A 138,320-nucleotide genomic window follows, 5' to 3' on the forward strand; every position below is an offset into this window, starting at 1 on the left:
TCTCTAATATAGCCTTCTTCCTCAGACATGTCGACACACGTGTACCGACACACCACACACACAGGGAATGCTTTTTCTGGAGACAGTTTCCCCACAAGGCCCTTTGGAGAGACAGAGAGAGAGTATGCCAGCACACACCCCAGCGCTATATAACCCAGGAATAACACAGTATCTTAATGTTTGTCCAGTAGCGCTGCTGTATGTAATTTGCGCCGAATTTTGTGCCCCCCCCCTCTTTTCAACCATCTTCTCTACCGTGGTATAAGCAGGGGAGAGTCCGGGGAGCTTCCTCTCAGCGGTGCTGTGGAGAAAAAATGGCGCTGGTGAGTGCTGATGGAGAAGCCCTGCCCCCTCGGCGGCGGGCTTCTGTCCCGCTTAAACTGTAAAATTGGCGGGGGCTCATACATATATACAGTGCCCAGCTGTATATATGTTATATTTTTGCCAAAAAGAGGTTTATATTGCTGCCCAGGGTGCCCCCCCTGCGCCCTGCACCCTTACAGTGACCGGAGTATGTGAGGTGTATGGGAGCAATGGCGCACAGCTGCAGTGCTGTGCGTTACCTTAGTGAAGATCATGAACTCTGCGGAGCCCGTCTATCCCCATGGTCCTTACGGAGTCCCCAGCATCCTCTAGGACGTTAGAGAAACTAGGATTTTAATACCTACCGGTAAATCCTTTTCTCTTAGTCTGTAGAGGATGCTGGGCACCCGTCCCTGTGTGTACTGTGTCTGCAGTTATTAAATGGCCCTTAACTCCAGAACATTTATGTGGAGACAACTTTCCTGACTTGACCATCTTCCTTGGACGTTTTCCCCCTGTGTGACTGCTCCCCAGCCTCGGAGGGTTGCATCTGTGGTCCCTAGGATCCAGTGCTGGATCCCGAACCATCACCCCTCTAGGAGGTGAGAACTGTGCAGCCACCAATGGAGTGAGATTCTGGTCTTGGAAGACAGGATTATCCTCCGGTGCATGTGTAGGTGGGATCCGGACCACTTGTCCAACAGGTCCCACTGGAACACTCTGGCATGGAACCTGCCAAACTGAATGGCCTCGTAGGCCACAACCATCTTCCCCAGCAACCGAATGCATTGATGGATTAACACTCTTGCTGGTTTCAGAATTTGTTTGACCAGACTCTGGATCTCCATAGCCTTTCCCCTGGAAGAAAACCTCTTCTGTGTCCAGTATGACTCCCAAAAACAACTACCGCGTCATTGGGACCAACTGCGATTTTGGCAAGTGTAGGAGCCAACCATGTTGTTGAAGAACTGTCAGGGAGAGTGCAATGTTTTGCACCAACTGGTCCCTGGATCTCGCCTTTATCAGGAGATCATCCAAGTACGGGATAATTGTGACTCCTTGCTTGCGAAGGAGAACCATCATTTCCGCCATCACCCTGGTGAAAATCCTCGGAGCCGTGGACAGACCAAACGGCAATGTCTGAAATTGGTAATGACAATCCTGAATTGCAAACCTTAGGTAGCTTGATGCAGTGGCTAAATGGGAACATGTAAGTAGGCATCCTTTATGTCTACCAAAACCATGAAATCTCTTTCCTCCGGACTGGAGATCACTACCCTGAGAGATTCCATCTTGAAATTGAATTTCTTTAGGAAGAAATTGAGGGATTTCAGATTTTAGATTGGTCTGACTGAGCCGTCCGGCTTCGGGACCACGAAGAGGCTTGAATAAAAACCTTCTCCCTGCTGACTAAGGCCAATTTGAACAATCGGTGAGGGGGAACGTCTTGAAACCCCAGTTTGTACCCTTGGGACACTATTTGTAAAACCCACGAGTCCAGGTCCGAATGAATCCAGAACTGACTGAAGAGTTTTAGACGTGCCCCCACTGGTGTGGGCTCCTCCAAGAAAGCCCCAGCGTCATGCAGTGGATTTGGCAGAAGCAGAGGACAATCTCTGCTCCTGCGATCTTGAAGAGGCTACAGACCTAGAGTACTGCAATGGAAGCATGCTGGGCCCATAACCCAGCGGTAGGCAGATTGAAACTATCCTCTGCTATATGCATTTTTTTTTGTTAATTAAAGTAATCCAAAACTGGGATTGATATTTTGGCTCTTTTATTTTTACTTAAAGTACAATAACCTTTACCATTTTAATTTGTTTTAATAGTATATTGACAGTATTGTTTTCTTTCAAAAATCCATTTAATTTTCTTTACCCTATTATTAAAATGGTAATTGACAAAAACAAACTACATTGTCACCAGAAGAGCAATACAAAATGTACAAGTGATATATTAAAATCATCTTTCCAGCTTGAATTTCAATGATGCATTGGGGCAACGATTTTGTGAGAAACATCTTCACCCTTAAATAAAGATTTTCTTAATTCCTTACCTGTGTGCTAATTAGATATCACCTTGTTTTCACATTAAACAGACTTCCACATGAGAAAGCAGCAAGGATACAGTGGCGTTAATGTTTCCTGGTGTCAACCTGTATTATTTCAGTAGACATTGAAATGAGGATGCATCTTGCTGCCTTTCCAATGAAGCAAGTTTAATTTAGTAATAGGTAAAAAACCATCCCTACAAAGGTGTTAATCAGAGTCTTGGCTTTGTGGACACTTTTCAAAGAACAAATTTGTTAGCATAAAAATAAAGCCAGAAAATGAAGAGCTGTTTAATCACTCAATTGGATTTTTTTTGCCAGCATATTTCTTTTTCTCTGCAACCCACTGCTAAATTGTGCTTCCTAGCTGTTTTTATAAAATCACTGAATCAAATCTAACTCTGATTACATCAGAGAAGGCCAGGTACCCTACACCATAACAGGGGGTTTGAAATTTTGACTTGTCTACTTAAAGATCACCAAAATCTGATAACAAGGTCAATTACGTCCCTGGTTGGGATTGAACCACCAACCTTTTGATTAGTAGCCAGACACACTAACCGATTGCGCCACAGAGACACTTTGCAAAAAGTACATACTGACAAAGTCTAATAAGCATACATCTAGAACGTTTCCTAGAAAAACTTTAAAAAGTCAATAATCTGGAGAGTTTTTGTAAGATGTTTCTTCCATCAACCAATGAAGAAACACATTGGTACTTTCCCATGATGAGTGAGTGCTTCAGGATCTCTTGCACTTACATGTGCAGCAGAGTACTGCAATGGAAGCATGCTGGGCCCATTACTCAGAGGTAGGCAGATTGAAACTATCCTCTGCTATATGCATTTTTTTTGTTAATTAAAGTAATCAAAACTGGGATTGATATTTTTGCTCTTTTATTTTTACTTAAAGTACAATAACTTTTACCATTTTAATTTGTTTTAATAGTATATTGACAGTATAGTTTTCTTTTAAAAATCCACTTAATTTTCTTTACCCTATTATTAAAAGGGTAATTGACAAAAACAAACTACATTGTCACCAGAAGAGCAATACAAAATGTACAAGTGATCTTTCCAGCTTGAATTTCAATGATGCATTGGGGCAACGATTTTGTGAGAAACATCTTCACCCTTAAATAAAGATTTTCTTAATTCCTTACCTGTGTGCTAATTAGATATCACCTTGTTTTCACATTAAACAGACTTCTACATGAGAAAGCAGCAAGGATGCAGTGGCGTTAATGTTTCCTGGTGTCAACCTGTATTATTTCAGTAGACATTGAAATGAGGATGCATCTTGCTGCCTTTCCAATGAAGCAAGTTTAATTTAGTTATAGGTGAAAAACCATCCCTACAAAGGTGTTAATCAGAGACTTGGCTTTGTGGACACTTTTTAGAGAACAAATTTGTTAGCATAAAAATAAAGGCAGAAAATGAAGAGCTGTTTAATCACTCAATTGGATTTTTCTGCCAGCATATTTTTTTTCTCTGCAACCCATTGCTAAATTGTGCTTCCTAGCTGTTTTTTTATAAAATCACTGAATCAAATCTAACTCTAATTTTTTTTGTTAATTTAAGTAATCAAAACTGGGATTGATATTTTTGCTCTTTTATTTTTACTTAAAGTACAATAACTTTTACCATTTTAATTTGTTTTAATAGTATATTGACAATATAGTTTTCTTTAAAAAATCCACTTAATTTTCTTTACCCTATTATTAAACGGGTAATTGACAAAAACAAACTACATTGTCACCAGAAGAGCAATACAAAATGTACAAGTGATCTTTCCAGCTTGAATTTCAATGATGCATTGGGGCAACGATTTTGTGAGAAACATCTTCACCCTTAAATAAAGATTTTCTTAATTCCTTACCTGTGTGCTAATTAGATATCACCTTGTTTTCACATTAAACAGACTTCTACATGAGAAAGCAGCAAGGATGCAGTGGCGTTAATGTTTCCTGGTGTCAACCTGTAATATTTCAGTAGACATTGAAATGAGGATGCATCTTGCTGCCTTTCCAATGAAGCAAGTTTAATTTAGTTATAGGTGAAAAACCATCCCAACAAAGGTGTTAATCAGAGACTTGGCTTTGTGGACACTTTTTAGAGAACAAATTTGTTAGCATAAAAATAAAGGCAGAAAATGAAGAGCTGTTTAATCACTCAATTAGATTTTTCTGCCAGCATATTTTTTTTCTCTGCAACCCATTGCTAAATTGTGCTTCCTAGCTGTTTTTTATAAAATCACTGAATCAAATCTAATTACATCAGAGAAGGCCAGGTACCCTTCACCATAAGAGGGGGTTTGAAATTTTGACTTGTGTACTTAAATATCACCAAAACCTGATCACAAGGTCAATTATGTCCCTGGGTGGGATTGAACCACCAACCTTTTGGTTAGTAGCCAGACACACTAACCGATTGCGCCACAGAGACAATTTGCAAAAAGTACATACTGACAAAGGCTAATAAGCATTCATCTAGAACATTTCCTAGAAAAACTTTAAAAAGTCAATAATCTGGAGAGTTTTTGTAAGAATTTTCTTAAATCAACCAACGAAGAAACACATTGGTACTTTCCCATGATGAGTGAGTGCTTCAGGATCTCTTGCACTTACATGTGCAGCAGAGTACTGCAATGGAAGCATGCTGGGCCCATTAACCAGAGGTAGGCAGATTGAAACTATCCTCTGCTATATGCATTTTTTTTGTTAATTAAAGTAATCCAAAACTGGGATTGATATGTTAGCTATTTTATGTTTACTTAAAGTACAATAACTTTTACCATTTTAATTTGTTTTAATAGTATATTGACAGTATTGTTTTCTTTCAAAAATCCACTTAATTTTCTTTACCCTATTATTAAAATGGTAATTGACAAAAACAAACTACATTGTCACCAGAAGAGCAATACAAAATGTACAAGTGATATATTAAAATCATCTTTCCAGCTTGAATTTCAATGATGCATTGGGGCAACGATTTTGTGAGAAACATCTTCACCCTTAAATAAAGATTTTCTTAATTCCTTACCTGTGTGCTAATTAGATATCACCTTGTTTTCACATTAAACAGACTTCCACATGAGAAAGCAGCAAGGATGCATTGGCGTTAATGTTTCCTGGTGTCAACCTGTATTATTTCAGTAGACATTGAAATGAGGATGCATCTTGCTGCCTTTCCAATGAAGCAAGTTTAATTTAGTAATAGGTGAAAAACCATCCTTACAAAGGTGTTCATCAGAGACTTGGCTTTGTGGACACTTTTCAGAGACCAAATTTGTTAGCATAAAAATAAAGCCAGAAAATGAAGAGCTGTTTAATCACTCAATTGGATTTTTTTGCCAGCATATTTCTTTTTCTCTGCAACCCACTGCTAAATTGTGCTTCCTAACTGTTTTTATAAAATCACTGAATCAAATCTAACTCTGATTACATCAGAGAAGGCCAGGTACCCTACACCATAAGAGGGGATTTTAAATTTTGACTTGTCTACTTAAAGATCACCAAAATCAGATAACAAGGTCAATTACGTCAATGGGTGGGATTGAACCACCAACCTTTTGGTTTATAGCCGTACACACTAACTGATTGCGCCACAGAGACACTTTGCAAAAGTCTGTACTGACAAAGGCTAATAAGCATTCATCTAAAACGTTTCCTAGAAAAACTTTAAAAAGTCAATAATCTGGAGAGTTTTTGTAAGATGTTTCTTCCATCCACCAACGAAGAAACACATTGGTACTTTCCCATGATGAGTGAGTGCTTCAGGATCTCTTGCACTTACATGTGCAGCAGAGTACTGCAATGGAAGCATGCTGGGCCCATAACCCAGAGGTAGGCAGATTAAAACTATCCTCTGCTATATGCATTTTTTTTGTTAATTAAAGTAATCCAAAACTGGGATTGATATTTTTGCTCTTTATTTTTCATTAAAGTACAATAACTTTTACCATTTTAATTTGTTTTAATAGTATATTGAAAGTATTGTTTTCTTTTAAAAATCCACTTAATTTTCTTTACCCTATTATTAAAATGGTAATTGACAAAAACAAACTACATTGTCACCAGAAGTGCAATACAAAATGTACAAGTGATATATTAAAATCATCTTTCCAGCTTGAATTTCAATGATGCATTGGGGGCAACGATTTTGTGAGAAACATTTTCACCCTTAAATAAAGATTTTCTTAATTCCTTACCTGTGTGCTAATTAGATATCACCTTGTTTTCACATTAAACAGACTTCTACATGAGAAAGCAGCAAGGATGCAGTGGCGTTAATGTTTCCTGGTGTCAACCTGTATTATTTCAGTAGACATTGAAATGAGGATGCATCTTGCTGCCTTTCCAATGAAGCAAGTTTAATTTAGTAATAGGTGAAAAACCATCCCTACAAAGGTGTTAATCAGAGACTTGGCTTTGTGGACACTTTTCAGAGAACAAATTTGTTAGCATAAAAATAAAGCCAGAAAATGAAGAGCTGTTTAATCACTCAATTGGATTTTTTTTTGCCAGCATATTTCTTTTTCTCTGCAACCCACTGCTAAATTGTGCTTCCTAACTGTTTTTATAAAATCACTGAATCAAATCTAACTCTGATTACATCAGAGAAGGCCAGGTACCCTACACCATAAGAGGGGATTTGAAATTTTGACTTGTCTACTTAAAGATCACCAAAATCAGATAACAAGGTCAATTACGTCAATGGGTGGGATTGAACCACCAACCTTTTGGTTTATAGCCGTACACACTAACTGATTGCGCCACAGAGACACTTTGCAAAAGTACATACTGACAAAGGCTAATAAGCATTCATCTAAAACGTTTCCTAGAAAAACTTTAAAAAGTCAATAATCTGGAGAGTTTTTGTAAGATGTTTCTTCCATCCACCAACGAAGAAACACATTGGTACTTTCCCATGATGAGTGAGTGCTTCAGGATCTCTTGCACTTACATGTGCAGCAGAGTACTGCAATGGAAGCATGCTGGGCCCATAACCCAGAGGTAGGCAGATTAAAACTATCCTCTGCTATATGCATTTTTTTTGTTAATTAAAGTAATCCAAAACTGGGATTGATATTTTTGCTCTTTTATTTTTCATTAAAGTACAATAACTTTTACCATTTTAATTTGTTTTAATAGTATATTGAAAGTATTGTTTTCTTTTAAAAATCCACTTAATTTTCTTTACCCTATTATTAAAATGGTAATTGACAAAAACAAACTACATTGTCACCAGAAGAGCAATACAAAATGTACAAGTGATATATTAAAATCATCTTTCCAGCTTGAATTTCAATGATGCATTGGGGCAACGATTTTGTGAGAAACATTTTCACCCTTAAATAAAGATTTTCTTAATTCCTTACCTGTGTGCTAATTAGATATCACCTTGTTTTCACATTAAACAGACTTCCACATGAGAAAGCAGCAAGGATGCAGTGGCGTTAATGTTTCCTGGTGTCAACCTGTATTATTTCAGTAGACATTGAAATGAGGATGCATCTTGCTGCCTTTCCAATGAAGCAAGTTTAATTTAGTAATAGGTGAAAAACCATCCTTACAAAGGTGTTAATCAGAGACTTGGCTTTGTGGACACTTTTCAGAGAACAAATTTGTTAGCATAAAAATAAAGCCAGAAAATGAAGAGCTGTTTAATCACTCAATTGGATTTTTTTTGCCAGCATATTTCTTTTTCTCTGCAACCCACTGCTAAATTGTGCTTCCTAGCTGTTTTTATAAAATCACTTAATCAAATCTAACTCTGATTACATCAGAGAAGGCCAGGTACCCTACACCATAAGAGTGGGTTTGAAATTTTGACTTGTCTACTTAAAGATCACCAAAATCTGATAGCAAGGTCAATTACGTCCCTGGGTGGGATTGAACCACCAACCTTTTGGTTAATAGCCATACACACTAACTGATTGCGCCACAGAGACACTTTGCAAAAGTACATACTGACAAAGGCTAATAAGCATTCATCTAAAACGTTTCCTAGAAAAACTTTAAAAAGTCAATAATCTGGAGAGTTTTTGTAAGATGTTTCTTCCATCAACCAACGAAGAAACACATTGGTACTTTCCCATGATGAGTGAGTGCTTCAGGATCTATTGCACTTACATGTGCAGCAGAGTACAGCAATGGAAGCATGCTGGGCACATAACCCAGAGGTAGGCAGATTGAAACTATCCTCTGCTATATGCATTTTTTTTTTTGTTAATTAAAGTAATCCAAAACTGGGATTGATATTTTGGCTCTTTTATTTTTACTTACAGTACAATAACTTTTACCATTTTAATTTGTTTTAATAGTATATTAAAAGTATTGTTTTCTTTCAAAAATCCACTTAATTTTCTTTACCCTATTATTAAAATGGTAATTGACAAAAACAAACTACATTGTCACCAGAAGAGCAATACAAAATGTACAAGTGATATATTAAAATCATCTTTCCAGCTTGAATTTCAATGATGCATTGGGGCAACGATTTTGTGAGAAACATTTTCACCCTTAAATAAAGATTTTCGTAATTCCTTACCTGTGTGCTAATTAGATATCACCTTGTTTTCACATTAAACAGACTTCCACATGAGAAAGCAGCAAGGATGCAGTGGCGTTAATGTTTCCTGGTGTCAACCTGTATTATTTCAGTAGACATTGAAATGAGGATGCATCTTGCTGCCTTTCCAATGAAGCAAGTTTAATTTAGTAATAGGTTAAAAACCATCTTTACAAAGGTGTTAATCAGAGACTTGGCTTTGTGGACACTTTTCATAGAACAAATTTGTTAGCATAAAAATAAAGCCAGAAAATTAAGAGCTGTTTAATCACTCAATTGGATTTTTTTTGCCAGCATATTTCTTTTTCTCGGCAACCCACTGCTAAATTGTGCTTCCTAGCTGTTTTTATAAAATCACTGAATCAAATCTAACTCTGATTACATCAGAGAAGGCCAGGTACCCTACACCAGAACAGGGGGTTTGAAATTTTGACTTGTCTACTTAAAGATCACCAAAATCTGATAACAAGGTCAATTACGTCCCTGGGTGGGATTGAACCACCAACCTTTTGGTTAATAGCCATGCACACTAACTGATTGCGCCACAGAGACACTTTGCAAAAGTCCATACTGACAAAGGCTAATAAGTATTCATATAAAACTTTTCCTAGAAAAACTTTAAAAAGTCAATAATCTGGAGAGTTTTTGTAAGATGTTTCTTCCATCAACCAACGAAGAAACACATTGGTACTTTCCCATGATGAGTGAGTGCTTCAGGATCTCTTGCACTTACATGTGCAGCAGAGTACTGCAATGGAAGCATGCTGGGCCCATAACCCAGCGGTAGGCAGATTGAAACTATCCTCTGCTATATGCATTTTTTTTTTGTCAATTAAAGTAATCCAAAACTGGGATTGATATTTTGGCTCTTTTATTTTTACTTAAAGTACAATAACTTTTACCATTTTAATTTGTTTTAATAGTATATTGACAGTATTGTTTTCTTTCAAAAATCCATTTAATTTTCTTTACCCTATTATTAAAATGGTAATTGACAAAAACAAACTACATTGTCACCAGAAGAGCAATACAAAATGTACAAGTGATATATTAAAATCATCTTTCCAGCTTGAATTTCAATGATGCATTGGGGCAACGATTTTGTGAGAAACATCTTCACCCTTAAATAAAGATTTTCTTAATTCCTTACCTGTGTGCTAATTAGATATCACCTTGTTTTCACATTAAACAGACTTCCACATGAGAAAGCAGCAAGGATACAGTGGCGTTAATGTTTCCTGGTGTCAACCTGTATTATTTCAGTAGACATTGAAATGAGGATGCATCTTGCTGCCTTTCCAATGAAGCAAGTTTAATTTAGTAATAGGTGAAAAACCATCCCTACAAAGGTGTTAATCAGAGACTTGGCTTTGTGGACACTTTTCAAAGAACAAATTTGTTAGCATAAAAATAAAGCCAGAAAATGAAGAGCTGTTTAATCACTCAATTGGATTTTTTTTGCCAGCATATTTCTTTTTCTCTGCAACCCACTGCTAAATTGTGCTTCCTAGCTGTTTTTATAAAATCACTGAATCAAATCTAACTCTGATTACATCAGAGAAGGCCAGGTACCCTACACCATAACAGGGGGTTTGAAATTTTGACTTGTCTACTTAAAGATCACCAAAATCTGATAACAAGGTCAATTACGTCCCTTGGTGGGATTGAACCACCAACCTTTTGGTTAGTAGCCGGATACACTAACCGATTGTGCCACAGAGACACTTTGCAAAAAGTACATACTGACAAAGGCTAATAAGCATACATCTAGAAAGTTTCCTAGAAAAACTTTAAAAAGTCAATAATCTGGAGAGTTTTTGTAAGATGTTTCTTCCATCAACCAACGAAGAAACACATTGGTACTTTCCCATGATGAGTGAGTGCTTCAGGATCTCTTGCACTTACATGTGCAGCAGAGTACTGCAATGGAAGCATGCTGGGCCCATAACCCAGAGGTAGGCAGATTGAAACTATCCTTTGCTATATGCATTTTTTTTTTGTTAATTTAAGTAATCAAAACTGGGATTGATGTTTTTGCTCTTTTATTTTTACTTAAAGTACAATAACTTTTACCATTTTAATTTGTTTTAATAGTATATTGTAGAAAAGGGAATTGGTCCCTCCAAAGAAATGGGGAACCAAAGAGAAAAAGCCTCTTTGTGGGTGCACTCTTTCAAAAACAATATATATATATGTTATCTTTCAATATTTATTGTGTAAAAAATTATACTTTATTTCGACAATTAAAAATGATGTGTATAGAAAAAAGGGCAAAAATACCTATTGGTATACCCTATAGAACAGATAAATAAGGTACAAAGGTGATTATGTCTCATATAATAAGCTCCTCCAAAATAACAATGTATCTCAAAAGATTCTTTGTAATAGTTTGTAGCAACCCCTGTATATAGTGGTGTGTTTTAGAGTGAGGGCAATAATACCAAAACTCTTAACACGGGATGCGATTTAATAAAATCTGAAATGGAGGAGAGTTGATTAATTACATGCTAGGCGAAAATTTATATGCTGATAACTTAAGTAGGCAAAAAAGGATTATATAGCACTAATATGCTTATTACTGTACTTGTAAAGTATTACACAGTGATATTAAATGTTACACAATAAATGTCAGAAGTAACAAGTCCCACAGTAGGAAGCCGTAACTGACAATCGTTGAATTACCCGGCTAGGGTGAAACGTACGTCCGCTTCTCAAACACTCTGACGTCATTCTGACGTCTTTCCGGGAATCCCGTGTAACGTTCACGGACCCGGATTCGTAGGCAAAACTCCTTACACACTTCTCAAGCAAGGATATCCACGGGGGCTACAACAGCAGGACCCTCTCTTAATCAGAGGTATTTCGGCGCGCACTCATTGCGGGACGGGAGTGGGTTTCTTCCTGCAATGACAATATTGTTATCAGGATAACCCCTCTCCGTTTCCCGACAACAGCAAGTAACGCCACTGTCTTCCTTCATACCCGCTCCGGCCGCTGACTCTCTCACCTCCCATTCACTGTGACACCTTTTTCACACATGGGAAGGCAGCAGAAGTCAGTGGATCAACGGCACGGGTACTTTCCAATACTCACCTTTATTATTACAAGGTCAATGTTAACCAATTAATATACCAGTTCTGGTTTTTTAGCATAATCATCCTTGCAGTGAAAATCAATATTTGTTACACCTGATTTAGCAGACAGTATTCGTTGTACGCATTAGCGAGACAAATTGATACAAATATAGTATCTAATTCAACGATTGTCAGTTACGGCTTCCTACTGTGGGACTTGTTACTTCTGACATTTATTGTGTAACATTTAATATCACTGTGTAATACTTTACAAGTACAGTAATAAGCATATTAGTGCTATATAATCCTTTTTTGCCTACTTAAGTTATCAGCATATAAATTTTCGCCTAGCATGTAATTAATCAACTCTCCTCCATTTCAGATTTTATTAAATCGCATCCCGTGTTAAGAGTTTTGGTATTATTGCCCTCACTCTAAAACACACCACTATATACAGGGGTTGCTACAAACTATTACAAAGAATCTTTTGAGATACATTGTTATTTTGGAGGAGCTTATTATATGAGACATAATCACCTTTGTACCTTATTTATCTGTTCTATAGGGTATACCAATAGGTATTTTTGCCCTTTTTTCTATACACATCATTTTTAATTGTCGAAATAAAGTATAATTTTTTACACAATAAATATTGAAAGATAACATATATATATATATTGTTTTTGAAAGAGTGCACCCACAAAGAGGCTTTTTCTCTTTGGTTCCCCATTTCTTTGGAGGGACCAATTCCCTTTTCTACAAACATATTTAATACCTCTGGGGTCGCACCGCCAACATATATAGAAATCTCTTGTTTCATTGTAATAAATTCATGACACTCTGATACTGTTGGCTCAACATGATTTAATGAAATCAACTGTAGCAGTGCAGGCAAACTCAAACCCTCTGTTTTAATAGTATATTGACAATATAGTTTTCTTTAAAAAATCCACTTAATTTTCTTTACCCTATTATTAAAAGGGTAATTGACAAAAACAAACTACATTGTCACCAGAAGAGCAATACAAAATGTACAAGTGATCTTTCCAGCTTGAATTTCAATGATGCATTGGGGCAACGATTTTGTGAGAAACATCTTCACCCTTAAATAAAGATTTTCTTAATTCCTTACCTGTGTGCCAATTAGATATCACCTTGTTTTCACATTAAACAGACTTCTACATGAGAAAGCAGCAAGGATGCAGTGGCGTTAATGTTTCCTGGTGTCAACCTGTATTATTTCAGTAGACATTGAAATGAGGATGCATCTTGCTGCCTTTCCAATGAAGCAAGTTTAATTTAGTTATAGGTGAAAAACCATCCCTACAAAGGTGTTAATCAGAGACTTGGCTTTGTGGACACTTTTTAGAGAACAAATTTGTTAGCATAAAAATAAAGGCAGAAAATGAAGAGCTGTTTAATCACTCAATTGGATTTTTCTGCCAGCATATTTTTTTTCTCTGCAACCCATTGCTAAATTGTGCTTCCTAGCTGTTTTTTATAAAATCACTGAATCAAATCTAACTCTGATTACATCAGAGAAGGCCAGGTACCCTACACCATAAGAGGGGGTTTGAAATTTTGACTTGTCTACTTAAATATCACCAAAACCTGATCACAAGGTCAATTATGTCCCTGGGTGGGATTGAACCACCAACATTTTGGTTAGTAGCCAGACACACTAACCGATTGCGCCACAGAGACAATTTGCAAAAAGTACATACTGACAAAGGCTAATAAGCATTCATCTAGAACGTTTCCTAGAAAAACTTTAAAAAGTCAATAATCTGGAGAGTTTTTGTAAGAATTTTCTTAAATCAACCAACGAAGAAACACATTGGTACTTTCCCATGATGAGTGAGTGCTTCAGGATCTCTTGCACTTACATGTGCAGCAGAGTACTGCAATGGAAGCATGCTGGGCCCATTAACCAGAGGTAGGCAGATTGAAACTATCCTCTGCTATATGCATTTTTTTTGTTAATTAAAGTAATCCAAAACTGGGATTGATATGTTAGCTATTTTATGTTTACTTAAAGTACAATAACTTTTACCATTTTAATTTGTTTTAATAGTTTATTGACAGTATTGTTTTCTTTCAAAAATCCACTTAATTTTCTTTACCCTATTATTAAAATGGTAATTGACAAAAACAAACTACATTGTCACCAGAAGAGCAATACAAAATGTACAAGTGATATATTAAAATCATCTTTCCAGCTTGAATTTCAATGATGCATTGGGGCAACGATTTTGTGAGAAACATCTTCACCCTTAAATAAAGATTTTCTTAATTCCTTACCTGTGTGCTAATTAGATATCACCTTGTTTTCACATTAAACAGACTTCTACATGAGAAAGCAGCAAGGATGCAGTGGCGTTAATGTTTCCTGGTGTCAACCTGTATTATTTCAGTAGACATTGAAATGAGGATGCATCTTGCTGCCTTTCCAATAAAGCAAGTTTAATTTAGTTATAGGTGAAAAACCATCCCTACAAAGGTGTTAATCAGAGACTTGGCTTTGTGGACACTTTTTAGAGAACAAATTTGTTAGCATAAAAATAAAGGCAGAAAATGAAGAGCTGTTTAATCACTCAATTGGATTTTTCTGCCAGCATATTTTTTTTCTCTGCAACCCATTGCTAAATTGTGCTTCCTAGCTGTTTTTTTATAAAATCACTGAATCAAATCTAACTCTAATTTTTTTTGTTAATTTAAGTAATCAAAACTGGGATTGATATTTTTGCTCTTTTATTTTTACTTAAAGTACAATAACTTTTACCATTTTAATTTGTTTTAATAGTATATTGACAATATAGTTTTCTTTAAAAAATCCACTTAATTTTCTTTACCCTATTATTAAACGGGTAATTGACAAAAACAAACTACATTGTCACCAGAAGAGCAATACAAAATGTACAAGTGATCTTTCCAGCTTGAATTTCAATGATGCATTGGGGCAACGATTTTGTGAGAAACATCTTCACCCTTAAATAAAGATTTTCTTAATTCCTTACCTGTGTGCTAATTAGATATCACCTTGTTTTCACATTAAACAGACTTCTACATGAGAAAGCAGCAAGGATGCAGTGGCGTTAATGTTTCCTGGTGTCAACCTGTAATATTTCAGTAGACATTGAAATGAGGATGCATCTTGCTGCCTTTCCAATGAAGCAAGTTTAATTTAGTTATAGGTGAAAAACCATCCCAACAAAGGTGTTAATCAGAGACTTGGCTTTGTGGACACTTTTTAGAGAACAAATTTGTTAGCATAAAAATAAAGGCAGAAAATGAAGAGCTGTTTAATCACTCAATTGGATTTTTTTTGCCAGCATATTTCTTTTTCTCTGCAACCCACTGCTAAATTGTGCTTCCTAGCTGTTTTTATAAAATCACTGAATCAAATCTAACTCTGATTACATCAGAGAAGGCCAGGTACCCTACACCATAACAGGGGGTTTGAAATTTTGACTTGTCTACTTAAAGATCACCAAAATCTGATAACAAGGTCAATTACGTCCCTTGGTGGGATTGAACCACCAACCTTTTGGTTAGTAGCCGGATACACTAACCGATTGTGCCACAGAGACACTTTGCAAAAAGTACATACTGACAAAGGCTAATAAGCATACATCTAGAAAGTTTCCTAGAAAAACTTTAAAAAGTCAATAATCTGGAGAGTTTTTGTAAGATGTTTCTTCCATCAACCAACGAAGAAACACATTGGTACTTTCCCATGATGAGTGAGTGCTTCAGGATCTCTTGCACTTACATGTGCAGCAGAGTACTGCAATGGAAGCATGCTGGGCCCATAACCCAGAGGTAGGCAGATTGAAACTATCCTTTGCTATATGCATTTTTTTTTTTGTTAATTTAAGTAATCAAAACTGGGATTGATGTTTTTGCTCTTTTATTTTTACTTAAAGTACAATAACTTTTACCATTTTAATTTGTTTTAATAGTATATTGTAGAAAAGGGAATTGGTCCCTCCAAAGAAATGGGGAACCAAAGAGAAAAAGCCTCTTTGTGGGTGCACTCTTTCAAAAACAATATATATATATGTTATCTTTCAATATTTATTGTGTAAAAAATTATACTTTATTTCGACAATTAAAAATGATGTGTATAGAAAAAAGGGCAAAAATACCTATTGGTATACCCTATAGAACAGATAAATAAGGTACAAAGGTGATTATGTCTCATATAATAAGCTCCTCCAAAATAACAATGTATCTCAAAAGATTCTTTGTAATAGTTTGTAGCAACCCCTGTATATAGTGGTGTGTTTTAGAGTGAGGGCAATAATACCAAAACTCTTAACACGGGATGCGATTTAATAAAATCTGAAATGGAGGAGAGTTGATTAATTACATGCTAGGCGAAAATTTATATGCTGATAACTTAAGTAGGCAAAAAAGGATTATATAGCACTAATATGCTTATTACTGTACTTGTAAAGTATTACACAGTGATATTAAATGTTACACAATAAATGTCAGAAGTAACAAGTCCCACAATAGGAAGCCGTAACTGACAATCGTTGAATTACCCGGCTAGGGTGAAACGTACGTCCGCTTCTCAAACACTCTGACGTCATTCTGACGTCTTTCCGGGAATCCCGTGTAACGTTCACGGACCCGGATTCGTAGGCAAAACTCCTTACACGCTTCTCAAGCAAGGATATCCACGGGGGCTACAACAGCAGGACCCTCTCTTAATCAGAGGTATTTCGGCGCGCACTCATTGCGGGACGGGAGTGGGTTTCTTCCTGCAATGACAATATTGTTATCAGGATAACCCCTCTCCGTTTCCCGACAACAGCAAGTAACGCCACTGTCTTCCTTCATACCCGCTCCGGCCGCTGACTCTCTCACCTCCCATTCACTGTGACACCTTTTTCACACATGGGAAGGCAGCAGAAGTCAGTGGATCAACGGCACGGGTACTTTCCAATACTCACCTTTATTATTACAAGGTCAATGTTAACCAATTAATATACCAGTTCTGTTTTTTTAGCATAATCATCCTTGCAGTGAAAATCAATATTTGTTACACCTGATTTAGCAGACAGTATTCGTTGTACGCATTAGCGAGACAAATTGATACAAATATAGTATCTAATTCAACGATTGTCAGTTACGGCTTCCTACTGTGGGACTTGTTACTTCTGACATTTATTGTGTAACATTTAATATCACTGTGTAATACTTTACAAGTACAGTAATAAGCATATTAGTGCTATATAATCCTTTTTTGCCTACTTAAATTATCAGCATATAAATTTTCGCCTAGCATGTAATTAATCAACTCTCCTCCATTTCAGATTTTATTAAATCGCATCCCGTGTTAAGAGTTTTGGTATTATTGCCCTCACTCTAAAACACACCACTATATACAGGGGTTGCTACAAACTATTACAAAGAATCTTTTGAGATACATTGTTATTTTGGAGGAGCTTATTATATGAGACATAATCACCTTTGTACCTTATTTATCTGTTCTATAGGGTATACCAATAGGTATTTTTGCCCTTTTTTCTATACACATCATTTTTAATTGTCGAAATAAAGTATAATTTTTTACACAATAAATATTGAAAGATAACATATATATATATATTGTTTTTGAAAGAGTGCACCCACAAAGAGGCTTTTTCTCTTTGGTTCCCCATTTCTTTGGAGGGACCAATTCCCTTTTCTACAAACATATTTAATACCTCTGGGGTCGCACCGCCAACATATATAGAAATCTCTTGTTTCATTGTAATAAATTCATGACACTCTGATACTGTTGGCTCAACATGATTTAATGAAATCAACTGTAGCAGTGCAGGCAAACTCAAACCCTCTGTTTTAATAGTATATTGACAATATAGTTTTCTTTAAAAAATCCACTTAATTTTCTTTACCCTATTATTAAAAGGGTAATTGACAAAAACAAACTACATTGTCACCAGAAGAGCAATACAAAATGTACAAGTGATCTTTCCAGCTTGAATTTCAATGATGCATTGGGGCAACGATTTTGTGAGAAACATCTTCACCCTTAAATAAAGATTTTCTTAATTCCTTACCTGTGTGCCAATTAGATATCACCTTGTTTTCACATTAAACAGACTTCTACATGAGAAAGCAGCAAGGATGCAGTGGCGTTAATGTTTCCTGGTGTCAACCTGTATTATTTCAGTAGACATTGAAATGAGGATGCATCTTGCTGCCTTTCCAATGAAGCAAGTTTAATTTAGTTATAGGTGAAAAACCATCCCTACAAAGGTGTTAATCAGAGACTTGGCTTTGTGGACACTTTTTAGAGAACAAATTTGTTAGCATAAAAATAAAGGCAGAAAATGAAGAGCTGTTTAATCACTCAATTGGATTTTTCTGCCAGCATATTTTTTTTCTCTGCAACCCATTGCTAAATTGTGCTTCCTAGCTGTTTTTTATAAAATCACTGAATCAAATCTAACTCTGATTACATCAGAGAAGGCCAGGTACCCTACACCATAAGAGGGGGTTTGAAATTTTGACTTGTCTACTTAAATATCACCAAAACCTGATCACAAGGTCAATTATGTCCCTGGGTGGGATTGAACCACCAACATTTTGGTTAGTAGCCAGACACACTAACCGATTGCGCCACAGAGACAATTTGCAAAAAGTACATACTGACAAAGGCTAATAAGCATTCATCTAGAACGTTTCCTAGAAAAACTTTAAAAAGTCAATAATCTGGAGAGTTTTTGTAAGAATTTTCTTAAATCAACCAACGAAGAAACACATTGGTACTTTCCCATGATGAGTGAGTGCTTCAGGATCTCTTGCACTTACATGTGCAGCAGAGTACTGCAATGGAAGCATGCTGGGCCCATTAACCAGAGGTAGGCAGATTGAAACTATCCTCTGCTATATGCATTTTTTTTGTTAATTAAAGTAATCCAAAACTGGGATTGATATGTTAGCTATTTTATGTTTACTTAAAGTACAATAACTTTTACCATTTTAATTTGTTTTAATAGTTTATTGACAGTATTGTTTTCTTTCAAAAATCCACTTAATTTTCTTTACCCTATTATTAAAATGGTAATTGACAAAAACAAACTACATTGTCACCAGAAGAGCAATACAAAATGTACAAGTGATATATTAAAATCATCTTTCCAGCTTGAATTTCAATGATGCATTGGGGCAACGATTTTGTGAGAAACATCTTCACCCTTAAATAAAGATTTTCTTAATTCCTTACCTGTGTGCTAATTAGATATCACCTTGTTTTCACATTAAACAGACTTCCACATGAGAAAGCAGCAAGGATGCATTGGCGTTAATGTTTCCTGGTGTCAACCTGTATTATTTCAGTAGACATTGAAATGAGGATGCATCTTGCTGCCTTTCCAATGAAGCAAGTTTAATTTAGTAATAGGTGAAAAACCATCCTTACAAAGGTGTTCATCAGAGACTTGGCTTTGTGGACACTTTTCAGAGAACAAATTTGTTAGCATAAAAATAAAGCCAGAAAATGAAGAGCTGTTTAATCACTCAATTGGATTTTTTTGCCAGCATATTTCTTTTTCTCTGCAACCCACTGCTAAATTGTGCTTCCTAGCTGTTTTTATAAAATCACTGAATCAAATCTAACTCTGATTACATCAGAGAAGGCCAGGTACCCTACACCATAAGAGGGGATTTGAAATTTTGACTTGTCTACTTAAAGATCACCAAAATCTGATAACAAGGTCAATTACGTCAATGGGTGGGATTGAACCACCAACCTTTTGGTTTACAGCCGTACACACTAACTGATTGCACCACAGAGACACTTTGCGAAAGTCCATACTGACAAAGGCTAATAAGCATTCATCTAAAACGTTTCCTAGAAAAACTTTAAAAAGTCAATAATCTGGAGAGTTTTTGTAAGATGTTTCTTCCATCCACCAACGAAGAAACACATTGGTACTTTCCCATGATGAGTGAGTGCTTCAGGATCTCTTGCACTTACATGTGCAGCAGAGTACTGCAGTGGAAGCATGCTGGGCCCATAACCCAGAGGTAGGCAGATTAAAACTATCCTCTGCTATATGCATTTTTTTTGTTAATTAAAGTAATCCAAAACTGGGATTGATATTTTTGCTCTTTATTTTTCATTAAAGTACAATAACTTTTACCATTTTAATTTGTTTTAATAGTATATTGAAAGTATTGTTTTCTTTTAAAAATCCACTTAATTTTCTTTACCCTATCATTAAAATGGTAATTGACAAAAACAAACTACATTGTCACCAGAAGAGCAATACAAAATGTACAAGTGATATATTAAAATCATCTTTCCAGCTTGAATTTCAATGATGCATTGGGGGCAACGATTTTGTGAGAAACATTTTCACCCTTAAATAAAGATTTTCTTAATTCCTTACCTGTGTGCTAATTAGATATCACCTTGTTTTCACATTAAACAGACTTCTACATGAGAAAGCAGCAAGGATGCAGTGGCGTTAATGTTTCCTGGTGTCAACCTGTATTATTTCAGTAGACATTGAAATGAGGATGCATCTTGCTGCCTTTCCAATGAAGCAAGTTTAATTTAGTAATAGGTGAAAAACCATCCCTACAAAGGTGTTAATCAGAGACTTGGCTTTGTGGACACTTTTCAGAGAACAAATTTGTTAGCATAAAAATAAAGCCAGAAAATGAAGAGCTGTTTAATCACTCAATTGGATTTTTCTGCCAGCATATTTTTTTTCTCTGCAACCCATTGCTAAATTGTGCTTCCTCGCTGTTTTTTATAAAATCACTGAATCAAATCTAACTCTGATTACATCAGAAAAGGCCAGGTACCCTACACCATAAGAGGGGGTTTGAAATTTTGACTTGTCTACTTAAATATCACCAAAACCTGATCACAAGGTCAATTATGTCCCTGGGTGGGATTAAACCACCAACCTTTTGGTTAGTAGCCAGACACACTAACCGATTGCGCCACAGAGACAATTTGCAAAAACTACATACTGACAAAGGCTAATAAGCATTCATCTAGAACGTTTCATAGAAAAACTTTAAAAAGTCAATAATCTGGAGAGTTTTTGTAAGAATTTTCTTAAATCAACCAACGAAGAAACACATTGGTACTTTCCCATGATGAGTGAGTGCTTCAGGATCTCTTGCCCTTACATGTGCAGCAGAGTACTGCAATGGAAGCATGCTGGGCCCATTAACCAGAGGTAGGCAGATTGAAACTATCCTCTGCTATATGCATTTTTTTTGTTAATTAAAGTAATCCAAAACTGGGATTGATATGTTAGCTATTTTATGTTTACTTAAAGTACAATAACTTTTACCATTTTAATTTGTTTTAATAGTATATTGACAGTATTGTTTTCTTTCAAAAATCCACTTAATTTTCTTTACCCTATTATTAAAATGGTAATTGACAAAAACAAACTACATTGTCACCAGAAGAGCAATACAAAATGTACAAGTGATATATTAAAATCATCTTTCCAGCTTGAATTTCAATGATGCATTGGGGCAACGATTTTGTGAGAAACATCTTCACCCTTAAATAAAGATTTCCTTAATTCCTTACCTGTGTGCTAATTAGATATCACCTTGTTTTCACATTAAACAGAATTCCACATGAGAAAGCAGCAAGGATGCATTGGCGTTAATGTTTCCTGGTGTCAACCTGTATTATTTCAGTAGACATTGAAATGAGGATGCATCTTGCTGCCTTTCCAATGAAGCAAGTTTAATTTAGTAATAGGTGAAAAACCATCCTTACAAAGGTGTTCATCAGAGACTTGGCTTTGTGGACACTTTTCAGAGAACAAATTTGTTAGCATAAAAATAAAGCCAGAAAATGAAGAGCTGTTTAATCACTCAATTGGATTTTTTTGCCAGCATATTTCTTTTTCTCTGCAACCCACTGCTAAATTGTGCTTCCTAGCTGTTTTTATAAAATCACTGAATCAAATCTAACTCTGATTACATCAGAGAAGGCCAGGTACCCTACACCATAAGAGGGGATTTGAAATTTTGACTTGTCTTCTTAAAGATCACCAAAATCTGATAACAAGGTCAATTACGTTAATGGGTGGGATTGAACCACCAACCTTTTGGTTTATAGCCGTACACACTAACTGATTGCGCCACAGAGACACTTTGCAAAAGTCCATACTGACAAAGGCTAATAAGCATTCATCTAAAACGTTTCCTAGAAAAACTTTAAAAAGTCAATAATCTGGAGAGTTTTTGTAAGATGTTTCTTCCATCCACCAACGAAGAAACACATTGGTACTTTCCCATGATGAGTGAGTGCTTCAGGATCTCTTGCACTTACATGTGCAGCAGAGTACTGCAATGGAAGCATGCTGGGCCCATAACCCAGAGGTAGGCAGATTAAAACTATCCTCTGCTATATGCATTTTTTTTGTTAATTAAAGTAATCCAAAACTTGGATTGATATTTTTGCTCTTTATTTTTCATTAAAGTACAATAACTTTTACCATTTTAATTTGTTTTAATAGTATATTGAAAGTATTGTTTTCTTTTAAAAATCCACTTAATTTTCTTTACCCTATCATTAAAATGGTAATTGACAAAAACAAACTACATTGTCACCAGAAGAGCAATACAAAATGTACAAGTGATATATTAAAATCATCTTTCCAGCTTGAATTTCAATGATGCATTGGGGGCAACGATTTTGTGAGAAACATTTTCACCCTTAAATAAAGATTTTCTTAATTCCTTACCTGTGTGCTAATTAGATATCACCTTGTTTTCACATTAAACAGACTTCTACATGAGAAAGCAGCAAGGATGCAGTGGCGTTAATGTTTCCTGGTGTCAACCTGTATTATTTCAGTAGACATTGAAATGAGGATGCATCTTGCTGCCTTTCCAATGAAGCAAGTTTAATTTAGTAATAGGTGAAAAACCATCCCTACAAAGGTGTTAATCAGAGACTTGGCTTTGTGGACACTTTTCAGAGAACAAATTTGTTAGCATAAAAATAAAGCCAGAAAATGAAGAGCTGTTTAATCACTCAATTGGATTTTTTTTGCCAGCATATTTCTTTTTCTCTGCAACCCACTGCTAAATTGTGCTTCCTAGCTGTTTTTATAAAATCAATTAATCAAATCTAACTCTGATTACATCAGAGAAGGCCAGGTACCCTACACCATAAGAGGGGATTTGAAATTTTGACTTGTCTACTTAAAGATCACCAAAATCTGATCACAAGGTCAATTACGTCCCTGGGTGGGATTGAACCACCAACCTTTTGGTTAGTAGCCAGACACACTAACCGATTGCGCCACAGAGACACTGTGCAAAAAAGTACATACTGACAAAGGCTAATAAGCATACATCTAGAACGTTTCCTAGAAAAACTTTAAAAAGTCAATAATCTGGAGAGTTTTTGTAAGATGTTTCTTCCATCAACCAACGAAGAAACACATTGGTACTTTCCCATGATGAGTGAGTGCTTCAGGATCTCTTGCACTTACATGTGCAGCAGAGTACTGCAATTGAAGCATGCTGGGCCCATAACCCAGAGGTAGGCAGATTGAAACTATCCTTTGCTATATGCATTTGTTTTGTTAATTTAAGTAATCAAAACTGGGATTGATATTTTTGCTCTTTTATTTTTACTTAAAGTACAATAACTTTTACCATTTTAATTTGTTTTAATAGTATATTGACAGTATAGTTTTCTTTAAAAAATCCACTTAATTTTCTTTACCCTATTATTAAAAGGGTAATTGACAAAAACAAACTACATTGTCACCAGAAGAGCAATACAAAATGTACAAGTGATATATTAAAATCATCTTTCCAGCTTGAATTTCAATGATGCATTGGGGCAACGATTTTGTGAGAAACATCTTCACCCTTAAATAAAGATTTTCTTAATTCCTTACCTGTGTGCTAATTAGATATCACCTTGTTTTCACATTAAACAGACTTCTACATGAGAAAGCAGCAAGGATGCAGTGGCGTTAATGTTTCCTGGTGTCAACCTGTATTATTTCAGTAGACATTGAAATGAGGATGCATCTTGCTGCCTTTCCAATGAAGCAAGTTTAATTTAGTTATAGGTGAAAAACCATCCCTACAAAGGTGTTAATCAGAGACTTGGCTTTGTGGACACTTTTTAGAGAACAAATTTGTTAGCATAAAAATAAAGGCAGAAAATGAAGAGCTGTTTAATCACTCAATTGGATTTTTCTGCCAGCATATTTTTTTTCTCTGCAACCCATTGCTAAATTGTGCTTCCTCGCTGTTTTTTATAAAATCACGGAATCAAATCTAACTCTGATTACATCAGAAAAGGCCAGGTACCCTACACCATAAGAGGGGGTTTGAAATTTTGACTTGTCTACTTAAATATCACCAAAACCTGATCACAAGGTCAATTATGTCCCTGGGTGGGATTAAACCACCAACCTTTTGGTTAGTAGCCAGACACACTAACCGATTGCGCCACAGAGACAATTTGCAAAAAGTACATACTGACAAAGGCTAATAAGCATTCATCTAGAACGTTTCATAGAAAAACTTTAAAAAGTCAATAATCTGGAGAGTTTTTGTAAGAATTTTCTTAAATCAACCAACGAAGAAACACATTGGTACTTTCCCATGATGAGTGAGTGCTTCAGGATCTCTTGCACTTACATGTGCAGCAGAGTACTGCAATGGAAGCATGCTGGGCCCATTACCCAGAGGTAGGCAGATTGAAACTATCCTCTGCTATATGCATTTTTTTTGTTAATTAAAGTAATCCAAAACTGGGATTGATATGTTAGCTATTTTATGTTTACTTAAAGTACAATAACTTTTACCATTTTAATTTGTTTTAATAGTATATTGACAGTATTGTTTTCTTTCAAAAATCCACTTAATTTTCTTAACCCTATTATTAAAATGGTAATTGACAAAAACAAACTACATTGTCACCAGAAGAGCAATACAAAATGTACAAGTGATATATTAAAATCATCTTTCCAGCTTGAATTTCAATGATGCATTGGGGCAACGATTTTGTGAGAAACATCTTCACCCTTAAATAAAGATTTTCTTAATTCCTTACCTGTGTGCTAATTAGATATCACCTTGTTTTCACATTAAACAGACTTCCACATGAGAAAGCAGCAAGGATGCATTGGCGTTAATGTTTCCTGGTGTCAACCTGTATTATTTCAGTAGACATTGAAATGAGGATGCATCTTGCTGCCTTTCCAATGAAGCAAGTTTAATTTAGTAATAGGTGAAAAACCATCCTTACAAAGGTGTTCATCAGAGACTTGGCTTTGTGGACACTTTACAGAGAACAAATTTGTTAGCATAAAAATAAAGCCAGAAAATGAAGAGCTGTTTAATCACTCAATTGGATTTTTTTTGCCAGCATATTTCTTTTTCTCTGCAACCCACTGCTAAATTGTGCTTCCTAGCTGTTTTTATAAAATCACTGAATCAAATCTAACTCTGATTACATCAGAGAAGGCCAGGTACCCTACACCATAAGAGGGGATTTGAAATTTTGACTTGTCTACTTAAAGATCACCAAAATCTGATAACAAGGTCAATTACATCCCTGGGTGGGATTGAACCACCAACCTTTTGGTTAGTAGCCGGACACACTAACCGATTGCGCCACAGAGACACTTTGCAAAAAGTACATACTGACAAAGACTAATAAGCATTCATCTAAAATGTTTCCTAGAAAAACTTTAAAAAGTCAATAATCTGGAGAGTTTTTGTAAGATGTTTCTTCCATCCACCAACGAAGAAACACATTGGTACTTTCCCATGATGAGTGAGTGCTTCAGGATCTCTTGCACTTACTTGTGCAGCAGAGTACTGCAATGGAAGCATGCTGGGCCCATAACCCAGAGGTAGGCAGATTAAAACTATCCTCTGCTATATGCATTTTTTTTGTTAATTAAAGTAATCCAAAACTGGGATTGATATTTTTGCTCTTTTATTTTTCATTAAAGTACAATAACTTTTACCATTTTAATTTGTTTTAATAGTATATTGAAAGTTTTGTTTTCTTTTAAAAATCCACTTAATTTTCTTTACCCTATTATTAAAATGGTAATTGACAAAAACAAACTACATTGTCAGCAGAAGAGCAATACAAAATGTACAAGTGATATATTAAAATCATCTTTCCAGCTTGAATTTCAATGATGCATTGGGGCAACGATTTTGTGAGAAACATTTTCACCCTTAAATAAAGATTTTCTTAATTCCTTACCTGTGTGCTAATTAGATATCACCTTGTTTTCACATTAAACAGACTTTTACATGAGAAAGCAGCAAGGATGCAGTGGCGTTAATGTTTCCTGGTGTCAACCTGTATTATTTCAGTAGACATTGAAATGAGGATGCATCTTGCTGCCTTTCCAATGAAGCAAGTTTAATTTAGTAATAGGTGAAAAACCATCCTTACAAAGGTGTTAATCAGAGACTTGGCTTTGTGGACACTTTTCAGAGAACAAATTTGTTAGCATAAAAATAAAGCCAGAAAATGAAGAGCTGTTTAATCACTCAATTGGATTTTTTTGCCAGCATATTTCTTTTTCTCTGCAACCCACTGCTAAATTGTGCTTCCTAGCTGTTTTTATAAAATCACTGAATCAAATCTAACTCTGATTACATCAGAGAAGGCCAGGTACCCTACACCATAAGAGGGGGTTTGAAATTTTGACTTGTCTACTTAAAGATCACCAAAATCTGATAACAAGGTCAATTACGTCCCTGGGTGGGATTGAACCACCAACTTTTTGGTTAATAGCCATACACACTAACTGATTGCGCCACAGAGACACTTTGCAAAAGTACATACTGACAAAGGCTAATAAGCATTCATCTAAAACGTTTCCTAGAAAAACTTTAAAAAGTCAATAATCTGGAGAGTTTTTGTAAGATGTTTCTTCCATCAACCAACGAAGAAACACATTGGTACTTTCCCATGATGAGTGAGTGCTTCAGGATCTATTGCACTTACATGTGCAGCAGAGTACAGCAATGGAAGCATGCTGAGCACATAACCCAGAGGTAGGCAGATTGAAACTATCCTCTGCTATATGCATTTGTTTTTGTTAATTAAAGTATTCCAAAACTGGGATTGATATGTTGGCTCTTTTATTTTTACTTACAGTACAATAACTTTTACCATTTTAATTTGTTTTAATAGTATATTGACAGTATTGTTTTCTTTCAAAAATCCACTTAATTTTCTTTACCCTATTATTAAAATGGTAATTGACAAAAACAAACTACATTGTCACCAGAAGAGCAATACAAAATGTACAAGTGATATATTAAAATCATATTTCCAGCTTGAATTTCAATGATGCATTGGGGCAACGATTTTGTGAGAAACATTTTCACCCTTAAATAAAGATTTTCTTAATTCCTTACCTGTGTGCTAATTAGATATCACCTTGTTTTCACATTAAACAGACTTCCACATGAGAAAGCAGCAAGGATGCAGTGGCGTTAATGTTTCCTGGTGTCAACCTGTATTATTTCAGTAGACATTGAAATGAGGATGCATCTTGCTGCCTTTCCAATGAAGCAAGTTTAATTTAGTAATAGGTTAAAAACCATCCTTACAAAGGTGTTAATCAGATACTTGGCTTTGTGGACACTTTTCAGAGAACAAATTTGTTAGCATAAAAATAAAGCCAGAAAATTAAGAGCTGGTTAATCACTCAATTGGATTTTTTTTGCCAGCATATTTCTTTTTCTCTGCAACCCACTGCTAAATTGTGCTTCCTAGCTGTTTTTATAAAATCACTGAATCAAATCTAACTCTGATTACATCAGAGAAGGCCAGGTACCCTACACCAGAACAGGGGGATTTGAAATTTTGACTTGTCTACTTAAAGATCACCAAAATCTGATAACAAGGTCAATTACGTCCCTGGGTGGGATTGAACCACCAACCTTTTGGTTAATAGCCGTGCACACTAACTGATTGCGCCACAGAGACACTTTGCAAAAGTCCATACTGACAAAGGCTAATAAGCATTCATCTAAAACGTTTCCTAGAAAAACTTTAAAAAGTCAATAATCTGGAGAGTTTTTGTAAGATGTTTCTTCCATCAACCAACGAAGAAACACATTGGTACTTTCCCATGATGAGTGAGTGCTTCAGGATCTCTTGCACTTACATGTGCAGCAGAGTACAGCAATGGAAGCATGCTGGGCCCATAACCCAGCGGTAGGCAGATTGAAACTATCCTCTGCTATATGCATTTTTTTTTGTTAATTAAAGTAATCCAAAACTGGGATTGATATTTTGGCTCTTTTATTTTTACTTAAAGTACAATAACTTTTACCATTTTAATTTGTTTTAATAGTATATTGACAGTATTGTTTTCTTTTAAAAATCCACTTAATTTTCTTTACCCTATTATTAAAATGGTAATTGACAAAAACAAACTACATTGTCACCAGAAGAGCAATACAAAATGTACAAGTGATATATTAAAATCATCTTTCCAGCTTGAATTTCAATGATGCATTGGGGCAACGATTTTGTGAGAAACATCTTCACCCTTAAATAAAGATTTTCTTAATTCCTTACCTGTGTGCTAATTAGATATCACCTTGTTTTCACATTAAACAGACTTTTACATGAGAAAGCAGCAAGGATGCAGTGGCGTTAATGTTTCCTGGTGTCAACCTGTATTATTTCAGTAGACATTGAAATGAGGATGCATCTTGCTGCCTTTCCAATGAAGCAAGTTTAATTTAGTAATAGGTGAAAAACCATCCTAACAAAGGTGTTAATCAGAGACTTGGCTTTGTGGACACTTTTCAGAGAACAAATTTGTTAGCATAAAAATAAAGCCAGAAAATGAAGAGCTGTTTAATCACTCAATTGGATTTTTTGCCAGCATATTTCTTTTTCTCTGCAACCCACTGCTAAATTGTGCTTCCTAGCTGTTTTTATAAAATCACTGAATCAAATCTAACTACATCAGAGAAGGCCAGGTACCCTACACCATAAGAGGGGGTTTGAAATTTTGACTTGTCTACTTAAAGATCACCAAAATCTGATAACAAGGTCAATTACGTCACTGGGTGGGATTGAACCACCAACCTTTTGGTTAATAGCCATACACACTAACTGATTGCGCCACAGAGACACTTTGCAAAAGTACATACTGACAAAAGCTAATAAGCATTCATCTAAAACGTTTCCTAGAAAAACTTTAAAAAGTCAATAATCTGGAGAGTTTTTGTAAGATGTTTCTTCCATCAACCAACGAAGAAACACATTGGTACTTTCCCATGATGAGTGAGTGCTTCAGGATCTATTGCACTTACATGTGCAGCAGAGTACAGCAATGGAAGCATGCTGAGCACATAACCCAGAGGTAGGCAGATTGAAACTATCCTCTGCTATATGCATTTGTTTTTGTTAATTAAAGTATTCCAAAACTGGGATTGATATGTTGGCTCTTTTATTTTTACTTACAGTACAATAACTTTTACCATTTTAATTTGTTTTAATAGTATATTGACAGTATTGTTTTCTTTCAAAAATCCACTTAATTTTCTTTACCCTATTATTAAAATGGTAATTGACAAAAACAAACTACATTGTCACCAGAAGAGCAATACAAAATGTACAAGTGATATATTAAAATCATATTTCCAGCTTGAATTTCAATGATGCATTGGGGCAACGATTTTGTGAGAAACATTTTCACCCTTAAATAAAGATTTTCTTAATTCCTTACCTGTGTGCTAATTAGATATCACCTTGTTTTCACATTAAACAGACTTCCACATGAGAAAGCAGCAAGGATGCAGTGGCGTTAATGTTTCCTGGTGTCAACCTGTATTATTTCAGTAGACATTGAAATGAGGATGCATCTTGCTGCCTTTCCAATGAAGCAAGTTTAATTTAGTAATAGGTGAAAAACCATCCTTACAAAGGTGTTAATCAGAGACTTGGCTTTGTGGACACTTTTCAGAGAACAAATTTGTTAGCATAAAAATAAAGCCAGAAAATGAAGAGCTGTTTAATCACTCAATTGGATTTTTTTGCCAGCATATTTCTTTTTCTCTGCAACCCACTGCTAAATTGTGCTTCCTAGCTGTTTTTATAAAATCAATGAATCAAATCTAACTCTGATTACATCAGAGAAGGCCAGGTACCCTACACCATAAGAGGGGATTTGAAATTTTGACTTGTCTACTTAAAGATCACCAAAATCAGATCACAAGGTCAATTACGTCCCTGGGTGGGATTGAACCACCAACCTTTTGGTTAGTAGCCGGACACACTAACCGATTGCGCCACAGAGACACTGTGCAAAAAAGTACATACTGACAAAGGCTAATAAGCATACATCTAGAACGTTTCCTAGAAAAACTTTAAAAAGTCAATAATCTGGAGAGTTTTTGTAAGATGTTTCTTCCATCAACCAACGAAGAAACACATTGGTACTTTCCCATGATGAGTGAGTGCTTCAGGATCTCTTGCACTTACATGTGCAGCAGAGTACAGCAATGGAAGCATGCTGGGCCCATAACCCAGCGGTAGGCAGATTGAAACTATCCTCTGCTATATGCATTTTTTTTTGGTTAATTAAAGTAATCCAAAACTGGGATTGATATTTTGGCTCTTTTATTTTTACTTAAAGTACAATAACTTTTACCATTTTAATTTGTTTTAATAGTATATTGAAAGTATTGTTTTCTTTTAAAAATCCACTTAATTTTCTTTACCCTATTATTAAAATGGTAATTGACAAAAACAAACTACATTGTCACCAGAAGAGCAATACAAAATGTACAAGTGATATATTAAAATCATCTTTCCTGCTTGAATTTCAATGATGCATTGGGGCAACGATTTTGTGAGAAACATTTTCACCCTTAAATAAAGATTTTCTTAATTCCTTACCTGTGTGCTAATTAGATATCACCTTGTTTTCACATTAAACAGACTTCCACATGAGAAAGCAGCAAGGATGCAGTGGCGTTAATGTTTCCTGGTGTCAACCTGTATTATTTCAGTAGAAATTGAAATGAGGATGCATCTTGCTGCCTTTCCAATGAAGCAAGTTTAATTTAGTAATAGGTGAAAAACCATCCCTACAAAGGTGTTAATCAGAGACTTGGCTTTGTGGACACTTTTCAGAGAACAAATTTGTTAGCATAAAAATAAAGCCAGAAAATGAAGAGCTGTTTAATCACTCAATTGGATTTTTTTTGCCAGCATATTTCTTTTTCTCTGCAACCCACTGCTAAATTGTGCTTCCTATCTGTTTTTATAAAATCACTGAATCAAATCTAACTCTGATTACATCAGAGAAGGCCAGATACCCTACACCATAACGGGGGGTTTGAAATTTTGACTTGTCTACTTAAAGATCACCAAAATCTGATAACAAGGTCAATTACGTCCCTGGGTGGGATTGAACCACCAACCTTTCGGTTAGTAGCCAGACACACTAACCGATTGCGCCACAGAGACACTTTGTAAAAATTACAAACTGACAAAGGCTAATAAGCATACATCTGGAACGTTTCCTAGAAAAACTTTAAAAAGTCAATAATCTGGAGAGTTTTTGTAAGATGTTTCTTCCATCAACCAACGAAGAAACACATTGGTACTTTCCCATGATGAGTGAGTGCTTCAGGATCTCTTGCACTTACATGTGCAGCAGAGTACAGCAATGGAAGCATGCTGGGCCCATAACCCAGCGGTAGGCAGATTGAAACTATCCTCTGCTATATGCATTTTTTTTTTGTTAATTAAAGTAATCCAAAACTGAGATTGATATTTTGGCTCTTTTATTTTCACTTAAAGTACAATAACTTTTACCATTTTAATTTGTTTTAATAGTATATTGACAGTATTGTTTTCTTTCAAAAATCCACTTAATTTTCTTAACCCTATTATTAAAATGGTAATTGACAAAAACAAACTACATTGTCACCAGAAGAGCAATACAAAATGTACAAGTGATATATTAAAATCATCTTTCCAGCTTGAATTTCAATGATGCATTGGGGCAACGATTTTGTGAGAAACATCTTCACCCTTAAATAAAGATTTTCTTAATTCCTTACCTGTGTGCTAATTAGATATCACCTTGTTTTCACATTAAACAGACTTCCACATGAGAAAGCAGCAAGGATGCAGTGGCGTTAATGTTTCCTGGTGTCAACCTGTATTATTTCAGTAGACATTGAAATGAGGATGCATCTTGCTGCCTTTCCAATGAAGCGTTTAATTTAGTAATAGGTGAAAAACCATCCCTACAAAGGTGTTAATCAGAGACTTGGCTTTGTGGACACTTTTCAGAGAACAAATTTGTTAGCATAAAAATAAAGCCAGAAAATGAAGAGCTGTTTAATCACTCAATTGGATTTTTTTTGCCAGCATATTTCTTTTTCTCTGAAACCCACTGCTAAATTGTGCTTCCTAGCTGTTTTTATTAAATCACTGAATCAAATCTAACTCTGATTACATCAGAAAAGGCCAGGTACCCTACACCATAACAGGGGGTTTGAAATTTTGACTTGTCTACTTAAAGATCACCAAAATCTGATAACAAGGTCAATTACGTCCCTGGGTGGGATTGAACCACCAACCTTTTGGTTAGTAGCCGGACACACTAACCGATTGCGCCACAGAGACACTTCACAAAAAGTACATACTGACAAAGGCTAATAAGCATACATCTAGAACGTTTCCTAGAAAAACTTTAAAAAGTCAATAATCTGGAGAGTTTTTGTAAAATGTTTCTTCCATCAACCAACGAAGAAACACATTGGTACTTTCCCATGATGAGTGAGTGCTTCAGGATCTCTTGCACTTACATGTGCAGCAGAGTACTGCAATGGAAGCATACAGGGCCCATAACCCAGCGGTAGGCAGATTGAAACTATCCTCTGCTATATGCATTTTTTTTTGTTAATTAAAGTAATCCAAAACTGGGATTGATATTTTGGCTCTTTTATTTTCACTTAAAGTACAATAACTTTTACCATTTTAATTTGTTTTAATAGTATATTGACAGTATTGTTTTCTTTCAAAAATCCACTTAATTTTCTTAACCCTATTATTAAAATGGTAATTGACAAAAACAAACTACATTGTCACCAGAAGAGCAATACAAAATGTACAAGTGATATATTAAAATCATCTTTCCAGCTTGAATTTCAATGATGCATTGGGGCAACGATTTTGTGAGAAACATCTTCACCCTTAAATAAAGATTTTCTTAATTCCTTACCTGTGTGCTAATTAGATATCACCTTGTTTTCACATTAAACAGACTTCCACATGAGAAAGCAGCAAGGATGCAGTGGCGTTAATGTTTCCTGGTGTCAACCTGTATTATTTCAGTAGACATTGAAATGAGGATGCATCTTGCTGCCTTTCCAATGAAGCAAGTTTAATTTAGTAATAGGTGAAAAACCATCCTTACAAAGGTGTTAATCAGAGACTTGGCTTTGTGGACACTTTTCAGAGAACAAATTTGTTAGCATAAAAATAAAGCCAGAAAATGAAGAGCTGTTTAATCACTCAATTGGATTTTTTTTGCCAGCATATTTCTTTTTCTCTGCAACCCACTGCTAAATTGTGCTTCCTAGCTGTTTTTATAAAATCACTGAATCAAATCTAACTCTGATTACATCAGAGAAGGCCAGGTACCCTACACCATAAGAGAGGGTTTGAAATTTTGACTTGTCTACTTAAAGATCACCAAAATCTGATAACAAGGTCAATTACGTCCCTGGGTGGGATTGAACCACCAACCTTTTGGTTAATAGCCATACACACTAACTGATTGCGCCACAGAGACACTTTGCAAAAGTACATACTGGCAAAGGCTAATAAGCATTCATCTAAAACGTTTCCTAGAAAAACTTTAAAAAGTCAATAATCTGGAGAGTTTTTGTAAGATGTTTCTTCCATCAACCAATGAAGAAACACATTGGTACTTTCCCATGATGAGTGAGTGCTTCAGGATCTCTTGCACTTACATGTGCAGCAGAGTACAGCAATGGAAGCATGCTGGGCCCATAACCCAGCGGTAGGCAGATTGAAACTATCCTCTGCTATATGCATTTTTTTTTTTTGTTAATTAAAGTAATCCAAAACTGAGATTGATATTTTGGCTCTTTTATTTTCACTTAAAGTACAATAACTTTTACCATTTTAATTTGTTTTAATAGTATATTGACAGTATTGTTTTCTTTCAAAAATCCACTTAATTTTCTTAACCCTATTATTAAAATGGTAATTGACAAAAACAAACTACATTGTCACCAGAAGAGCAATACAAAATGTACAAGTGATATATTAAAATCACCTTTCCAGCTTGAATTTCAATGATGCATTGGGGCAACGATTTTGTGAGAAACATCTTCACCCTTAAATAAAGATTTTCTTAATTCCTTACCTGTGTGCTAATTAGATATCACCTTGTTTTCACATTAAACAGACTTCCACATGAGAAAGCAGCAAGGATGCAGTGGCGTTAATGTTTCCTGGTGTCAACCTGTATTATTTCAGCAGACATTGAAATGAGGATGCATCCTGCTGTTTTTCCAATGAAGCGTTTAATTTAGTAATAGATGAAAAACCATCCCTACAAAGGTGTTAATCAGAGACTTGGCTTTGTGGACACTTTTCAGAGAACAAATTTGTTAGCATAAAAATAAAGCCAGAAAATGAAGAGCTGTTTAATCACTCAATTGGATTTTTTTTGCCAGCATATTTCTTTTTCTCTGAAACCCACTGCTAAATTGTGCTTCCTAGCTGTTTTTATTAAATCACTGAATCAAATCTAACTCTGATTACATCAGAAAAGGCCAGGTACCCTACACCATAACAGGGGGTTTGAAATTTTGACTTGTCTACTTAAAGATCACCAAAATCTGATAACAAGGTCAATTACGTCCCTGGGTGGGATTGAACCACCAACCTTTTGGTTAGTAGCCGGACACACTAACCGATTGCGCCACAGAGACACTTCGCAAAAAGTACATACTGACAAAGGCTAATAAGCATACATCTAGAACGTTTCCTAGAAAAACTTTAAAAAGTCAATAATCTGGAGAGTTTTTGTAAAATGTTTCTTCCATCAACCAACGAAGAAACACATTGGTACTTTCCCATGATGAGTGAGTGCTTCAGGATCTCTTGCACTTACATGTGCAGCAGAGTACTGCAATGGAAGCATACAGGGCCCATAACCCAGCGGTAGGCAGATTGAAACTATCCTCTGCTATATGCATTTTTTTTTGTTAATTAAAGTAATCCAAAACTGGGATTGATATTTTGGCTCTTTTATTTTCACTTAAAGTACAATAACTTTTACCATTTTAATTTGTTTTAATAGTATATTGACAGTATTGTTTTCTTTCAAAAATCCACTTAATTTTCTTAACCCTATTATTAAAATGGTAATTGACAAAAACAAACTACATTGTCACCAGAAGAGCAATACAAAATGTACAAGTGATATATTAAAATCATCTTTCCAGCTTGAATTTCAATGATGCATTGGGGCAACGATTTTGTGAGAAACATCTTCACCCTTAAATAAAGATTTTCTTAATTCCTTACCTGTGTGCTAATTAGATATCACCTTGTTTTCACATTAAACAGACTTCCACATGAGAAAGCAGCAAGGATGCAGTGGCGTTAATGTTTCCTGGTGTCAACCTGTATTATTTCAGTAGACATTGAAATGAGGATGCATCTTGCTGCCTTTCCAATGAAGCAAGTTTAATTTAGTAATAGGTGAAAAACCATCCTTACAAAGGTGTTAATCAGAGACTTGGCTTTGTGGACACTTTTCAGAGAACAAATTTGTTAGCATAAAAATAAAGCCAGAAAATGAAGAGCTGTTTAATCACTCAATTGGATTTTTTTTGCCAGCATATTTCTTTTTCTCTGCAACCCACTGCTAAAGTGTGCTTCCTAGCTGTTTTTATAAAATCACTGAATCAAATCTAACTCTGATTACATCAGAGAAGGCCAGGTACCCTACACCATAAGAGAGGGTTTGAAATTTTGACTTGTCTACTTAAAGATCACCAAAATCTGATAACAAGGTCAATTACGTCCCTGGGTGGGATTGAACCACCAACCTTTTGGTTAATAGCCATACACACTAACTGATTGCGCCACAGAGACACTTTCCAAAAGTACATACTGGCAAAGGCTAATAAGCATTCATCTAAAACGTTTCCTAGAAAAACTTTAAAAAGTCAATAATCTGGAGAGTTTTTGTAAGATGTTTCTTCCATCAACCAACGAAGAAACACATTGGTACTTTCCCATGATGAGTGAGTGCTTCAGGATCTCTTGCACTTACATGTGCAGCAGAGTACAGCAATGGAAGCATGCTGGGCCCATAACCCAGCGGTAGGCAGATTGAAACTATCCTCTGCTATATGCATTTTTTTTTTGTTAATTAAAGTAATCCAAAACTGAGATTGATATTTTGGCTCTTTTATTTTCACTTAAAGTACAATAACTTTTACCATTTTAATTTGTTTTAATAGTATATTGACAGTATTGTTTTCATTCAAAAATCCACTTAATTTTCTTTACCCTATTATTAAAATGGTAATTGACAAAAACAAACTACATTGTCAGCAGAAGAGCAATACAGAATGTACAAGTGATATATTAAAATCATCTTTCCAGCTTGAATTTCAATGATGCATTGGGGCAACGATTTTGTGAGAAACATCTTCACCCTTAAATAAAGATTTTCTTAATTCCTTACCTGTGTGCTAATTAGATATCACCTTGTTTTCACATTAAACAGACTTCCACATGAGAAAGCAGCAAGGATGCAGTGGCGTTAATGTTTCCTGGTGTCAACCTGTATTATTTCAGTAGACATTGAAATGAGGATGCATCTTGCTGCCTTTCCAATGAAGCGTTTAATTTAGTAATAGGTGAAAAACCATCCCTACAAAGGTGTTAATCAGAGACTTGGCTTTGTGGACACTTTTCAGAGAACAAATTTGTTAGCATAAAAATAAAGCAAGAAAATGAAGAGCTGTTTAATCACTCAATTGGATTTTTTTTGCCAGCATATTTCTTTTTCTCTGCGACCCACTGCTAAATTGTGATTCCTAGCTGTTTTTATTAAATCACTGAATCAAATCTAACTCTGATTACTTCAGAAAAGGCCAGGTACCCTACACCATAACAGGGGGTTTGAAATTTTGACTTGTCTACTTAAAGATCACCAAAATCTGATAACAAGGTCAATTACGTCCCTGGGTGGGATTGAACCACCAACCTTTTGGCTAGTAGCCAGACACACTAACCGATTGCGCCACAGAGACACTTCACAAAAAGTACATACTGACAAAGGCTAATAAGCATACATCTAGAACGTTTCCTAGAAAAACTTTAAAAAGTCAATAATCTGGAGAGTTTTTGTAAGATGTTTCTTCCATCAACCAACGAAGAAACACATTGGTACTTTCCCATGATGAGTGAGTGCTTCAGGATCTCTTGCACTTACATGTGCAGCAGAGTACAGCAATGGAAGCATGCTGGGCCCATAACCCAGCGATAGGCAGATTGAAACTATCCTCTGCTATATGCATTTTTTTTTGTTAATTTAAGTAATCAAAACTGGGATTGATATGTTAGCTCTTTTATGTTTACTTAAAGTACAATAACTTTTACCATTTTAATTTGTTTTAATAGTATATTGACAGTATTGTTTTCTTTCAAAAATCCACTTAATTTTCTTAACCCTATTATTAAAATGGTAATTGACAAAAACAAACTACATTGTCACCAGAAGAGCAATACAAAATGTACAAGTGATATATTAAAATCATCTTTCCAGCTTGAATTTCAATGATGCATTGGGGCAACGATTTTGTGAGAAACATCTTCACCCTTAAATAAAGATTTTCTTAATTCCTTACCTGTGTGCTAATTAGATATCACCTTGTTTTCACATTAAACAGACTTCCACATGAGAAAGCAGCAAGGATACAGTGGTGTTAATGTTTCCTGGTGTCAACCTGTATTATTTCAGTAGACATTGAAATGAGGATGCATCTTGCTGCCTTTCCAATGAAGCAAGTTTAATTTAGTAATAGGTGAAAAACCATCCCTACAAAGGTGTTAATCAGAGACTTGGCTTTGTGGACACTTTTCAGAGAACAAATTTGTTAGCATAAAAATAAAGCCAGAAAATGAAGAGCTGTTTAATCACTCAATTGGATTTTTTTTGCCAGCATATTTCTTTTTCTCTGCAACCCACTGCTAAATTGTGCTTCCTAGCTGTTTTTATAAAATCACTGAATCAAATCTAACTCTGATTACATCAGAGAAGGCCAGGTACCCTACACCATAACAGGGGGTTTGAAATTTTGACTTGTCTACTTAAAGATCACCAAAATCTGATAACAAGGTCAATTACGTCCCTGGTTGGGATTGAACCACCAACCTTTTGGTTAGTAGCCGGACACACTAACCGATTGCGCCACAGAGACACTTTGCAAAAAGTACATACTGACAAAGTCTAATAAGCATATATCTAGAACGTTTCCTAGAAAAACTTTAAAAAGTCAATAATCTGGAGAGTTTTTGTAAGATGTTTCTTCCATTAACCAATGAAGAAACACATTGGTACTTTCCCATGATGAGTGAGTGCTTCAGGATCTCTTGCACTTACATGTGCAGCAGAGTACTGCAATGGAAGCATGCTGGGCCCATTACCCAGAGGTAGGCAGATTGAAACTATCCTCTGCTATATGCATTTTTTTTGTTAATTAAAGTAATCCAAAACTGGGATTGATATGTTAGCTCTTTTATGTTTACTTAAAGTACAATAACTTTTACCATTTTAATTTGTTTTAATAGTATATTGACAGTATTGTTTTCTTTCAAAAATCCTCTTAATTTTTTTTACCCTATTATTAAAATGGTAATTGACAAAAACAAACTACATTGTCACCAGAAGAGCAATACAAAATGTACAAGTGATATATTAAAATCATCTTTCCAGCTTGAATTTCAATGATGCATTGGGGCAACGATTTTGTGAGAAACATCTTCACCCTTAAATAAAGATTTTCTTAATTCCTTACCTGTGTGCTAATTAGATATCACCTTGTTTTCACATTAAACAGACTTCCACATGAGAAAGCAGCAAGGATACAGTGGTGTTAATGTTTCCTGGTGTCAACCTGTATTATTTCAGTAGACATTGAAATGAGGATGCATCTTGCTGCCTTTCCAATGAAGCAAGTTTAATTTAGTAATAGGTGAAAAACCATCCCTACAAAGGTGTTAATCAGGACTTGGCTTTATGGACACTTTTCAGAGAACAAATTTGTTAGCATAAAATTAAAGCCAGAAAATGAAGAGCTGTTTAATCACTCAATTGGATTTTTTTTGCCAGCATATTTCTTTTTCTCTGCAACCCACTGCTAAATTGTGCTTCCTAGCTGTTTTTATAAAATCACTGAATCAAATCTAACTCTGATTACATCAGAGAAGGCCAGGTACCCTACACCATAACAGGGGGTTTGAAATTTTGACTTGTCTACTTAAAGATCACCAAAATCTGATAACAAGGTCAATTACGTCCCTGGGTGGGATTGAACCACCAACCTTTTAGCTAATAGCCGTGCACACTAACTGATTGCGCCACAGAGACACTTTGCAAAAGTCCATCCTGACAAAGGCTAATAAGCATTCATCTAAAACGTTTCCTAGAAAAACTTTAAAAAGTCAATAATCTGGAGAGTTTTTGTAAGATGTTTCTTCCAACAACCAACGAAGAAACACATTGGTACTTTCCCATGATGAGTGAGTGCTTCAGGATCTCTTGCACTTACATGTGCAGCAGAGTACTGCAATGGAAGCATGCTGGGCCCATAACCCAGAGGTAGGCAGATTGAAACTATCCTCTGCTATATGCATTTTTTTTAATTAAAGTAATCCAAAACTGGGATTGATATTTTAGCTCTTTTATTTTTACTTAAAGTACAATAACTTTTACCATCTTAATTTGTTTTAATAGAATATTGACAGTATTGATTTCTTTCAAAAATCCACTTAATTTTCTTTACCCTATTATTAAAATGGTAATTGACAAAAACAAACTACATTGTCACCAGAAGAGCAATACAAAATGTACAAGTGATATATTAAAATCATCTTTCCAGCTTGAATTTCAATGATGCATTGGGGCAACAATTTTGTGAGAAACATCTTCACCATTAAATAAAGATTTTCTTAATTCCTTACCTGTGTGCCACTTAGATATCACCTTGTTTTCACATTAAACAGACTTCCACATGAGAAAGCAGGAAGGATGCATTGGCGTTAATGTTTCCTGGTGTCAACCCGTATTATTTCAGTAGACATTGAAATGAGGATGCATCTTGCTGCCTTTCCAATGAAGCAAGTTTAATTTAGTAATAGGTGAAAAACCATCCTTACAAAGGTGTTCATCAGAGACTTGGCTTTGTGGACACTTTTCAGAGAACAAATTTGTTAGCATTAAAATAAAGCCAGAAAATGAAGAGCTGTTCAATCACTCAATTGGATTTTTCTGCCAGCATATTTTTTTTTCTCTGCAACCCACTGCTAAATTGTGCTTCCTAGCTGTTTTTTATAAAATCACTTAATCAAAACTAACTCTGGTTACATCAGAGAAGGCCAGGTACCCTACATCATAAGAGGGGGTTTGAAATTTTGACTTGTCTACTTAAAGATCACCAAAACCTGACCACAAGGTCAATTACATCCCTGGGTGGGATTGAACCACCAACCTTTTGGTTAGTAGCCAAACACACTAACTGATTGCACCACAGAGACACTTTGCAAAAATGCATACTGACAAAGGCTAATAAGCATTCATCTAGAACGTTTCCTAGAAAAACTTTAAAAAGTCAATAATCTGGAGAGTTTTTGTAAGATGTTTCTTAGATCAACCAACGAAGAAACACATTGGTACTTTCCCATGATGAGTGAGTGCTTCAGGATCTCTTGCACTAACATGTGCAGCAGAGTACTGCAATGGAAGCATGCTGGGCTTATAACCCAGAGGTAGGCAGATTGAAACTATCCTCTGCTATATGCATTTTTTTTAATTAAAGTAATCCAAAACTGGGATTGATATTTTTGCTCTTTTATTTTTACTTAAAGTACAATAACTTTTACCATCTTAATTTGTTTTAATAGTATATTGACAGTATTGTTTTCTTTCAAAAATCCACTTACTTTTCTTTACCCTATTATTAAAATGGTAATTGACAAAAACAAACTACATTGTCACCAGAAGAGCAATACAAAATGTACAAGTGATATATTAAAATCATCTTTCCAGCTTGAATTTCAATGATGCATTGGGGCAACGATTTTGTGAGAAACATTTTCACCCTTAAATAAAGATTTTCTTAATTCCTTACCTGTGTGCTAATTAGATATCACCTTGTTTTCACATTAAACAGACTTCCACATGAGAAAGCAGCAAGGATGCAGTGGCGTTAATGTTTCCTGGTGTCAACCTGTATTATTTCAGTAGACATTGAAATGAGGATGCATCTTGCTGCCTTTCCAATGAAGCAAGTTTAATTTAGTAATAGGTGAAAAACCATCCTTACAAAGGTGTTAATCAGAGACTTGGCTTTGTGGACACTTTTCAGAGAACAAATTTGTTAGCATAAAAATAAAGCAAGAAAATTAAGAGCTGTTTAATCACTCAATTGGATTTTTTTTTGCCAGCATATTTCTTTTTCTCTGCAACCCACTGCTAAATTGTGCTTCCTAGCTGTTTTTATAAAATCACTGAATCAAATCTAACTCTGATTACATCAGAGAAGGCCAGGTACCCTACACCATAACAGGGGGTTTGAAATTTTGACTTGTCTACTTAAAGATCACCAAAATCTAATAACAAGGTCAATTACGTCCCTGGGTGGGATTGAACCACCAACCTTTTAGCTAATAGCCGTGCACACTAACTGATTGCGCCACAGAGACTCTTTGCAAAAGTTCATACTGACAAAGGCTAATAAGCATTCATCTAAAACGTTTCCTAGAAAAACTTTAAAAAGTCAATAATCTGGAGAGTTTTTGTAAGATGTTTCTTCCAACAACCAACGAAGAAACACATTGGTACTTTCCCATGATGAGTGAGTGCTTCAGGATCTCTTGCACTTACATGTGCAGCAGAGTACTGCAATGGAAGCATGCTGGGCCCATAACCCAGAGGTAGGCAGATTGAAACTATCCTCTGCTATATGCATTTTTTTTTTATTAAAGTAATCCAAAACTGGGATTGATATTTTAGCTCTTTTATTTTTACTTAAAGTACAATAACTTTTACCATCTTAATTTGTTTTAATAGTATATTGACAGTATTGTTTTCTTTCAAAAATCCACTTAATTTTCTTTACCCTATTATTAAAATGGTAATTGACAAAAACAAACTACATTGTCACCAGAAGAGCAATACAAAATGTACAAGTGATATATTAAAATCATCTTTCCAGCTTGAATTTCAATGATGCATTGGGGCAACAATTTTGTGAGAAACATCTTCACCATTAAATAAAGATTTTCTTAATTCCTTACCTGTGTGCCACTTAGATATCACCTTGTTTTCACATTAAACAGACTTCCACATGAGAAAGCAGCAAGGATGCATTGGCGTTAATGTTTCCTGGTGTCAACTCGTATTATTTCAGTAGACATTGAAATGAGGATGCATCTTGCTGCCTTTCCAATGAAGCAAGTTTAATTTAGTAATAGGTGAAAAACCATCCCTACAAAGGTGTTCATCAGAGACTTGGCTTTGTGGACACTTTTCAGAGAACACATTTGTTAGCATTAAAATAAAGCCAGAAAATGAAGAGCTGTTCAATCACTCAATTGGATTTTTCTGCCAGCATATTTTTTTTTCTCTGCAACCCACTGCTAAATTGTGCTTCCTAGCTGTTTTTTATAAAATCACTTAATCAAAACGAACTCTGGTTACATCAGAGAAGGCCAGGTACCCTACATCATAAGAGGGGGATTGAAATTTTGACTTGTCTACTTAAAGATCACCAAAACCTGATCACAAGGTCAATTACATCCCTGGGTGGGATTGAACCATCAACCTTTTGGTTAGTAACCGAACACACTAACTGATTGCGCAACAGAGACACTTTGCAAAAGTGCATACTGACAAAGGCTAATAAGCATTCATCTAGAACGTTTCCTAGAAAAACTTTAGAAAGTCAATAATCTGGAGAGTTTTTGTAAGATGTTTCTTAGATCAACCAACGAAGAAACACATTGGTACTTTCCCATGATGAGTGAGTGCTTCAGGATCTCTTGCACTTACATGTGCAGCAGAGTACTGCAATGGAAGCATGCTGGGCCCATAACCCAGAGGTAGGCAGATTGAAACTATCCTCTGCTATATGCATTTTTTTTGTTAATTAAAGTAATCCAAAACTGGGATTGATATTTTAGCTCTTTTATTTTTACTTAAAGTACAATAACTTTTACCATTTTAATTTGTTTTAATAGTATATTGACAGTATTGTTTTCTTTCAAAAATCAACTTAATAGTATCTCACCTGGCAGGTAAGTAGGAGTTGGGCTAGAGCTGGGGAGGGTCGCTGCTCGGGCACCGCCCTGTCAAGTGAAGGAGATCCAACTGAGGCAGCACAAGGGAACTCTCGAAAGAAGAACAAGGCTAGAGGAAGATCTGAGACAAAGAAATCTGACTTTTACCAGAGCTGACCAGAGGAAAGCACAAACACAGTCCCCCACTACCACAAATAATGCAGTCGAGTTTCCCACATTTGGGGAAATCACAGGGGTCAGCATACCCAGAATGCAATGAATGAACCTCACCCTGGGAGAACAATCTTCATGACCATGGTATCTCCTATGCAAAATAAGTATGATTTGGGATAGGGCTGGGGAGGGCCGCTGCTCAGGCACATATCTGTCAAGTAAAGGAGATTCAACTGAGGCAGCACAAGGGAACTCTCATCTGGGGACAACAACTGCAGGGAGAACACATATTTTCAGATGAACATGGGAGGGCAGAAGGCTGCCTAATACTGAAGCACCCCCAAACAACAAACCAAATGCAACAACTAGGCAAGCATTCCTGGGGGAAGGCCTGCAGCAGATGGATTTGCATATGGTGATGTCATCAAAGCAGTGGGTCAAAGTTGGCTTCAACCCTCGTCTGCATATGAAAAGAGAAAAGGGACGTGCAGGGCATGGCAGCCTTTTGCGGCGCTTGGAAGACCCCTAGTTCGCATTAAACACCTCCACCCTCCTTCGGTGTGGGGCTCATGTTGGCTATGCCCCAGCCCCTGAAGCATTCAAGCTGATTTCTTGCAGCGGCTGGGCACTGTAACAGCTCCAGAGCTGATCTGTAAGGCAAGTAAAAGGGTGTGGGCCCTGCAGCACTACCTGTAGTTCGCATTGTGCGTTGGAAGGCACAAATTAAGCAGACGGGAGAAGTCAGGATAGTGCGCAAGGGCATAGAAGGGAGTGGCTCAAGAAAAGAGAAGTGGAAACAGACAGCAAACTAGGCTGGAGAGAGACCTGAGACAAAGAGATCTGAATTATACGAGAGCCGACCAGGGGAAACACAAATTATGCAGTCAAGTGTCCAACATTTGGGGAAACCGCAGGAGCAGCACACCCAGAGTGCAATGGGTGAGCCTTGCCCTGGGAGAAGCACCTTCATGATCATAGTATCTCACCTGGCAGGTAAGTAGGAGTTGGGCTAGAGCTGGGGAGGGTCGCTGCTCGGGCACCCCCCTGTCAAGTGAAGGAGATCCAACTGAGGCAGCACAAGGGAACTCTCGAAAGAAGAACAAGGCTAGAGGAAGATCTGAGACAAAGAAATCTGACTTTTACCAGAGCTGACCAGAGGAAAGCACAAACACAGTCCCCCACTACCACAAATAATGCAGTCAAGTTTCCCACATTTGGGGAAATCACAGGGGTCAGCATACCCAGAATGCAATGACTGAACCTCACCCTGGGAGAACAATCTTCATGACCATGGTATCTCCTATGCAAAATAAGTATGATTTGGGATAGGGCTGGGGAGGGCCGCTGCTCAGGCACATCTCTGTCAAGTAAAGGAGATTCAACTGAGGCAGCACAAGGGAACTCTCAGCTGGGGACAACAACTCCAGGGAGAACACATATTTTCAGATGAACATGGGAGGGCAGAAGGTTGCCTAATACTGAAGCACCCCCAAACAACAAACCAAATGCAACAACTTGTGCAAGCATTCCTGGGGGAAGGCCTACAGCAGATGGATTTGCATATGGTGATGTCATCCAAGCAGTGGGTCAAAGATGGCTTCAACCCTCGTCTGCATATGAAAAGAGAAAAGGGGCGTGCAGGGCATGGCAGCCTTTTGCGGCGCTTGGAAGACCCCTAGTTCGCATTAAACACCTCCACCCTCCTTCGGTGTGGGGCTCATGTTGGCTATGCCCCAGCCCCTGAAGCATTCAAGCTGATTTCTTGCAGCAGCTGGGCACTGTAACAGCTCCAGAGCTGATCTGTAAGGCAAGTAAAAGGGTGTGGGCCCTGCAGCACTACCTGTAGTTCGCATTGTGCGTTGGAAGGCACAAATTAAGCAGACGGGAGAAGTCAGGATAGTGCGCAAGGGCACAGAAGGGAGTAACTCAAGAAAAGAGAAGTGGAAACAGACAGCAAACTAGGCTGGAGAGAGACCTGAGACAAAGAGATCTGAATTATACGAGAGCCGACCAGGGGAAACACAAATTATGCAGTCAAGTTTCCCACATTTGGGGAAATCGCAGGAGCAGCACACCCAGAGTGCAATGGGTGAGCCTTGCCCTGGGAGAAGCACCTTCATGATCATAGTATCTCACCTGGCAGGTAAGTAAGATTTGGGATAGAGCTGGGGAGGGTCGCTGCTCGGGCACCCCCCTGTCAAGTGAAGGAGATAAAACCGAGGCAGCACAAGGAAACTCTCGAAAGAAGAACAAGGCTAGAGGAAGATCTGAGACAAATAAATCTGACTTTTACCAGAGCTGACCAGAGGAAAGAACAAACACAGTCCCCCACTACCACAAATAATGCAGTCGAGTTTCCCACATTTGGGGAAATCATAGGAGTCAGCATACCCAGAATGCAATCAATTAACCTCACCCTGGGAGAACAATCTTCATGACCATGGTATCTCCTATGCAAAATAAGTATGATTTGGGATAGGGCTGGGGAGGGCCGCTGCTGAGGCACATCTCTGTCAAGTAAAGGAGATTCAACTGAGGCAGCACAAGGGAACTCTCATCTGGGGACAACAACTGCAGGGAGAACACATATTTTCAGATGAACATGGTAGGGCAGAAGGCTGCCTAATACTGAAGCACCCCCAAACAACAAACCAAATGCAACAACTAGTGCAAGCATTCCTGGGGGAAGGCCTGCAGCAGATGGATTTGCATATGGTGATGTCATCCAAGCAGTGGGTCAAAGTTGGCTTCAACCCTCGTCTGCATATGAAAAGAGAAAAGGGGCGTGCAGGGCATGGCGGCCTTTTGCGGCGCTTGGATGACCCCTAGTTCGCATTAAACACCTCCACCCTCCTTCGATGTGGGGCTCATGTTGGCTATGCCCCAGCCCCTGAAGCATTCAAGCTGATTTCTTGCAGCAGTTGGGCACTGTAACAGCTCCAGAGCTGCTCTGTAAGGCAAGTAAAAGGGCGTGGGCCCTGCAGCACTACCTGTAGTTTGCATTGTGCGTTGGAAGGCACAAAGTAAGCAGACGGGAGAAGTCAGGATAGTGCGCAAGGGCATAGAAGGGAGCGGCTCAAGAAAAGAGAAGTGGAAACAGACAGCAAACTAGGCTGGAGAGAGACCTGAGACAAAGAGATCTGAATTATACGAGAGCCGACCAGGGGAAACACAAATTATGCAGTCAAGTTTCCCACATTTGGGGAAATCACAGGAGCAGCACACCCAGAGTGCAATGGGTGAGCCTTGCCCTGGGAGAAGCACCTTCATGATCATAGTATCTCACCTGGCAGGTAAGTAGGAGTTGGGCTAGAGCTGGGGAGGGTCGCTGCTCGGGCACCCCCCTGTCAAGTGAAGGAGATCCAACTGAGGCAGCACAAGGGAACTCTCGAAAGAAGAACAAGGCTAGAGGAAGATCTGAGACAAAGAAATCTGACTTTTACCAGAGCTGACCAGAGGAAAGCACAAACACAGTCCCCCACTACCACAAATAATGCAGTCGAGTTTCCCACATTTGGGGAAATCACAGGGATCAGCATACCCAGAATGCAATGAATGAACCTCACCCTGGGAGAACAATCTTCATGACCATGGTATCTCCTATGCAAAATAAGTATGATTTGGGATAGGGCTGGGGAGGGCCGCTGCTCAGGCACATCTCTGTCAAGAATTTATAAAGTCTATACATATATATAACCAAATGTCAATATATATATGTCAATATAGTCTTGGAAGGTTCTGCACTATCATCAAAAGTAATAACGACGGCGGGTGCTCCTAATGACCTGAGAGGCCACCAATATACCACAACAACCACCTAGGTGGAAGGTGCACTCACGCCCAGAAATTAGTCTCTGAAGTCACTTGTAAATTCAGTATATTTTTTATTCGGGTTCACTGTTGATGCCGTATTTCATCGACGTTTCGGTCCTTATGTGGACCTTTATCAAGATTGGCACTTAAATCACCTATACAATCAGAAACAGTTACAATTAATATGTATAAGAACCCAGATTTACTCAACACCAACACCACCAGTGCCTCCCAGGCCCTGAAGACTGTCACAAAAACCAGAAAACGTATTAAAAAGCTGTTTTTTTATATATGTAAAAAAGATACTTGGAAGTAATCCACGTGTGATGAAAGAGACACCTCCACCGTTAGGACTATCTGTTTAGATAGGCAAGTGATTACCTGGACGACATGCCAGATCACTCAGATGCGTGGAATGGCCTTTAGAGTTGGCAACATGCCTGATCACATAATGAAGTTAAAAGGCTATAACGTAGGAAGGTTGCAAGGCGTAGTCACCTATTAGATAAATAACAGAGTAACTACACCATAAGAAAATACACTAACAACGTCATTTAGGAAAAGATCATACCTAGTTACATGTAGAAATAGCTCATGGCAGCTTGTGGGCTCTGTGCATATGTAAGACACTCAGTCTATAAGGAGGCACAACAGGGAAAAAAATAATCACCAACCGTAATCATGTGTCAGAAGGGAGCTGCAGGAGAACCATACTCACTGCTCAAGTGTCCAGAGCCAAATGGAAGCTGCATAAAGTTCAGCCTCAGCTGAGCACTATTTAAGGATCAACCACAGGAAGTGCCAATTAGGAAGATTAAGTCTCTCATTAACTTATCACCTCTCAGATAACTCACTCAGACCAACTGGGTAAAACGTTACAGGGTTCACAGGACATGCGGTGGCTATCGCTAACGCACGGCTACTTAAATGAGTGGATTTTAACGATTTAGAAGGGCAACTGCCGGAGACGCGTCTTTTGCGTTCCACCGACCGGAACTCCATGCGTTCCACTCCGCGGAAGAGGCGCTGGCCGGAAGTCTCTGCGTTCCACTCGCGGAGAGAACCGTAATGAGGCTTATCCACTGGCTAATGTTTAAAGGAGGTGTACAACCTAGAGGGGGGCGTTCACAGAAAATGAACACTCCCCCGGGTGGAATCTTCAATGTACAGGTCCACTCATAGCTTACAGGGACTCGGAGGTATACCGAAGGTCACCTCACGTATAATCCTGGATTAACCTATGTGTAGCCTGTCAGTCACCACAGAAAAAGAGTGCAAATGTAAATAATAATCCATAATGTGAAATGTCAAAAATGTCAAAAAAGACAGATAGGAGGGCACCAAATCAAATGACCACAACTCACCCTATGCATACAAACTAACGTATATCTGATCAACAAAGGCATATTGAATACTGATATGAGTATAATATCTTTATAGTAATACATTGATATAATGTAGTAAAAGATTTTAAATAATAAAAGGGAATAATGGGTGGTGTGGTCATTGAAATTGGTGAGCCCTCGTGACTAGTATAGGACCTGGGAAGGCTCCGGGAATCAACAGAAAAATATATATAAAAAACATAAGCAAGGACGTGTAAATAACTGTCCTTACTTTCTTAATCTCTATACATAAAAAGAACATACATAAATGAAAAAAATATAGAGCATAGAACATATAAAACACAAATCGAGACCCAGCCTGTATATGCTGATTGCATCACAGTGCCCTATGTCCCTGAAACGTACAAGGTGTGTTCCAAGATATCCAATCAACGATGGCAAAATGAAATTCTAAAGAAAGATATTAAGGGGGTTGGCCTCATTGAGGCCCCTTGGTGACACTGTATTGAGTTTGTGTATCCAAAAGCTTTCCTTCTGTTTAAGTAACAAGGTGCGATCGCCTCCACTAACAGGTGGCGGCACCCAGTCAATCAGCTGACACTTCAGGGCAGATACTTGATGTCTAACTGACAAAAAGTGCCGTGCTACCGGTTTGTCAGAAAAGCCCACATTGAGGGCAGTGTGTATGGATGACCGATGGTTTGCCATCCTGTCGCGAAAGGGACGCGCAGTTAATCCGACATAACATAACCCACATGGGCACTTTAGAAGGTAGACGACATGATCCAGTCGACAGTGGAGATGATATCTGATGAAGATTTTTTTCCCTGTGTGTGGGTGATACAAAAAAGGACCAGTGATCATAGATCTGCACGGGGGTGCACAACGTGCAGATCTATGATCACTGGTCCTTTTTTGTATCACCCACACACAGGGAAAAAAATCTTCATCAGATATCATCTCCACTGTCGACTGGATCATGTCGTCTACCTTCTAAAGTGCCCATGTGGGTTATGTTATGTCGGATTAACTGCGCGTCCCTTTCGCGACAGGATGGCAAACCATCGGTCATCCATACACACTGCCCTCAATGTGGGCTTTTCTGACAAACCGGTAGCACGGCACTTTTTGTCAGTTAGACATCAAGTATCTGCCCTGAAGTGTCAGCTGATTGACTGGGTGCCGCCACCTGTTAGTGGAGGCGATCGCACCTTGTTACTTAAACAGAAGGAAAGCTTTTGGATACACAAACTCAATACAGTGTCACCAAGGGGCCTCAATGAGGCCAACCCCCTTAATATCTTTCTTTAGAATTTCATTTTGCCATCGTTGATTGGATATCTTGGAACACACCTTGTACGTTTCAGGGACATAGGGCACTGTGATGCAATCAGCATATACAGGCTGGGTCTCGATTTGTGTTTTATATGTTCTATGCTCTATATTTTTTTCATTTATGTATGTTCTTTTTATGTATAGAGATTAAGAAAGTAAGGACAGTTATTTACACGTCCTTGCTTATGTTTTTTATATATATTTTTCTGTTGATTCCCGGAGCCTTCCCAGGTCATATACTAGTCACGAGGGCTCACCAATTTCAATGACCACACCACCCATTATTCCCTTTTATTATTTAAAATCTTTTACTACATTATATCAATGTATTACTATAAAGATATTATACTCATATCAGTATTCAATATGCCTTTGTTGATCAGATATACGTTAGTTTGTATGCATAGGGTGAGTTGTGGTCATTTGATTTGGTGCCCTCCTATCTGTCTTTTTTGACATTTTTGACATTTCACATTATGGATTATTATTTACATTTGCACTCTTTTTCTGTGGTGACTGACAGGCTACACATAGGTTAATCCAGGATTATACGTGAGGTGACCTTCGGTATACCTCCGAGTCCCTGTAAGCTATGAGTGGACCTGTACATTGAAGATTCCACCCGGGGGAGTGTTCATTTTCTGTGAACGCCCCCCTCTAGGTTGTACACCTCCTTTAAACATTAGCCAGTGGATAAGCCTCATTACGGTTCTCTCCGCGAGTGGAACGCAGAGACTTCCGGCCAGCGCCACTTCCGCGGAGTGGAACGCATGGAGTTCCGGTCGGTGGAACGCAAAAGACGCGTCTCCGGCAGTTGCCCTTCTAAATCGTTAAAATCCACTCATTTAAGTAGCCGTGCGTTAGCGATAGCCACCGCATGTCCTGTGAACCCTGTAACGTTTTACCCAGTTGGTCTGAGTGAGTTATCTGAGAGGTGATAAGTTAATGAGAGACTTAATCTTCCTAATTGGCACTTCCTGTGGTTGATCCTTAAATAGTGCTCAGCTGAGGCTGAACTTTATGCAGCTTCCATTTGGCTCTGGACACTTGAGCAGTGAGTATGGTTCTCCTGCAGCTCCCTTCTGACACATGATTACGGTTGGTGATTATTTTTTTCCCTGTTGTGCCTCCTTATAGACTGAGTGTCTTACATATGCACAGAGCCCACAAGCTGCCATGAGCTATTTCTACATGTAACTAGGTATGATCTTTTCCTAAATGACGTTGTTAGTGTATTTTCTTATGGTGTAGTTACTCTGTTATTTATCTAATAGGTGACTACGCCTTGCAACCTTCCTACGTTATAGCCTTTTAACTTCATTATGTGATCAGGCATGTTGCCAACTCTAAAGGCCATTCCACGCATCTGAGTGATCTGGCATGTCGTCCAGGTAATCACTTGCCTATCTAAACAGATAGTCCTAACGGTGGAGGTGTCTCTTTCATCACACGTGGATTACTTCCAAGTATCTTTTTTACATATATAAAAAAACAGCTTTTTAATACGTTTTCTGGTTTTTGTGACAGTCTTCAGGGCCTGGGAGGCACTGGTGGTGTTGGTGTTGAGTAAATCTGGGTTCTTATACATATTAATTGTAACTGTTTCTGATTGTATAGGTGATTTAAGTGCCAATCTTGATAAAGGTCCACATAAGGACCGAAACGTCGATGAAATACGGCATCAACAGTGAACCCGAATAAAAAATATACTGAATTTACAAGTGACTTCAGAGACTAATTTCTGGGCGTGAGTGCACCTTCCACCTAGGTGGTTGTTGTGGTATATGTCAATATATATATATAGAACCCAGCGCTCCTATCAAAACGTATCTATTTCACCAATTTGTTGCTTATTTAATCTTTATACATCTATTAATTTTCACCATATATTATAAAATGCTGCTCCCATAGGTAGTACTGTTCTACCAATAATAAACCAAATTTTAAAGATAATCACACTTGTTATCAAGGGAGCGCAAAAAATAAAATATACAAGCTCTTTATTTTTAAAAAATATATATAGACAGAAGAAACCCACATTCAATAAAATACAATGGAGTCAACATATATAGGCACCACTATCCATATCTAAATGTAATCAGTATCTATTTCATATTGCCCTTGATGACAACGGAATGTCTATTAAAGTGTCCAAAAAATCCTCCTGGATACAGCTGTTGTAATTTAATCGTTACTTTCCAATTGTAATTGATACATTAAATTCCTTCTTGTGGATGAACAGCAACAGTTGTAACCAACGCCTCTTATTTACTGCAGTTAAAGTTCATATGTAACTCACGTGAGTAATGAAAGAAAACAGGGGGAGAGCGCTGTGATGGTTGATGAAACACAGCGGTATGCTCATGATCATGAAGGTGCTTCTCCCAGGGCAAGGCTCATCCATTGCACTCTGGGTGTGCTGCTCCTGCGATTTCCCCAAATGTGGGAAAGTTGACTGCATAATTTGTGTTTCCCCTGGTTGGCTCTCGTATAATTCAGATCTCTTTGTCTCAGGTCTCTCTCCAGCCTAGTTTGCTGTCTGTTTCCACTTCTCTTTTCTTGAGCCGCTCCCTTCTATGCCCTTGCGCACTATCTTGACTTCTCCCGTCTGCTTACTTTGTGCCTTCCAACGCACAATGCGAACTACAGGTAGTGCTGCAGGGCCCACACCCTTTTACTTGCCTTACAGAGCAGCTCTGGAGCTATTACAGTGCCCAGCAGCTGCAAGTAATCAGCTTGAATGCTTCAGGGGCTGGGGCATAGCCAACATGAGCCCCACACCGAAGGAGGGTGGAGGTGTTTAATGCGAACTAGGGGTCATCCAAGCGCCGCAAAAGGCCGCCATGCCCTGCACGCCCCTTTTCTCTTTTCATATGCAGACGAGGGTTGAAGCCAACTTTGACCCACTGCTTGGATGACATCACCATATGCAAATCCATCTGCTGCAGGCCTTCCCCCAGGAATGCTTGTACTAGTTGTTGCATTTGTTTTGTTGTTTGGGGGTGCTTCAGTATTAGGCAGCCTTCTGCCCTCCCATGTTCATCTGAAAATATGTGTTCTCCCTGGAGTTGTTGTCCCCAGATGAGAGTACCCTTGTGCTGCCTCAGTTGAATCTCCTTTACTTGACAGAGATGTGCCTGAGCAGCGGCCCTCCCCAGCCCTATCCCAAATCATTCTTATTTTGCATAGGAGATACCATGGTCATGAAGATTGTTCTCCCAGGGTGAGGTTCATACATTGCATTCTGGGTATGCTGACCCCTGTGATTTCCCCAAATGTGGGAAACTCGACTGCATTATTTGTGGTAGTGGGGGACTGTGTTTGTGCTTTCCTCTGGTCGGCTCTGGTAAAAGACAGATTTCTTTGTCTCAGATCTTCCTCTAGCCTTGTTCTTCTTTAGAGAGTTCTCTTGTGCTGCCTCAGTTGGATCTTCTTCACTTGACAGGGGGGTGCCCGAGCAGCGACCCTCCCCAGCTCTAGCCCAACTCCTACTTACCTGCGAGATACTATGATCATGAAGGTGCTTCTCCCAGGGCAAGGCTCACCCATTGCACTCTGGGTGTGCTGCTCATGTGATTTCCCCAAATGTGGGAAACTTGACTGCATAATTTGTGTTTCCCCTGGTCGGCTCTCGTATAATTCAGATCTCTTTGTCTCAGGTCTCTCTCCAGCCTAGTTTGCTGTCTGTTTCCACTTCTCTTTTCTTGAGCCGCTCCCTTCTATGCCCTTGCGCACTATCCTGACTTCTCCCGTCTGCTTACTTTGTGCCTTCCAATGCACAATGCAAACTACAGGTAGTGCTGCAGGGCCCACGCCCTTTTACTTGCCTTACAGAGTAACTCTGGAGCTGTTACAGTGCCCAGCTGCTGCAAGAAATCAGCTTGAATGCTTCAGGGGCTGGGGCATAGCCAACATGAGCCCCACACACCGAAGGAGGGTGGAGGTGTTTAATGCGAACTAGGGGTCATCCAAGTGCCGCAAAAGGCTGCCATGCCCTGCACGCCCCTTTTCTCTTTTCATATGCAGACGAGGGTTGAGGCCAACTTTGACCCACTGCTTGGATGACATCACCATATGCAAATCCATCTGCTGCAGGCCTTCCCCCAGGAATGCTTGCACAAGTTGTTGCATTTGGTTTGTTGTTTGGGGGTGCTTCAGTATTAGGCAACCTTCTGCCCTCCCATGTTCATCTGAAAATATGTGTTCTCCCTGGAGTTGTTGTCCCCAGATGAGAGTTCCCTTGTGCTGCCTCAGTTGAATCTCCTTTACTTGTCAGAGATGTGCCTGAGCACCGGCCCTCCCCAGCCCTATCCCAAATCATACTTATTTTGCATAGGAGATACCATGGTCATGAAGATTGTTCTCCCAGGGTGAGGTTCATTCATTGCATTCTGGGTATGCTGACCCGTATGATTTCCCCAAATGTGGGAAACTCGACTGCATTATTTGTGGTAGTTGGGGACTGTGTTTGTTCTTTCCTCTGGTCAGCTCTGGTAAAAGTCAGATTTATTTGTCTCAGATCTTCCTCTAGCCTTGTTCGTCTTTCAAGAGTTTCCTTGTGCTGCCTCAGTTGGATCTCCTACACTTGACAGGGGGGTGCCCGAGCAGCGACCCTCCCCAGCTCTAGCCCAACTCCTACTTACCTGCTAGGTGAGATACTATGATCATGAAGGTGCTTCTCCCAGGGCAAGGCTCACCCATTGCACTCTGGGTGTGCTGCTCCTGTGACTTCCCCAAATGTGAGAAACTTGACTGCATAATTTGTGTTTCCCCTGGTCGGCTCTCGTATAATTCAGATCTCTTTGTCTCAGGTCTCTCTCCAGCCTAGTTTGCTGTCTGTTTCCACTTCTCTTTTCTTGAGCCGCTCCCTTCTATGCCCTTGCGCACTATCCTGACTTCTCCCGTCTGCTTAATTTGTGCCTTCCAACGCACAATGCGAACTACAGGTAGTGCTGCAGGGCCCACACCCTTTTACTTGCCTTACAGAGCAGCTCTGGAGCTGTTACAGTGCCCAGCTGCTGCAAGAAATCAGCTTGAATGCTTCAGGGGCTGGGGCATAGCCAACATGAGCCCCACACCGAAGGAGGGTGGAGGTGTTTAATGTGAACTAGGGGTCATCCAAGCGCCGCAAAAGGCCGCCATGCCCTGCACGCCCCTTTTCTCTTTTCATATGCAGACGAGGGTTGAAGCCAACTTTGACTCACTGCTTGGATGACATCACCATATGCAAATCCATCTGCTGCAGGCCTTTCCCCAGGAATGCTTGCACTAGTTGTTGCATTTGGTTTGTTGTTTGGGGGTGCTTCAGTATTAGGCAGCCTTCTGCCCTCCCATGTTCATCTGAAAATATGTGTTCTCCCTGGAGTTGTTGTCCCCAGATGAGAGTTCCCTTGTGCTGCCTCAGTTGAATCTCCTTTACTTGACAGAGATGTGCCTGAGCAGCGGCCCTCCCCAGCCCTATCCCAAATCATACTTATTTTGCATAGGAGATACCATGGTCATGAAGATTGTTCTCCCAGGGTGAGGTTCATTCATTGCATTCTGGGTATGCTGACCCCTGTGATTTCCCCAAATGTGGGAAACTCGACTGCATTATTTGTGGTAGTGGGGGACTGTGTTTGTTCTTTCCTCTGGTCAGCTCTGGTAAAAGTCAGATTTATTTGTCTCAGATCTTCTTCTAGCCTTGTTCTTCTTTCGAGAGTTTCCTTGTGCTGCCTCGGTTGGATCTCCTTCACTTGACAGGGGGGTGCCCGAGCAGCGACCCTCCCCAGCTCTAGCCCAACTCCTACTTACCTGCCAGGTGAGATACTATGATCATGAAGGTGCTTCTCCCAGGGCAAGGCTCACCCATTGCACTCTGGGTGTGCTGCTCCTGTGATTTCCCCAAATGTGGGAAACTTGACTGCATAATTTGTGTTTCCCCTGGTCGACTCTCGTTTAATTCAGATCTCTTTGTCTCAGGTCTCTCTCCAGCCTAGTTTGCTGTCTGTTTCCACTTCTCTTTTCTTGAGCCGCTCCCTTCTATGCCCTTGCGCACTATCCTGACTTCTCCCGTCTGCTTAATTTGTGCCTTCCAACGCACAATGCGAACTACAGGTAGTGCTGCAGGGCCCACACCCTTTTACTTGCCTTACAGAGCAGCTCTGGAGCTGTTACAGTGCCCAGCTGCTGCAAGAAATCAGCTTGAATGCTTCAGGGGCTGGGGCATAGCCAACATGAGCCCCACACCGAAGGAGGGTGGAGGTGTTTAATGCGAACTAGTGGTCATCCAAGCGCCGCAAAAGGCCGCCATGCCCTGCACGCCCCTTTTCTCTTTTCATATGCAGACGAGGGTTGAAGCCAACTTTGACTCACTGCTTGGATGACATCACCATATGCAAATCCATCTGCTGCAGGCCTTCCCCCAGGAATGCTTGCACTAGTTGTTGCATTTGGTTTGTTGTTTGGGGGTGCTTCAGTATTAGGCAGCCTTCTGCCCTCCCATGTTCATCTGAAAATATGTGTTCTCCCTGGAGTTGTTGTCCCCAGATGAGAGTTCCCTTGTGCTGCCTCAGTTGAATCTCCTTTACTTGACAGAGATGTGCCTGAGCAGCGGCCCTCCCCAGCCCTATCCCAAATCATACTTATTTTGCATAGGAGATACCATGGTCATGAAGATTGTTCTCCCAGGGTGAGGTTCATTCATTGCATTCTGGGTATGCTGACCCCTGTGATTTCCCCAAATGTGGGAAACTCGACTGCATTATTTGTGGTAGTGGGGGACTGTGTTTGTGCTTTCCTCTGGTCAGCTCTGGTAAAAGTCAGATTTATTTGTCTCAGATTTTCCTCTAGCCTTGTTCTTCTTTCGAGAGTTCCCTTGTGCTGCCTCAGTTGGATCTCCTTCACTTGACAGGGGGGTGCCCGAGCAGCGACCCTCCCCAGCTCTAGCCCAACTCCTACTTACCTGCCAGGTGAGATACTATGATCATGAAGGTGCTTCTCCTAGGGCAAGGCTCACCCATTGCACTCTGGGTGTGCTGCTCCTGTAATTTCCCCAAATGTGGGAAACTTGACTGCATAATTTGTGTTTCCCCTGGTCGGCTCTCGTATAATTCAGATCTCTTTGTCTCAGGTCTCTCTCCAGCTTAGTTTGCTGTCTGTTTCCACTTCTCTTTTCTTGAGCTGCTCCCTTCTATGCCCTTGCGCACTATCCTGACTTCTCCCGTCTGCTTACTTTGTGCCTTCCAACGCACAATGCAAACTACAGGTAGTGCTGCAGGGCCCACGCCCTTTTACTTGCCTTACAGAGTAGCTCTGGAGCTGTTACAGTGCCCAGCTGCTGCAAGAAATCAGCTTGAATGCTTCAGGGGCTGGGGCATAGCCAACATGAGCCCCACACCGAAGGAGGGTGGAGGTGTTTAATGCGAGCTAGGGGTCATCCAAGCGCCGCAAAAGGCCGCCATGCCCTGCACGCCCCTTTTCTCTTTTCATATGCAGACGAGGGTTGAAGCCAACTTTGACTCACTGCTTGGATGACATCACCATATGCAAATCCATCTGCTGCAGGCCTTTCCCCAGGAATGCTTGCACTAGTTGTTGCATTTGGTTTGTTGTTTGGGGGTGCTTCAGTATTAGGCAGCCTTCTGCCCTCCCATGTTCATCTGAAAATATGTGTTCTCCCTGGAGTTGTTGTCCCCAGATGAGAGTTCCCTTGTGCTGCCTCAGTTGAATCTCCTTTACTTGACAGAGATGTGCCTGAGCAGCGGCCCTGCCCAGCCCTATCCCAAATCATACTTATTTTGCATAGGAGATACCATGGTCATGAAGATTGATCTCCCAGGGTGAGGTTCATTCATTGCATTCTGGGTATGCTGACCCCTATAATTTCCCCAAATGTGGGAAAGTCGACTGCATTATTTGTGGTAGTGGAGGACTGTGTTTGTGCTTTCCTCTGGTCAGCTCTGGTAAAAGTCAGATTTCTTTGTCTTAGATCTTCCTCTAGCCTTGTTCTTCTTTCGAGAGTTCCCTTGTGCTGCCTCAGTTGGATCTCCTTCACTTGACAGGGGGGTGCCCGAGCAGCGACCCTCCCCAGCTCTAGACCAACTCCTACTTACCTGCCAGGTGAGATACTATGATCAGGAAGGTGCTTCTCCCAGGGCAAGGCTCACCCATTGCACTCTGGGTGTGCTGCTCCTGTGATTTCCCAAAATGTGGGACACTTGACTGCATAATTTGTGTTTCCTCTGGTCGGCTCTCGTATAATTCAGATCTCTTTGTATCAGGTCTCTCTCCAGCCTAGTTTGCTGTCTGTTTCCACTTCTCTTTTCTTGAGCCGTTCCCTTCTATGCCCTTGCGCATTATCCTGACTTCTCCCGTCTGCTTACTTTGTGCCTTCCAACGCACAATGCGAACTACAGGTAGTGCTGCAGGGCCCACACCCTTTTACTTGCCTTAAAGAGCAGCTCTGGAGCTGTTACAGTGCCCAGCTGCTGCAAGAAATCAGCTTAAATGCTTCAGGGGCTGGGGCATGGCCAACATGAGCCCTACACCGAAGGAGGGTGGGGGTGTTTAATGCGAACTAGGGGTCATCCAAGCGCCGCAAAAGGCCGCCATGCCCTGCATAACCCTTTTCTCTTTTCATATGCAGATGAGGGTTCCAGCCAACTTTGGCCCACTGCTTGGATGACATCACTGTATGCAAATCCGTCTTCTGCAGACCTTCCCCCAGGAATGCTTGTACTAGTTGTTGCATTTGGTTTGTTGTTTGGGGTGCTTCAGTATTAGGCAGCCTTCTGCCCTCCCATGTTCATCTGAAAATATGTGTTCTCCCTGCAGTTGTTGTCCCCAGATGAGAGTTCCCTTGTGCTGCCTCAGTTGAATCTCCTTTACTTGACAGAGATGTGCCTGAGCAGCAGCCCTCCCCAGCCCTATCCCAAATCATACTTATTTTTCATAGGAGATACCATGGTCATGAAGATTGATCTCCCAGGGTGAGGATCATTCATTGCATTCTGGGTATGCTGACCCATATGATTTCCCCAAATGTGGGAAACTCGACTGCATTATTGACCATGGTATCTCCTATGCAAAATAAGTATGATTTGGGATAGGGCTGGGGAGGGCCGCTGCTCAGGCATATCTCTGTCAAGTAAAGGAGATTCAACTGAGGCAGCACAAGGGAACTCTCATCTGGGGACAACAACTGCAGGGAGAACACATATTTTCAGATGAACATGGGAGGGCAGAAGGCTGCCCAATACTGAAGCACCTTCAAACAACAAACCAAATGCAACAACTAGTGCAAGCATTCCTGGGGGAAGGCCTGCAGCAGATGGATTTGCATATGGTGATGTCATCCAAGCAGTGGGTCAAAGTTGGCTTCAACCCTCGTCTGCATATGAAAAGAGAAAAGGGGTGTGCAGGGCATGGCGGCCTTTTGCGGTGCTTGGATGACCCCTAGTTCGCATTAAACACCTCCACCCTCCTTCGGTGTGGGGCTCATGTTGGCTATGCCCCAGCCCCTTAAGCATTCAAGCTGATTTCTTGCAGCAACTGGAAACTGTAACAGCTCCAGAGCTGCTCTGTAAGGCAAGTAAAAGGGTGTGGGCCCTGCAGCACTACCTGTAGTTCGCATTGTGCGTTGGAAGGCACAAAGTAAGCAGACGGGAGAAGTCAGGATAGTGCGCAAGGGCATAGAAGGGAGCAGCTCAAGAAAAGAGAAGTGGAAACAGACAGCAAACTAGGCTGGAGAGAGACCTGAGACAAAGAGATCTGAATTATACGAGAGCCGACCAGGGGAAACACAAAATATGCAGTCAAGTGTCCCACATTTGGGGAAATCGCAGGAGCAGCACACCCAGAGTGCAATGGGTGAGCCTTGCCCTGGGAGAAGCACCTTCATGATCATAGTATCTCACCTGGCAGGTAAGTAGGAGTTGGGCTAGAGCTGGGGAGGGTCGCTGCTCAAGCACCCCCCTGTCAAGTGAAGGAGATCCAACTGAGGCAGCACAAGGGAACTCTCGAAAGAAGAACAAGGCTAGAGGAAGATCTGAGACAAAGAAATCTGACTTTTACCAGAGCTGACCAGAGGAAAACACAAACACAGTCCCCCACTACCACAAATAATGCAGTCGAGTTTCCCACATTTGGGGAAATCACAGGGGTCAGCATACCCAGAATGCAATGAATGAACCTCACCCTGGGAGAACAATCTTCATGACCATGGTATCTCCTATGCAAAATAAGTATGATTGGGATAGGGCTGGGGAGGGCCGCTGCTCAGGCACATCTCTGTCAAGTAAAGGAGATTCAACAGAGGCAGCACAAGGGAACTCTCATCTGGGGACAACAACTGCAGGGAGAACACATATTTTCAAATGAACATGGGAGGGCAGAAGGCTGCCTAATACTGAAGCACCCCCAAACAACAAACCAAATGCAACAACTTGTACAAGCATTCCTGGGGGAAGGTCTGCAGAAGACGGATTTGCATACAGTGATGTCATCCAAGCAGTGGGCCAAAGTTGGCTGGAACCCTCATCTGCATATGAAAAGAGAAAAGGGGTATGCAGGGCATGGCGGCCTTTTGCGGTGCTTGGATGACCCTTAGTTCGCATTAAACACCCCCACCCTCCTTCGGTGTGGGGCTCATGTTGGCAATGCCCCAGCCCCTGAAGCATTCAAGCTGATTTCTTGCAGCAGCTTGGCACTGTAACAGCTCCAGAGCTGCTCTGTAAGGCAAGTTAAAGGGTGTGGGCCCTGCAGCACTACCTGTAGTTCGCATTGTGCGTTGGAAGGCACAAAGTAAGCAGACAGGAGGAGAAGTCAGGATAGTGCACAAGGGTATAGAAGGGAGGGGCTCAAAAAAAAAAGAAGTGGAAACAGACAGCAAACTAGGCTGGAGAGAGACCTGAGACAAAGAGATCTGAATTATATGAAAGCCGACCAGTGGAAACACAAATTATGCAGTTAAGTGTCCCACATTAGGGGAAATTGCAGGAGCAGCACACCCAGAGTGCAATGGGTGAGCCTTGCTCTAGGAGAAGTACCTTCCTGATCATAGTATCTCACCTGGCAGGTAAGTAGGAGTTGGGCTAGAGCTGGGGAGGGTCACTGCTCGGGCACCCCCCTGTCAAGTGAAGGAGATCCAACTGAGGCAGCACAAGGGAACTCTCGAAAGAAGAACAAGGCTAGAGGAAGATCTGAGACAAAGAAATCTGACTTTTACCAGAGCTGACCAGAGGAAAGCACAAACACAGTCCCCCACTACCACAAATAATGCAGTCAAGTTTCCCACATTTGGGGAAATCACAGGGGTCAGCATACCCAGAATGCAATGAATGAACCTCACCCTGGGAGAACAATCTTCATGACCATGGTATCTCCTATGCAAAATAAGTATGATTTGGGATAGGGCTGGGGAGGGCCGCTGCTCAGGCATATCTCTGTCAAGTAAAGGAGATTCAACTGAGGCAGCACAAGGGAACTCTCATCTGGGGACAACAACTGCAGGGAGAACACTTATTTTCAAATGAACATGGGAGGGCAGAAGGCTGCCTAATACTGAAGCACCTCCAAACAACAAACCAAATGCAACAACTAGTACAAGCATTCCTGGGGGAAGGTCTGCAGAAGACGGATTTGCATACAGTGATGTCATCCAAGCAGTGGGCCAAAGTTGGGTGGAACCCTCATATGCATATGAAAAGAGAAAAGGGGTATGCAGGGCATGGCGGACTTTTGCGGTGCTTGGATGACCCTTAGTTCGCATTAAACACCCCCACCCTCCTTCGGTGTGGGGCTCATGTTGGCAATGCCCCAGCCCCTGAAGCATTCAAGCTGATTTCTTGCAGCAGCTTGGCACTGTAACAGCTCCAGAGCTGCTCTGTAAGGCAAGTAAAAGGGTGTGGGCCCTGCAGCACTACCTGTAGTTCGCATTGTGCATTGGAAGGCACAAAGTAAGCAGACAGGAGTAGAAGTCAGGATAGTGCACATGGGTATAGAAGGGAGAGGCTCAAAAAAAAAGAAGTGGAAACAGACAGCAAACTAGGCTGGAGAGAGACCTGAGACAAAGAGATCTGAATTATATGAAAGCCGACCAGTGGAAACACAAATTATGCAGTTAAGTGTCCCACATTAGGGGAAATCGCAGGAGCAGCACACCCAGAGTGCAATGGGTGAGCCTTGCCCTGGGAGAAGTACCTTCCTGATCATAGTATCTCACCTGGCAGGTAAGTAGGAATTGGGCTAGAGCTGGGGAGGGTCACTGCTCGGGCACCCCCCTGTCAAGTGAAGGAGATCCAACTGAGGCAGCACAAGGGAACTCTCGAAAGAAGAACAAGGCTAGAGGAAGATCTGAGACAAAGAAATCTGACTTTTACCAGAGCTGACCAGAGGAAAGCACAAACACAGTCCCCCACTACCACAAATAATGCAGTCAAGTTTCCCACATTTGGGGAAATCACAGGGGTCAGCATACCCAGAATGCAATGAATGAACCTCACCCTGGGAGAACAATCTTCATGACCATGGTATCTCCTATGCAAAATAAGTATGATTTGGGATAGGGCTGGGGAGGGCCGCTGCTCAGGCATATCTCTGTCAAGTAAAGGAGATTCAACTGAGGCAGCACAAGGGAACTCTCATCTGGGGACAACAACTGCAGGGAGAACACTTATTTTCAAATGAACATGGGAGGGCAGAAGGCTGCCTAATACTGAAGCACCCCCAAACAACAAACCAAATGCAACAACTAGTACAAGCATTCCTGGGGGAAGGTCTGCAGAAGACGGATTTGCATACAGTGATGTCATCCAAGCACTGGGCCAAAGTTGGCTGGAACCCTCATCTGCATATGAAAAGAGAATAGGGGTATGCAGGGCATGGCGGCCTTTTGCGGTGCTTGGATGACCCTTAGTTCGCATTAAACACCCCCACCCTCCTTCAGTGTGGGGCTCATGTTGGCAATGCCCCAGCCCCTGAAGCATTCAAGCTGATTTCTTGCAGCAGCTTGGCACTGTAACAGCTCCAGAGCTGCTCTGTAAGGTAAGTAAAAGAGTGTGGGCCCTGCAGCACTACCTGTAGTTCGCATTGTGCGTTGGAAGGCACAAAGTAAGCAGACAGGAAGAGAAGTCAGGATAGTGCACAAGGGTATAGAAGGGAGGGGCTCAAAAAAAAAAAGAAGTGGAAACAGACAGCAAACTAGGCTGGAGAGAGACCTTAGACAAAGATATCTGAATTATATGAAAGCCGACCAGTGGAAACACAAATTATGCAGTTAAGTGTCCCACATTAGGGGAAATTGCAGGAGCAGCACACCCAGAGTGCAATGGGTGAGCCTTGCCCTGGGAGAAGTACCTTCCTGATCATAGTATCTCACCTGGCAGGTAAGTAGGAGTTGGGCTAGAGCTGGGGAGGGTCACTGCTCGGGCACCCCCCTGTCAAGTGAAGGAGATCCAACTGAGGCAGCACAAGGGAACTCTCGAAAGAAGAACAAGGCTAGAGGAAGATCTGAGACAAAGAAATCTGACTTTTACCAGAGCTGACCAGGTAGTCCCCCACTACCACAAATAATGCAGTCAAGTTTCCCACATTTGGGGAAATCACAGGGGTCAGCATACCCAGAATGCAATGAATGAACCTCACCCTGGGAGAACAATCTTCATGACCATGGTATCTCCTATGCAAAATAAGTATGATTTGGGATAGGGCTGGGGAGGGCCGCTGCTCAGGCATATCTCTGTCAAGTAAAGGAGATTCAACTGAGGCAGCACAAGGGAACTCTCATCTGGGGACAACAACTGCAGGGAGAACACTTATTTTCAAATGAACATGGGAGAGCAGAAGGGTGCCTAATACTGAAGCACCCCCAAACAACAAACCAAATGCAACAACTAGTACAAGCATTCCTGGGGGAAGGTCTGCAGAAGACGGATTTGCATACAGTGATGTCATCCAAACAGTGGGCCAAAGTTGGCTGAAACCCTCATCTGCATATGAAAAGAGAATAGGGGTATGCAGGGCATGGCAGCCTTTTGCGGCGCTTGGATGACCCTTAGTTCGCATTAAACACCCCCACCCTCCTTCGGTGTGGGGCTCATATTGGCAATGCCCCAGCCCCTGAAGCATTCAAGCTGATTTCTTGCAGCAGCTTGGCACTGTAACAGCTCCAGAGCTGCTCTGTAAGGCAAGTAAAAGGGTGTGGGCCCTGCAGCACTGCCTGTAATTTGCATTGTGCATTGGAAGGCCCAAAGTAAGCAGACAGGAGGAGAAGTCAGGATAGCGCACAAGGGTATAGAAGGGAGGGGCTAAAAAAAAAAAGAAGTGGAAACAGACAGCAAACTAGGCTGGAGAGAGACCTGAGACAAAGAGATCTGAATTATATGAAAGCCGACCAGTGGAAATACAAATTATGCAGTCAAGATTCCCACATTTGGGGAAATCACAGGGACAGCACACCCAGAGTGCAATGGGTGAGCCTTGCCCTGGGAGAAGCACCTTCATGATCATAGTATCTCACCTGGCAGGTAAGTAGGAGTTGGGCTAGAGCTGGGGAGGGTCGCTGCTCAAGCACCCCCCTGTCAAGTGAAGGAGATCCAACTGAGGCAGCACAAGGGAACTCTCGAAAGAAGAACAAGGCTAGAGGAAGATCTGAGACAAAGAAATCTGACTTTTACCAGAGCTGACCAGAGGAAAACACAAACACAGTCCCCCACTACCACAAATAATGCAGTCGAGTTTCCCACATTTGGGGAAATCACAGGGGTCAGCATACCCAGAATGCAATGAATGAACCTCACCCTGGGAGAACAATCTTCATGACCATGGTATCTCCTATGCAAAATAAGTATGATTTGGGATAGGGCTGGGGAGGGCCGCTGCTCAGGCACATCTCTGTCAAGTAAAGGAGATTCAACAGAGGCAGCACAAGGGAACTCTCATCTGGGGACAACAACTGCAGGGAGTACACATATTTTCAAATGAACATGGGAGGGCAGAAGGCTGCCTAATACTGAAGCACCCCCAAACAACAAACCAAATGCAACAACTAGTACAAGCATTCCTGGGGGAAGGTCTGCAGAAGACGGATTTGCATACAGTGATGTCATCCAAGCAGTGGGCCAAAGTTGGCTGGAACCCTCATCTGCATATGAAAAGAGAAAAGGGGTATGCAGGGCATGGCGGCCTTTTGCGGTGCTTGGATGACCCTTAGTTCGCATTAAACACCCCCACCCTCCTTCGGTGTGGGGCTCATGTTGGCAATGCCCCAGCCCCTGAAGCATTCAAGCTGATTTCTTGCAGCAACTTGGCACTGTAACAGCTCCAGAGCTGCTCTGTAAGGCAAGTAAAAGGGTGTGGGCCCTGCAGCACTACCTGTAGTTCGCATTGTGCGTTGGAAGGCACAAAGTAAGCAGACAGGAGGAGAAGTCAGGATAGTGCACAAGGGTATAGAAGGGAGGGGCTCAAAAAAAAAGAAGTGGAAACAGACAGCAAACTAGGCTGGAGAGAGACCTGAGACAAAGAGATCTGAATTATATGAAAGCCGACCAGTGGAAACACAAAGTATGCGGTTAAGTGTCCCACATTTGGGGAAATCGCAGGAGCAGCACACCCAGAGTGCAATGGGTGAGCCTTGCCCTGGGAGAAGTACCTTCCTGATCATAGTATCTCACCTGGCAGGTAAGTAGGAGTTGGGCTAGAGCTGGGGAGGGTCGCTGCTCGGGCACCCCCCTGTCAAGTGAAGGAGATCCAACTGAGGCAGCACAAGGGAACTCTCGAAAGAAGAACAAGGCTAGAGGAAGATCTGAGACAAAGAAATCTAACTTTTACCAGAGCTGACCAGAGGAAAGCACAAACACAGTCCCCCACTACCACAAATAATGCAGTCGAGTTTCCCACATTTGGGGAAATCACAGGGGTCAGCATACCCAGAATGCAATGAATGAACCTCACCCTGGGAGAACAATCTTCATGACCATGGTATCTCCTATGCAAAATAAGTATGATTTGGGATAGGGCTGGGGAGGGCCGCTGCTCAGGCATATCTCTGTCAAGTAAAGGAGATTCAACTGAGGCAGCACAAGGGAACTCTCATCTGGGGACAACAACTGCAGGGAGAACACTTATTTTCAAATGAACCCTGGGAGAGCAGAAGGCTGCCTAATACTGAAGCACCCCCAAACAACAAACCAAATGCAACAACTAGTACAAGCATTCCTGGGGGAAGGTCTGCAGAAGACGGATTTGCATACAGTGATGTCATCCAAGCAGTGGGCGAAAGTTGGCTGGAACCCTCATCTGCATATGAAAAGAGAATAGGGGTATGCAGGGCATGGCGGCCTTTTGCGGCGCTTGGATGACCCCTAGTTCGCATTAAACACCTCCACCCTCCTTCGGTGTGGGGCTATGCCCCAGCCCCTGAAACATTCAAGCTGATTTCTTGCAGCAGCTGGGCACTGTAACAGCTCCAGAGCTGCTCTGTAAGGCAAGTTAAAGGGTGTGGGCCCTGCAGCACTACCTGTAGTTTGCATTGTGCGTTGGAAGGCACAAAGTAAGCAGACGGGAGAAGTCAGGATAGTGCGCAAGGGCATAGAAGGGAGCAACTCAAGAAAAGAGAAGTGGAAACAGACAGCAAACTAGGCTGGAGAGAGACCTGAGACAAAGAGATCTGAATTATACGAGAGCCGACCAGGGGAAACACAAATTATGCAGTCAAGTGTCCAACATTTGGGGAAACCGCAGGAGCAGCACACCCAGAGTGCAATGGGTGAGCCTTGCCCTGGGAGAAGCACCTTCATGATCATAGTATCTCACCTGGCAGGTAAGTAGGAGTTGGGCTAGAGCTGGGGATGGTCGCTGCTCAAGCACCCCCCTGTCAAGTGAAGGAGATCCAACTGAGGCAGCACAAGGGAACTCTCGAAAGAAGAACAAGGCTAGAGGAAGATCTGAGACAAAGAAATCTGACTTTTACCAGAGCTGACCAGAGGAAAACACAAACACAGTCCCCCACTACCACAAATAATGCAGTCGAGTTTCCCACATTTGGGGAAATCACAGGGGTCAGCATACCCAGAATGCAATGAATGAACCTCACCCTGGGAGAACAATCTTCATGACCATGGTATCTCCTATGCAAAATAAGTATGATTGGGATAGGGCTGGGGAGGGCTGCTGCTCAGGCACATCTCTGTCAAGTAAAGGAGATTCAACAGAGGCAGCACAAGGGAACTCTCATCTGGGGACAACAACTGCATGGAGAACACATATTTTCAAATGAACATGGGAGGGCAGAAGGCTGCCTAATACTGAAGCACCCCCAAACAACAAACCAAATGCAACAACTAGTACAAGCATTCCTGGGGGAAGGTCTGCAGAAGACGGATTTGCATACAGTGATGTCATCCAAGCAGTGGGCCAAAGTTGGCTGGAACCCTCATCTGCATATGAAAAGAGAAAAGGGGTATGCAGGGCATGGCGGCCTTTTGCGGCGCTTGGATGACCCTTAGTTCGCATTAAACACCCCCACCCTCCTTCGGTGTGGGGCTCATGTTGGCAATGCCCCAGCCCCTGAAGCATTCAAGCTGATTTCTTGCAGCAGCTTGGCACTGTAACAGCTCCAGAGCTGCTCTGTAAGGCAAGTAAAAGGGTGTGGGCCCTGCAGCACTACCTGTAGTTCGCATTGTGCGTTGGAAGGCACAAAGTAAGCAGACAGGAGGAGAAGTCAGGATAGTGCACAAGGGTATAGAAGGGAGGGGCTCAAAAAAAAAAAGAAGTGGAAACAGACAGCAAACTAGGCTGGAGATAGACCTGAGACAAAGAGATCTGAATTATATGAAAGCCGACCAGTGGAAACACAAATTATGCAGTTAAGTGTCCCACATTAGGGGAAATTGCAGGAGCAGCACACCCAGAGTGAAATGGGTGAGCCTTGCCCTAGGAGAAGTACCTTCCTGATCATAGTATCTCACCTGGCAGGTAAGTAGGAGTTGGGCTAGAGCTGGGGAGGGTCACTGCTCGGGCACCCCCCTGTCAAGTGAAGGAGATCCAACTGAGGCAGCACAAGGGAACTCTCGAAAGAAGAACAAGGCTAGAGGAAGATCTGAGACAAAGAAATCTGACTTTTACCAGAGCTGACCAGAGGAAAGCACAAACACAGTCCCCCACTACCACAAATAATGCAGTCAAGTTTCCCACATTTGGGGAAATCACAGGGGTCAGCATACCCAGAATGCAATGAATGAACCTCACCCTGGGAGAACAATCTTCATGACCATGGTATCTCCTATGCAAAATAAGTATGATTTGGGATAGGGCTGGGGAGGGCCGCTGCTCAGGCATATCTCTGTCAAGTAAAGGAGATTCAACTGAGGCAGCACAAGGGAACTCTCATCTGGGGACAACAACTGCAGGGAGAACACTTATTTTCAAATGAACATGGGAGAGCAGAAGGGTGCCTAATACTGAAGCACCTCCAAACAACAAACCAAATGCAACAACTAGTACAAGCATTCCTGGGGGAAGGTCTGCAGAAGACGGATTTGCATACAGTGATGTCATCCAAGCAGTGGGCCAAAGTTGGGTGGAACCCTCATCTGCATATGAAAAGAGAAAAGGGGTATGCAGGGCATGGCGGCCTTTTGCGGTGCTTGGATGACCCTTAATTCGCATTAAACACCCCCACCCTCCTTCGGTGTGGGGCTCATGTTGGCAATGCCCCAGCCCCTGAAGCATTCAAGCTGATTTCTTGCAGCAGCTTGGCACTGTAACAGCTCCAGAGCTGCTCTGTAAGGCAAGTTAAAGGGTGTGGGCCCTGCAGCACTACCTGTAGTTCGCATTGTGCGTTGGAAGGCACAAAGTAAGCAGACAGGAGTAGAAGTCAGGATAGTGCACATGGGTATAGAAGGGAGAGGCTCAAAAAAAAGAAGTGGAAACAGACAGCAAACTAGGCTGGAGAGAGACCTGAGACAAAGAGATCTGAATTATATGAAAGCCGACCAGTGGAAACACAAATTATGCAGTTAAGTGTACCACATTAGGGGAAATCGCAGGAGCAGCACACCCAGAGTGCAATGGGTGAGCCTTGCCCTGGGAGAAGTACCTTCCTGATCATAGTATCTCACCTGGCAGGTAAGTAGGAGTTGGGCTAGAGCTGGGGAGGGTCACTGCTCGGGCACCCCCCTGTCAAGTGAAGGAGATCCAACTGAGGCAGCACAAGGGAACTCTCGAAAGAAGAACAAGGCTAGAGGAAGATCTGAGACAAAGAAATCTGACTTTTACCAGAGCTGACCAGAGGAAAGCACAAACACAGTCCCCCACTACCACAAATAATGCAGTCAAGTTTCCCACATTTGGGGAAATCACAGGGGTCAGCATACCCAGAATGCAATGAATGAACCTCACCCTGGGAGAACAATCTTCATGACCATGGTATCTCCTATGCAAAATAAGTATGATTTGGGATAGGGCTGGGGAGGGCCGCTGCTCAGGCATATCTCTGTCAAGTAAAGGAGATTCAACTGAGACAGCACAAGGGAACTCTCATCTGGGGACAACAACTGCAGGGAGAACACTTATTTTCAAATGAACATGGGAGGGCAGAAGGCTGCCTAATACTGAAGCACCCCCAAACAACAAACCAAATGCAACAACTAGTACAAGCATTCCTGGGGGAAGGTCTGCAGAAGACGGATTTGCATACAGTGATGTCATCCAAGCAGTGGGCCAAAGTTGGCTGGAACCCTCATCTGCATATGAAAAGAGAAAAGGGGTATGCAGGGCATGGCGGCCTTTTGCGGCGCTTGGATGACCCTTAGTTCGCATTAAACACCCCCACCCTCCTTCGGTGTGGGGCTCATGTTGGCAATGCCCCAGCCCCTGAAGCATTCAAGCTGATTTCTTGCAGCAGCTTGGCACTGTAACAGCTCCAGAGCTGCTCTGTAAGGCAAGTAAAAGGGTGTGGGCCCTGCAGCACTGCCTGTAATTTGCATTGTGCATTGGAAGGCCCAAAGTAAGCAGACAGGAGGAGAAGTCAGGATAGCGCACAAGGGTATAGAAGGGAGGGGCTAAAAAAAAAAAGAAGTGGAAACAGACAGCAAACTAGGCTGGAGAGAGACCTGAGACAAAGAGATCTGAATTATATGAAAGCCGACCAGTGGAAATACAAATTATGCAGTCAAGTTTCCCACATTTGGGGAAATCACAGGGACAGCACACCCAGAGTGCAATGGGTGAGCCTTGCCCTGGGAGAAGCACCTTCATGATCATAGTATCTCACCTGGCAGGTAAGTAGGAGTTGGGCTAGAGCTGGGGAGGGTCGCTGCTCAAGCACCCCCCTGTCAAGTGAAGGAGATCCAACTGAGGCAGCACAAGGGAACTCTCGAAAGAAGAACAAGGCTAGAGGAAGATCTGAGACAAAGAAATCTGACTTTTACCAGAGCTGACCAGAGGAAAACACAAACACAGTCCCCCACTACCACAAATAATGCAGTCGAGTTTCCCACATTTGGGGAAATCACAGGGGTCAGCATACCCAGAATGCAATGAATGAACCTCACCCTGGGAGAACAATCTTCATGACCATGGTATCTCCTATGCAAAATAAGTATGATTTGGGATAGGGCTGGGGAGGGCCGCTGCTCAGGCACATCTCTGTCAAGTAAAGGAGATTCAACAGAGGCAGCACAAGGGAACTCTCATCTGGGGACAACAACTGCAGGGAGAACACATATTTTCAAATGAACATGGGAGGGCAGAAGGCTGCCTAATACTGAAGCACCCCCAAACAACAAACCAAATGCAACAACTAGTACAAGCATTCCTGGGGGAAGGTCTGCAGAAGACGGATTTGCATACAGTGATGTCATCCAAGCAGTGGGCCAAAGTTGGCTGGAACCCTCATCTGCATATGAAAAGAGAAAAGGGGTATGCAGGGCATGGCGGCCTTTTGCGGTGCTTGGATGACCCTTAGTTCGCATTAAACACCCCCACCCTCCTTCGGTGTGGGGCTCATGTTGGCAATGCCCCAGCCCCTGAAGCATTCAAGCTGATTTCTTGCAGCAGCTTGGCACTGTAACAGCTCCAGAGCTGCTCTGTAAGGCAAGTAAAAGGGTGTGGGCCCTGCAGCACTACCTGTAGTTCGCATTGTGCGTTGGAAGGCACAAAGTAAGCAGACAGGAGGAGAAGTCAGGATAGTGCACAAGGGTATAGAAGGGAGGGGCTCAAAAAAAAAGAAGTGGAAACAGACAGCAAACTAGGCTGGAGAGAGACCTGAGACAAAGAGATCTGAATTATATGAAAGCCGACCAGTGGAAACACAAAGTATGCGGTTAAGTGTCCCACATTTGGGGAAATCGCAGGAGCAGCACACCCAGAGTGCAATGGGTGAGCCTTGCCCTGGGAGAAGTACCTTCCTGATCATAGTATCTCACCTGGCAGGTAAGTAGGAGTTGGGCTAGAGCTGGGGAGGGTCGCTGCTCGGGCACCCCCCTGTCAAGTGAAGGAGATCCAACTGAGGCAGCACAAGGGAACTCTCGAAAGAAGAACAAGGCTAGAGGAAGATCTGAGACAAAGAAATCTGACTTTTACCAGAGCTGACCAGAGGAAAGCACAAACACAGTCCCCCACTACCACAAATAATGCAGTCGAGTTTCCCACATTTGGGGAAATCACAGGGGTCAGCATACCCAGAATGCAATGAATGAACCTCACCCTGGGAGAACAATCTTCATGACCATGGTATCTCCTATGCAAAATAAGTATGATTTGGGATAGGGCTGGGGAGGGCCGCTGCTCAGGCATATCTCTGTCAAGTAAAGGAGATTCAACTGAGGCAGCACAAGGGAACTCTCATCTGGGGACAACAACTGCAGGGAGAACACTTATTTTCAAATGAACATGGGAGAGCAGAAGGCTGCCTAATACTGAAGCACCCCCAAACAACAAACCAAATGCAACAACTAGTACAAGCATTCCTGGGGGAAGGTCTGCAGAAGACGGATTTGCATACAGTGATGTCATCCAAGCAGTGGGCCAAAGTTGGCTGGAACCCTCATCTGCATATGAAAAGAGAATAGGGGTATGCAGGGCATGGCGGCCTTTTGCGACGCTTGGATGACCCCTAGTTCGCATTAAACACCTCCACCCTCCTTCGGTGTGGGGCTATGCCCCAGCCCCTGAAACATTCAAGCTGATTTCTTGCAGCAGCTGGGCACTGTAACAGCTCCAGAGCTGCTCTGTAAGGCAAGTTAAAGGGTGTGGGCCCTGCAGCACTACCTGTAGTTTGCATTGTGCGTTGGAAGGCACAAAGTAAGCAGACGGGAGAAGTCAGGATAGTGCGCAAGGGCATAGAAGGGAGCAACTCAAGAAAAGAGAAGTGGAAACAGACAGCAAACTAGGCTGGAGAGAGACCTGAGACAAAGAGATCTGAATTATACGAGAGCCGACCAGGGGAAACACAAATTATGCAGTCAAGTGTCCAACATTTGGGGAAACCGCAGGAGCAGCACACCCAGAGTGCAATGGGTGAGCCTTGCCCTGGGAGAAGCACCTTCATGATCATAGTATCTCACCTGGCAGGTAAGTAGGAGTTGGGCTAGAGCTGGGGAGGGTCGCTGCTCAGGCACCCCCCTGTCAAGTGAAGGATATCCAACTGAGGCAGCACATGGAAACTCTCGAAAGAAGAACAAGGCTAGAGGAAGATCTGAGACAAATAAATCTGAATTTTACCAGAGCTGACCAGAGGAAAGCACAAACACAGTCCCCCACTACCACAAATAATGCAGTCGAGTTTCCCACATTTGGGGAAATCACAGGGGTCAGCATACCCAGAATGCAATGAATGAACCTCACCCTGGGAGAACAATCTTCATGACCATGGTATCTCCTATGCAAAATAAGTATGATTTGGGATAGGGCTGGGGAGGGCCGCTGCTCAGGCACATCTCTGTCAAGAATTTATAAAGTCTATACATATATATAACCAAATGTCAATATATATATATAGAACCCAGCGCTCCTATCAAAACTTATCTATTTCACCAATTTGTTGCTTATTTAATCTTTATACATCTATTAATTTTCACCATATATTATAAAATGCTGCTCCCATAGGTAGTACTGTTCTACCAATAATAAACCAAATTTTAAAGATAATCACATTTGTTATAAAGGGAGCGCAAAAAATAAAATATACAAGCTCTTTATTTAAAAAAAATATATATAGACAGAAGAAACCCACATTCAATAAAATACAATGGAGTCAACATATATAGGCACCACTATCCATATCTAAATGTAATCAGGATCTATTTCATATTGCCCTTGATGACAACGGAATGTTTATTAAAGTGTCCAAAAAATCCTCCTGGATACAGCTGTTGTAATTTATTCGTTACTTTCCAATTGTAATTGATACATTAAATTCCTTCTTGTGGATGAACAGCAACAGTTGTAACCAACGCCTCTTATTTACTGCAGTTAAAGTTCATATGTAACTCACGTGAGTAATGAAAGAAAACAGGGGGAGAGCGCTGTGATGGTTGGTGAAACACAGCGGTATGCTACGACCCCCGTTAACCGTGGCTGGATCATATTGGCACTCGCGGTCGGGATATTTCTCCCTGCCGTGGGGTAGAGACCTCCTTTTGCTCGGTCTCAAATTGCTTTTTCCCCTTCACCGCTGTCTTTACATCAGACGTCCGCCGTGATGTAGCTCGTTCATGAATGGGCTTATATCTCAGCAATCAGAGTGTCCTGTAATCACCTTTCTTACGCGTTTCTCCGCTGTTATCTAAGAGCGGTTTCGTCAGAGGATACATCAGCAACCTAGCAGGCTCTTTTTAAAATGCACCGGACCAATAGCATTACTAATTAGTTGATTGGATACATACATGTACTAATTGGATGCATACATGTAATGACTCACATATGGAACAACTTTCTAATTGCAATTGCACATATAAAGGCATTTCATAATATAAAAATAAGCAACATGGTGATTAAAAATAATAATAAAATAAGCAACAAGGTGGTTTAAAAAATAACAGAAAATATATAATCTATATACAGATTAACCTATAATCTTTCAATCAATACCTCATATCTATAATCACATATACATAATTCAGAGACTCAGCACTAAGGATCCCCATTTACTTATATCAAACTGTCAAAGTCAGAAAAATATCACTATGCACACTGCCATATCTGCACCTCATGCGAGCTCCCGCTGCGCGTGCAAGAGCTCTCCCGTGCGTGCGCATACTCGCAGTCGCGTGCACCCGCAGGCGCACGATATGCGGATTTACGGTAGAGTTTGTATGCGTCTAGCGGGCGACTCAATCGATATATATTTTAACCATATAATGTATTTTGTAGATTATGGTCCCTTTGATAGAATCTGAAAGTTTAGTTAATATAGCATGTTCATGGACAGAGAGATCCCTCTTTGTTTGATACGAAGGGTCAGACATGAGTCATACAGTGGTGTTTAGTATCCATCGGAAGAGTATTTAATTAGCAATATTCCGGTGTTGGTTTGAAGCAGATTAATCGCTCGTGCGAATAGTTATGGACATAAGAAGTTTATGTACTTTTACTATTATTTGCACTTACTTATCCATGCGGCGGGAAACCTAGTTTCCCACCCACCTGAGCAGTTGGAAATAGTCACAGCCCACCTGTATGAATCAACCTATAACCTTTTGTTATAATGCGAAGACGAATTCCTGTGTCCAATGAACAATGAGATTGTAGGGACCATTGAATTGTATTGTGTGTGTGGGGCATAAATAGACAAGCCGATCATATCCAGCTCTCACTCTTCAACGGTTCTCATTGCTGATAATCGGGAGCTGGATATCCAGAGGCGCATGCGATCGTTCCCCTTGGGCGTAAGTTTTTCTCCGCAATCATATTGTCTTTATTGGTATTGTGGGCCATATCTCTCTCCTCTCCTCTTTCTCTCATTTTTTTCCTTAAACGTACTTGTATTGTATTGTATTTCCTGTGTAGTTATCTGGTTAGTTAGTCTATGTTATATTGGTAGTGTATGACTTGTATTGTATTATTCTTTTGCAAGTATAACATTCATATAAGGCGTTAGACCCTAAGCCCGGCATTTGTGTATTTCTTATGGTGTTAAGTATTCTCAGGTCTGTCGGAGACGCTCGAACAGCTTTAAGTTAATAAGGTTACATTGTGTTGCATCTACACCCCACCATTACACTAAGGTTTTTCCTGTATAATACATTGTTCATGGTTTACATGTAAAGGTTTAACATTGTGAGCGTCTGCGCCGCTGGTGATCTCCTCGTGGTCCCGAGCGTACGCTATGCTAAGCGATTGTTACGCAACGTGCGTACCCTTACGGTACTCCAGACGTCAATAGCGTACAGTGTTCTTAGGCCTCTTAAAGGGTTTTAAGTAAGATAAATATTTAGCTTTATCAATTGGCGGCTCGTCCGTCCTTCACATATCTGCACTAGGTAATTTCAGCAGACATTATCCATCAGCAAAGGGCGGGAGGTCATATTCCTCGTAGTGCTGTCTGGATAAGCGTCTGCTTCGCTTAGTAAAGAGTGCTGAGGGAATCCGGAACCGGAGGTAAGAACAACACGCTAGTGTCTTTTAAAACTGTTTATTTCTGTCTTGCGTACGCACGCACATATCTGCATTTCTTTTCATTTTCGTGTATTTTCATATATCACTCTTCTGTTTGCCATTTTATAATTGATAAACGTGCTAAGAGAGATTTGCCGCTATTTCATAGTTAAAGAGTAAAAGTAATACATTAAGGTGTAAATTGAAAAGCACGCACGCAGCTCTACCTAAAGATACAAGGAGAGATTGGTGTGGTGTTCGGTAGATGATCGAGGATCATCTACATTGATAAACGTGTAAAATTGTGTTACGGTGGATATTTGCTTTGTGTACACGTGTCTCTAACAAAGGGTGAGACTCGCGTACGCAACTCAAAGGCCGACGCACGCAGCGTATATTACGCAACGGAGCGTCCGGGTACGCCCACGTAACTCAAATCACACGCTAGTGTTATTGTAACAGGCGAAAAGGTGGCAACGCGATAAATAGCGCAAATCTATTTTAGTGTCCGAAATTTAGATTAACAGATCCTTCTCCAAATTTACAACACATCTGGTCTAAAGGAAAGAAAATTTCTGCGCAGAAATAGAAATAGAAACAAAAGTGTACATGTGGTGAGTGAGTGTTTGCATATATAAGTTTATACAATTTTTTGAGGTTGAACCACAAGAAGTCGAGTTCTCGCAGGGTACATACATGTAAGTGACGTGCATGGTGGCAAGGGAGGCATCCTTTGTTAAACATAAAATCTGAGCATTAGAGTATAGCAGACCAGGAGGTCTATTGTAGCACAGACCAGGAGGTCCGGAATTGACCAGGAGGTCCAGGTACAGCAGACAAGGAAGTCCGCTATAAATAGAGAAAAGAGCACAACCAAGGGGGTTGGTGCAGAACCCATATAGGCCATTAAAGCTCATGCTGAAGGAATTCGCAGCCGCAATTTTCGATTCCACTGGTCGCTCTGCACATAAGATTAGTTGCTTATGTGCAGACTGATTGTACCGCACGTAATTGTGTGCATTAGTTAATCTGACCAGTACCATTTGTGTACGAAACGGGTCATAAACACTATTTGTACATTCTGACGTGATTTGTGTAATTTTTTATTTTCTGAAGGGAAGTTCGCTGGTCACTCAGGAATTATCCAACAACCAACAGTTACTGGAAAGGGTTAATGCTCTGCGGATCACACTCACATGTTCCAGTAAACGAAGGTTCATAGGGGCCCTGGGTCGAGTACGCCAGCACTAGGGCAGTGTGTAGGTCGTATTGGTCGGCGTGGGCGAGTGAGTGGGGTACTCGGTAAACCGCCACCGTCAGCCTATCTTGAACATTTTGGTTTTTGTAAGGGTTCGCTGAAGACCCTGATTGAAGGTCAGAGGTGGTGAAAGCAACACCTACAGGTATGGGGGCCAATTGTTCAGGTAGGGGGCGATCAACCTCGGTTCGGGTTGATTCAGTAAACCGACCAATCGGGTCGGCAAGGTACGTAATGTGTGAAAAATACGGTTCACACACAGAGGTTTTATGTGATGAATGGGAGAGAATGACGGTACATGACGGGGAGAAGTTCCCAAGAGTAGGCAGCTTTAGCCCAGAAGTGTTACAAAATCTAAGGAGGAGGATATGTCTCATTAAATCAACAAAGAGACGGATTAAACATTATGATTATTTGCAGTTATGGCAACAGGAGGGTGAAATACAGAGAGTATTGGCTCAGGCGGCGGGATCTAACCCTATCAGGAAACTGATAGCCACGGCACCGCCGCCACCATACATATCAGGAGAGAAATCGGTTGCGGAGAATGACGCATTAGGGTGTAACAAACAAACACTTAGCAACTGTGTAAATGTTAATAAGTTAACCAATGCAAGTATTAACCCGTGCAAGTTGTACCCTGTTTTGAACTTTCCCCAGGAGTGTGATCAAGAGGACGAATCGGCAACAATATCGGCGCTCTCTCTAGCAGCCACCATATCAGAAACAACAGTAGGCACGGCCCAACCCTTAAGATTAGTAACAAAGGCCCCTAGCGGAGGGACAGGTGAGGTCGTATCAACAGGTAAGTAAGGCACCATACACTATGCTGAAACCATTTCACCACAGGCTGTAGAATCTACACAGAATGATGTTATTAAACTTGCTCCCGTTAGGGTAATAGCAGTTCCAAATGGGAAAACGGACACTACAGGAGTCACTCCTATCAGGAACATTGCCATGTACAGCCCGTTTTCCCGAATGGAATTAAGAACCATAGTGTCTGAATTCCCTGACCCTAGGAAAGACTTAGTTGCTAGCCAGAAATACATCAGAGACCTAGGGAACACTTTAGAGCCCAATAACAAAGACTGGCAGGTATTGCTGAGGGCTTGTTTACCCTCCAATGTTGACTCGGCTCAATTTTTAGCTGACTGTGGATTGGATCAGGATGTACCTCTTACAGATGTGTACAACAAAGACAATGTAAAAAGGATAAGTTTACAGTTAAAGGAGTATTTTCCAGCTGTAGTTAAATGGAACAAGATTTTCTCCATTAAACAAAAGGAGTCAGAAACAGCTGCAGAGTATTTTCACAGGGCATTACTAGATATGGCAAAATACACAGGCATAGAGGACATTAAAACAAACATAAACCATCGAGAAGTAGCAGTATCTGTACTAATGGATGGTTTAAAAGAGGCATTAAAGACAAGGGTACAGACCACGCAACCATGTTGGCGAGGTCTGTCGGTGGCTACTTTGAGAGAGGCAGCTGTGGATCACGATCGGAATATCACCAGACACAGGGAATTACAAGGTGATAAGTTAATGGCCGTAAGTATACAGTCCCTGACCACAAGGCAGCCTTTGTATAAATCACCAAACCCTGTGGGTAAGTCGAATGTGGTAACCTGTTATTTCTGTCATAGAGAGGGACACTTTGCACGAGACTGTAAATCGAGAAACATACAAAAGTCTTATCAACCCCCTAGACAACGACACGACACACGACATTGGGAGCAGGGTCCGCAGAAACTGAGTTATGAGCCACATGCAGGGGAAACAAAAAGATACCCCCCGAACAGAGACTGGCAAGCCTCTGGCAGTTCCCAGTTAACCCCTTCACAAGTAGTTGCTGCCAGTGGGATTCAGGGAGGTCACCATACCCAATAGGGGTGTGGCCATACCTGTAATCTGCAGCCAGTAAAATTGATTGCAAGTCTTGGTAGTGAACCCGAAATTGCAATTGATGTAGCTGGTAAAACATTAAACTTTCTTGTAGATACGGGGGCGGCCAAATCAGTGATAAATTCGACAGTGGGCATGAGAACCACTGGTAAGACAATTCCAGCCATGGGAGTAACGGGAGTAGTCCAGCATTACCCTGCTAGCAAACCAGCCGAGATTACAATAGGGCCTTTACATACCAAGCATTCCTTTTTGCTGGCTGCATCGGCACCGACAAATCTCTTGGGAAGAGACTTATTGTGTAAAATGGGGTGCGTCATTTATTGTACTCATGAAGGTGTATTCTTGGACATACCTGAGAATCACGCTCAGGAAGTGCGAGACATGTTAGACTCCCCATCAAAATTAATGTCACATACCATTATGACAAATAGGACTCCATCCCAAGTAGAAGAAATGACATCCCAGATACCAGAGTCACTGTGGACTAAAGACGGACAAGACACTGGATTGATGGCAAACGTAGCTCCAGTAGTTGTGCAAGTAAAAGATGGTAGGATAGCTCCAAAAATCCCACAATACCCTCTGAAGCCAGAGGTGGAGTTAGGAGTATACCCAGTAATAGAGCGCTTGCTACAACAGGGCATCCTGGTAAGAACATCCAGCACAGCCAATAGTCCCATCTTCCCTGTGAAAAAGAGTGGGGGGAGGGGTTACCGGCTAGTGCAGGATTTAAGGGGGATTAACAAAATAGTTGAGAGTCAGTTCCCCGTAGTGCCAAATCCAGCTGTCATCCTTATGCAAATCCCTCCCACTGCGAAATTTTTCACTGTTATTGACCTCTGCTCCGCTTTCTTTTCGGTACCTCTGCACCCTGACAGCCAATATTTGTTTGCATTTACATACAGAGGAGTCCAATACACATGGACTCGATTACCACAAGGTTTCATAGACAGTCCAAGTATATTTTCCCAGGCTTTGCATGATTGTTTACAGTCTTTCCAACCAGAGAGTGGATCAATATTGATACAGTACGTGGATGATTTACTACTGTGTTCAGATTCATTGGAAGCATCCCTGAAGGATACGAAACAGCTCCTGTTTCATCTTTCAGACACAGGACACAAGGTTTCCAAAGACAAGTTGCAATTATGCCAAACTAAAGTAAAATATTTGGGACACTGTCTAACACAAGGACTGAGACACCTGACCGCTGATAGAATTCAAGCAATTACAGACATGACTCTGACTCAAACCCAGCAACAGATCAGAACGTTTTTAGGAATGTGTGGGTATTGCCGTAACTGGATCCCAGGATTTTCCATTCTAGCATTACCTTTGCAGGAGATGGTCTCCTCAAACAAGCCTGATCGGATTTCGCACACAGACGAGTCCGAGATGGCATTTGAGAGACTTAAACAGTGCCTAACGCAGGCACCAGCATTAGGTATGCCAGACTATGGGAAACCCTTTGAGCTGTACGGAACAGAAAGTGCTGGTTGCGCAGCAGGCGTCCTAACCCAAAAGCACGGTGATGCCAGCAGGCCGGTAGCATACTACAGCGCTCAGCTAGATACGGTAGCGCGATCCCTCCCCACATGCTTGCGAAGCGTTGCTGCGATAGCATTGCTAGTAACGAAAAGCGAAGATGTAGTGCTAGGTCACAACCTCACAATTCATACACCACATGCAGTGTCAGCCTTGCTAAATTCTGCCCAAACCAGACACGTCTCATCAGCGCGGTTTACAAGATGGGAATTGGCACTAATGGCCCCCGTAAACATCACCATAAGGAGATGCAGTGCATTAAATCCTGCAACATATCTCCCAGGTGTGCCTGGACAGGCACAAAGGGTGGAGGATGAGAGTGGTGGGGAAGGAGAATTTAATACAAAGGAGGACACACATGATTGTATGGAATATTTGACCCAAAATTTTACCGCAAGGCCTGACATCAGTGACAACCCACTGGAAGATGTAGATCTTACCTTCTACACGGATGGTAGTTGTCACAGACAGTCGGACTCTGGAGACTTGTGTACTGGATACGCAGTCGTAGATGATCAAGGCACCATAGAAGCAGAACCGCTAGGCCCACCTCACTCAGCCCAGGTTGCTGAACTGGTCGCCCTAACCAGAGCATGTGAATTGGCTAAGGGCAAATCAGCCAATATCTACACCGACTCTAGATACGCATTCGGGGTAGTCCATGATTTCGGAGCCCTATGGCGCCTCAGAAATTTCATGACGGCAGCTGGTACACCGGTAGCGCATGCAGCTCACATCAAAAGGCTTCTAGCAGCGATACAGGAACCCGACAGAGTGGCTGTTATCAAGTGTAAAGCACACACATATAGCCAGGACCCAGTATCACTTGGTAACAGCCGAGCAGACGAAGCTGCTAAGTTAGCAGCTGGTACCCCCAGACAGACAGACACCACACAACTGATGGTATTTAATACCATCAACACACAGAAGTTGTGTGAGATGCAAAATTTGTGTTCCACACAGGAAAAGGCAGTCTGGAAGGCAAAAGGATATGGCCAGGAGTCCTCAGGACTCTGGACGGATGGACAGGGTAAACCAGTGGCCCCCAGAGCATATCTTCCATGTTTAGCTGAGGCAGCACACGGGCTGACTCATCTGGGCAAGGAGGGAATGTGCAAGTTGGTAAGAGCATATTGGTGCGCCCCAGGATTTTCATCTCATGCAGGTAAGAGAGCAATGTCATGCCTTACCTGTTTGAGGAAGAACATCGGAAAGGCAATACCAACAGAACCATCTCATATCCCACCTACAGGCAGCCCTTTTCAGGTAATACAGATTGACTTTATTCAATTACCCCCTTGTCGAAATTTGAAATATGTACTTGTTTGTATAGATGTATTCTCAAATTGGGTTGAAGCATTTCCTGCGGCCACAAATACCACTATGTTTACTGCTAAGAAAATTGTGCAGGAATTTGTGTGTAGATATGGTATCCCTAGAATAATCGAAAGTGATAGGGGTACCCATTTTACAGGTGATGTCTTTCAAGGAATGTGTAAGTTGATGGGAATTGATAGTAAGCTGCACACTCCATACCGTCCACAGGCGAGTGCGAAGGTGGAAAGAGTGAACAGCACTATTAAAAATAAACTGAGCAAAGTTATGGCAGAAACAGGATTGGCATGGCCAGAAGCTTTACCCATAGTACTGTACAGCATCAGAACCACTCCCAGGTCCCCTCTTAATCTGTCTCCCTTTGAAATCTTGTTTGGTCGACAACCGCATGTTATGATTAACCCTCAGGATGATTTGAAGTGTAACAATGAAGTGACTGTAAAGTACCTGATTAACATGAGTAAACAGCTAAGGAATCAAAATGATAATTTGAAGTTATTGATTCCTGATTTACCAGATAGTAATTGTCATGACATTGAACCTGGGGATTATGTAATGATACGGAATTTTCTACGCTCAGGTTGCCTTATTGACAGATGGTCAGACCAAGTCTTATTGACTAGCACTACTGCATTGAAGGTTGTCCAGAGAGAGACTTGGGTTCATTCGTCCCATTGTAAGAAGGTTGCTGATCCAGAGAGGTCCCGTGATAAGGAACAGACGGTAGAGGAAGTTGTATCACTGGAGTGTCTGTTCCAGGAGGACTGAGGCGGCACCTGAGCATTGAAAATCACAAGATCAAAAGCAGTTGTCGATTCCCTGTTCCCTTTTATTGTTTTTCTCCACTTCCCATCCCCTCTCCCTCAAATTATTTTTTCCCCCTTCTCATTCTTCTTCGTTTCCTCCTATAAGATGGACTTGCCCCAAGAGACTGTGATCCGGATTTTCCTGTTGACCATGATGTTGACCAGAGCAGTCTGTTCCGGCGAGAGTACCATGGAGGTCGAGAAAGGTTCTGGAATGGGTTCTGATGACAAAGATGGAGGCGTAGTTTTCCAAGAACAACTTAACCAACAAGTAAAGGCGAGTATCAGAAAACGATCCGATAGCATTGACAATAGAAGGAATTGTGAAGGATTGTTAGCTGAAGAAAACTGTATCTGTAGGCTCTGTGACAATGTAGTTGAGGATGGGTGCATCAAGAAATGCCAATCCAGTTTTAATATCCACATGGACCGGCAGCCCTTGAGTGACTATCACTCCTTAGTGGGTAGTGTGTTAAATCAAACAGATTGTTGGGTATGCTCTCAAGTACCTCAAGGTCATAGCAAATCAGGACTAGTACCATTTCCTTTAATGGTAGGGGAGGTACTTGAGCTAAAGGGTGGGGGACCGGTGGACAGGAGGTTTAATATCTCCAGTCCTCCTAGTTTGAAGCTCCACCAATATCATGTGGATAGATCCCTAATATGTTTTAACATTTCCAATCCCCGAAAGCCGGGAAATTGGGAAGTGTCATGGAGTAACCAAACCATGACCTTTTCATATAGAGCAGATAGAATGCCGACAGATACAGAGCTTATACGCCACATAGCCAGTAGAGAAAAATTTTTCCGATATAGGTATACCCTAGGAAGTAGGATTACGAGAGTTGGAGAGGTATCACCAGGATACTGTGCACATATCGTACAAACTGATACGTGTACCAGACAGATGGGAGAATTAGGGTTAGGAGATTTCACATGGAAGATGTGTAATATGGTTATGTCCTACTCCGTCCCATATGTTCTCCCCGATGATGCCTATTTCATATGCGGGAGGAAGGCGTATAAGTGGCTTGCCCCAAGCTCTGAAGGATTGTGTTATATTGGAAAAGTACTGCCTGAAGTAATGACTGTATCACATGCCAAAATGAAAGATATACACCGTGGTGCCCAAGCTCCTTATACTCATACTCATTACGAGCACGTAGTTAAACGGCACCTGATAGAAAGAACAGAGCATCCGGCCTCTGACATGATCCATGAATCCACCGGGATTCAGGTTCTACTCGCGTTAGACATCACTCGCACCGCCAGAGGAGTGTTGAATTATAAATACATATCTGCTCTTGCAAATTTGTTAGACAATATCACAGAAATGTATGATGACACTTTTAGGTATACTGGAAGAGAGCTTCAAGCTTATAAAACAGAACTGGTTCAGCATAGAATGGTTCTTAATTATCTCACAGCAGTAACAGGTGGATATTGTGTCACACTGGCAACGCAGTACGGCGTGAAATGCTGCACATATATAACGAATAGTACCGAGGATCCGGTCGAGGTCATAGACCAAAAGATGGACGATATTCTCCAATTAAAGTGGGAATTTCGCAGGAGACACAATCTCACCCTTGCTGCTGTGGGTAATGAGCTGACTGGTTGGGTGTCATGGTTGAACCCGTGAAATTGGTTCTCTGGTTTAGGAGAATGGGCTCAAGGAGTCATAATGGATGTAGGGAAGTTCCTTCTATGTATCTTAGGTGTTGTCATAACGATTGGCTTGACATTTAGATGCGGTCAGGCTTTAATGAAGTGCAAACGTAGTACCAGGGTAATGAGTCTAAGGAGTGAGGAAATTGTAATTCCAATGGATTTGATTTATGACCCAACTGTAGAAACAATGATGTGATGAAAATGCGATTATACGGTCCGTTTCTTTCACCTGTTTTTCCGGTTTTTCCAAGGTAAAAAGACCCACTTTTTGACGAGGAATTTGATGACCCTGTATACAGACAACTGATGGATTAAAGAAGAAGTTTTGACAACCTTATACACAGATATTTGATGAACTATGCCATAGACCCCCAGTTTCCCTAGAAATTTTAAAATTACGCTAGCCCAACACTTTTGTAAGTCTATGGACATTGACAAAGCTTTTTGCCCACACCTTTTGACCAAAGCCTAAAGAAGACTGCATTCAACAGACACCGAACAAGACTTCAACCGACAAATGTTCATTAACCTGACATAGAATACCACTGCATTTACCATAATTGTGTCTTATCTTCATCTCTACAACCTTCAGGTAATTACACACATAGGGGTAAATTTACTAAGGTCCCGATTTTGACCAAGATGCCGTTTTTTTATCAAAGTGTCATCTCGGTAATTTACTAAGCAATAATCACGGCAGTGATGAGGGCATTCGTAATTTTTTGGAAGTCCAACAAAAAAAATACAAATGAATACACCATCGGTCAAAACGCGGCTGTTTAAGTATGAATCTCGGTAATTTACTAAGAAGTGCAAAGCAAAAAAAACCAAACACTGCCGTGAAAAATTACAACTCGTAAAAAAGTGCTAAAAAAAACCAGACCTGCTTTTTTAATCCGTGATTGTATAGGCATGCACGGATCCATGAGATCCGTGCATGTATATCAGTGGGAAGGGGTTGGAAAGTGGTTATTTTCTTAAAAAAAATTGCGTGGGGTCCCCCCTCCTAAGCATAACCAGCCTCGGGCTCTTTGAGCCGATCCTGGTTGCAGAAATATGGGGAAAAAATTGACAGGGGTTCCCCCATATTTAAGCAACCAGCATCGGGCTCTGCGCCTGGTCCTGGTTCCAAAAATACGGGGGACAAAAAGAGTAGGGGTCCCCCGTATTTTTAAAACCAGCACCGGGCTCCACTAGCTGGACAGATAATGCCACAGCCGGGGGTCACTTTGATATAGTGCCCTGCGGCCGTGGCATCAAAAATCCAACTAGTCACCCCTGGCCGGGGTACCCTGGGGGAGTGGGGACCCCTTCAATCAAGGGGTCCCCCCCCCAGCCACCCAAGGGCCAGGGGTGAAGCCCGAGGCTGTCCCCCCCATCCAATGGGCTGCGGATGGGGGGGCTGATAGCCTTTTGTGATAATGAAAATATATTGTTTTTAGTAGCAGTACTACAAGGCCCAGCAAGCCTCCCCCGCATGCTGGTACTTGGAGAACCACAAGTACCAGCATGCGGCGGAAAAACGGGCCCGCTGGTACCTGTAGTACTACTACTAAAAAAATACCCAAAAAAAGACAAGACACACACACCGTGAAAGTAAAGATTTATTACATACATGCACACAAACATACATACATACTTACCTTATGTTCACACGAGGGTCTGTCCTCTTCTCCAGTAGAATCCATGGGGTACCTGTTGAATAAATTCTACTCACCAGATCCCGGGTCCCAGGGTCCTCGGGGCAACCATTTGTAATCCAGGTACTTGCATAAAATAACAAAACGGAAAGCCGAGCCACGAACTGAAAGGGGCCCCATGTTTTCACATGGGACTCCTTTCCCCGAATGCCAGAAACCCACTCTGACTTCTGTCTAAGTGGGTTTCTTCAGCCAATCAGGGAGCGCCACGTTGTAGCACCCTCCTGATCGGCTGTGTGCTCCTGTACTGAGTGACAGGCGGCACACGGCAGTGTTACAATGTAGCGCCTATGCGCTCCATTGTAACCAATGGTGGGAACTTTCTGCTCAGCGGTGACGTCACTTTAGGTCAACCGCAGGGCAGAAAGTTCCCACCATTGGTTACAATGTAGCGCATAGGCGCTACATTGTAACACTGCCGTGTGCCCCCTGTCACTCAGTACAGGAGCACACAGCCGATCAGGAGGGTGCTACAACGTGGCGCTCCCTGATTGGCTGAAGAAACCCACTTAGACAGAAGTCAGAGTGGGTTTCAGGCATTCGGGGAAAGGAGTCCCATGTGAAAACATGGGGCCCCTTTCAGTTCGTGGCTCGGCTTTCCGTTTTGTTATTTTATGCAAGTACCTGGATTACAAATGGTTGCCCCGAGGACCCTGGGACCCGGGATCTGGTGAGTAGAATTTATTCAACAGGTACCCCTTGGATTCTACTGGAGAAGAGGACAGACCCTCGTGTGAACATAAGGTAAGTATGTATGTATGTTTGTGTGCATGTATGTAATAAATCTTTACTTTCACGGTGTGTGTGTCTTGTCTTTTTTTGGGTATTTTTTTTAGTAGTAGTACTACAGGTACCAGCGGGCCCGTTTTTCCGCCGCATGCTGGTACTTGTGGTTCTCCAAGTACCAGCATGCGGGGGAGGCTTGCTGGGCCTTGTAGTACTGCTACTAAAAACAATATCTTTTCATTATCACAAAAGGCTATCAGCCCCCCCATCCGCAGCCCATTGGATGGGGGGGGGACAGCCTCGGGCTTCACCCCTGGCCCTTGGGTGGCTGGGGGGGGACCCCTTGATTGAAGGGGTCCCCACTCCCCCAGGGTACCCCGGCCAGGGGTGACTAGTTGGATTTTTGATGCCACGGCCGCAGGGCACTATATAATAGTGACCCCCGGCTGTGGCATTATCTGTCCAGCTAGTGGAGCCCGGTGCTGGTTTTAAAAATACGGGGGACCCCTACTCTTTTTGTCCCCCGTATTTTTGGAACCAGGACCAGGCGCAGAGCCCGATGCTGGTTGCTTAAATATGGGGGAACCCCTGTCAATTTTTTCCCAATATTTCTGCAACCAGGATCGGCTCAAAGAGCCCGAGGCTGGTTATGCTTAGGAGAGGGGACCCCACGCAATTTTTTTTTTGGATTTTACAGTGTTTAATTTAAAAAAAAAAAAAAAAATGAACCCCAGCACGGATCACACAGATCCGGCCGAGATTCATTGTAAAAAAGTCGGCAGTGTTTTGCTAATCACTGCCGTAAAAATTAAAAAAAAAACACGAATGACATCGACATCGGAACAAAAGAAAAACCCGAATACGACAGCTTAGTAAATCCGTCGTAACAAATTTAAAAAGTTGCTGTTTTACACTTTCGATGTCATTCGTGATTGAACTTTGACCTGAAACGGGAAAACACGAATCTTAGTAAATTTACCCCATAGTCGATAGGGAATACCCGCACAGATATCAGCATTCACATATTCCCCCATTCATGTATCATCAACTAAAATGTGCTCCCACATTTTGTTACAACCACAGCCGAAAAGAGCTCGGTAAAGTTTGACAGCCCATCCACAGACCCGTACCACGGGATAAGAAGGAATTCAAATGTATACTTCGCAATACCTCGAAGCTTGATTTAAAACACGTACGGCACGATGATACATGACCCCCCAAACATGGATTCATACACACATGCTTCTGCTATCTCAATAGGTCATACCCTTTACCTACCTTCTCCTCTCCTCCCTTACCCAATCATAGAAATGTATTTACACTTGATATATATTTTTCTCGTTTTGAAATGTTTTAGGAAGTGGCAGTTATTGTTGACTGCCAAAGGGTGGACTGTCAAAGTCAGAAAAATATCACTATGCACACTGCCATATCTGCACCTCATGCGAGCTCCCGCTGCGCGTGCAAGAGCTCTCCCGTGCGCATACTCGCAGTCGCGTGCACCCGCAGGCGCACGATATGCGGATTTACGGTAGAGTTTGTATGCGTCTAGCGGGCGACTCAATCGATATATATTTTAACCATATAATGTATTTTGTAGATTATGGTCCCTTTGATAGAATCTGAAAGTTTAGTTAATATAGCATGTTCATGGACAGAGAGATCCCTCTTTGTTTGATACGAAGGGTCAGACATGAGTCATACAGTGGTGTTTAGTATCCATCGGAAGAGTATTTAATTAGCAATATTCCGGTGTTGGTTTGAAGCAGATTAATCGCTCGTGCGAATAGTTATGGACATAAGAAGTTTATGTAATTTTACTATTATTTGCACTTACTTATCCATGCGGCGGGAAACCTAGTTTCCCACCCACCTGAGCAGTTGGAAATAGTCACAGCCCACCTGTATGAATCAACCTATAACCTTTTGTTATAATGCGAAGACGAATTCCTGTGTCCAATGAACAATGAGATTGTAGGGACCATTGAATTGTATTGTGTGTGTGGGGCATAAATAGACAAGCCGATCATATCCAGCTCTCACTCTTCAACGGTTCTCATTGCTGATAATCGGGAGCTGGATATCCAGAGGCGCATGCGATCGTTCCCCTTGTGCGTAAGTTTTTCTCCGCAATCATATTGTCTTTATTGGTATTGTGGGCCATATCTCTCTCTCTCTCTCTCCTCTTCTCTTTCTCTCATTTTTTTCCTTAAACGTACTTGTATTGTATTGTATTTCCTGTGTAGTTATCTGGTTAGTTAGTCTATGTTACATTGGTAGTGTATGACTTGTATTGTATTATTCTTTTGCAAGTATAACATTCATATAAGGCGTTAGACCCTAAGCCCGGCATTTGTGTATTTCTTATGGTGTTAAGTATTCTCAGGTCTGTCGGAGACGCTCGAACAGCTTTAAGTTAATAAGGTTACATTGTGTTGCATCTACACCCCACTATTACACTAAGGTTTTTCCTGTATAATACATTGTTCATGGTTTACATGTAAAGGTTTAACATTGTGAGCGTCTGCGCCGCTGGTGATCTTCTCGTGGTCCCGAGCGTACGCTACGCTAAGCGATTGCTACGCAACGTGCGTACCCTTACGGTACTCCAGACGTCAATAGCGTACAGTGTTCTTAGGCCTCTTAAAGGGTTTTAAGTAAGATAAATATTTAGCTTTATCAAAACCTTTTAGGGTAACATAAATCCATGCCACTACTAAAGCATTTCTTGTGGCGCAGGGGAAACATCAAATGCACTCTATGCAGCTAGTCCCATGTTCGAATCCAACCCGCTCAGCTTAACATCCATATTATTTATTTACTTTTAATGGGATCATTCTATCAATTCATTTTTACCTTTAATTTTTGTTAATATTATTTCTATATTTCATTATTTTAACCCCTGGAATAATTACATTGCTGTTTAAACAACAAAAAGAATTGAAGAAAAAATAAATATTAAACAGACAGTTTAAGGATTCGAAGATTTAAATATTTAAAGATTTTAAAATTTAAAACAGGGAGGGGGGGGAGGGAGGGGGGCCTTTTGGGAGAAGGAGGGGGAAAAAAATAAAAATAGAAAAAAAAATATATATATAGAACCAAGAGAAAGTGTAAAAAGAGGATGGAGGAAGAAATCTGATGTTCATCATTACTAGTGGATTTTACTAAAGAACTTTAAAGGAACACACACAACAGGATTATACAGTTTCATCCTAAGAGGAAAGCTGTTTCCAAAATAGCTACTTCTAATAATTTTGTTTATTTATTAAACATACAATAAATGGATATTCAATAAATAATATATTAGGTAAATCAATAGATAAAATCTTCAGAGACTGCCAATGTTGTTCAGTTCGATGCTCTCATTCAGACCATCAGGTGTAAGGGTACCCAAAGAAAAAATCCAAAATGCCTCCCTTGTCAAGTAAAGGAGATTCAACTGAGGCAGCACAAGGGAACTCTCATCTGGGGACAACAACTGCAGGGAGAACACATATTTTCAGATGAACATGGGAGGGCAGAAGGCTGCCTAATACTGAAGCACCCCCAAACAACAAACCAAATGCAACAACTAGTACAAGCATTCCTTGGGGAAGGCCTGCAGCAGATGGATTTGCATATGGTGATGTCATCCAAGCAGTGGGTCAAAGTTGGCTTCAACCCTCGTCTGCATATGAAAAGAGAAAAGGGGCGTGCAGGGCATGGCGGCCTTTTGCGGCGCTTGGATGACCCCTAATTCACATTAAACACCTCCACCCTCCTTCGGTGTGGGGCTCATGTTGGCTATGCCCCAGCCCCTGAAGCATTCAAGCTGATTACTTGCAGCAGCTAGGCACTGTAATAGCTCCAGAGCTGCTCTGTAAGGCAACTAAAAGGGTGTGGGCCCTGCAGCACTACCTGTAGTTCGCATTGTGCGTTGGAAGGCACAAAGTAAGCAGACGGGAGAAGTCAAGATAGTGCGCAAGGGCATAGAAGGGAGTGGCTCAAGAAAAGAGAAGTGTAAACAGACAGCAAACTAGGCTGGAGAGAGACATGAGACAAAGAGATCTGAATTATACGAGAGCCGACCAGGGGAAACACAAATTATGCAGTCAAGTTTCCCACATTTGGGGATATCGCAGGAGCAGCACACCCAGAGTGCAATTGGTGAGCCTTGCCCTGGGAGAAGCACCTTCATGATCATAGTATCTCACCTAGCAGGTAAGTAGGAGTTGGGCTAGAGCTGGGGAGGGTCGCTGCTCGGGCACCCCCCTGTCAAGTGAAGGAGATCCAACTGAGGCAGCACAAGGGAACTCTCGAAAGAAGAACAAGGCTAGAGGAAGATCTGAGACAAAGAAATCTGACTTTTACCAGAGCTGACCAGAGGAAAGCACAAACACAGTCCCCCACTACCACAAATAATGCCGTCAAGTTTCCCACATTTGGGGAAATCACAGGGGTCAGCATACCCAGAATGCAATGAATGAACCTCAACCTGGGAGAACAATCTTCATGACCATGGTATCTCCTATGCAAAATAAGTATGATTTGGGATAGAGCTGGGGAGGGCCGCTGCTCAGGCACATCTCTGTCAAGTAAAGAAGATTCAACTGAGGCAGCACAAGGGAACTCTCATCTGGGGACAACAACTGCAGGGAGAACACATATTTTCAGATGAACATGGGAGGGCAGAAGGCTGCCTAATACTGAAGCACCCCCAAACAACAAACCAAATGCAACAACTAGTGCAAGCATTCCTGGGGGAAGGCCTGCTGCAGATGGATTTGCATATGGTGATGTCATCCAAGCAGTGGGTCAAAGTTGGCTTCAACCCTCGTCTGCATATGAAAAGAGAAAAGGGGCGTGCAGGGCATGGCGGCCTTTTGCGGCGCTTGGATGACCCCTAATTCACATTAAACACCTCCACCCTCCTTCGGTGTGGGGCTCATGTTGGCTATGCCCCAGCCCCTGAAGCATTCAAGCTGATTTCTTGCAGCAGCTGGGCACTGTAACAGCTCCAGAGCTGCTCTGTAAAGCATGTAAAAGGGCGTGGGCCCTGCAGCACTACCTGTAATTTGCATTGTGCGTTGGAAGGCACAAAGTAAGCAGACAGGAGAGGTCAGAATAGTGCGCAAGGGCATAGAAGGGAGCGGCTCAAGAAAAGAGAAGTGGAAACAGACAGCAAACTAGGCTGGAGAGAGACCTGAGACAAAGAGATCTGAATTATACGAGAGCCGACCAGGGGAAACACAAATTATGCAGTCAAGTTTCCCACATTTGGGGAAATCACAGGGGCAGCACACCCAGAGTGCAATGGGTGAGCCTTGCTCTGGGAGAAGCACCTACATGATCATAGTATCTCACCTGGCAGGTAAGTAGGAGTTGGGCTAGAGCTGGGGAGGGTCGCTGCTCGGGCACCCCCCTGTCAAGTGAAGGAGATCCAACTGAGGCAGCACAAGGGAACTCTCGAAAGAAGAACAAGGCTAGAGGAAGATCTGAGACAAAGAAATCTGACTTTTACCAGAGCTGACCAGAGGAAAGCACAAACACAGTCCCCCACTACCACAAATAATGCCGTCAAGTTTCCCACATTTGGGGAAATCACAGGGGTCAGCATACCCAGAATGCAATGAATGAACCTCAACCTGGGAGAACAATCTTCATGACCATGGTATCTCCTATGCAAAATAAGTATGATTTGGGATAGAGCTGGGGAGGGCCGCTGCTCAGGCACATCTCTGTCAAGTAAAGGAGATTCAACTGAGGCAGCACAAGGGAACTCTCATCTGGGGACAACAACTGCAGGGAGAACACATATTTTCAGATGAACATGGGAGGGCAGAAGGCTGCCTAATACTGAAGCACCCCCAAACAACAAACCAAATGCAACAACTAGTGCAAGCATTCCTGGGGGAAGGCCTGCAGCAGATGGATTTGCATATGGTGATGTCATCCAAGCAGTGGGTCAAAGTTGGCTTCAACCCTCGTCTGCATATGAAAAGAAAAAAGGGATGTGCAGGGCATGGCGGCCTTTTGCGGCGCTTGGATGACCCCTAATTCACATTAAACACCTCCACCCTCCTTCGGTGTGGGGCTCATGTTGGCTATGCCCCAGCCCCTGAAGCATTCAAGCTGATTACTTGCAGCAGCTAGGCACTGTAATAGCTCCAGAGCTGCTCTGTAAGGCAACTAAAAGGGTGTGGGCCCTGCAGCACTACCTGTAGTTCGCATTGTGCGTTGGAAGGCACAAAGTAAGCAGACGGGAGAAGTCAAGATAGTGCGCAAGGGCATAGAAGGGAGTGGCTCAAGAAAAGAGAAGTGTAAACAGACAGCAAACTAGGCTGGAGAGAGACATGAGACAAAGAGATCTGAATTATACGAGAGCCGACCAGGGGAAACACAAATTATGCAGTCAAGTTTCCCACATTTGGGGATATCGCAGGAGCAGCACACCCAGAGTGCAATTGGTGAGCCTTGCCCTGGGAGAAGCACATTCATGATCATAGTATCTCACCTAGCAGGTAAGTAGGAGTTGGGCTAGAGCTGGGGAGGGTCGCTGCTCGGGCACCCCCCTGTCAAGTGATGGAGATCCAACTGAGGCAGCACAAGGGAACTCTCGAAAGAAGAACAAGGCTAGAGGAAGATCTGAGACAAAGAAATCTGACTTTTACCAGAGCTGACCAGAGGAAAGCACAAACACAGTCCCCCACTACCACAAATAATGCCGTCAAGTTTCCCACATTTGGGGAAATCACAGGGGTCAGCATACCCAGAATGCAATGAATGAACCTCAACCTGGGAGAACAATCTTTTATGACCATGGTATCTCCTATGCAAAATAAGTATGATTTGGGATAGAGCTGGGGAGGGCCGCTGCTCAGGCACATCTCTGTCAAGTAAAGAATATTCAACTGAGGCAGCACAAGGGAACTCTCATCTGGGGACAACAACTGCAGGGAGAACACATATTTTCAGATGAACATGGGAGGGCAGAAGGCTGCCTAATACTGAAGCACCCCCAAACAACAAACCAAATGCAACAACTAGTGCAAGCATTCCTGGGGGAAGGCCTGCAGCAGATGGATTTGCATATGGTGATGTCATCCAAGCAGTGGGTCAAAGTTGGCTTCAACCCTCGTCTGCATATGAAAAGAGAAAAGGGGCGTGCAGGGCATGGCGGCCTTTTGCGGCGCTTGGATGACCCCTAATTCACATTAAACACCTCCACCCTCCTTCGGTGTGGGGCTCATGTTGGCTATGCCCCAGCCCCTGAAGCATTCAAGCTGATTTCTTGCAGCAGCTGGGCACTGTAACAGCTCCAGAGCTGCTCTGTAAAGCATGTAAAAGGGCGTGGGCCCTGCAGCACTACCTGTAATTTGCATTGTGCGTTGGAAGGCACAAAGTAAGCAGACAGGAGAGGTCAGAATAGTGCGCAAGGGCATAGAAGGGAGCGGCTCAAGAAAAGAGAAGTGGAAACAGACAGCAAACTAGGCTGGAGAGAGACCTGAGACAAAGAGATCTGAATTATACGAGAGCCGACCAGGGGAAACACAAATTATGCAGTCAAGTTTCCCACATTTGGGGAAATCACAGGGGCAGCACACCCAGAGTGCAATGGGTGAGCCTTGCTCTGGGAGAAGCACCTACATGATCATAGTATCTCACCTGGCAGGTAAGTAGGAGTTGGGCTAGAGCTGGGGAGGGTCGCTGCTCGGGCACCCCCCTGTCAAGTGAAGGAGATCCAACTGAGGCAGCACAAGGGAACTCTCGAAAGAAGAACAAGGCTAGAGGAAGATCTGAGACAAATAAATCTGACTTTTACCAGAGCTGACCAGAGGAAAGCACAAACACAGTCCCCCACTACCACAAATAATGAAGTCGAGTTTCCCACATTTGGGGAAATCACAGGGGTCAGCATACCCAGAATGCAATGAATGAACCTCACCCTGGGATAACAGTCTTCATTACCATGATATCTCCTATGCAAAATAAGTATGCTTTGGGATAGGGCTGGGGAGGGCCGCTGCTCAGGCACATCTCTGTCAAGTAAAGGAGATTCAACTGAGGCAGCACAAGGGAACTCTCATCTGGGGACAACAACTGCAGGGAGAACACATATTTTCAGATGAACATGGGAGGACAGAAGGCTGCCTAATACCGAAGCACCCCCAAACAACAAACCAAATGCAACAACTAGTACAAGCATTCCTGGGGGAAGGTCTGCAGAAGACGGATTTGCACACAGTGATGTCATCCAAGCAGTGGGCCAAAGTTGGCTGGAACCCTCATCTGCATATGAAAAGAGAAAAGGGGTATGCAGGGAATGGCGGCCATTTGCGGCGCTTGGATGACCCTTAGTTCGCATTAAACACCCCCACCCTCCTTCGGTGTGGGGCTCATGTTGGCAATGCCCCAGCCCCTGAAGCATTCAAGCTGATTTCTTGCAGCAGCTTGGCACTGTAACAGCTCCAGAGCTGCTCTGTAATGCAAGTAAAAGTTTGTGGGCCCTGCAGCACTACCTGTTGTTTGCATTGTGCATTGGAAGGCACAAAGTAAGCAGACAGGAGGAGAAGTCAGGATAGTGCACAAGGGTATAGAAGGGAGGGGCTCAAAAAAAAAAGAAGTGGAAACAGACTGCAAACTAGGCTGGAGAGAGACCTGAGACAAAGAGATCTGAATTATATGAAAGCCGACCAGTGGAAACACAAATTATGCAGTCAAGTTTCCCACATTTGGGGAAATCACAGGGGCAGCACACCCAGAGTGCAATGGGTGAGCCTTGCCCTGGGAGAAGCACCTTCATGATCATAGTATCTCACCTGGCAGGTAAGTAGGAGTTGGGCTAGAGCTGGGGAGGGTCGCTGCTTGGGCACCCCCCTGTCAAGTAAAGGAGATCCAACTGAGGCAGCACAAGGGAACTCTCGAAAGAAGAACAAGGCTAGAGGAAGATCTGAGACAAAGAAATCTGACTTTTACCAGAGCTGACCAGAGGAAAGCACAAACACAGTCCCCCACTACCACAAATAATGCAGTCAAGTTTCCCACATTTGGGGAAATCACAGGGGTCAGCATACCCAGAATGCAATGAATGAACCTCACCCTGGGAGAGCAATCTTCATGACCATGGTATCTCCTATGCAAAATAAGTATGATTTGGGATAGGGCTGGGGAGGGCCGCTGCTCAGGCACATCTCTGTCAAGTAAAGAAGATTCAACTGAGGCAGCACAAGGGAACTCTCATCTGGGGACAACAACTGCAGGGAGAACACATATTTTCAGATGAACATGGGAGGGCAGAAGGCTGCCTAATACTGAAGCACCCCCAAACAACAAACCAAATGCAACAACTAGTGCAAGCATTCCTGGGGGAAGGCCTGCAGCAGATGGATTTGCATATGGTGATGTCATCCAAGCAGTGGGTCAAAGTTGGCTTCAACCCTCGTCTGCATATGAAAAGAGAAAAGGGGCGTGCAGGGCATGGCGGCCTTTTGCGGCGCTTGGATGACCCCTAGTTCGCATTAAACACCTCCACCCTCCTTCGGTGTGGGGCTCATGTTGGCTATGCCCCAGCCCCTGAAGCATTCAAGCTGATTTCTTGCAGAAGCTGGGCACTGTAACAGCTCCAGAGCTGCTCTGTAAGGCAAGTAAAAGGGTGTGGGCCCTGCAGCACTACCTGTAGTTCGCATTGTGCGTTGGAAGGCACAAAGTAAGCAGATGGGAGAAGTCAGGATAGTGCGCAAGGGCATATAAGGGAGCGGCTCAAGAAAAGAGAAGTGGAAACAGACAGCAAACTAGGCTGGAGAGCTCTTCTGTCTATATTTTGCAAACCTGCTCTTGTCCTCTCCAGCTGCTCCATGTAGATTTGACGTCTGGAAAGGTGCATAACCCACTGACAAGCAGGCACACTCCTGCATGAGTTTTCACTCTCACTAGCTGGATGATACACATTCATTTGCATGTGCTCCACCTCCGACACACCGCCCACCCAACCACCCAGTCACCAGAGCCACCCACAAGCCAACTGGCTTCGTGACTTAATTTGCACAGTGCAGTCATCCAGGCAGCATGTCCTTCTCAATGGAATAATCTCTGGTTCCATGGAATCTTCCGCATTGGAATGCTGCGGAACAAAAAGGATTTAAACATTCAGCTTGCTAGCATTCAATGTACCTGCGGCTTGGCTCTAGCACATGGGTCTTCATCCTGTGGCCCTCCAGCTGCTGTGAAACTACACATCCCAGCATGCCCTGCCACAGTTTTGCTATTAAGGTATGCTAAAACTGAGGCAGGGCATGCTGGGATGTGTAGTTCCACAGCAGCTGGAGGGTCGCAGGTTGAAGACCCATGTTCTAGCATGCCTGTTCTATGATGCATGTTCCGTGATGTCACAATCAGCTTGGAATGGGGTATCTAGCAGGCATTTGCTGACAGCCACTTGAGGTAGACACACATCAGGAGATGCAGCATATCGGAGGTCTTCGATGCCTTTCCAGCAAATGCACACCACCTGCTGCTGGTCTGGACACAAAACAATGCCCACAATTGAAGTCCCAAAATGCCCAACTACAGGATTCATGTAAGTAGTGAATTTAGGAATGAATTTAGAAGTAGGAAATTAAGTTAGTTCACAAGTACATTCAAATTCAGATCTAAAGTCTAGGTAGGCCTCACGTCCTGGCAGCCCCCAGCATTTAAAAATGCCTTGATTAGAGGTAGGGAATTAAATGTAGATAAGAAGTAGACGCAAAATAAGACTCCACAGAGCAGTTATCAGGTGTCTTTATCAATTGTTGCATTTAAAAAATCAAGCAATTAGGGAACACAATGTTGCAACAATGTAACCCTATTTGCAAAATAGTACTAAATAAGTTTGTCGATGTAAGACATTTGCAAAGGCGCATTTAAAACACACTGGAAAATGCAACTGAATCTGTTTTTGGAGGCTAGAATAGGAAATGTGCATCGGTCCAACAAGTACTGAAAGCTCTTCTACCATCTTCCTTTTCTGAAAAGCCATTTAATATATGGTTCCCAGATAGGGGACATATCAGATATTGCCTTTCAAAAGCAGCAAATATCATACCACTTCTATTGCCATCAAAGATAAACATTGATTGTTTTCAGATATTGGATTGAAAAAGCAGTCTTTATTGACATAAAGAAGCAAAAAAACATACATAAACATTACACACATAAGTACCGTGTTGCAGCACAGCCAAAACACAATACAAATGCTGTCGGTATAGTACAGTTCAGAAACTACAGCACAGGCCAGCCTACACTATAAATCATGAACTGCACTATACATTTAAACAATACAATAATACAACAGTTAATAAGGCTATGGGTGTGGAGTGTAAGAGGGTGAGGGAATCACAAGCCCGAAGCTTTATTGAAAGACAGACACATATAAAGGGAGGATTAATAAATACAAAGATATCCTTTACTATAGAATGTAGTCCAATCCGGTCTTTCAACTCTTCCACAACTGAAAAACGGATAGTGTTCCCAAGCCTTCCATCCTGGAATATCTTCAGTCTCTCGCCAATGAAGAAAACAATCCCTCCAGCAGACCCTTCAACCACGATACAAGATCACAGCCAAAAGGGCGAGAAGCAACTACACTTGCGTTTAACCAAAATGGCTAAAACTTAGTGAAGGAAAGTGCAGTGCACCAAAACATAAGCTGACACAATCATGGAGAATGCGCCAGCATATATGCTCTTCTATCTATATTTTGCAAACCTGCTCTTGTCCCCTCCAGCTGCTCCATGTAGATTTGACGCCTGGCAAGGTGCATAACCCACTGACAAGCAGGCACACTCCTGCATGAGTTTTCACTCTCACTAGCTGGATGATACACATTCATTTGCATGTGCTCCACCTCCGACACACCGCCCACCCAACCACCCAGTCACCAGAGCCACCAACAAGCCAACTGGCTCCGTGATTTAATTTGCACAGTGCAGTCATCCAGGCAGCATGTCCTTCTCAATGGAATAATCTCTGGTTCCATGGAATCTTCCGCATTGGAATGCTGCGGAACAAAAAGGATTTAAACATTCAGCTTGCTAGCATTCAATGTACCTGCGGCTTGGCTCTAGCACATGGGTCTTCATCCTGTGGCCCTCCAGCTGCTGTGAAACTACACATCCCAGCATGCCCTGCCACAGTTTTGCTATTAAGGTATGCTAAAACTGAGGCAGGGCATGCTGGTATATGTAGTTCCACAGCAGCTGGAGGGTCGCAGGTTGAAGACCCATATTCTAGCATGCCTGTTCTATGATGCATGTTCCGTGATGTCACAATCAGCTTGGAATGGGGTGTCTAGCAGGCATTTGCTGACAGACACTTGAGGGAGACACACATCAGGAGATGCAGCATATCGGAGGTCTTCGATGCCTTTCCAGCAAATGCACACCACCAGCTGCTGGTCTGGACACAAAACAATGCCCACAATTGAAGGCTCAAAATGCCCAACTACAGGATTAATGTAAGTAGTGAATTTAGGAATGAATTTAGAAGTAGGAAATTAAGTTAGTTCACAAGTACATTCAAATTCAGATCTAAAGTCTAGGTAGGCCTCACGTCCTGGCAGCCCCCAGCATTTAAAAATGCCTTGATTAGAGGTAGGGAATTAAATGTAGATAAGAAGTAGACACAAAATAAGACTCCACAGAGCAATTATCAGGTGTCTTTATCAATTGTTGCATTTAAAAAAATCAAGCAATTAGGGAACACAATGTTGCGACAATGTAACCCTATTTGCAAAATAGTACTAAATAAGTTTGTCGATGTAAGACATTTGCAAAGGCGCAAACAAAACACGCTGGAAAATGCAACTGAATCTGTTTTTGGAGGTTAGAATAGATGCAGGATCAAGTAGCTCAATGGGTAGGGTATTTGATTAGAATTCAACAGGTTATAGGTTTGAATCCTGGGTATGATAGTTTGAGGTGTTATTTAATAAAGTATGTTTATATATTAGTCACACATGGCTTACTTGTACAAATGGCATGTCACCAGTTAGTGCTGACTGCTGATATGCCATTTGCACAAACACGCCATGTGTGACTGTATATGCATTTAAGGAGGGCACCCCGGCAATACCACAAACCATTGAGTGTCAAGTATACTAGATATATCTTCATATCTCATGTGCTTTCTCTGAGACCAATCTTGTTATGCCCCTTCCCCACAAGGCATGCGCCTTTTGTCCATATTGCAAAAATGGGGAGGGGGGGGGCATATAATTATCTGTCACAGGGCACCAAAAAGTCTAGTTATGGCTCTGGTATGCATTATGTAATCTGGCAGACCATATCTCCAACACTGGCTGGTTGGAATAGAAATCCGGTTATCTATGTGAGCAAATGACCATCAACGATTTACTCTCAAACACTAGAAAATGGACAAAAATGGTCCCCTAAACAAATTGGTTAAATTTTGGGTTTAACTAATTTGTGTAATGACCATTTTTGACCACTTTTCTAGTGTTTGGGAGCAAATGGTTAATTGACATTTGCTCCTATACATTACCAGATTTTCATTCCATCCATCCAGACTGGATAGATAGCCTGACAGATAATTGTGTAGTGTACGCCCAGGATAACTGTCAGTTGTGCTTTCTTTTATGACGGCACATAAATGGGTGGGCAGATCCAGAGCAAGCACTGCCCACTCATGCATAGTTGTCAACTGATGTGAAGTTCCAGGGGGCAATCTCAGTTATAAAGAAAAGTATCTGGAAATTGTCCCTAGTTTAAAAAAAAAATAAAAAAAATTGATCAACTCCATTTATTTAGTATGATATCCCAGGTGATAGGATGCCGGCAGTCAGAACAACATACTTTATTAAATAACACATCTCAAACTACCATACCCAGGATTCAAACCTATAACCTGTTGAATTCTAATCAAACACCCTACCTATTGAGCTATTTGATCCTGCATAAAAATTGTGAACATTATATGAAGCTATTGGTACTTTGAAAAAAAAAGTATCAGCATTACAACGCAGCAGATCCATGCAGTTTGCAGCCACACACTACATGTATCTGCTCAGCCACAATGCTGATTATTTCTTCACAAAGTACAAGGTGAGCTCCAAACAGAATTCTCTAGCTTAGAATTATGCCAAACCTAGAAGTCGGGCCCCCCACCCAGGGATCCCCCAGAGGGAGGCCTGCACCGTCATGCGGCAGGCTTGTCCGTTTTGGAAGCAGGCTGATGTGCAGCCCAGGCTTGCTTCAGTCTGGGCTTGGCAGGTCTGGAAGCATGAGCTTGCTTTGGGTATGCCTGACCTTGGGTACGCTTTACCTTGAGGATGAAAGGGCCAAGGGAAAGTACTTTTAGCCTTCTGCGTGGTAGGAGTCATACTAGGTAGGCAAGCTGTTTTAGCAGTAGCCAGATCAGCTACAATCTTATTGAGGTCTTCTCCAAAGAGAGTGTCTCCCTTGAAAGGAAGCACCTCCAGGGTTTTCTTGGAATCCATATCCACCGACCAGGATCTCAACCAGCTGTATAAAGTATTACCTTGGAACTGGCTCTCCACTCCCCATTATCTGGTTATCATGGCTTCCTCTGCCAGTGTCCAGACTCGCTTGCTGAAGCTCGGCCACTTCTTCCTAGCAGCAGGCTCCTTGATCACTGGGCAGCAGAGGTGCTTTGGAGCCGGAAGGGGGCGGAGCAATCAGGCAGGCAGTTGCAGTGCTGCCCAGCTATCTGTGGTGTGAGAAGAAGCAGGGGCACCCCACCGCTGGCAGTGCTGCAGCTAGCGGTGGTGGCAGCGGCGAGGCTGCTGGGCTGGGTCTTGAAAAAGGTGGAAAGAAGGGTGTTACGGCATGGAATGTACAAACTGCGAGACCCTGCTGGTAGCGCCTTTGTCTATTTAGTAGGAAGGGCACGTAACAGCCGGAGGGCAATGGAGGAAGCCCCTTTAGGGCTGGAGCCCGGCGGCAACTGACTCCGTTGTCTCTGGCAGTTCCGCCCCTGGACTAGAGGAATGGTCAAGAACATGGCAACATTTAATGCCAAAAAATGCAAAATCATACACGTCTCAAAAATACAAAGGCTAACTATAATATTAAGGGCATTATAATGGCAAGAGGAAAGCTATCTAAGTATTACTATTTCAGGTGAGCAATGTAACAAAGCAATAGGAAAGGCAAGTCAGATGCTTGTTTGCATAGGTAATGAACCAGTAGCAGAAAAAAGTAATACAGGTTGAGTATCCCATATCCAAATATTCCGAAATACGGAATATTCCGAAATACGGACTTTTTTGAGTGAGACTGAGATAGTGAAACCTTTATTTTTTGATGGCTCAGTGTACACAAACTTTGTTTAATACTCAAAGTTATTAAAAATATTGTATTAAATGAACTTCAGACTGTGTGTATAAGGTGTATATGACACATAAATGAATTCTGTGAATGTACACACACTTTGTTTAATGCACAAAGTTATAAAAAATATTGGCTAAAATGACCTTCAGGCTGTGTGTATATGGTATATATGAAACATAAATGCATTCTGTGCTTAGATTTAGGTCCCATCACCATAATATCTCGTTATGGTATGCAATTATTCCAAAATACAGAAAAATCCGATATCCAAAATTCCTCTGGTCCCAAGCATTTTGGATAAGGGATACTCAACCTGTAATGCCACTGTATAGGTCCTTGGTACAGCCACATTTAGAATCCTGTGTTCAGTTCCAGAAGCCATATCTCAAGCGCCTTGAGTCCTGTTGGAGAAAGAGCACTATATAAATAAATAGTATCAAAATTTGTTTCACGGCACCCCTAGGCCAAAGTTTTTTTTATTGAGAAATTCAGAAAAAAATATAAAATTAAGTAAATTGTGTTTATAGCATGTCATCCTCAGGTTCAGTTATGTTGTGAGGGAATGGTTTTGCCAATTTAATAAAGTATAAATAATTTTAATTGGTCCTGGACCACCAAACTATGCTACCAGTGCAAGAACCCCAGTTTGGAAACTACTGCCATAAAATAAACCTTTTTTGTTTTTTTTAAACTACATGTAATACACCTTAGATCTCAGTTCCTAAAAGGTTTTAAACCCTTGCATACAGTAAACTACACATATTTAAAAATCCTACACCGGGCACAAGTGCTCACGGGCCAATTTCATGGCTGTCTCGGATAGGAGGGCATTGTGGATTCACCAAGGGAATGCTGATGCTGACTCCAAGAAGCCTCTTCAAGATCGCAGGAGCAGAGTCCTCTGCTTCTGCCAAATCCACTGCATGACGCTGGGGCTCTCTTGCAGGAGCCCACACCAGTGGGGGGCACCAGGGGCGGAACTACTGGCAGGGCAGGCAGTGCATTGCACTGGGGCCCCGCCGCACTCAAGGGCCCCACAGCCGCCGGCATTACAATGAGTCACAATGACTCATTGTATCATGCCGCAGCCGCACACCAGCGCTCCCGTCGGGTCTGCGTCCTGCGACTCCCGCCGCCCGCCCGTCGTAACGAACAGATCAGGCCAGGGCACTACGGGCAGCAGCCGCAGCACCAGACACGCTCCCGCCTCTGTAACACACGAAGAGGGAGGAGGGTCGCTTGGAGATGAGAGGAGCAGCGGCACGGAGGGGGGGGGGAGGAGGAGGAGGGAGGTGAAGGAAGGAGCCGCAGCAGCGCTTTGTTACTGGTGGAGGCGCTGCTGCTGCTGCCCCTCTGCTTCACTATAGGCTGTCTTCCGAGAACAGCCTATAGTGAAGCAGAGGGGCAGCAGCAGCAGCGCCTCCACCAATAACACAGCGCTGCTGCGGCTCCCTCCTCTACCTCCCTCCTCCTCCTTCTCTACTGCCCGGGAATCGTCAAGCTGCACGAGGAGCCTGAGCCAGCGGAGAGGGTAAGTATAATTCTTCTTTCTTTCTTTCTTTCTTTCTTTCTTTCTTTCTTTCTTTCTTTCTTTCTTTCTTTCTTTCTTTCTTTCTTTCTTTCTTTCTTTCTTTCTTTCTTTCTTTCTTTCTTTCTTTCTTCTCTTTCTTTCTTGGGACTGCCTGCCGCTATGTGTAAAAAGGGGGAATCTGCCTGCCGCTATGTGTAAAAAGGGGGAATCTGCCTGCCGCTATGTGTAAAAAGGGGGAATCTGCCTGCCGCTATGTGTAAAAAGGGGGAATCTGCCTGCAGCTATGTGTAAAAGGGGGGAATCTGCCTGCAGCTATGTGTTAAAAGGGGGAATCTGCCTGCAGCTATGTGTAAAAAGGGGGACTGCCTGCCGCAATGTGTAAAAAGGGGGAATCTGCCTGCCGCTATGTGTAAAAAGGGGGACTCTGCCTGCAGCTATGTGTAAAAAGGGGGACTGCCTGCCGCAATGTGTAAAAAGGGGGAATCTGCCTGCCGCAATGTGTAAAAAGGGGGAAGCTGCTTGCCGCAATGTGTAAAAAGGGGGAATCTGCTTGCCGCAATGTGTAACAAGGGGGAATCTGCCTGCCGTAATGTGTAACAAGGGGGATGCTGTCTGCCGTAATGTGTAACAAGGGCACGCTGTCTGCCAAAATGTGTAACAAGGGCAAGCTGTCTGCTGTAATGTGTAACAAGGGCAAGCTGTCTGCTGTAATGTGTAACAAGGGCAAGCTGTCTGCTGTAATGTGTAAAAAGTGTACGATGTCTGCCATTATGTGTAACAAGGGCAGGCTGACTGCTGTTATGTGAAAAAAGTGTACGCTGTCTGCCGCTATGTTTAACAAGGGCAGGCTGTCTGCCGTTATGTGTAAAAAGTGTACGCTGTCTGCCGCTATGTTTAACAAGGGCAGGCTGTCTGCCGTTATGTGAAAAAAATGTACGCTGTCTGCCGCTATGTGTAACAAGGGCACGCTGTCTGCCGTTGTGTAAAAAAGGGGGATGCTGTCTGCCGTAATGTGTAAAAAGGGGACGCTGTCTGCTGTAATGTGTAAAAAGAGGACGCTGTCTGCTGTAATGTGTAAAAAGAGGAATCTGTCCGCCGTAAGGTGTAAAAGGGTCTCTACCTGGTGTAGTGGTGCTACTGTGGGGCGTAATTTGAATAATGGAGACTACTGTGCACCGTTTTATGAATTGGTATTATTTTGTGGCCACACCCCTTAACCACGAAGCCACGCCACTATGTTTTTTTGCACGCGCCTACGGCGCGCACTGCCCCTGTTTTGCATGCAGGGGTGGGGCTCCAATGCCGTTTCTTGCACACACTGCTAAAATGTCTAGTTACGGCACTGTTGCTAGGTATCCACTTCCCTGAGCAGGCCCCCCTCACCAGATCCTCTCCAGGGGTGAGGGGGTGGACTTGGATGGGATGGGATGGGGGGGGGGCCCAAGCCATTTTGTCGCACATGGGCCCACTGCTCGCTAGTTCCGCCACTGGGGGGGAACGTCTAAAACTCTTCAGTCAGTTCTGGATTCATTCGGACCTCGACTCGTGGGTTTTACAAATAGTGTCCCAAGGGTACAAACTGGGGTTTCAAGAAGTTCCCCCTCACCGATTGTTCAAATCAGCCTTAGTCAGCAGGGAGAAGGTTTTTATTCAAGCCTCTTCGTGGTCCCGAAGCCGGACGGCTCAGTCAGACCAATCTTAAATCTGAAATCCCTTAATTTCTACCTAAAGAAATTAAATTTCAAGATGGAATCTCTCAGGGTAGTGATCTCCAGTCCGGGGGATAAAGGAGATTTCATGGTTTTGGTAGACATAAAGGATGCCTACTTACATGTTCCCATTTAGCCACTGCATCAAGCTACCTGAGGTTTGCAATTCATGATTGTCATTACCAATTTCAGACGTTGCCGTTTGGTCTGTCCACGGCTCCGAGGATTTTCACCAGGGTGATGGCGGAAATGATGGTTCTCCTTCGCAAGCAAGGAGTCACAATTATCCCGTACTTGTATGATCTCCTGATAAAGGCGAGATCCAGGTACCAGTTGGTGCAAAACATCTACTCTCCATGACAGTTCTTTAACAACATGGTTGGCTCCTAAACTTGCCAAAATCGCAGTTGGTCCTAATGACGCGGTTGTTGTTTTTGGTAGTGATACTGGACACAGAAGAGGTTTTCTTCTAGTGGAATGGCTCTGGAGATCCAGAGTCTGGTCAAACAAATTCTGAAACCAGCAAGAGTGTTAATCCATCAATGCAATCGGTTGCTGGGGAAGATGGTTGCGGCCTACGAGGCCATTCAGTTTGGCAGGCTCCATGCCAGAGTGTTCCAGTGGGACCTGTTGGACAAGTGGTCCGGATCCCACCTACACATGCACCGGAGGATAATCCTGTCTTCCAAGACCAGAATCTCACTCCATTGGTGGCTGCACAGTTCTCACCACCTAGAGGGGCGATGGTTTGGGATCCAGGACGGGATCCTAGGGACCACGGATGCAACCCTCCGAGGCTGGGGAGCAGTCACACAGGGGGAAAACATCCAAGGAAGATGGTCAAGTCAGGAAAGTTGTCTCCACATAAATGTTCTGGAGTTAAGGGCCATTTAATAACTGCAGACACAGTACGCACTGGGACGGGTGCCCAGCATCCTCTACGGACTAAGAGAAAAGGATTTACCAGTAGGTATTAAAATCCTATTTTCTCTAAAGTCCTAGAGGATGCTGGGGACTCCGTAAGGACCATGGGGATAGACGGGCTCCGCAGGAGACATGGGCACTTTAAGAAAGACTTTAGTTCTGGGTGTGCACTGGCTCCTCCCTCTATGCCCCTCCTCCAGATCTCAGTTTGATACTGTGCCCAGTGGAGACTGGGTGCTTTTCAGGAGCTCTCCTGAGCTTTCTGACAGAAAGTATTTTGTTAGGTTTTTAATTTTCAGGGAGCACTGCTGGCAACAGACTCCCTCATCGAGGGACTGAGGGGAGAGAAGCAGCCCTACTCTCTGAGTTGCAAGGTCCTGCTTCTTAGGCTACTGGACACCATTAGCTCCAGAGGGATTGGTACGCAGGATCTCACCCTCGCCGTCCGTCCCAGAGCCGCGCCTCCGTCCCCCTCGCAGAGCCGGAAGATAGAAGCCGGGTGAGTATGAGAAGAAAAGAAGACTTCAGAGGCGGCAGAAAAACTTCATGATCTTCACTGAGGTAAAACACAGCACTGCAGCTGTGTGCCTTTGCTCCCATACACCTCACATACTCCGGTCACTGTAAGGGTGCAGGGCGCAGGGGGGGCGCCCTGGGCAGCAATATAAACCTCTTTCGCAAAAATATAACATATATACAGCTGGGCACTGTATATATGTATGAGCCCCCACCAATTTTACAGTTTAAGCGGGACAGAAGCCCGCCTCCGAGGGGGCGGGGCTTCTCCCTCAGCACTCACCAGCGCCATTTTTTCTCCACAGCACCGCTGAGAGGAAGCTCCCCGGACTCTACCCTGCTTATACCACGTTAGACAAGAGGGTTGAAAAGGGGGGGGGGCACATAATTCGCAAATTACATACAGCAGCACTACTGGGCAAACATTAAGTTACTGTTTTATTCCTGGGTTATATAGCGCTGGGGTGTGTGCTGGCATACTCCCTCTCTGTCTCTCCAAGGGGCCTTGTGGGAAAACTGTCTTCAGAAAAAGCATTCCCTGTGTGTGTGGTGTGTCGGTACACGTGTGTCGACATGTCTGAGGAAGAAGGCTATATTAGAGAGGAGCGGGAGCAAATGAATGTGGTGTCTCCGCCGACAGCTGATTGGATGGATATGTGGAATGTTTTAAATGCTAGTGTAAACTCATTGCACAAAAGATTAGACAAGGCAGAAGCTTTGGGACAGTCAGGGTCTCAACCCATGCCTGATCCTATGTTGCAGGGACTGTCAGGGTCTCATAAGCGCCCACTATACCAGTTTGTTGACACAGATACCGACACGGATTCTGACTCCAGTGTCGATTACGATGATGCAAAGTTACAGCCAAAATTGGCAAAATCCATTCGATTTATGATTATGGCAATAAAAGATGTTTTGCACATCACAGAGTAACCCCCTGTCGCTGACAAGAGGGTACATATGTACAAGGGAAAGAAGCCTGAGGTAACCTTTCCCCCCTCACACGAGCTGAACGAGTTATGTGAAAAAGCTTGGAAATCTCCAGATAAAAGACTGCAGATTTCCAAAAGGATTCTTATGGCGTATCCTTTCCCACCAACGGATAGGTTACGATGGGAATCCTCCCGTGGATAACACGCTTATCCAAGAAGGTAGCCCTCCCGTCCCAGGATACGGCTACCCTCAAAGAGTGTGCTGACCGCAAACAGGAGATTACCCTAATGTGAAAACAAGGTGATATCTAATTAGCACACAGGTAAGGAATTAAGAAAATCTTTATTTAAGGGTGAAGATGTTTCTCACAAAATCGTTGCCCTAATGCATCATTGAAATTCAAGCTGGAAAGATGATTTTAATATATCACTTGTACATTTTGTATTGCTCTTCTGGTGACAATGTAGTTTGTTTTTGTCAATTACCATTTTAATAATAGGGTAAAGAAAATTAAGTGGATTTTTTAAAGAAAACAATACTGTCAATATACTATTAAAACAAATTAAAATGGTAAAAGTTATTGTACTTTAAGTAAAAATAAAAGAGCTAAAATATCAATCCCAGTTTTGGATTACTTTAATTAACAAAAAAAAATGCATATAGCAGAGGATAGTTTCAATCTGCCTACCGCTGGGTTATGGGCCCAGCATGCTTCCATTGCTGTACTCTGCTGCACATATAAGTGCAAGAGATCCTGAAGCACTCACTCATCATGGGAAAGTACCAATGTGTTTCTTCGTTGGTTGATGGAAGAAACATCTTACAAAAACTCTCCAGATTATTGACTTTTTAAAGTTTTTCTAGGAAACGTTTTAGATGAATGCTTATTAGCCTTTGTCAGTATGGACTTTTGCAAAGTGTCTCTGTGGCGCAATCAGTTAGTGTGCACGGCTATTAACCAAAAGGTTGGTGGTTCAATCCCACCCAGGGACGTAATTGACCTTGTTATCAGATTTTGGTGATCTTTAAGTAGACAAGTCAAAATTTCAAACCCCCTGTTCTGGTGTAGGGTACCTGGCCTTCTCTGATGTAATCAGAGTTAGATTTGATTCAGTGATTTTATAAAAACAGCTAGGAAGCACAATTTAGCAAGTGGGTTGCAGAGAAAAAGAAATATACTGGCAAAAAAAATCCAATTGAGTGATTAAACAGCTCTTAATTTTCTGGCTTTATTTTTATGCTAACAAATTTGTTCTCTGAAAAGTGTCCACAAAGCCAAGTCTCTGATTAACACCTTTGTAAGGATGGTTTTTAACCTATTACTAAATTAAACTTGCTTCATTGGAAAGGCAGCAAGATGCATCCTCATTTCAATGTCTACTGAAATAATACAGGTTGACACCAGGAAACATTAACGCCACTGCATCCTTGCTGCTTTCTCATGTGGAAGTCTGTTTAATGTGAAAACAAGGTGATATCTAATTAGCACACAGGTAAGGAATTAAGAAAATCTTTATTTAAGGGTGAAAATGTTTCTCACAAAATCGTTGCCCCAATGCATCATTGAAATTCAAGCTGGAAAGATGATTTTAATATATCACTTGTACATTTTGTATTGCTCTTCTGGTGACAATGTAGTTTGTTTTTGTCAATTACCATTTTAATAATAGGGTAAAGAAAATTAAGTGGATTTTTAAAAGAAAACAATGCTTTCAATATACTATTAAAACAAATTAAAATGGTAAAAGTTATTGTACTTTAATGAAAAATAAAAGAGTAAAAATATCAATCCCAGTTTTGGATTACTTTAATTAACAAAAAAAATGCATATAGCAGAGGATATTTTTAATCTGCCTACCTCTGGGTTATGGGCCCAGCATGCTTCCACATGTAAGTGCAAGAGATCCTGAAGCACTCACTCATCATGGGAAAGTACCAATGTGTTTCTTCGTTGGTGGATGGAAGAAACATCTTACAAAAACTCTCCAGATTATTGACTTTTTAAAGTTTTTCTAGGAAACGTTTTAGATGAATGCTTATTAGCCTTTGTCAGTATGTACTTTTGCAAAGTGTCTCTGTGGCGCAATCAGTTAGTGTGTACGGCTATAAACCAAAAGGTTGGTGGTTCAATCCCACCCAGGGACGTAATTGACATTGTTATCAGATTTTGGTGATCTTTAAGTAGACAAGTCAAAATTTCAAACCCCCTCTTATGGTGTAGGGTACCTGGCCTTCTCTGATGTAATCAGAGTTAGATTTGATTCAGTGATTTTATAAAAACAGCTAGGAAGCACAATTTAGCAGTGGGCTGCAGAGAAAAAGAAATATGCTGGCAAAAAAATCCAATTGAGTGATTAAACAGCTCTTAATTTTCTGGCTTTATTTTTATGCTAACAAATTTGTTCTCTGAAAAGTGTCCACAAAGCCAAGTCTCTGATTAACACCTTTGTAGGGATGGTTTTTCACCTATTACTAAATTAAATTTGCTTCATTGGAAAGGCAGCAAGATGCATCCTCATTTCAATGTCTACTGAAAAAATACGGGTTGACACCAGGAAACATTAACGCCACTGCATCCTTGCTGCTTTCTCATGTGGAAGTCTGTTTAATGTGAAAACAAGGTGATATCTAATTAGCACACAGGTAAGGAATTAAGAAAATCTTTATTTAAGGGTGAAGATGTTTCTCACAAAATCGTTGCCCCAATGCATCATTGAAATTCAAGCTGGAAAGATGATTTTAATATATCACTTGTACATTTTGTATTGCTCTTCTGGTGACAATGTAGTTTGTTTTTGTCAATTACCCTTTTAATAATAGGGTAAAGAAAATTAAGTGGATTTTTTAAAGAAAACTATACTGTCAATATACTATTAAAACAAATTAAAATGGTAAAAGTTATTGTACTTTAAGTAAAAATAAAAGAGCAAAAATATCAATCCCAGTTTTGATTACTTAAGTTAACAAAAAAAAATGCATATAGCAAAGGATAGTTTCAATCTGCCTACCTCTGGGTTATGGGCCCAGCATGCTTCCATTGCAGTACTCTGCTGCACATATAAGTGCAAGAGATCCTGAAGCACTCACTCATCATGGGAAAGTACCAATGTGTTTCTTCGTTGGTTGATGGAAGAAACATCTTACAAAAACTCTCCAGATTATTGACTTTTTAAAGTTTTTCTAGGAAACGTTCTAGATGTATGCTTATTAGCCTTTGTCAGTAAGTACTTTTTACAAAGTGTCTCTGTGGCGCAATCGGTTAGTGTGTCTGGCTACTAACCAAAAGGTTGGTGGTTCAATCCCACCCAGGGACGTAATTGACCTTGTTATCAGATTTTGGTGATCTTTAAGTAGACAAGTCAAAATTTCAAACCCCTTGTTATGGTCTAGGGTACCTGGCCTTCTCTGATGTAATCAGAGTTAGATTTGATTCAGTGATTTTATAAAAACAGATAGGAAGCACAATTTAGCAGTGGGTTGCAGAGAAAAAGAAATATGCTGGCAGAAAAATCCAATTGAGTGATTAAACAGCTCTTCATTTTCTGGCTTTATTTTTATGCTAACAAATTTGTTCTCTGAAAAGTGTCCACAAAGCCAAGTCTCTGATTAACACCTTTGTAGGGATGGTTTTTCACCTATTACTAATTTAAACTTGCTTCATTGGAAAGGCAGCAAGATGCATCCTCATTTCAATTTCTACTGAAATAATACAGGTTGACACCAGGAAACATTACCGCCACTGCTTCCTTGCTGCTTTCTCATGTGGAAGTCTGTTTAATGTGAAAACAAGGTGATATCTAATTAGCACACAGGTAAGGAATTAAGAAAATCTTTATTTAAGGGTGAAGATGTTTCTCACAAAATCGTTGCCCCAATGCATCATTGAAATTCAAGCTGGAAAGATGATTTTAATATATCACGTGTACATTTTGTATTGCTCTTCTGGTGACAATGTAGTTTGTTTTTGTCAATTACCCTTTTAATAATAGGGTAAAGAAAATTTAGTGGATTTAAACAAATTAAAATGGTAAAAGTTATTGTACTTCAAGTAAAAATAAAAGAGCAAAAATATCAATCCCAGTTTTGATTACTTAAATTAACAAAAAAAATGCATATAGCAAATGATAGTTTCAATCTGCCTACCTCTGGGTTATGGGCCCAGCATGCTTCCATTGCAGTACTCTGCTGCACATGTAAGTGCAAGAGATCCTGAAGCACTTACTCATCATGGGAAAGTACCAATGTATTTCTTCGTTGGTTGATGGAAGAAACATTTTACAAAAACTCTCCAGATTATTGACTTTTTAAAGTTTTTCTAGGAAACGTTCTAGATGTATGCTTATTAGCCTTTGTCAGTATGTACTTTTTGTGAAGTGTCTCTGTGGCGCAATCGGTTAGTGTGTCCGGCTACTAACCAAAAGGGACGTAATTGACCTTGTTATCAGATTTTGGTGATCCTTAAGTAGACAAGTCAAAATTTCAAACCCCCTGTTATGGTGTAGGGTACCTGGCCTTTTCTGATGTAATCAGAGTTAGATTTGATTCAGTGATTTAATAAAAACAGATAGGAAGCACAATTTAGCAGTGGGTTGCAGAGAAAAAGAAATATGCTGGCAAAAAAAATCCAATTGAGTGATTAAACAGCTCTTCATTTTCTGGCTTTATTTTTATGCTAACAAATTTGTTCTCTGAAAAGTGTCCACAAAGCCAAGTCTCTGATTAACACCTTTGTAAGGATGGTTTTTCACCTATTACTAAATTAAACTTGCTTCATTGGAAAGGCAGCAAGATGCATCCTCATTTCAATGTCTACTGAAATAATACAGGTTGACACCAGGAAACATTAACGCCACTGCATCCTTGCTGCTTTCTCATGTGGAAGTCTGTTTAATGTGAAAACAAGGTGATATCTAATTAGCACACAGGTAAGGAATTAAGAAAATCTTTATTTAAGGGTGAAAATGTTACTCACAAAATCGTTGCCCCAATGCATCATTGAAATTCAAGCTGGAAAGATGACTTTAATATATCACTTGTACATTTTGTATTGCTCTTCTGGTGACAATGTAGTTTGTTTTTGTCAATTACCCTTTTAATAATAGGGTAAAGAAAATTAAGTGGATTTTTTAAAGAAAACTATACTGTCAATAAACTATTAAAACAAATTAAAATGGTAAAAGTTATTGTACTTTAAGTAAAAATAAAAGAGCCAAAATATCAATCCCTGTTTTGGATTACTTTAATTAACAAAAAAAAATGCATATAGCAGAGGATAGTTTCAATCTTCCTACCGCTGGGTTATGGGCCCAGCATGCTTTCATTGCTGTACTCTGCTGCACATGTAAGTGCAAGAGATCCTGAAGCACTCACTCATCATGGGAAAGTACCAATGTGTTTCTTCGTTGGTTGATGGAAGAAACATCTTACAAAAACTCTCCAGATTATTGACTTTTTAAAGTTTTTCTAGGAAACGTTTTAGATGAATGCTTATTAGCCTTTGTCAGTATGTACTTTTGCAAAGTGTCTCTGTGGCGCAATCAGTTAGTGTGCACGGCTATTAACCAAAAGGTTGGTGGTTCAATCCCACCCAGGGATGTAATTGACCTTGTTATCAGATTTTGGTGATCTTTAAGTAGACAAGTCAAAATTTCAAATCCCCTCTTATGATGTAGGGTACCTGGCCTTCTCTGATGTAATCAGAGTTAGATTTGATTCAGTGATTTTATAAAAACAGCTAGGAAACACAATTTAGCAGTGGGTTGCAGAGAAAAAGAAATATGCTGGCAAAAAAATCCAATTGAGTGATTAAACAGCTCTTCATTTTCTGGCTTTATTTTTATGCTAACAAATTTGTTCTCTGAAAAGTGTCCACAAAGCCAAGTCTCTGATGAACACCTTTGTAAGGATGGTTTTTCACCTATTACTAAATTAAACTTGCTTCATTGGAAAGGCAGCAAGATGCATCCTCATTTCAATGTCTACTGAAATAATACAGGTTGACACCAGGAAACATTAACGCCACTGCATCCTTGCTGCTTTCTCATGTGAAAGTCTGTTTGATGTGAAAACAAGGTGATATCTAATTAGCACACAGGTAAGGAATTAAGAAAATCTTTATTTAAGGGTGAAGATGTTTCTCACAAAATCGTTGCCCCAATGCATCATTGAAATTCAAGCTGGAAAGATGATTTTAATATATCACTTGTACATTTTGTATTGCTCTTCTGGTGACAATGTATTTTGTTTTTGTCAATTACCATTTTAATAATAGGGTAAAGAAAATTAAGTGGATTTTTGAAAGAAAACAATACTGTCAATATACTATTAAAACAAATTAAAATGGTAAAAGTTATTGTACTTTAAGTAAACATAAAATAGCTAACATATCAATCCCAGTTTTGGATTACTTTAATTAACAAAAAAAATGCATATAGCAGAGGATAGTTTCAATCTGCCTACCTCTGGGTAATGGGCCCAGCATGCTTCCATTGCAGTACTCTGCTGCACATGTAAGTGCAAGAGATCCTGAAGCACTTACTCATCATGTGAAAGTACCAATGTGTTTCTTCGTTGGTTGATTTAAGAAAATTCTTACAAAAACTCTCCAGATTATTGACTTTTTAAAGTTTTTCTAGGAAACGTTCTAGATGAATGCTTATCAGTATGTACTTTTTGCAAAGTGTCTCTGTGGCGCAATCGGTTAGTGTGTCTGGCTACTAACCAAAAGGTTGGTGGTTTAATCCCACCCAGGGATGTAATTGACCTTGTTATCAGATTTTGGTGATCTTTAAGTAGACAAGTCAAAATTTCAAACCCCCTGTTATGGTGTAGGGTACCTGGCCTTCTCTGATGTAATCAGAGTTAGATTTGATTCATTGATTTTATAAAAACAGCTAGGAAGCACAATTTAGCAGTGGGTTGCAGAGAAAAAGAAATATGCTGGCAAAAAAATCCAATTGAGTGATTAAACAGCTCTTCATTTTCTGGCTTTATTTTTATGCTAACAAATTTGTTCTCTGAAAAGTGTCCACAAAGCCAAGTCTTTGATTAACACCTTTGTAGGGATGGTTTTTCACCTATTACTAAATTAAACTTGCTTCATTGGAAAGGCAGCAAGATGCATCCTCATTTCAATGTCTACTGAAATAATACAGGTTGACACCATGAAACATTAACGCCACTGCATCCTTGCTGCTTTCTCATGTAGAAGTCTGTTTAATGTGAAAACAAGGTGATATCTAATTAGCACACAGGTAAGGAATTAGGAAAATCTTTATTTAAGGGTGAAGATGTTTCTCACAAAATCGTTGCCCCAATGCATCATTGAAATTCAAGCTGGAAAGATGATTTTAATATATCACTTGTACATTTTGTATTGCTCTTCTGGTGACAATGTAGTTTGTTTTTGTCAATTACCCTTTTAATAATAAGGTAAAGAAAATTAAGTGGATTTTTTAAAGAAAACTATACTGTCAATATACTATTAAAACAAATTAAAATGGTAAAAGTTATTGTACTTTAAGTAAAAATAAAAGAGCCAAAATATCAATCCCAGTTTTGGATTACTTTAATTAACAAAAAAAATGCATATAGCAGAGGATAGTTTCAATCTGCCTACCGCTGGGTTATGGGCCCAGCATGCTTCCATTGCTGTACTCTGCTGCACATGTAAGTGCAAGAGATCCTGAAGCACTCACTCATCATGGGAAAGTACCAATGTGTTTCTTCGTTGGTTGATGGAAGAAACATCTTACAAAAACTCTCCAGATTATTGACTTTTTAAAGTTTTTCTAGGAAACGTTTTAGATGAATGCTTATTAGCCTTTGTCAGTATAGACTTTCGCAAAGTGTCTCTGTGGCGCAATCAGTTAGTGTGCACGGCTATTAACCAAAAGGTTGGTGGTTCAATCCCACCCAGGGACGTAAATGACATTGTTATCAGATTTTGGTGATCTTTAAGTAGACAAGTCAAAATTTCAAAACCCCTGTTCTGGTGTAGGGTACCTGGCCTTCTCTGATGTAATCAGAGTTAGATTTGATTCAGTGATTTTATAAAAACAGCTAGGAAGCACAATTTAGCAGTGGGTTGCAGAGAAAAAGAAATATGCTGGCAAAAAAAATCCAATTGAGTGATTAAACAGCTGTTAATTTTCTGGCTTTATTTTTATGCTAACAAATTTGTTCTCTGAAAAGTGTCCACAAAGCCAAGTCTCTGATTAACACCTTTGTAAGGATGGTTTTTAACCTATTACTAAATTAAACTTGCTTCATTGGAAAGGCAGCAAGATGCATCCTCATTTCAATGTCTACTGAAATAATACAGGTTGACACCAGGAAACATTAACGCCACTGCATCCTTGCTGCTTTCTCATGTGGAAGTCTGTTTAATGTGAAAACAAGGTGATATCTAATTAGCACACAGGTAAGGAATTAAGAAAATCTTTATTTAAGGGTGAAGATGTTTCTCACAAAATCGTTGCCCCAATGCATCATTGAAATTCAAGCTGGAAAGATGATTTTAATATATCACTTTTACATTTTGTATTGCTCTTCTGGTGACAATGTAGTTTGTTTTTGTCAATTACCTTTTTAATAATAGGGTAAAGAAAATTAAGTGGATTTTTTAAAGAAAACTATACTGTCAATATACTATTCAAACAAATTAAAATGGTAAAAGTTATTGTACTTCAAGTAAAAATAAAAGAGCAAAAATATCAATCCCAGTTTTGATTACTTAAATTAACAAAAAAAATGCATATAGCAAAGGATAGTTTCAATCTGCCTACCTCTGGGTTATGGGCCCAGCATGCTTCCATTGCAGTACTCTGCTGCACATGTAAGTGCAAGAGATCCTGAAGCACTCACTCATCATGGGAAAGTACCAATGTGTTTCTTCGTTGGTTGATGGAAGAAACATTTTACAAAAACTCTCCAGATTATTGACTTTTTAAAGTTTTTCTAGGAAACGTTCTAAATGTATGCTTATTAGCCTTTGTCAGTATGTAATTTTTGCGAAGTGTCTCTGTGGCGCAATCGGTTAGTGTGTCCGGCTACTAACCAAAAGGTTGGTGGTACAATCCCACCCAGGGACGTAATTGACCTTGTTATCAGATTTTGGTGATCTTTAAGTAGACAAGTCAAAATTTCAAACCCCCTGTTATGGTGTAGGGTACCTGGCCTTTTCTGATGTAATCAGAGTTAGATTTGATTCAGTGATTTAATAAAAACAGCTAGGAAGCACAATTTAGCAGTGGGTTGCAGAGAAAAAGAAATATGCTGGCAAAAAAACTCCAATTGAGTGATTAAACAGCTCTTCATTTTCTGCCTTTATTTTTATGCTAACAAATTTGTTCTCTGAAAAGTGTCCACAAAGCCAAGTCTCTGATTAACACCTTTGTAGGGATGGTTGTTCACCTATTACTAAATTAAACTTGCTTCATTGGAAAGGCAGCAAGATGCATCCTCATTTCAATGTCTACTGAAATAATACAGGTTGACACAAGGAAACATTAACGCCACTGCATCCTTGCTGCTTTCTCATGTAGAAGTCTGTTTAATGTGAAAACAAGGTGATATCTAATTAGCACACAGGTAAGGAATTAAGAAAATCTTTATTTAAGGGTGAAGATGTTTCTCACAAAATCGTTGCCCCAATGCATCATTGAAATTCAAGCTGGAAAGATGATTTTAATATATCACTTGTACATTTTGTATTGCTCTTCTGGTGACAATGTAGTTTGTTTTTGTCAATTACCCTTTTAATAATAGGGTAAAGAAAATTAAGTGGATTTTTTAAAGAAAACTATACTGTCAATATACTATTAAAACAAATTAAAATGGTAAAAGTTATTGTACTTTAAGTAAAAATAAAAGAGCCAAAATATCAATCCCAGTTTTGGATTACTTTAATTAACAAAAAAAAAAATGCATATAGCAGAGGATAGTTTCAATCTGCCTACCGCTGGGTTATGGGCCCAGCATGCTTCCATTGCTGTACTCTGCTGCACATGTAAGTGCAAGAGATCCTGAAGCACTCACTCATCATGGGAAAGTACCAATGTGTTTCTTCGTTGGTTGATGGAAGAAACATCTTACAAAAACTCTCCAGATTATTGACTTTTTAAAGTTTTTCTAGGAAACGTTTTAGATGAATGCTTATTAGCCTTTGTCAGTATGGACTTTTGCAAAGTGTCTCTGTGGCGCAATCAGTTAGTGTGCACGGCTATTAACCAAAAGGTTGGTGGTTCAATCCCACCCAGGGACGTAATTGACCTTGTTATCAGATTTTGGTGATCTTTAAGTAGACAAGTCAAAATTTCAAACCCCCTGTTCTGGTGTAGGGTACCTGGCCTTCTCTGATGTAATCAGAGTTAGATTTGATTCAGTGATTTTATAAAAACAGCTAGGAAGCACAATTTAGCAGAGGGTTGCAGATAAAAAGAAATATGCTGGCAAAAAAAATCCAATTGAGTGATTAAACAGCTGTTAATTTTCTGGCTTTATTTTTATGCTAACAAATTTGTTCTCTGAAAAGTGTCCACAAAGCCAAGTCTCTGATTAACACCTTTGTAAGGATGGTTTTTAACCTATTACTAAATTAAACTTGCTTCATTGGAAAGGCAGCAAGATGCATCCTCATTTCAATGTCTACTGAAATAATACAGGTTGACACCAGGAAACATTAACGCCACTGCATCCTTGCTGCTTTCTCATGTGGAATTCTGTTTAATGTGAAAACAAGGTGATATCTAATTAGCACACAGGTAAGGAATTAAGAAAATCTTTATTTAAGGGTGAAAATGTTTCTCACAAAATCGTTGCCCCAATGCATCATTGAAATTCAAGCTGGAAAGATGATTTTAATATATCACTTGTACATTTTGTATTGCTCTTCTGGTGACAATGTAGTTTGTTTTTGTCAATAACCATTTTAATAATAGGGTAAAGAAAATTAAGTGGATTTTTGAAAGAAAACAATACTATCAATATACTATTAAAACAAATTAAAATGGTAGAAGTTATTGTACTGTAAGTAAAAATAAAAGAGCCAACATATCAATCCCAGTTTTGGATTACTTTAATTAACAAAAAAAAATGCATATAGCAGAGGATAGTTTCAATCTGCCTACCTCTGGGTTATGGGCCCAGCATGCTTCCATTGCAGTACTCTGCTGCACATGTAAGTGCAAGAGATCCTGAAGCACTCACTCATCATGGGAAAGTACCAATGTGTTTCTTCGTTGGTTGATGGAAGAAACATTTTACAAAAACTCTCCAGATTATTGACTTTTTAAAGTTTTTCTAGGAAACGTTCTAAATGTATGCTTATTAGCCTTTGTCAGTATGTAATTTTTGCGAAGTGTCTCTGTGGCGCAATCGGTTAGTGTGTCCGGCTACTAACCAAAAGGTTGGTGGTACAATCCCACCCAGGGACGTAATTGACCTTGTTATCAGATTTTGGTGATCTTTAAGTAGACAAGTCAAAATTTCAAACCCCCTGTTATGGTGTAGGGTACCTGGCCTTTTCTGATGTAATCAGAGTTAGATTTGATTCAGTGATTTAATAAAAACAGCTAGGAAGCACAATTTAGCAGTGGGTTGCAGAGAAAAAGAAATATGCTGGCAAAAAAACTCCAATTGAGTGATTAAACAGCTCTTCATTTTCTGCCTTTATTTTTATGCTAACAAATTTGTTCTCTGAAAAGTGTCCACAAAGCCAAGTCTCTGATTAACACCTTTGTAGGGATGGTTGTTCACCTATTACTAAATTAAACTTGCTTCATTGGAAAGGCAGCAAGATGCATCCTCATTTCAATGTCTACTGAAATAATACAGGTTGACACAAGGAAACATTAACGCCACTGCATCCTTGCTGCTTTCTCATGTAGAAGTCTGTTTAATGTGAAAACAAGGTGATATCTAATTAGCACACAGGTAAGGAATTAAGAAAATCTTTATTTAAGGGTGAAGATGTTTCTCACAAAATCGTTGCCCCAATGCATCATTGAAATTCAAGCTGGAAAGATGATTTTAATATATCACTTGTACATTTTGTATTGCTCTTCTGGTGACAATGTAGTTTGTTTTTGTCAATTACCCTTTTAATAATAGGGTAAAGAAAATTAAGTGGATTTTTTAAAGAAAACTATACTGTCAATATACTATTAAAACAAATTAAAATGGTAAAAGTTATTGTACTTTAAGTAAAAATAAAAGAGCCAAAATATCAATCCCAGTTTTGGATTACTTTAATTAACAAAAAAAAAATGCATATAGCAGAGGATAGTTTCAATCTGCCTACCGCTGGGTTATGGGCCCAGCATGCTTCCATTGCTGTACTCTGCTGCACATGTAAGTGCAAGAGATCCTGAAGCACTCACTCATCATGGGAAAGTACCAATGTGTTTCTTCGTTGGTTGATGGAAGAAACATCTTACAAAAACTCTCCAGATTATTGACTTTTTAAAGTTTTTCTAGGAAACGTTTTAGATGAATGCTTATTAGCCTTTGTCAGTATGGACTTTTGCAAAGTGTCTCTGTGGCGCAATCAGTTAGTGTGCACGGCTATTAACCAAAAGGTTGGTGGTTCAATCCCACCCAGGGACGTAATTGACCTTGTTATCAGATTTTGGTGATCTTTAAGTAGACAAGTCAAAATTTCAAACCCCCTGTTCTGGTGTAGGGTACCTGGCCTTCTCTGATGTAATCAGAGTTAGATTTGATTCAGTGATTTTATAAAAACAGCTAGGAAGCACAATTTAGCAGAGGGTTGCAGATAAAAAGAAATAAGCTGGCAAAAAAAATCCAATTGAGTGATTAAACAGCTGTTAATTTTCTGGCTTTATTTTTATGCTAACAAATTTGTTCTCTGAAAAGTGTCCACAAAGCCAAGTCTCTGATTAACACCTTTGTAAGGATGGTTTTTAACCTATTACTAAATTAAACTTGCTTCATTGGAAAGGCAGCAAGATGCATCCTCATTTCAATGTCTACTGAAATAATACAGGTTGACACCAGGAAACATTAACGCCACTGCATCCTTGCTGCTTTCTCATGTGGAAGTCTGTTTAATGTGAAAACAAGGTGATATCTAATTAGCACACAGGTAAGGAATTAAGAAAATCTTTATTTAAGGGTGAAAATGTTTCTCACAAAATCGTTGCCCCAATGCATCATTGAAATTCAAGCTGGAAAGATGATTTTAATATATCACTTGTACATTTTGTATTGCTCTTCTGGTGACAATGTAGTTTGTTTTTGTCAATAACCATTTTAATAATAGGGTAAAGAAAATTAAGTGGATTTTTGAAAGAAAACAATACTATCAATATACTATTAAAACAAATTAAAATGGTAGAAGTTATTGTACTGTAAGTAAAAATAAAAGAGCCAACATATCAATCCCAGTTTTGGATTACTTTAATTAACAAAAAAAAAATGCATATAGCAGAGGATAGTTTCAATCTGCCTACCTCTGGGTTATGTGCCCAGCATGCTTCCATTGCTGTACTCTGCTGCACATGTAAGTGCAATAGATCCTGAAGCACTCACTCATCATGTGAAAGTACCAATGTGTTTCTTCGTTGGTTGATGGAAGAAACATCTTACAAATCTCTCCAGATTATTGACTTTTTAAAGTTTTTCTAGGAAACGTTTTAGATGAATGCTTATTAGCCTTTGTCAGTATGTACTTTTGCAAAGTGTCTCTGTGGCGCAATCAGTTAGTGTGTATGGCTATTATCCAAAAGGTTGGTGGTTCAATCCCACCCAGGGACGTAATTGACCTTGTTATCAGATTTTGGTGATCTTTAAGTAGACAAGTCAAAATTTCAAACCCCCTCTTATGGTGTAGGGTACCTGGCCTTCTCTGATGTAATCAGAGTTAGATTTGATTCAGTGATTTTATAAAAACAGCTAGGAAGCACAATTTAGCAGTGGGTTGCAGAGAAAAAAGAAATATGCTGGCAAAAAAATCCAATTGAGTGATTAAACAGCTCTTCATTTTCTGGCTTTATTTTTATGCTAACAAATTTGTTCTCTGAAAAGTGTCCACAAAGCTAAGTCTCTGATTAACACCTTTGTAGGGATGGTTTTTCACCTATTACTAAATTAAACTTGCTTCATTGGAAAGGCAGCAAGATGCATCCTCATTTCAATGTCTACTGAAATAATACAGGTTGACACCAGGAAACATTAACGCCACTGCATCCTTGCTGCTTTCTCATGTGGAAGTCTGTTTAATGTGAAAACAAGGTGATATCTAATTAGCACACAGGTAAGGAATTAAGAAAATCTTTATTTAAGGGTGAAAATGTTTCTCACAAAATCGTTGCCCCAATGCATCATTGAAATTCAAGCTGGAAAGATGATTTTAATATATCACTTGTACATTTTGTATTGCTCTTCTGGTGACAATGTAGTTTGTTTTTGTCAATTTCCATTTTATTAATAGGGTAAAGAAAATTAAGTGGATTTTTAAAAGAAAACAATACTTTCAATATACTATTAAAACAAATTAAAATGGTAAAAGTTATTGTACTTTAATGAAAAATAAAAGAGCAAAAATATCAATCCCAGTTTTGGATTACTTTAATTAACAAAAAAAATGCATATAGCAGAGGATAGTTTTAATCTGCCTACCTCTGGGTTATGGGCCCAGCATGCTTCCATTGCAGTACTCTGCTGCACATGTAAGTGCAAGAGATCCTGAAGCACTCACTCATCATGGGAAAGTACCAATGTGTTTCTTCGTTGGTGGATGGAAGAAACATTTTACAAAAACTCTCCAGGTTATTGACTTTTTAAAGTTTTTCTAGGAAACGTTTTAGATGAATGCTTATTAGCCTTTGTCAGTATGTACTTTTGCAAAGTGTCTCTGTGGTGCAATCAGTTAGTGTGTACGGCTATAAACCAAAAGGTTGGTGGTTCAATCCCACCCAGGGACATAATTGACCTTGTTATCAGATTTTGGTGATCTTTAAGTAGACAAGTCAAAATTTCAAATCCCCTCTTATGGTGTAGGGTACCTGGCCTTCTCTGATGTAATCAGAGTTAGATTTGATTCAGTGATTTTATAAAAACAGCTAGGAAGCACAATTTAGCAGTGGGTTGCAGAGAAAAAGAAATATGCTTGCAAAAAAATCCAATTGAGTGATTAAACAGCTCTTCATTTTCTGGCTTTATTTTTATGCTAACAAATTTGTTCTCTGAAAAGTGTCCACAAAGCCAAGTCTCTGATGAACAGCTTTGTAAGGATGGTTTTTCACCTATTACTAAATTAAACTTGCTTCATTGGAAAGGCAGCAAGATGCATCCTCATTTCAATGTCTACTGAAATAATACAGGTTGACACCAGGAAACATTAATGCCAATGCATCCTTGCTGCTTTCTCATGTGGAAGTCTGTTTAATGTGAAAACAAGGTGATATCTAATTAGCACACAGGTAAGGAATTAAGAAAATCTTTATTTAAGGGTGAAGATGTTTCTCACAAAATCGTTGCCCCAATGCATCATTGAAATTCAAGCTGGAAAGATGATTTTAATATATCACTTGTACATTTTGTATTGCTCTTCTGGTGACAATGTAGTTTGTTTTTGTCAATTACCATTTTAATAATAGGGTAAAGAAAATTAAGTGGATTTTTGATAGAAAACAATACTGTCAATATACTATTAAAACAAATTAAAATGGTAAAAGTTATTGTACTTTAAGTAAACATAAAATAGCTAACATATCAATCCCAGTTTTGGATTACTTTAATTAACAAAAAAATGCATATAGCAGAGGATAGTTTCAATCTGCCTACCTCTGGGTAATGGGCCCAGCATGCTTCCATTGCAGTACTCTGCTGCACATGTAAGTGCAAGAGATCCTGAAGCACTCACTCATCATGGGAAAGTACCAATGTGTTTCTTCGTTGGTTGATTTAAGAAAATTCTTACAAAAACTCTCCAGATTATTGACTTTTTAAAGTTTTTCTAGGAAACGTTCTAGATGAATGCTTATTAGCCTTTGTCAGTATATACTTTTTGCAAAGTGTCTCTGTGGCGCAATTGGTTAGTGTGTCTGGCTATTAACCAAAAGGTTGGTGGTTCAATCCCACCCAGGGACATAATTGACCTTGTGATCAGGTTTTGGTGATATTTAAGTAGACAAGTCAAAATTTCAAACCCCCTCTTATGGTGTAGGGTACCTGGCCTTCTCTGATGTAATCAGAGTTAGATTTGATTCAGTGATTTTATAAAAAACAGCTAGGAAGCACAATTAAGCAATGGGTTGCAGAGAAAAAAAATATGCTGGCAGAAAAATCCAATTGAGTGATTAAACAGCTCTTCATTTTCTGCCTTTATTTTTATGCTAACAAATTTGTTCTCTAAAAAGTGTCCACAAAGCCAAGTCTCTGATTAACACCTTTGTAGGGATGGTTTTTCACCTATAACTAAATTAAACTTGCTTCATTGGAAAGGCAGCAAGATGCATCCTCATTTCAATGTCTACTGAAATAATACAGGTTGACACCAGGAAACATTAACGCCACTGCATCCTTGCTGCTTTCTCATGTAGAAGTCTGTTTAATGTGAAAACAAGGTGATATCTAATTAGCACACAGGTAAGGAATTAAGAAAATCTTTATTTAAGGGTGAAGATGTTTCTCACAAAATCGTTGCCCTAATGCATCATTGAAATTCAAGCTGGAAAGATGATTTTAATATATCACTTGTACATTTTGTATTGCTCTTCTGGTGACAATGTAGTTTGTTTTTGTCAATTACCATTTTAATAATAGGGTAAAGAAAATTAAGTGGATTTTTGAAAGAAAACAATACTGTCAATATACTATTAAAACAAATTAAAATGGTAAAAGTTATTGTACTTTAAGTAAACATAAAATAGCTAACATATCAATCCCAGTTTTGGATTACTTTAATTAACAAAAAAAATGCATATAGCAGAGGATAGTTTCAATCTGCCTACCTCTGGGTAATGGGCCCAGCATGCTTCCATTGCAGTACTCTGCTGCACATGTAAGTGCAAGAGATCCTGAAGCACTCACTCATCATGGGAAAGTACCAATGTGTTTCTTCGTTGGTTGATTTAAGAAAATTCTTACAAAAACTCTCCAGATTATTGACTTTTTAAAGTTTTTCTAGGAAACGTTCTAGATGAATGCTTATTAGCCTTTGTCAGTATGTACTTTTTGCAAAGTGTCTCTGTGGCGCAATTGGTTAGTGTGTCTGGCTATTAACCAAAAGGTTGGTGGTTCAATCCCACCCAGGGACATAATTGACCTTGTGATCAGGTTTTGGTGATATTTAAGTAGACAAGTCAAAATTTCAAACCCCCTCTTATGGTGTAGGGTACCTGGCCTTCTCTGATGTAATCAGAGTTAGATTTGATTCAGTGATTTTATAAAAAACAGCTAGGAAGCACAATTAAGCAATGGGTTGCAGAGAAAAAAAATATGCTGGCAGAAAAATCCAATTGAGTGATTAAACAGCTCTTCATTTTCTGCCTTTATTTTTATGCTAACAAATTTGTTCTCTAAAAAGTGTCCACAAAGCCAAGTCTCTGATTAACACCTTTGTAGGGATGGTTTTTCACCTATAACTAAATTAAACTTGCTTCATTGGAAAGGCAGCAAGATGCATCCTCATTTCAATGTCTACTGAAATAATACAGGTTGACACCAGGAAACATTAACGCCACTGCATCCTTGCTGCTTTCTCATGTAGAAGTCTGTTTAATGTGAAAACAAGGTGATATCTAATTAGCACACAGGTAAGGAATTAAGAAAATCTTTATTTAAGGGTGAAGATGTTTCTCACAAAATCGTTGCCCTAATGCATCATTGAAATTCAAGCTGGAAAGATGATTTTAATATATCACTTGTACATTTTGTATTGCTCTTCTGGTGACAATGTAGTTTGTTTTTGTCAATTACCATTTTAATAATAGGGTAAAGAAAATTAAGTGGATTTTTGAAAGAAAACAATACTGTCAATATACTATTAAAACAAATTAAAATGGTAAAAGTTATTGTACTTTAAGTAAACATAAAATAGCTAACATATCAATCCCAGTTTTGGAATACTTTAATTAACAAAAAAAATGCATATAGCAGAGGATAGTTTCAATCTGCCTACCTCTGGGTAATGGGCCCAGCATGCTTCCATTGCAGTACTCTGCTGCACATGTAAGTGCAAGAGATCCTGAAGCACTCACTCATCATGGGAAAGTACCAATGTGTTTCTTCGTTGGTTGATTTAAGAAAATTCTTACAAAAACTCTCCAGATTATTGACTTTTTAAAGTTTTTCTAGGAAACGTTCTAGATGAATGCTTATTAGCCTTTGTCAGTATGTACTTTTTGCAAAGTGTCTCTGTGGAGCAATCGGTTAGTGTGTCTGGCTATTAACCAAAAGGTTGGTGGTTCAATCCCACCCAGGGACATAATTGACCTTGTGATCAGGTTTTGGTGATATTTAAGTAGACAAGTCAAAATTTCAAACCCACTCTTATGGTGTAGGGTACCTGGCCTTCTCTGATGTAATCAGAGTTAGATTTGATTCAGTGATTTTATAAAAAACAGCTAGGAAGCACAATTAAGCAATGGGTTGCAGAGAAAAAAAATATGCTGGCAGAAAAATCCGATTGAGTGATTAAACAGCTCTTCATTTTCTGCCTTTATTTTTATGCTAACAAATTTGTTCTCTAAAAAGTGTCCACAAAGCCAAGTCTCTGAATAACACCTTTGTAGGGATGGTTTTTCACCTATAACTAAATTAAACTTGCTTCATTGGAAAGGCAGCAAGATGCATCCTCATTTCAATGTCTACTGAAATAATACAGGTTGACACCAGGAAACATTAACGCCACTGCATCCTTGCTGCTTTATCATGTAGAAGTCTGTTTAATGTGAAAACAAGGTGATATCTAATTAGCACACAGGTAAGGAATTAAGAAAATCTTTATTTAAGGGTGAAGATGTTTCTCACAAAATCGTTGCCCTAATGCATCATTGAAATTCAAGCTGGAAAGATGATTTTAATATATCACTTGTACATTTTGTATTGCTCTTCTGGTGACAATGTAGTTTGTTTTTGTCAATTCCCTTTTAATAATAGGGTAAAGAAAATTAAGTGGATTTTTTAAAGAAAACTATACTGTCAATATACTATTAAAATAAATTAAAATGGTAAAAGTTATTGTACTTTAAGTAAAAATAAAAGAGCCAAAATATCAATCCCAGTTTTGATTACTTAAATTAACAAAAAAAAATGCATATAGCAAAGGATAGTTTCAATCTGCCTACCTCTGGGTTATGGGCCCAGCATGCTTCCATTGCAGTACTCTGCTGCACATGTAAGTGCAAGAGATCCTGAAGCACTCACTCATCATGGGAAAGTACCAATGTGTTTCTTCGTTGGTTGATGGAAGAAACATCTTACAAAAACTCTCCAGATTATTGACTTTTTAAAGTTTTTCTAGGAAACGTTTTAGATGAATGCTTATTAGCCTTTGTCAGTATGTACTTTTGCAAAGTGTCTCTGTGGCGCAATCAGTTAGTGTGTATCGCTATTAACCAAAAGGTTGGTGGTTCAATCCCACCCAGGGACGTAATTGAACTTGTTATCAGATTTTGGTGATCTTTAAGTAGACAAGTCAAAATTTCAAACCCCCTCTTATGGTGTAGGGTACCTGGCCTTCTCTGATGTAATCAGAGTTAGATTTGATTCAGTGATATTATAAAAACAGCTAGGAAGCACAATTTAGCAGTGGGTTGCAGAGAAAAAGAAATATGCTGGCAAAAAAAATCCAATTGAGTGATTAAACAGCTCTTCATTTTCTGGCTTTATTTTTATGCTAACAAATTTGTTCTTTGAAAAGTGTCCACAAAGCCAAGTCTCTGATTAACACCTTTGTAGGGATGGTTTTTCACCTATTACTAAATTAAACTTGCTTCATTGGAAAGGCAGCAAGATGCATCCTCATTTCAATGTCTACTGAAATAATACAGGTTGACACCAGGAAACATTAACGCCACTGTATCCTTGCTGCTTTCTCATGTGGACGTCTGTTTAATGTGAAAACAAGGTGATATCTAATTAGCACACAGGTAAGGAATTAAGAAAATCTTTATTTAAGGGTGAAGATGTTTCTCACAAAATCGTTGCCCCAATGCATCATTGAAATTCAAGCTGGAAAGATGATTTTAATATATCACTTGTACATTTTGTATTGCTCTTCTGGTGACAATGTAGTTTGTTTTTGTCAATTACCATTTTAATAATAGGGTAAAGAAAATTAAGTGGATTTTTGAAAGAAAACAATACTGTCAATATACTATTAAAACAAATTAAAATGGTAAAAGTTATTGTACTTTAAGTAAAAATAAAAGAGCCAAAATATCAATCCCAGTTTTGGATTAATTTAATTAACAAAAAAAAAATGCATATAGCAGAGGATAGTTTCAATCTGCCTACCGCTGGGTTATGGGCCCAGCATGCTTCCATTGCTGTACTCTGCTGCACATGTAAGTGCAAGAGATCCTGAAGCACTCACTCATCATGGGAAAGTACCAATGTGTTTCTTCGTTGGTTGATGGAAGAAACATCTTACAAAAACTCTCCAGATTATTGACTATTTAAAGTTTTTCTAGGAAACGTTTTAGATGAATGCTTATTAGCCTTTGTCAGTATGGACTTTTGCAAAGTGTCTCTGTGGCGCAATCAGTTAGTGTGCACGGCTATTAACCAAAAGGTTGGTGGTTCAATCCCACCCAGGGACGTAATTGACCTTGTTATCAGATTTTGGTGATCTTTAAGTAGACAAGTCAAAATTTCAAACCCCCTGTTCTGGTGTAGGGTACCTGGCCTTCTCTGATGTAATCAGAGTTAGATTTGATTCAGTGATTTTATAAAAACAGCTAGGAAGCACAATTTAGCAGTGGGTTGCAGAGAAAAAGAAATATGCTGGCAAAAAAAATCCAATTGAGTGATTAAACAGCTCTTAATTTTCTGGCTTTATTTTTATGCTAACAAATTTGTTCTCTGAAAAGTGTCCACAAAGCCAAGTCTCTGATTAACACCTTTGTAAGGATGGTTTTTCACCTATTACTAAATTAAACTTGCTTCATTGGAAAGGCAGCAAGAAACACTAGACTAATTGGAGGTGCGCCCTAAAGCAAATTACAATGTTAGGATTAGGGGGTTCGGAAAGACCTCTAGTGTATACTGTCACGATCCGGGTATCTGGACGCCATAACTTACTTTCAGATGCCTCCTAAGGCTGGCTCAGCGCTCCAGGACCGGATCCCATCTGTTATTCTGATGTCCCCATTCCTGCCTCCTCTCCTGTCACTCTGAGACGCTGTCACAGCGGCGCCATGTTACATCTTGAATGGCATCTCCCGCGGCCTCCGCCGCCGTCCCTGAGTTTCTGCATGCAGGATGTCAGAGTGGCGCTTATGTCAGCCGCGGCCTCCGCTGTTGCCCGCGTGGTTCAAATGTGCACTCATCAGTCTGGCGTCTCCTGTTTACTGTGGCCGGCGCCGCCATTGCTGTTAAAGTTCCCACATGGATTATCAAACCAATCTTCCCTCCAAGTGTCTGCATGGGCGCAGCCATGTTGGATTCTGTCACCTGTTCATTTCCACCAATCCGCTGTTTCCATTGTAATCTGCATAATTGCCTAGCCAATCCCTTCCTTGCTGTGCCTGAGCAAGGAAGGCATCAGTGATTTGGTTGTCAAACCTAGTTCCAGTTTGTCTCTCTCCCGTGGTTGTTTTCCAGGTTCCAGTTACCATCTCCAAACCTCCACTAAAGAGACCCGCTCTAGTCTACCACCTGCGGTGCAGCCTGACTCTCCAGTCCTCTGGGACTCATCTGTTTCCAGTTACAGATTTACCTGCTTCCAGCCTAGCTTCCAGCAGAGATCAGCTCTTCTTAAAGTGCCGGTATCATTTCCGCAGATTACCACTCACCACCGGCACTATTATTTCACCGCTCTCAAACTCCATATATCAATCATATTTCATCGCTCTCAAGCTTCATTTATTATTTGGCTGGTTCCATCCAGCAATCCACTCCGTGCTTACATCAGTCTGGTTTCAGCCAGTACCAACAGCAGCCATTTTATCCACAGCAGCCCAGCTTTTCCTGGAACACCAGCTAGTATGATCCTGGGCTATCTCCATTGCTACAGTCGGGCCTGGTAAGGACTTTCCAACTAGAAGATAATAAGAACTGTCTCATACTACCAGAGCCCTGTGGTCCTTGTCCTCCTGTAGTACCCAGGAACTGTATTATTTCTCTGCTGATTTTATGTTTCTCTTTTATTACTGCTGTGATGCATGGAGTTTGTCAAAATAAACATCATTGACTTTTATCCTGGTTGTCGTGGGCACGCCTTCGGGCAATTCTTCTACATTTAACTTACATGTCCAGGGGTCTGATACAACCTCCCAGGTTCCACTACACCTCAGCCCCTACAACTGAGGCTGCCTCCAGTCAGCTCAGGCCCTCAGTTGTGACATATACACTGTATATACATTTTAAGATAGGAAGGTACAAATTACATATTCACATTGCATCTATGGGCTGGATTCAAATGTCCCTTTCCTCCCTCAATCGTGCCCGTCAGCAGCTATTCTATTCTATATAAGGAGCCACGAGTCGCCGCCATTTTCACTTGTGCATTGGAGATGATAGGGAGAGGACGTGCAGCGTTTTCTCAGTTTCTGTGTTCAGTGTGCTGCAAATATCTGTGCTCAGTGTGCTTGCAAATATCTGTGCTCAGTGTGCTGAAAATATCTACGTTCTCTGCCTGAAAAATGCTCCATATCTGTGCTGCATTGTATTATATAGTATGAGGACAGGGCAGAATTTTGCTGACCACCAGTATATAATATATAGCAGTACGGTACAGTAGGCCACTGCTCTACCTACCTCTGTGTCGTCAAGTATACTATCCATCCATACCTGTGGTGTATTTTAGTAGTTGTGCGCAGTATATATAGTAGGAGGACAGGGCAGAATTTTGCTGACCACCAGTATATAATATATAGCAATACGGTACAGTAGGCCACTGCTCTACCTACCTCTGTGTCGTCAAGTATACTATCCATCCATACCTGTGGTGTATTTTAGTAGTTGTGCGCACTATATATAGTAGGAGGACAGTGCAAAATTTTGCTGACCACCAGACTTCTACTTAAGTCCAATGGTGTAGGATGTGCAAAGCTGTTTGGCTGTGCATTTATTGATCTAAGCATGCATTTTTATCAAAGCGTGATAAAATTGACACATAACGCAGCGTTCAATCAGCGTTAATTTATCTTCAGCTGATATCGATTGTGAATTGACGTTTCTTCTCTTCTTGTCACCTACAGGTAATTACAATTGACTACAACCACCAATCTATTCTGCTGCACTATATCTATATATGCAAAGCTAATTCTGCTGGGTAATTACAATTGACTACAACCACCAATCTATTCTGCTGCACTATATCTATATATGCAAAGCTAATTCTGCTGGGTAATGCAAATTGAAACATTATTGCATAGAATGTGATTTTGAAGTACTTTTTTAAAGTTTTGAATGATATAGACCCAGTTTAATCTTTGTGGAATGCCTGGTTGTTGTTTTTAAGGTAATTTATTGCCTGGCATTTGAGGGGGTGGGGTGTGGTTACAGATTTCAATTATTGGTTTCACTTGTAATAGTCTTCTACTAAAGTCCAATGGTGTAGGCTGTGCAAAGCCATTTGGCTGTGCATTTATTGATCTAAGCGTGCATTTTTATAAAAGCGTGATAAAATTGACACATAACAGTAGTGTTCAATTAGCGTTCAATCGAAGTGAAAAAGAAGGAAAACAGAAGCACGCCAATCTAACAAAACAAAGAAAACTGAAGAACTAATAACAAATGTGAGTCACTTACTCCTCAGATCACTCACCTCCTGATTGTTGCATCTGATTACATAGCACAGAACTACCTTACTTGGACATTTCATAAACCATCCATTTCACCTACAAATGCCTGTATCTGTATTATTGTAATTTTGTTTTTTAAGCACAGCTGCACCAATGCAATTTTACCTGCAAACACTTAAAACATCTAACATAATTACCATTGCTTCTTAAACCTCTCACAATCCTTTCATTTCTTACACTCCAAATACATTTCTGCACCCACTTTATCTACGCTTTTGACTAATTTCATACTAAATCTACACCCCTTGAGCCTACACTGCTTTTCTCACCTGCATTTCTACAATTCTTCTACTCGGATTCCCTTACAGTCTCCTCTCCTACTTCCACTTTCCCTCAACCTATTTACCTACTTAACACTATGTGAATGCTTTCTTATACTCCCCACATCACTCAGTGTCTACCTAATAATGTATCTTTATCCTTCCCCCCTAGTCTCCTCCACCTCCTCCTCTGTCTCCCCTCCATCCCTCTGTTTCCTTCCCCCACCTTTCCTGTTACCCCACTTTCATTCACCTCTGCCCCATGGTCCTGCTACCCCACAACTCAGCCCTGCTCCCTCTCTCCCTTCCCTGTCACCTCCCCACACCCCCATCCACATCACACTGACCTCCCTCCCTGCCCACCTCCTGCAGTTTCCCCTCCTATCTCTGGCATCCGTACCATCACTACTCTCTCATCCCTGCCCTCAAAGTTAATCCCACCTCATCGCTACAGCAACCCTGAAAATCTAATTCACATCTCTCCCACAAACTCATACCCCCTATCCTGTGCCCTCTGGAATGCCAGATCCGTTTGTAACAAACTGGTCCCCACTCATGACCTTTTCATTTCCAACTCCCTACACCTACTAGCCATTACTGAAACTTGGATTACGCCCTCTGATACTACTTGTGCTGCTGCTGCTCTCTCTGCTGGGGGCCTTACATTCACACACACCCCCCGACCTGGGGGTCGCCATGGGGGTGGTGTTGGGGTCCTTTTACCTTCTAGTTACTCCTACCAACTCATACCACCAGAACCATCCCTTATATTATCTACATTTGAGGTCCACTCCATATGTCTCTTCCAACCAGTCCATCTTAGAGTAGCTGTCATTTACCGCCCCCCTGGCACTGCTTCCAAATTCATCGACAACTTTGCTTCCTGGCTTCCTCACTTCCTCTCTTCTGACATTCCCACCATTATCCTAGGCGATTTCAACATCCCAATTGACATCCCCACACAATCCCCTGCCTCTAAACTCCTTAACCTCACCTCTTCACTTGGTCTCTCCCAGTGGACCTCCTCACCCTCCCATGTGAATGGGAGCTCACTGGATCTGGTCTTCACTCACCGCTGTGATATTTCTGATTTTTCCAACTCCCCATTTCCCCTCTCTGACCACCACCTGCTCTCCTTCAACCTATCTCTCTCGACTTCCCCATCTCAACCTCCTAAGGCTACCATCACTAAGCGTAACATTGAAGCTATTGACACCACATTCCTTTCCTCCCTGTTTGACTCACTTCTCTCTCCTATTCTCTCTCTCTCTCATGCCCTGAACAAGCCACTTCCACATACAATGCTTCCCTTACTTCTGCTCTTGACTCTGTTGCTCCACCAACCACTGTTCACCCTCGCAAATTAACACCTCAACCCTGGCACACCAAATGCACCAGATATCTGCAAAAATGCTCACGTACTGCTGAGCGACACTGGAAGAAATCACGCTCTAAGGCAGACTTCCTCCATTTCAAACTTATGCTCTCATCCTTCAGTGCTGCCCTTTCTCTTGCTAAACAGTCATACTTCAAGAACCTCATCTCCTCCCAGTCTTCCAACCCCCGGCGCCTCTTTGCCACTCTCAACTCACTCCTCTGCCCACCTCCACCTCGTCTCCCTTCCTCACTCTCTGCTCTTGACTTTGCCACTTACTTCACATCCAAAATTGACTCCATACGTCAGGACATCACATCACACCAGACTGTCAGTAACCAGCCTTCTCCCATCCCTTACCAACCCTCATCCATCCCTCGCACCAACTCTGTCATCTTTCTCCCATGCATCTGGAGAGGAAGTCATGGCCCTCATTCGTTCCTGTCCCCTCACCACCTCCCCACTTGACCCTATCCCCTCCCGCCTCCTCTGCCACATCTCTTCTTCTGCTTGTTCCCATCTTTCCCACCTTCTCAATCTCTCCCTCTCATCAGGCACTGTCCCCTCTGCCTTCAAGCACGCTCTCATCTCTCCTATTCTTAAAAAACCTACCCTTGATCCAAACACTCTCTCCAACTACCGACCTATCTCTCTTCTCCCTTTTGCCTCCAAACTCCTTGAGCGTATTGTCTACAACCGCCTTACTTCCTTTCTTTCCTCACACTCACTGCTTGACCCATTCCAGTCTGGCTTCCGTCCTCTCCACTCCACTGAAACTGCCCTTACAAAAGTATGCAATGACCTCCATGCTGCTAAATCTAAGGGACACTACTCTCTACTTATTCTACTTGATCTCTCTGCTGCTTTTGACACTGTGGACCATCCTCTCCTACTGCAAATCCTTCACTCCATTGGTCTGCGTAACACTGCCCTCTCTTGGTTGTCGTCCTACCTTTCTGACCGTTCATTCTCTGTCTCCTCTCATGACTCCACCTCCCCCTCACTTCCACTAACTGTAGGGGTACCCCAAGGTTCTGTCCTTGGTCCTCTTCTCTCTCTATACGTCCTCACTAGGTAAGCTCATTAGTTCTTTTGGTTTCCAATATCATCTCTATGCTGATGACACTCAAATCTATCTTTCCTCTCCAGACCTCTCCCCTACTCTCCTCACTCATATCTCCAACTGTCTCTCTGCTATCTCTTCCTGGATGTCCCAGCGCTTTCTTAAACTTAACATGTCTAAGACCGAGCTGATCATCTTCCCTCCCTCCCGCATAACCTCACCTCCTACAATCTCATTATCTATTGATGGCACTACTATCTCCTCTTCCCCCCAAGTGCGCTGTCTTGGAGTAATCCTTGACTCCTCCCTCTCCTTCAAACCACACATTCAGCACCTCTCACAAACCTGCCGTTTTCATCTAAAAAATATTTCCAGGATCAGACCCTTTCTGACCCAGGATGCTACTAAGACTCTTATCCACTCACTGGTCATCTCCAGACTGGACTACTGTAATCTCCTCCTGACTGGCATTCCTGACAAATACCTCTCTCCACTCCAATCTATCCTCAATGCTGCTGCCCGGCTCATTTTCCTCACCAAATGCACTACGTCCACCTCTCCTCTCTTACTAGTCCTTCACTGGCTCCCCTTCCCTTTCAGAATCCATTTCAAGCTTCTCACACTTGCTTACAAAACCCTCACCCACTCCTCTCCCATCTACATCTCTGATCTTATCTCGCTTTACACTCCCACCCGTCCTCTTCGCTCTGCTAATGCACGCCGACTCTCCTGCCTACGGATTACTTCCTCCCACTCCTACCTCCAAGATTTTTCACGTGCTGCACCACTTCTCTGGAATTCCCTACCTCTCCTCCTCAGACTCTCCACCTCTCTACAAAACTTCAAATGGGCTCTCAAGACCCACTTCTTCACCAAACCCAGCCAAATCTCATCCTAAACCTCTGTTCCACGCTCTCTATGTACCCCATCTGTCTCACCCCTGTCTGTCTACCCCTCCCCTTTAGAATGTAAGCTCTCATGAGCAGGGCCCTCTTCCCTCATGTGCTTACTCTTTTCTTAATTTAATAATCTTCAGCTGCACCAAATCCAGCAGTCTTCTGCCACCTGATACTTATTCCAGTGTCATCTGCTGATGTAGCTATGTTTATTTACCCTGTACTTGTCCTATATTGTCATCAACTGTAAGTTGCTGTTTTCCTGTTTGATTATTTGTTTATGTACTCTGTAATTTGGTGCTGCGGAACCCTTGTGGCGCCATATAAATAAAGGATAATAATAATAAATAATATAATATATAGCAGTACGGTACAGTAGGCCACTGCTCTACCTACCTCTTTGTCGTCAAGTATACTATCCATCCATACCTGTGGTGCATTTTAGAAAAAAAACATATCTCGGCAGAGCAATCTATATATCCATCATTTTTCAGACAGCAACAGTGGGTATTGTAATAGTCACCCAATCCATCACTTTTATAGGGTTACATGCATCCACATGCTACAGCTTGTCTCAATAATTTTACTGGCACGGTGTGTGTGTTTGTGTTTTTATTTGGGTATTTTTTGTTGTTGTAGAACTACAGGTACCAGCGAGCCCGTTATTTCCCCGCCTACTGGTACTTGAGGTTCTCCAAGTACCAGCAAGTGGGGGAGGCTTGCTGGGCCTTGTAGTTCCACAACAAAAAAAAACAATATTCTTTTTTTACACATATGGCTATCAGCCCGGCACCCACCACCCAGGGGTGCTGGGGACAGCCTCGGGCTTCACCCCTGGCCCTTGGGTGCCTCGAGGGGAGGAACCTCTTGATTTAAGGGATCCCCACTCCTCCAGGGAACCCCGGCCAGGGGTGACTAGTTGGAGGGGTAATGCCAGGGCCGCAGGGACCTACATAAAAGTGTCCCCTGGCTGTGGCATTATCTCTCTGGCTAGTGGAGCCCGGTGCTGGTTTTAAAAATATGGGGGACCCCTACATCTTTTGTCCCACGTATTTTTGGAACCAGGACCCGTCTAAGAGCCCGGTGCTGGTTGTCTAAATACGGGGAACCTCTGTCCAATTTTTCCCCCAGTATTTAAATAACCAGGACCGGCTCAAAGAGGCTGGTTATACTAAGGAGGGGGGACCTCACACATTTTTTTTTAACCCATTCAGACCCTTCTCCTTTAAGTTAATGGAAGCCCTGGACAACAAAATTGCATTCATGTCCTCCTCCCTCACCCTTCCCAGTCCCAAACACTCATTTTTTTTCTTTAAAAATTTATAATATATCACAAGAACAATGAGCAGGCAGGCAGCGGGCATTGGCGGCATCGGACTGAGATAGAAATTAGTGGTGGAGGGCTGGGTCAGTTGATTGTGGGAGAGTTTGTAAGCCATTGGCGGTGGCAGTGGGTATCGGCTCAGAGGCAGTAGCGGGCATTGGCTAAGGGTCATCGGCAGGATTCGGCGGACATTATGGCTGTAGTGCCTCACTAGCCACTGACCTCACCGCACGCCACTGTGGGACAGATGTAACATGCAGAGAGAGGTAGATTTTGGGAGAAGGAATGTCCTAGCATAACTGTTAATTGCAGTGTAATACTGTAATTCAACTGTGCAGCATTTGTGGCTAAATGTCAAAGAAGCCAGTATTTACCCTGCATGCAAAACAATAAATGTATTTGCACATACCTCCCAACTAACCCAATTTTTGCAGGACAGTCACTTTTTTGGGGAATGTCCAGCTAACCCAAATAACCCCCCCCCCAGTGTCCCATAGTCATGGGGAAGGGGGGGGGTGGAAGGCTCCCTGTAGCTTGTTGCTCTGCAAATATGCACATTGTGGGTAATTCAGACCTGATCGCTAGGGTGTGTTTTTTGCATCCCTGTGATCAGGTGGTTGCCGCCTACAGCGGAAGGGAAAATTTGCTGTGCAGGTGTGTGATCACATGTGCACAAGAGCTGCACAGCTCAGCACTTACTCAGCCATTGAGGTGACGTCACAAATCCTCCCACAAAACGCCGGGTCCCTCCAGTGTTTTTCCGGACACTCCCTAGAAACATTCAGTTGCCACCCACACAAACACCCTCTTCTTGTCAATCTTCTTGTGATCTCCGGACCGTCGCACCTACGCATTGTGGCGCATACGCATGTGCAGTGCAGACCTGATTGCCCGCTGGGTGAAAATAAATTGAAGCGATCTGGTCTGAATAAGCCCCAATGTCTATTCACGGGAGACAGAGGGGCTGGGGCATGGTCAGCAGCTCACAGAGCACCTATAATGACAAAAATGGGAGACATGGCTCATGATCGCGATATACCTGCGAAGGTACGCCCTCTATTGATTGACAGGCAGAGGCATTCGCATTTTCTGCGGGGCACCCGGAGAAAATGTAGGCACATGCACAGGATGGACCCTGCGTATATGCCCCCATCCTCTTCATAGTTTTTGGGGTTGGAACGAGCAGTGTGAAAACATCAATCGATGGGGGTAATTCCAAGTTGATCGCAGCAGGACTTTTGTTAGCAGTTGGGCAAAACCATGTGCACTGCATTTACGAACAGATGATTTTTTATATAAATTTTAAAATGTTAGTAAATGTGTGTTTTTTTCAACCTGGAAGCCCAACATCGATTAAGATCGATCTTAAATAGACCCCTGGGTTTTAAGGATAACCATGGTTGAGTCCAATAATTAATTCACATTGACCGAAGTTCTAATTAAGTAGTGATGTGCACCGGAAATTTTTCGGGTTTTGGTTTTGGGTTCGGTTCCGCGGCCGTGTTTTGGGTTCGGACGCGTTTTGGCAAAACCTCACCGAAATTTTTTTGTCGGATTCGGGTGTGTTTTGGATTCGGGTGTTTTTTTTCAAAAAACCCTAAAAAACAGCTTAAATCATAGAATTTGGGGGTCATTTTGATCCCATAGTATTATTAACCTCAATA

The 138,320-nt window shown here is 41.4% G+C and overlaps 2 long non-coding RNA genes and 65 other non-coding genes across 67 annotated transcripts; 15 read left to right on the forward strand and 52 right to left on the reverse strand.

Annotated features, from left to right (window-relative positions):
* Positions 1-4,723: 4,723 nt before the first annotated feature.
* Positions 4,724-4,797, reverse strand: TRNAS-ACU (transfer RNA serine (anticodon ACU)). The gene has a single exon. It is a non-coding gene; the product is annotated as a tRNA-Ser (tRNA).
* Positions 4,798-13,629: 8,832 nt separating this feature from the next.
* Positions 13,630-13,703, reverse strand: TRNAS-ACU (transfer RNA serine (anticodon ACU)). Its single transcript has one exon. It is a non-coding gene; the product is annotated as a tRNA-Ser (tRNA).
* A 4,868-nt stretch (positions 13,704-18,571) lies between these two features.
* Positions 18,572-18,645, reverse strand: TRNAS-ACU (transfer RNA serine (anticodon ACU)). Its single transcript has one exon. It is a non-coding gene; the product is annotated as a tRNA-Ser (tRNA).
* A 2,263-nt stretch (positions 18,646-20,908) lies between these two features.
* Positions 20,909-20,982, reverse strand: TRNAS-ACU (transfer RNA serine (anticodon ACU)). The gene has a single exon. It is a non-coding gene; the product is annotated as a tRNA-Ser (tRNA).
* A 2,264-nt stretch (positions 20,983-23,246) lies between these two features.
* TRNAS-ACU (transfer RNA serine (anticodon ACU)) lies at positions 23,247-23,320 on the reverse strand. Its single transcript has one exon. It is a non-coding gene; the product is annotated as a tRNA-Ser (tRNA).
* Positions 23,321-24,415: 1,095 nt separating this feature from the next.
* On the reverse strand, positions 24,416-24,489 carry TRNAS-ACU (transfer RNA serine (anticodon ACU)). The gene has a single exon. It is a non-coding gene; the product is annotated as a tRNA-Ser (tRNA).
* A 5,767-nt stretch (positions 24,490-30,256) lies between these two features.
* On the reverse strand, positions 30,257-30,330 carry TRNAS-ACU (transfer RNA serine (anticodon ACU)). The gene has a single exon. It is a non-coding gene; the product is annotated as a tRNA-Ser (tRNA).
* Positions 30,331-31,429: 1,099 nt separating this feature from the next.
* On the reverse strand, positions 31,430-31,503 carry TRNAS-ACU (transfer RNA serine (anticodon ACU)). The gene has a single exon. It is a non-coding gene; the product is annotated as a tRNA-Ser (tRNA).
* A 1,096-nt stretch (positions 31,504-32,599) lies between these two features.
* On the reverse strand, positions 32,600-32,673 carry TRNAS-ACU (transfer RNA serine (anticodon ACU)). The gene has a single exon. It is a non-coding gene; the product is annotated as a tRNA-Ser (tRNA).
* Positions 32,674-34,941: 2,268 nt separating this feature from the next.
* TRNAS-ACU (transfer RNA serine (anticodon ACU)) lies at positions 34,942-35,015 on the reverse strand. The gene has a single exon. It is a non-coding gene; the product is annotated as a tRNA-Ser (tRNA).
* An 8,765-nt stretch (positions 35,016-43,780) lies between these two features.
* LOC134986214 (U1 spliceosomal RNA) lies at positions 43,781-43,944 on the reverse strand. The gene has a single exon (XR_010192215.1). It is a non-coding gene; the product is annotated as a U1 spliceosomal RNA (small nuclear RNA).
* A 670-nt stretch (positions 43,945-44,614) lies between these two features.
* LOC134986167 (U1 spliceosomal RNA) lies at positions 44,615-44,777 on the reverse strand. Its single transcript, XR_010192182.1, has one exon. It is a non-coding gene; the product is annotated as a U1 spliceosomal RNA (small nuclear RNA).
* Positions 44,778-44,929: 152 nt separating this feature from the next.
* LOC134986008 (U1 spliceosomal RNA) lies at positions 44,930-45,093 on the reverse strand. The gene has a single exon (XR_010192042.1). It is a non-coding gene; the product is annotated as a U1 spliceosomal RNA (small nuclear RNA).
* Positions 45,094-45,764: 671 nt separating this feature from the next.
* On the reverse strand, positions 45,765-45,927 carry LOC134986083 (U1 spliceosomal RNA). Its single transcript, XR_010192110.1, has one exon. It is a non-coding gene; the product is annotated as a U1 spliceosomal RNA (small nuclear RNA).
* A 152-nt stretch (positions 45,928-46,079) lies between these two features.
* On the reverse strand, positions 46,080-46,243 carry LOC134986065 (U1 spliceosomal RNA). Its single transcript, XR_010192094.1, has one exon. It is a non-coding gene; the product is annotated as a U1 spliceosomal RNA (small nuclear RNA).
* A 671-nt stretch (positions 46,244-46,914) lies between these two features.
* LOC134986103 (U1 spliceosomal RNA) lies at positions 46,915-47,077 on the reverse strand. The gene has a single exon (XR_010192128.1). It is a non-coding gene; the product is annotated as a U1 spliceosomal RNA (small nuclear RNA).
* Positions 47,078-47,229: 152 nt separating this feature from the next.
* LOC134986229 (U1 spliceosomal RNA) lies at positions 47,230-47,393 on the reverse strand. The gene has a single exon (XR_010192228.1). It is a non-coding gene; the product is annotated as a U1 spliceosomal RNA (small nuclear RNA).
* Positions 47,394-47,665: 272 nt separating this feature from the next.
* Positions 47,666-48,330, reverse strand: LOC134985976 (uncharacterized). Its single transcript, XR_010192014.1, has 4 exons — positions 48,308-48,330; positions 48,161-48,224; positions 47,971-48,087; positions 47,666-47,744 (listed from the first exon to the last, which is right to left on the reverse strand). It is a non-coding gene; the product is annotated as an uncharacterized LOC134985976 (long non-coding RNA).
* A 2,971-nt stretch (positions 48,331-51,301) lies between these two features.
* LOC134985975 (uncharacterized) lies at positions 51,302-51,966 on the forward strand. Its single transcript, XR_010192013.1, has 4 exons — positions 51,302-51,324; positions 51,408-51,471; positions 51,545-51,661; positions 51,888-51,966. It is a non-coding gene; the product is annotated as an uncharacterized LOC134985975 (long non-coding RNA).
* Positions 51,967-52,615: 649 nt separating this feature from the next.
* LOC134986204 (U1 spliceosomal RNA) lies at positions 52,616-52,771 on the forward strand. The gene has a single exon (XR_010192207.1). It is a non-coding gene; the product is annotated as a U1 spliceosomal RNA (small nuclear RNA).
* A 671-nt stretch (positions 52,772-53,442) lies between these two features.
* On the forward strand, positions 53,443-53,606 carry LOC134986013 (U1 spliceosomal RNA). The gene has a single exon (XR_010192047.1). It is a non-coding gene; the product is annotated as a U1 spliceosomal RNA (small nuclear RNA).
* A 152-nt stretch (positions 53,607-53,758) lies between these two features.
* LOC134986202 (U1 spliceosomal RNA) lies at positions 53,759-53,916 on the forward strand. Its single transcript, XR_010192206.1, has one exon. It is a non-coding gene; the product is annotated as a U1 spliceosomal RNA (small nuclear RNA).
* Positions 53,917-54,589: 673 nt separating this feature from the next.
* On the forward strand, positions 54,590-54,753 carry LOC134986055 (U1 spliceosomal RNA). The gene has a single exon (XR_010192085.1). It is a non-coding gene; the product is annotated as a U1 spliceosomal RNA (small nuclear RNA).
* Positions 54,754-54,905: 152 nt separating this feature from the next.
* LOC134986182 (U1 spliceosomal RNA) lies at positions 54,906-55,068 on the forward strand. Its single transcript, XR_010192194.1, has one exon. It is a non-coding gene; the product is annotated as a U1 spliceosomal RNA (small nuclear RNA).
* Positions 55,069-55,739: 671 nt separating this feature from the next.
* Positions 55,740-55,903, forward strand: LOC134985980 (U1 spliceosomal RNA). The gene has a single exon (XR_010192017.1). It is a non-coding gene; the product is annotated as a U1 spliceosomal RNA (small nuclear RNA).
* Positions 55,904-56,055: 152 nt separating this feature from the next.
* Positions 56,056-56,218, forward strand: LOC134986094 (U1 spliceosomal RNA). The gene has a single exon (XR_010192119.1). It is a non-coding gene; the product is annotated as a U1 spliceosomal RNA (small nuclear RNA).
* Positions 56,219-56,889: 671 nt separating this feature from the next.
* Positions 56,890-57,053, forward strand: LOC134986216 (U1 spliceosomal RNA). Its single transcript, XR_010192216.1, has one exon. It is a non-coding gene; the product is annotated as a U1 spliceosomal RNA (small nuclear RNA).
* A 152-nt stretch (positions 57,054-57,205) lies between these two features.
* LOC134986096 (U1 spliceosomal RNA) lies at positions 57,206-57,368 on the forward strand. The gene has a single exon (XR_010192121.1). It is a non-coding gene; the product is annotated as a U1 spliceosomal RNA (small nuclear RNA).
* A 671-nt stretch (positions 57,369-58,039) lies between these two features.
* Positions 58,040-58,203, forward strand: LOC134986048 (U1 spliceosomal RNA). The gene has a single exon (XR_010192079.1). It is a non-coding gene; the product is annotated as a U1 spliceosomal RNA (small nuclear RNA).
* Positions 58,204-58,355: 152 nt separating this feature from the next.
* Positions 58,356-58,518, forward strand: LOC134986139 (U1 spliceosomal RNA). The gene has a single exon (XR_010192157.1). It is a non-coding gene; the product is annotated as a U1 spliceosomal RNA (small nuclear RNA).
* Positions 58,519-60,018: 1,500 nt separating this feature from the next.
* On the reverse strand, positions 60,019-60,181 carry LOC134986134 (U1 spliceosomal RNA). Its single transcript, XR_010192153.1, has one exon. It is a non-coding gene; the product is annotated as a U1 spliceosomal RNA (small nuclear RNA).
* A 152-nt stretch (positions 60,182-60,333) lies between these two features.
* LOC134985984 (U1 spliceosomal RNA) lies at positions 60,334-60,497 on the reverse strand. Its single transcript, XR_010192020.1, has one exon. It is a non-coding gene; the product is annotated as a U1 spliceosomal RNA (small nuclear RNA).
* Positions 60,498-61,171: 674 nt separating this feature from the next.
* LOC134986160 (U1 spliceosomal RNA) lies at positions 61,172-61,334 on the reverse strand. Its single transcript, XR_010192175.1, has one exon. It is a non-coding gene; the product is annotated as a U1 spliceosomal RNA (small nuclear RNA).
* Positions 61,335-61,486: 152 nt separating this feature from the next.
* On the reverse strand, positions 61,487-61,650 carry LOC134985991 (U1 spliceosomal RNA). The gene has a single exon (XR_010192027.1). It is a non-coding gene; the product is annotated as a U1 spliceosomal RNA (small nuclear RNA).
* Positions 61,651-62,324: 674 nt separating this feature from the next.
* On the reverse strand, positions 62,325-62,487 carry LOC134986145 (U1 spliceosomal RNA). The gene has a single exon (XR_010192162.1). It is a non-coding gene; the product is annotated as a U1 spliceosomal RNA (small nuclear RNA).
* A 152-nt stretch (positions 62,488-62,639) lies between these two features.
* On the reverse strand, positions 62,640-62,803 carry LOC134985992 (U1 spliceosomal RNA). The gene has a single exon (XR_010192028.1). It is a non-coding gene; the product is annotated as a U1 spliceosomal RNA (small nuclear RNA).
* Positions 62,804-63,479: 676 nt separating this feature from the next.
* Positions 63,480-63,642, reverse strand: LOC134986142 (U1 spliceosomal RNA). Its single transcript, XR_010192160.1, has one exon. It is a non-coding gene; the product is annotated as a U1 spliceosomal RNA (small nuclear RNA).
* A 141-nt stretch (positions 63,643-63,783) lies between these two features.
* Positions 63,784-63,944, reverse strand: LOC134986080 (U1 spliceosomal RNA). The gene has a single exon (XR_010192108.1). It is a non-coding gene; the product is annotated as a U1 spliceosomal RNA (small nuclear RNA).
* Positions 63,945-64,619: 675 nt separating this feature from the next.
* On the reverse strand, positions 64,620-64,782 carry LOC134986143 (U1 spliceosomal RNA). Its single transcript, XR_010192161.1, has one exon. It is a non-coding gene; the product is annotated as a U1 spliceosomal RNA (small nuclear RNA).
* A 152-nt stretch (positions 64,783-64,934) lies between these two features.
* On the reverse strand, positions 64,935-65,098 carry LOC134985985 (U1 spliceosomal RNA). The gene has a single exon (XR_010192021.1). It is a non-coding gene; the product is annotated as a U1 spliceosomal RNA (small nuclear RNA).
* A 674-nt stretch (positions 65,099-65,772) lies between these two features.
* LOC134986186 (U1 spliceosomal RNA) lies at positions 65,773-65,935 on the reverse strand. Its single transcript, XR_010192197.1, has one exon. It is a non-coding gene; the product is annotated as a U1 spliceosomal RNA (small nuclear RNA).
* Positions 65,936-66,087: 152 nt separating this feature from the next.
* LOC134986217 (U1 spliceosomal RNA) lies at positions 66,088-66,251 on the reverse strand. The gene has a single exon (XR_010192217.1). It is a non-coding gene; the product is annotated as a U1 spliceosomal RNA (small nuclear RNA).
* Positions 66,252-66,913: 662 nt separating this feature from the next.
* LOC134986168 (U1 spliceosomal RNA) lies at positions 66,914-67,076 on the reverse strand. The gene has a single exon (XR_010192183.1). It is a non-coding gene; the product is annotated as a U1 spliceosomal RNA (small nuclear RNA).
* Positions 67,077-67,228: 152 nt separating this feature from the next.
* LOC134985986 (U1 spliceosomal RNA) lies at positions 67,229-67,392 on the reverse strand. The gene has a single exon (XR_010192022.1). It is a non-coding gene; the product is annotated as a U1 spliceosomal RNA (small nuclear RNA).
* A 675-nt stretch (positions 67,393-68,067) lies between these two features.
* On the reverse strand, positions 68,068-68,230 carry LOC134986176 (U1 spliceosomal RNA). Its single transcript, XR_010192190.1, has one exon. It is a non-coding gene; the product is annotated as a U1 spliceosomal RNA (small nuclear RNA).
* A 152-nt stretch (positions 68,231-68,382) lies between these two features.
* LOC134985993 (U1 spliceosomal RNA) lies at positions 68,383-68,546 on the reverse strand. Its single transcript, XR_010192029.1, has one exon. It is a non-coding gene; the product is annotated as a U1 spliceosomal RNA (small nuclear RNA).
* A 673-nt stretch (positions 68,547-69,219) lies between these two features.
* On the reverse strand, positions 69,220-69,382 carry LOC134986151 (U1 spliceosomal RNA). The gene has a single exon (XR_010192167.1). It is a non-coding gene; the product is annotated as a U1 spliceosomal RNA (small nuclear RNA).
* A 152-nt stretch (positions 69,383-69,534) lies between these two features.
* On the reverse strand, positions 69,535-69,698 carry LOC134985995 (U1 spliceosomal RNA). Its single transcript, XR_010192030.1, has one exon. It is a non-coding gene; the product is annotated as a U1 spliceosomal RNA (small nuclear RNA).
* A 675-nt stretch (positions 69,699-70,373) lies between these two features.
* LOC134986123 (U1 spliceosomal RNA) lies at positions 70,374-70,536 on the reverse strand. Its single transcript, XR_010192146.1, has one exon. It is a non-coding gene; the product is annotated as a U1 spliceosomal RNA (small nuclear RNA).
* Positions 70,537-70,688: 152 nt separating this feature from the next.
* On the reverse strand, positions 70,689-70,852 carry LOC134985987 (U1 spliceosomal RNA). Its single transcript, XR_010192023.1, has one exon. It is a non-coding gene; the product is annotated as a U1 spliceosomal RNA (small nuclear RNA).
* Positions 70,853-71,526: 674 nt separating this feature from the next.
* On the reverse strand, positions 71,527-71,689 carry LOC134986187 (U1 spliceosomal RNA). Its single transcript, XR_010192198.1, has one exon. It is a non-coding gene; the product is annotated as a U1 spliceosomal RNA (small nuclear RNA).
* A 152-nt stretch (positions 71,690-71,841) lies between these two features.
* Positions 71,842-72,005, reverse strand: LOC134986218 (U1 spliceosomal RNA). The gene has a single exon (XR_010192218.1). It is a non-coding gene; the product is annotated as a U1 spliceosomal RNA (small nuclear RNA).
* A 661-nt stretch (positions 72,006-72,666) lies between these two features.
* Positions 72,667-72,829, reverse strand: LOC134986169 (U1 spliceosomal RNA). Its single transcript, XR_010192184.1, has one exon. It is a non-coding gene; the product is annotated as a U1 spliceosomal RNA (small nuclear RNA).
* Positions 72,830-72,981: 152 nt separating this feature from the next.
* LOC134986219 (U1 spliceosomal RNA) lies at positions 72,982-73,145 on the reverse strand. Its single transcript, XR_010192219.1, has one exon. It is a non-coding gene; the product is annotated as a U1 spliceosomal RNA (small nuclear RNA).
* A 17,703-nt stretch (positions 73,146-90,848) lies between these two features.
* Positions 90,849-91,011, reverse strand: LOC134986183 (U1 spliceosomal RNA). The gene has a single exon (XR_010192195.1). It is a non-coding gene; the product is annotated as a U1 spliceosomal RNA (small nuclear RNA).
* Positions 91,012-91,163: 152 nt separating this feature from the next.
* Positions 91,164-91,327, reverse strand: LOC134986062 (U1 spliceosomal RNA). Its single transcript, XR_010192091.1, has one exon. It is a non-coding gene; the product is annotated as a U1 spliceosomal RNA (small nuclear RNA).
* A 671-nt stretch (positions 91,328-91,998) lies between these two features.
* On the reverse strand, positions 91,999-92,161 carry LOC134986162 (U1 spliceosomal RNA). The gene has a single exon (XR_010192177.1). It is a non-coding gene; the product is annotated as a U1 spliceosomal RNA (small nuclear RNA).
* Positions 92,162-92,313: 152 nt separating this feature from the next.
* Positions 92,314-92,477, reverse strand: LOC134986063 (U1 spliceosomal RNA). The gene has a single exon (XR_010192092.1). It is a non-coding gene; the product is annotated as a U1 spliceosomal RNA (small nuclear RNA).
* A 671-nt stretch (positions 92,478-93,148) lies between these two features.
* Positions 93,149-93,311, reverse strand: LOC134986191 (U1 spliceosomal RNA). The gene has a single exon (XR_010192201.1). It is a non-coding gene; the product is annotated as a U1 spliceosomal RNA (small nuclear RNA).
* Positions 93,312-93,463: 152 nt separating this feature from the next.
* LOC134986079 (U1 spliceosomal RNA) lies at positions 93,464-93,628 on the reverse strand. The gene has a single exon (XR_010192107.1). It is a non-coding gene; the product is annotated as a U1 spliceosomal RNA (small nuclear RNA).
* A 671-nt stretch (positions 93,629-94,299) lies between these two features.
* Positions 94,300-94,462, reverse strand: LOC134986163 (U1 spliceosomal RNA). The gene has a single exon (XR_010192178.1). It is a non-coding gene; the product is annotated as a U1 spliceosomal RNA (small nuclear RNA).
* Positions 94,463-94,614: 152 nt separating this feature from the next.
* Positions 94,615-94,778, reverse strand: LOC134986075 (U1 spliceosomal RNA). Its single transcript, XR_010192103.1, has one exon. It is a non-coding gene; the product is annotated as a U1 spliceosomal RNA (small nuclear RNA).
* A 675-nt stretch (positions 94,779-95,453) lies between these two features.
* LOC134986112 (U1 spliceosomal RNA) lies at positions 95,454-95,616 on the reverse strand. Its single transcript, XR_010192136.1, has one exon. It is a non-coding gene; the product is annotated as a U1 spliceosomal RNA (small nuclear RNA).
* A 152-nt stretch (positions 95,617-95,768) lies between these two features.
* Positions 95,769-95,932, reverse strand: LOC134986020 (U1 spliceosomal RNA). Its single transcript, XR_010192053.1, has one exon. It is a non-coding gene; the product is annotated as a U1 spliceosomal RNA (small nuclear RNA).
* A 15,050-nt stretch (positions 95,933-110,982) lies between these two features.
* Positions 110,983-111,056, forward strand: TRNAS-ACU (transfer RNA serine (anticodon ACU)). The gene has a single exon. It is a non-coding gene; the product is annotated as a tRNA-Ser (tRNA).
* A 12,725-nt stretch (positions 111,057-123,781) lies between these two features.
* On the forward strand, positions 123,782-123,855 carry TRNAN-AUU (transfer RNA asparagine (anticodon AUU)). Its single transcript has one exon. It is a non-coding gene; the product is annotated as a tRNA-Asn (tRNA).
* Positions 123,856-124,950: 1,095 nt separating this feature from the next.
* TRNAN-AUU (transfer RNA asparagine (anticodon AUU)) lies at positions 124,951-125,024 on the forward strand. Its single transcript has one exon. It is a non-coding gene; the product is annotated as a tRNA-Asn (tRNA).
* The last annotated feature ends 13,296 nt before the right edge of the window (positions 125,025-138,320 follow it).

This window comes from Pseudophryne corroboree, assembly GCF_028390025.1.
Source record: "Pseudophryne corroboree isolate aPseCor3 chromosome 7 unlocalized genomic scaffold, aPseCor3.hap2 SUPER_7_unloc_2, whole genome shotgun sequence".
NCBI lineage: Eukaryota > Metazoa > Chordata > Amphibia > Anura > Myobatrachidae > Pseudophryne > Pseudophryne corroboree.